This window comes from Panthera onca, chromosome A1 (genome assembly GCF_046562875.1).
Source record: "Panthera onca isolate mPanOnc1 chromosome A1, mPanOnc1 haplotype 2, whole genome shotgun sequence".
Lineage (NCBI taxonomy): Eukaryota > Metazoa > Chordata > Mammalia > Carnivora > Felidae > Panthera > Panthera onca.
The window spans coordinates 238,716,899-238,838,794 of NC_138339.1; the positions used below are offsets into that span (position 1 = coordinate 238,716,899).

Below are 121,896 nucleotides of genomic sequence, written 5' to 3' on the forward strand. Positions count from 1 at the left end.
CTCAGTCGGTTAAGCGTCCGACTTCAGCTCAGGTCATGATCTCGCGGTTCACGAGTTCAAGCCCCGCATCGGGCTCTGTACTGACAGCTCGGAGCCTGGAGCCTGCTTCGGATTCTGTGTCTCCCTCTCTCTCTGCCGCTCCCCCAACCACACCTTGTCTCTCTTTCAAAAATAAATGAACATCAAAAAAACAAAAACAAAAACCACAATGTTCCTAGAAAGCCACTAATTTAGGAAAGATATAACATTTAGTAAATTGGCTATATGACAAATCCCACTGGTTTTCATTAAAAAAAACCAAACACCAAACACCTATGTTTCTAAAGAAAAGTATGTAGTATACTTTACTAATTAATTTTGGTGAAGAATAAGAAGGAATAATTTTGACTCCCATGACATCGTATGTGTTAAAGAAGTACTCTAGAAGTAGACGGTATGTATTTGTAAAATGTTCTTATTTCAGGAATATTTCAGCCAGATATCTACCTTTTCTTAGACAATTAACATTTCTCTTTTAGAAATTATTGGAATTTGCACAACTTCCTTCTATGCTACTCCAGGATAGGAAGAACATGTGGGTAGGCTGGAATACCACTTCTTAACCCTCCCCAGGAGAGTGTTATTGTTGAATAGATCAAGAAATAGTAGTCAGGTATTGGAGGGGAGGCTAAATTAGTAGGTAAATTCTGTTTGCCAACATTGAGATTTCACACCTTCATTGTTCACCCTACCCTAAAATTCAAGGCTCCCAGTTAATGTGAGATGTCTATAACTCACTTTATAAAGCCTCTAAATTCAAAAAACTTAATTTGAAAAGAAGCATACTCAACACATTTGATAAAATACTTTTTCTTCTTTCCCTTTTAAAAAAGTATTTAGATGAAACGTTCTTATGTAATTACACAAATCTTTTGAACACAAGGCCCGATCTGAAGCATGATAGGCCTCAAACATTTAATGTCATAAGCTATTCATTTGACTACACTTTTGTAGATATCACTGATCAGCAGTAATTACTCTTTGTAGCAGCTACATCATTTTTCAGATTGCTATCCTCAGTCTAATATTTATTCAGTGCCTACTATATGTCAGGCACTATGCTAATTGTTTAGTTTCACACAATTCTTAAAAAAGGTCACTTACTGCACTTTGGTTCGCTTTACCCTTTTGTAATGAAATAAAAGGTACTTTGTTACTCAAGCAGTGTAAACCTTGTTCGTTCCCTTTTTCAACTTCAAGTTGTAGAGACGTCAAATACAAGACACAACCTGATCTTCAATGGAGAAAATAATGCCTTTCTGTTGCAGTGACATTAAAACACACACACACACGCCTCAAAAGTATGGCTTACTTATAACTAGGAAGAACAAATACAGATTTCAACAGAGTAAATTTAACAAACACTGAAATGCATCGGACTTTCTGCGTAGCCCCAGGAAGCCGACCAGCACCAAAAGGCGTGTTATAGGAAAGTAGACGTCAGCTCAAAACAACCCCCCTCGTCCAAACAACTTTTCTAACAGTTAAAGCTGGTTTGAATACTGAAATAGCTGCTTCAGGAAGGACTGCCTGCCTGGAATAAAGGAGATGAAGGCACTGGAGGGAAAGTCGGATCCCTATACACTCGAAAGAACCTGTCAACATGGATTCCAAAATTAGCATTACTGTGATGAATTCCTTACACCCGACAAAACAGGCGGCAATGAGTTCTTTCTGAATTCAAGAAGTCTGGCGGTCAAGGTTAGGGCTCCTGCCTTTTCTCTCTCCAGCCTGATACAGCCCTTGGGAAGAGCTCGCAGTGATCTGCCGGCTAAAGACATTCGGACGGGCCTCCTGCGGGACCTCCATTAAGAGAGTGAACCGTTCTATCCTGGAATGCTCCTTTTTATCGCAAGGAGGGACAGAGACTCGGGGCGCCGAGGACAGTGATGTTCTGAAAGGAGGCGCACTCTCGGGAGAGGAAATGGGGAGAGCGGTTCCGAGTGAGGTCCTACCCAGCGTGGAGCGTGGACAGGGAAGGAGGGGCCGGGGTGCACACGGTGAGGGTCAGAGAACAGAGAGCGGAGCGGCGTCCAGGGCAGTGCCCGGGGACCGGGCGGGGTGTGTTCGCCGCGGAGGGAACCGAGCGGGTCACGGGCACGAGGGCCGAAGCGGCCGAGAGGCCGGGGCGCCGCACAGCACGCATGCGCGGGTCCGGAGCCCCCGGGGGCCCGCCCCGCGCGGCCGTCGCCGCCCGGGCCAACCGCCCCGGCCTCGCCCGGTACGGGACGGCGGGCGCCCCCCCGCCCTAACGAGGCGGCCCGCCTCACGCTCTTCTGCTTCCCACGGCCCCAAGCCCGGCGGCCAGGTCAGGCCCGCGGGGGCCGCGACGCCGGCGTCAACCGCGGCTGCGACGGCCTCTGGGAGCGCGTGAGGCTCCGGGGTCGCTGCGGCGATTGGCCGGCCGCGGCGCCCGCTCCCATAATGCAGCGCATGGCGCGTCATTGAAGAGAGACCATGATGGCGGCGGCGCTGGGGCCCCCAGAAGTGATCGCTCAGCTGGAGAACGCGGCCAAAGTTCTGATGGTGAGTACACCGCGACCCCCGTACCCCAGCATCTGCGGGCCTCTGGCTGGCCTTGCCGTGCCAGGCCTTCCCGCCCGCTGGGCCGGCGACCGGCCAGGGCCTCCCGGGAGCCCTGGAAGTGGAGGTGGCGGTGGCGTGGCGCAGGATTCTCCAGCCTACTTTCCTCTTGCCTTCGTTCCCCCCGCCTCCCGGGGCTGTCCTCATCGCCCAGGTGTCTGGCACCCCAGCCGGGCGACGGAACACGGTGCCGTAGGAAAGAGGGTTTCCTGTGCCACGGTCTTCACCGTACGCCCTGCCCCGCAGACCGGGTCGAGAGCGAGGCGCGGGGAGCGAGGTCCGGGTCATGCCCGCAGGGCTGTGGTCGGGGGCAGGGTGGGCGCCGCTGGGGAGTTGGTGCCACAAAGGAAGGGATAGCCCAGCCCAGGTGCTCTTAGCAACGCTGGTTTCCTCCGAGCCTTCGGGTCCTCAAGCTCTCTCTCTGACCTGCCACCTCTGGGGTAACCGCAGCCGCCAGCACGTGGGAGGACGGGGAGGGAGGGAGGGGAATCTTTGGGACCAAGGTCATTGGGGCAAAACTTTATTAAGTACCAAGCTCCCTGTGGGTCGCACATTAAAGGAGAGCTGAATCTAAGGTGCTCGTTGACTTCGTTCTTACACTGTACAGTGAACAGTTTCATGAGTAGGTTATTTACCCAGGGCGTTTGAGGAGGCTGAGTAAAGGGATTTAAAGAAAATAATCCACGCAGGGAGTAGAAGTAAGGATAAACCATATTCAGTTACTCGTAAACTGCGTATGCATTTTTTGGCTCGGCTTTGTTTTTGTAAGTTTTGATCTCCGCGTTTGTAGATGTTTGTTGGAAGTTAGAGGCTCAGTAAATTGCCTGAATTGATCCAGCCTTTCCAAGAATCTAATACAGCCAGCTTCGTTATTTTTTTGAACATTTTTCCTTTTGGTTCAGTGCTTGGATTATGTGTTCGAACATCGCATTTAAAAGTGTTTGAACTAATTCTAGCATCGTTTCTAGTTGGATTTATAAAGTTTTGTTTTCACACGCAACACCCGATAGCTCATGAAATTTACCTAACGAAATTGAGAAGTCTAATGAAAGGAGGATATATTTGCTTCATTATGAGCAAAGCTAAGTGAATCTTTTAGTCACAGAACTGAGGAAAGTTTTCAGACTCTTGCAAGTTAAGTCCAGAAAAAAACTAGCTAGTATTCCCCCTTAATACAAGGTTCTTAAAATCCCTGACATGGTGTTTCCTGAAACATCTGAAAAAATTTCTAAGAGCCAGGGACTCTGTTTTTATTAGGCTCTGGAAGGAGTATGTGACCCCAAAAAGCATTGCTTTAGTTCTTACATTGATAAGATAAAATTAGTGTCTTTCATCACTGGCCTGAATATTAATTAGCATTTGTGTTTGCTAGTACCTTCCCTCTTCCTTGGCAAAGCTAGTTTTATCATCTGTAACAGTAGCTGAGAAGAATAGTAATAAGTACTGTTTATTGAGTGCATACTACATGCCAGATACTGTGTTTGATGCTTTACATACTCTATTAATCCTGGCAACAGCTTTACAGGGTTGAGAGAAAGTTTAAGTGGCACAGGTTACATAATTACTAAGTTGATGATTTAGGTTCAGAACTCAGATCTGTCTGGCTCTAAAGTTGGGGCTGTTTCCACTCTATCTCACCACTTCTTATGTATGTTGTGTAGATATCCGTTTACATACTTTTTAATGTTTCCAGAGTAAAGTACTGAAAAAAAAGTTATTAAAATTAGGAAATTTGTTTTTGGAAGCTTCCACTTACTATTCACAAATGTGTAAGTAACAATTATGGCGTTATTTCTCAACATGAAAACTGTATTCCAGTTTATTACTAGTAATAACAGTTCACTTTATTAAGTGCTTACTGTGTGCGAGGCACGATGCCAAGCGCTCTATGTACGTTAACTTTAATCATTACTATGAGGTGGTTATTATTACTTTCATTTTCCTTTTATAGATTAAGAGACTCGAACATGGAGATGCTAAGTAATTTACCCAAATTTGCGAGGAAAGTGGTAGAGTGGGAACTTCAACTCAAGTCTGTCTGTTACCAGTTTGTGGTTCTTAACCTAAAGGGAAGTGGGACTAGAAAGCTAATATATTAATTCATTTGGGAATAGTTAAGATTGTTAAATCCTCAACTGTTAAGCATGAAGGTACCTTTTAAAAGGGTGAATGGTTTTAGCATTTATCCGTCTGAAGAAATATTGCTTATAGGAAATTGCTATATATTTTAGTTGTTACTATGTTTTGGGATTCCAAGTAATTAGTGATGTCTTTCACAATCACTTTGCTTAGTTTTTTCATTTGGTAGTCCATAGATTTCTTTTATGAAAATTGGCATCGAATTTTAGTATGCGGAAGAATCTCAAGACCTCTTTATTTAGTACACAGGTCTTAGAGAGTCCACAATGGCTATCAGAAGGAAATTAAAACAAATTTTTTGATGCAAACATACGTTTTTGGTAATAGAGTTTATAGATTTTTATCAGCTTTTCTAAGGAAGTAGAGACCCTGAGCAATAAGCACCTAGTCTAAGCATTCTCCCTTCCATTCTACAGATGGGGAAACTGAGGTTCAAAGAGGTAGAAGTGACTTGCCAAAGGTAGGTCACAGAACAAATTAGTGATAAGAGTGATTCAGAACCTAGATCCCTCCTGTTTCAGAACTTAAATTTTTTTTTTACTCAACCATGTTGCTTCTTAAAGTCAACGTATTTATAATACCGTAAATGTTACATTTTATTGCTTGATGGGAAATTTTGAAATGTGTTTTTGGATATTGCAGTTGCTTCTTTGTAAACATCTATATTCAGTCCTATTTAGGTTATTGGATAAGCTGCCAAATCGTGTATTAGACCTTTAGAGTGAAAAATATATTCATCGATCTTATAGATCTCACCATAAAGAGTGATTTTCCTGTGTCTCAAACAGTGATAGGGAGCATTTTCTGTAGATTCTTGTAAATCCTGCTTAATCTTCTGATTCAAGCGAGGTTACTTGCTAGAAAATAAATGTGAAGGTGAACAAACTAGAGTGAGGATGGACTTTTGTAGGTTAGTAACTGTGCAGGTGAATATTCTGAAAACATTGTGCAAATGGAAAGTTATGTAAGTAGGTGCTGAACATTTCTTCCCCAAAAAAGATTTCGGTTACCAGCTTTTTGTTTAAGATACCCAACCCTGAATTTTTGAGAGGATACTAAATGCATACTAGAGTAAGTAATGTGGATCATACTTCTGTGCTAATAACATTCTTATCAGTAAGAGTCTTATCTCTGACTGCATGAATTTAGCAGGTTACATCACAGACCTGAAAATGTGATGTTGTAGACACATTTTCTGTTATTTAAAATTATAACAGCAGTACTGGAACATATTATTTTAAAATATAGCAACCGCACACAAATACGTGGAATAACGAGTCTCTCTCTTCTTCCTTTCCCCACTCTCAGTCTGCCTCCTTAAGCAATCCATATTAAATTTGAGTATACCTTTTTTCCTGTGCTTTTATAATACCCATTATATAGTTTTTCCTTTTTTATGTTAATGAGAATGCTATAAATATTCTTAATTTTAGAAATCTTGGCGATGCCTTCTGAATAGTAAAAAATTCAAGCTGCACAGAAGGGTGTATAGGGGAACGTAAAAGTTCCCTAAGCTCCTGTTCCATCTCTTCAGACAGTTCTGTTTCTTGGGTGCATATATTAGAAATCTCTGAGCATAGGGACACCTGGGTGGCTCAGTCGGTTGGGCGCCCGACTTCGGCTCAGGTCATGATCTCGCAGTTGGTGGTTCGAGTCCCGCATCGGGCTCTGGGCTGACAGCTCAGAGCCTGGAGCCTGCTTCAGATTCTGTGTCTCCCTCTCTCTCTGCTCCTACCCCGATCACGCTCTGTATCTCTCTCTCCAAAATAAATAAACATTAAAAAAATTTTTAAAAATAATCTCTAGGCATATAAGAGAGTATGTCATGTTTATTTTTTATTTTATTTTTTTGTTTCTTTTTCAACATGTAAATATTTATTTGTGGGTAATCATAAATCAATGGGACCAGCACAAGACTAACACAGCCTCTATAATGCTGATAGCAATTTTACGTTTGTAGATGCATCCGGCACGCAGGATGTGTAGAACTGGTAGGCCCCAGGGTTAACAGAATCACATCTAAACCTTGTAGCTAGGACCAAGGGGTGACAGGGACCATGTTCTGAGGCTGCATAACTCTCCCCTCCCACCTCTCCCCAAAGAAGGACACATATCATTTTTTAAATGTATTTTTAAAAAACGGATTGGGGTGCCTGGGGGGTGCAGTTGGTTGAGCGTCCAACTCTTGTTTTCGGCTCAGGTCATGATCTCACGGTTCATGAGATTGAGCCCTGTGTTGGGTTCTGTGCTGACAGTGAATCCTGCTTGGGGTTCTCTCTCTCTTTCCCTCTCTCTCTCTCTCTCTGTGCCCCTCTATGCTCATGCGTGCATTAGTGCGCTCTCTCTCAAAATAAAAAAAGTATTTTTTTTTACATCAGTGAAAATTGTACAATCCATATGTTCCTGTGCTTTTCTTTGTTCACTTCATTGTAAATGAATTTAAAAATTCTTTTTAATTGTAAATGAATTTTAAAGAAAGTTTGTTTCCATTTTGTGTGTGCGCATGAACAGATATAAAATGTAGGGTGTGTTTTGATTTTAGAGACATCCTAATGGAAAATGTATTCTTTTAATATTAATATCACATTCATTTGAATAATAAACCCAAAGAGTGCTTTATTTGTTTATATTCTTGAATTTCCTTGGTTTTGTTTTCCTGGCTCACTTGAGCTCTTGGGGATTGCCCTTCGCGAGTCTGCATAGCACTGACATAAGAAAGTATGGAGTACATATGTTAACATACTTCATAGAAAAATAATTTACTGTATTTTTTTTAAACCAAAATGGATTTAATAAATATAAATGCAGCTTTCATTAGAGATTCATGACTGGTTTTCATGGTTTTTATTGTGGTGGAATCTAGTTACTATTTTGAAAGCATCTACAAAATTGTAGTGTGATACCAAAAATTCTTATCTGATTCTCACATCAATCCTGTGAAGGAAATAGAAGAGATATGAAGCTTAATAAAGAAAATCTGAGATTCAGAGATGGTAAGTGATTTGCCTGTGGTCACAGAGCTACTCTGGATCTGGAATTAAGTCTCTGGCCACTCACCCATTCTGGAGCATTTCTTCAGTATGTGTTTGCTAGGCACAATGCTCTGTGTGCTAAGGAGATAGGAGAAAGACCTGTGTAGAAAGGAGAGTATAGTCTAATGAGGGAGAAAGGCAAAACTATCAGTAGCTGATAAGTAACGTAATGAAAGGCTAAAGTAGTGCTCTGTGAGAGTACAGAGGAGGGACAGCTGTCTCAGATTGAGGTGGGGACCTTGGGAAGGGCTCTTGGAACAGGTAATCCTTAAGCTGAGTTGTCAATGGCCGACAGTTTGGAAGTTTCCAGTTGGATAGTGGTATCTCAGGTAAGGGGATACACCTGCATGAAGGTCTGAGAGAACCAAATGCCGAACTTCGGCAATATTTGAACATTTGTTTAACAGTTGGTATTTCCTGAGCCCATCCTATGTATAAGGTACAGCGCTTTTATTGTTTTCTGATCAGTGATGCACATGTCCTAAATTTAAGAATTTTGATTGTAGCATTTACTTGTTTTTATTGGAAAGATGCTTTATATTGAGTAAGCATTTTTATTTATTTCAGTTTTGTCTGCTGTGGCACTAGATATTAGAATACTGGCACTAGTATAATTCTTTTTTTATATTAAATATAATTTATTGTCAAATTGGTTTCCGTACAAAACCCAGTGCTCATCCCATCACCCACTAATATAATGCTTTTTTTTAAAAAAAACTCGTTAGTGGGGAATTTTTATTTAAAATTCAATTAAATGTGTATTTTGCACTTGGATTTGTGTTAAACTCCACTAATTGGAACATAGCCAGTGATCTGGAGAAATGTGAAAAGACCTTTGAAATCATAGATACCCCAAAGGCAGTTGATAAAGTTTAACAGTATTTTATGTAAAACTTAATAAACTAGGAATTGGGGAAAATACAATAAAAATAGTGGTGATATTCTTTTTTTTAGAGGTGTTTTTTTTTTTTTTTTATGTTTATTTTTTGACAGAGAGACAGAGTGCAAGCTGGGGAGGGGCAGAGAGAGAGGGACACACAGAATTCGAAGCAGTCTAACTGCTCATGAACCGTGAGATTATGACCTGAGCAGAAGTTGGACGCTTAACTGACTGAGCCACCCACGCGCCCCATGTATGCTAAACTTTTAAGAATGGCTGTCTAGAGAATGGGATTGAAAGTGGCAAGAGTCCTTTCTGTTTCCATATAGGTTGAATTTTTTACAATATAACACATTGGATCACATATAATTAATGTCATTCTGATAAGATTGAATATTGATGTGTTTTAAAATCTGTGACTGCCTTCTTGACTGTTCATTTTTTATCTCAAAGAAAACTAAAAGCTGTATCATGGCTCAAGCTGAATAAAAATTAATTTATAAGTCAGGCCATCCTATTTCTGCAGATGTGTTTAATGGGTGCTAGTTAAGCATAATCTTGCTACCAAATAAAATTGGGCTTTGAAACACAAGTTCGGCCATATTTCGTTCTTTCTCATTGCCAGGTAGTACTCCATTGTGTATATAAACCACAATTTCTTTATCCATTCATCAGTTGATGGACATTTAGGCTCTTTTCATAATTTGGCTATTGTTGAGAGTGCTGCTATAAACACTGGGGTACAAGTGCCCCAACGTGGATGGAACTGGAGAGTGTGATGCTAAGTGAAATAAGCCATACAGAAAAAGACAGATACCATATGGTTTCACTCTTATGTGGATCCTGAGAAACATAACAGAAACCCATGGGGGAGGGGAAGGAAAAAAAAAAAAGAGGTTAGAGTGGGAGAGAGCCAAAGCATAAGAGACTGTTAAAAACTGAGAACAAACTGAGGGTTGATGGGGGGTGGGAGGGAGGGCAGGGTGGGGGATGGGTATTGAGGAGGGCACCTTTTGGGAGGAGCCCTGGGTGTTGTATGGAAACCAATTTGACAATAAATGTCATATATTGAAAAAAATAAAATAAAAAAAAAAGAAACACAAGTTCGGAAATAAAATCATTAAGAATTTCAGGACGGTGACAGCTGAGTGTCGCATTAAGCCAGGGGCCCTGTTGAGGGTTGGACCCTGTGAGACTGCACAGGTCACACATCCAGGAAGCTGGCCTTTGGCTATAGCATGCTGGGCTTCAGGCCATCACATTTGATACGCTCCTTCCAGGCCCTTACGTGTATGTCTTCTCTTGGCTTGGAACACCCTTCTCCTTTTTCTGCCTAGTTAACGTTTAATTCTTCAGATCTTAATGTAGTTGTTTATTTTATCAAAGTAGCCTGACCACTCTTAGGGTACATTATTTTTTCATAGCTTCATCCACTTTAGTGATATTTATTACACCTGCCATTTTATGCTATTTATTTGATTATACAATTGACTACTGGATTGTAAGCTTCACGAGGACAGGAGTTCCATTTGTTTTTGCTTATCATTGACCCATGGTTGTGTCTGAACCACATTGCCTGGCATATAGTGAGCATTTGGTAATAATTTATGGGCTGAAATAATATGAACAGACTGCTGTAGGGGAAGGCATATAACATAGTAGTAGGTTTCAGAGGCAGATTACCCAGGTTTGAATTGAGGTTTTATTAGTGCTTGCTCTTTGCAAGGCTCTGAGTAAGTTTTGTCTTTTCGGCTTCTTAGAAACCTTCTTCTGCTTTTTCTCTGCATCAGCCATACTAGCTCTCTTTCAGTCTTTGTCCTGTTCTTCATTCTGCCTCAGGACCTTTCATATATCTTTCCCTCTGCCTAGAATATTCTTCACTTTCATCTAAGCCTTCAGGTCTCTCCATGGTCACTTTGTCAGGAAGGCCTTCTTCAGCTTCCCTGAAAGGTGAGACTTATGTGTCCTACTCTTAGATAACTGTGTAGTTCTTTCATAACACCTAGCACATTTGAGATTTTACATTTATTTGTGTGATTAACAAATAAATGTTGGTCTCCTTTGCTAGACTCTAATATGTGTTAGCTTGTTTGCACATAGTATTTGCTCAGTAATACTTGTTGAAGGAAAAAAGTGTACAAATAAATGAGGAAGGGAGTACTTTGTGATGAGCCTAGGGAAGCAGGCAAGGGGCTGAGTTATCTTAAGGCCTTATTTGCCACAATAATTCAGCTTGAATGTCCCCAGTAGTGTGACTTGTCAGATCTGTGGTTCCATATGTGAAAATCTGACTGAGGGAAGCAATGTGAGGTAGGAAGACAAGTTAGGAGGCTGTTAAAATTGTGCAGCAAAGAGATGATGAGATTATAAGCAAAAAGCTGGGGGGGCGGTGGGGGACATTAATATTCTAGACAAGTCTTTAACGCCACAGTGACTCTTATGGTAAAGGAGAGTGAATATATATTTCGGGGAAGCTGGGAGTATCCTGCAATAGCTTATAGAAGCCCCAAATTTCTCACCTTTTTCCTTAGAAGTTAACAGAAATTTCATTGTGATTCATAATGTCTCTGTTTTAATATAAAATCATTTGACCTCACTCTGGATAAAATTAATAATGTTAGAAAGCTGGTCTGTCTTTATTCTGTGGTTTGTGGCTGGGCTAGAGGACTAATTAGATAACAGTAGTAGTGTGATAGTAAGCTACTTGGATGAGATACTAGAAAAGTCACCCTGTTGGTTTATTAGACACATGAGAAATTGTTGAAATTTAGAAATTGAGTATAACACAGCAGCTCTGGAGCCAGACTGTTTGGATTCTTCTTGGCTCTAACCTCCAAGTAGCTGTGCGACATCTGGCAAGTCAGTTATCCTCTGTGGATCTGTTTCTTCGTCTCTACGATAGAAAAATTGTAATATCTATCTGGTGCAGTTAATGTGAGAATTAAACGATTTCACTTACATTAAAAGGAAAGTGTTTAGGGTAGTGCCTGGCACATGTACTTTAATGTATCGGATAGCATTGCATCAAAGCACATGAGTCAAGGTAAGCTTGTGAGTCAGCACTCGGGAAATAGTTGTTCAGTTGATTAAGTTTCTTCTAGAGTAGTGCCGACAGAGCTTTCTGGGTTGAGGGAAACGTTTTGTATCTGCACTCTCCAGTACAGTAGCTGCTAGTGACATGTGGCCATTGAGCACTTGAAATGGGACTAGTGGCATGGAGGAGCTAAAATTTTAATTCATGTCAATAGCCACGTGTGGTGGATAGTGACCTCCATATTGGGCAGCACACGTCTAGCGCGTGGCCCTGTGTCTCTTTGCGTTCTTCTGATTGGTGAATACCGATTCCAGATTTCATGTAATTCTCATAGGTTCTGTCATCACTTCTGGTTATGGCATTGCCACTGTTAAAATGCAGTAGGTGCTGATGCTAGATGTCAGATGCTGTATCTTTAATAGGTTTTACCTTGTAATTCTGACCCTTGCTCTAGAATCATCAAAACAGATACTTTTGCAAACGTTGGTGGCACATAACATTGATGAAGAGAAGGTGACCACGTTCCTTCGCATCATAATTAAAACTGTTTTAGGTTTGTAAACGCTAATTAGAATGATCAAGACAGTGAAGTTTTCATCACCTTTGTACACACACCTGCCTTGTTACGCTTGCCCACTTAACAAACTCCATCAAGCAATTTTTTATGCAGACCTCGTTAAAGGGTAAGAATAAAAGAAGGTGTCACACATCCTCTGAGCAGAACAAGTTGATCCATGTTCTCATTACAGAGTATTGGTAACGAGGTGATTCTTGTGCAATGACTGACTGCGTGAGGATGCTCTCATTTCCTTCTTGTTCTTGGAAGTGTATAGTGCATTCATTGATTCTTGTGTTCTCTAGAAAACTGGGACAAGATTTCTCATCTTTGCCACTGGTGACATTTCGGGCCGGATAATTCTTGCTGTGGTCTGCCGTGTGCATCAGGTATTTTTAGCGGCATCCTGAACCCTGGTTCACTAGTTGCCAGCAGCACTTCCCCGTTGTGACGACAAAAGTGTCTCTAGACATTGCCAGACATCCCCTGGGGGACCAACAGTGCCTCAGTTGAGAACCAGTGATCTGGAACATTGTCATCTATAGACACAGGGTCCGAGATTTTTTTTTAAGTTTATATGTTTATTTTGAGAGTGCATACAAAGGGGCAGGGAGGGCAGAGAGAGAGAGAGAGGGAGAGACAGAGAGAGAGAGAGAGAGAGAGAGAGAGAGAGAGAGAATCCCAAGCAGGCTCTGCACCGTCAGCACAGAGTGTGATGTGGGGCTTGGTCCTGTGAACCCTGAGATCATGACCTGAGCCGAGATCAAGTCCAGACGTTTAACCGACTGAGCCACCCAGGTGCTTCGGAGATTACGTTTATATGATCAGTTTTATCATCATTAATAGCGTCTGTCCATTAGAATTTTCTGCAGTGATAGGATTTTCTATATCTGTGTTGTCTAACGTGATAACCATTAGTAACACTTGGCTATTAAACACTAGAAATGTGGCCAGTGCACCTGAGGAATTAAATTTTTAATTTAATTTAAACTAATTTAAACAACTAAATGTGGCCAGTGGCTCCTGTGTTGTGTACATCTAGAGTGCTGTTCTTTTGTCTTTGTGCATCATCTTCTGATTCACCTCATAATTGTGTCTTGTCAGTTTTCTTCTCTTTCTCATTATGGGAGGAAAAGAAAGAATTCTGAAATCTCAGCACTATTCAACAAAACCTAAAATAAAATAAAGACTATTAAAATGGTGTTTCCAGGTTTCTTTTATACCTTTCTTGAAAGGTCATGCTTTACTCTGAGCAAGGTAGTAAAAAAAAAAAAAAGAAAGAAAAAGAGGCTAATATAATAGTGTTGATTTATTTTGCTATTGCATTACTTTTCTAGGCGATTTAATCATTTCTTACTTTTAAATTTTGTTCTTATTTTAGCCTTAACATAGTTGGGAATAATTGATGAGTTCTGATGACATAGTCCTTAGAATGGTGAAATGACAAAATATTTCAAGATATTTAAAAATATGATTGCTGGGGCGCCTGGGTGGCTCAGTCGGTTAAGCGTCCGACTTCGGCTCAGGTCATGATCTCGCATCTTGTGATTCAAGCCCCACGTTGGGCTCTGTGCTGACAGCTCAGAGCGTAAAGCCTGCTTCGGATTCTGTGTCCCCCTCCCTCTTTTCCCCTCCCCTGCTCTCTTTCTCTCTCTCAAAAATAAACAAACATTAAAAAAAAAGTAATAAAAATAAGATGGCTAAGATCCCATTATGAATCTTAGAAAAGGGTCTAGTAGGTTCATAAGTGACTTCAAATTAGAATGAGTTTTATTCTAATTTTTAAAAAGGAAATTTTCTATTTATTCTTTGAAATACCTCTAAGAGGGGCGCCTGGGTGGCTCCATCAGTTAAGCTTCCGACTCGTGATTTCAGCTAGGTCATGATCTCACAGTTTGTAAATTTGAGCCCTGCATGGAGCTCTGTGCTGACAGTGTGGAGCCCGCTTGGGATTCTGTCACTCCCTCTCTCCCTGCCTCTCTCCCACTCACACAGACTCTCTCTGTCTCTTTCAAAATAAATAAACTAAAAAAAAAAAATTTTTTTTTAATACCGCTAAGAAGAAACAAAAATTACAAAATAGCAAGCATTACAAATAGTTCTTAAAAAACAAACAAACCAAAAACTTGCTTATTAGGGGCTCCTGAGTGGCTCCATAGGTTAAGCCTCCAGCTCTTTTTTTTTTTTTTTTTTTAATTTTTTGTAAGTGGTTATTTATTTTTGAGAGAGAGAGACAGAGTGTAAGCGGGGGAGGGGAAGAGAAAGAGGGAGACACAGGAAGCAGGTTCTAGGCTCTGAGCTGTCAGCACAGGGCCTGACGTGGGGCTCGAACCCACAAACCGTTAGGTCCCGACCCGAGCTGAAGTCAGATGCTTAACACTTAACTGGCTGAGCCACCCAGGGACCCAACTCTTGAGGTCAGCTCAGATCAGGATGTCACTGTTTGTGAGATCCGGTCCTGCATCGGGCCCTGCACTGGCAGCACGGGGCCTGCTTGGGACTCTTTCTCTCCCTCTCTCTCCGCCCCTCTCCCGCCCTCTCGCGGTCTTTTTAAAAAAAAAAAAAAAAAAAAAATTTTAATAAAAAATAATTTAAAAAGAACGTTCTTTAAACAAAAAAATGAGTCCACAGGACCCTGATGGTATACCTACACTTGCGGATAGTTTAAGGGAATGCGTTTCTTGCCTCCACATTAGTGTGATGTTCGTTAGGGTTTTTTGTGAATTCTTTTTATCTGGTTACGGAAGTTTCCACTTATTCCTACTTTGTGAAAAGCTTAGCCATGGATCTTATTAAACATGTTTCTGCATTTTTTGTGATGACATAGCTTTCTCTTTTAATATGTTAATGTGGTAAAAGACGTCAGTTTTCCAATGTTAACCCAGATTTGTAGTCCTGGGATAAACTAACTTGGTCACAGTGTACATTATTATTTTTATTTTTTTAAAATTCCATTGTTGTATTTAGTATGTGAACTCTCAAGATTTTTCCATCTCTGTTCATGGGTAAGGTTTGCCTGTAAGTTTCACGTTGTTCTCATCTGATTTTGGTATCTGCATATTTATGATGATATGCTAACTAAAATGGGTCAAAGAGTGTTCTGTCTTTTGTATTCTCTGGACATTTGTGTTGTAGGATTGGAATGATTTATTCCCTGCTGTTTGGTAAAATCATCTGGATCAGGAACTTAAAGGAAAAACTATTTTAAACTGATTTGATTTATTTAATAGTTGCAGGACTGTTCAAGTTTTCTATTCTTTTTTTTTTTTTTTTTTTAATGTTTACTTATTCTCAAGAGAGAGAGACAGAAAGAGACAGAGTGTGAGTGGGGGAGGGCCACAGAATCGGAAGCAGGCTCCAGGCTCTGAGCTGTCAGCACAGAGCCCAATGCGGGCTCAAACTCACGAACTGTGAGGTCATTGTCTGAGCCGAAGTCAGACGCTTAACTGACTGAGCCACCAGGTGCCCCTCAAGTTTTCTGTTCTCAAGTTCGTTTTGTTATATTTTTCTAGGAATTTGTCCATATCACATATGTTTTTATGTTTATCACTATACAGTTTGTTATTTTTTCACTATCTCTTTACCGTTCAAGACCCAGGTAGTTACAAGCTTTTTTAATATTGCCTGTTTATAAATCGTGTTCTCCCTCCCTTGATTAATCTTGTTTTATTAATTTGATTAGTCATTCCACAGAAGCAACTTTTGTTTGCTTTATTTTTTATTTTTTATTTTTGCTTTTTTATCTTTATTGTACATATTGTATATATAATTTCTGTTTCATCATTTTCTACTCCCTAATATTTCCTTCATTCTGTTTTCTTTGGGTGGGTTCTGCTATGGTTTCTAAGTTCTTACATTGGAGGTTTAGCTTGTTGGTTTTAACCTTCTTAATTTCCAGTGCAAGCATTTAAAGCTATGCATTTTCCTCTTGCACTCAACTTGCATATCACAGATTTTTGCTACACCATATTTTGGGTCAAGGGTGGCTCAGTGGGTTAAGCATTTATTTACTCTTGATTTTGGCTCAGGCCATGATCTCACGGTTTCATGAGTTTGAGCCCTGCATCAGGCTCCGTGCTGACAGGACAGAGCCTGTTTGGGATTCTTTCTGTCCCTCTGTCTCTGCTCCTCCCCTGCTCACGCTGTCTCTGTCTTTCTCAAAAATAAGTAAATAAACTTAAAAACAACGAAGTATTTTTGGGCTCATTTTTAATGTTTTCCATTATTGTTTCTTTCATCTTTGAATTTTTCTAGTTTTTGTTTTTAGTCGGGTTCTAACTTAATTGCTTTGTGAGAATGTGTTACGTATGTATCAGTTACTTAAACTTTGTTAGAATATGCCTTACGGCCTAGAATATTCTCAGTTTTTGTTCAGCACATATTTGAAAAGAATGTGTGATATCCAGTTAAACATGCAAGTTATGTATGTCCCTTAAATTAGGCTTGTTAAATCTTTTTGTCTCCATAAGCTGGCAGTTACCAAGAGAGACATTAGTGGATTTGTTGGTAGTCCTCTCATTTTTGCTTAATTGATATTTGAGACTGTGTATTATTTACATACTACTTCAGTGAACCCTTTAATGATTATTAGATGACCCACTTCTCTTTAGTAACATTTTATCTTAAATTCTTTTTTTTTAACATTCATTTATTTTTGAGAGAGAGAGAGAGAGACAGAGCAGGAGCAGGGGAGGGGCAGAGAGAGGGGGAGGCACAGAATCTGAAGCAGGCTTCAGGCTCTGAGCTGTCAGCACAGAGCCCTACATGGGGCTCGAACCCACGAACCATGGAGATCATGACCTGAGCTGAAGTCGGACCCTTAACCGACTGAGCTACCCAGGCACCCCTCTTAAATTCTGGGGGTTTTTTTCCTGCTGTTATCATAGTTATATCAATTTCGTTAACTTCTTTTGATTAGAATTTGCTTGGTACGTCTTTTTCCAGCCTTGATTTTCAGCCTTTCTATGCCTTTGGTTTTTTTGTATGCATGAAGTTGGATTTTTTTAATCCAGCCTGACAATCTCAGTTTTTTATCTACAGTTTAGTTTATCTTATTTATTTGTGATTACTGATAAATTACATATTTTTGTTGTCTTTGTGTGTGTGTGGTTCTTCCTTTGCCTTCTTTGAGAATTCGATAATCTTTTGTTCCTCCTTCCATAGTTTGGATGTCTAATGTGCATGTTCTTTATTTTCTATTTTTATTCTTTTATTGACCATGGCAGACGTTTTGGCATGTGTACTCCATTTAGTTTAAAGTTAATCTGTATATACAGTCTCAGAACAGTGCAAGAACTTAAAACCACCTCTCCTGACTTACATGCTATATATTTTCCAGAATCTTAATCATATTTTTTTAATTAAGTTTATTTATTTTGAGAGAGAGCGAGAGAGAGAGAGAGAGAGAGAGAGAGAACAGCGACAGCACGAGTGGGGGAGGGGCAGAGAGAGAGAGAGGGAGAAAGAGAATCCCAAGCAGCATCCACACTGCTAGCACAGAGCCCAGTGTGGGTCTGGAACTCAGGAACTGCACGGTCATGACCCAAGCTGAAATCAAGAGTCAGACGCGTAACCGACTGAACCACCTGGGTGCCCCTTAATCACCTGTTTTAATTTCACAAATTAATCACTTAAACAATATCAGTATTTGCTTAGATTTATTCACATAGTTAATTTGTCTATAATCCTTTGCATTTAAGGCTTTCCATCCGGTATCATTTTCCTTCTTCAGAGTTTCCTAAAGGAAGTGTGTGTTTCGGTAGTAAAAGTTTTTATTTGGAGGAACATATCTTCAATTATATTTTAATCCTTGAAAGATGTTTCCTGGATCTACATTTCTAAGGTAATAGTTACTTTCCATCAGTACTCTGAAAATGTTATTTTGTTTTCTCTCTAATCTGGTTTCCCCTTAGGAAGTTGTGCTTTTAGTCAGTTACTTCTTTGAAGGTAATCTTTTTTTCCTTTGGCTGCTTTTAAGATCTTTTGATTTTTGAATTCTTCAGTTAAACTGTGGTATCAGTAATATGATTTCTTTTTTATTCTGTTTGAATTCATTGGGTTTTTAGGGTTTCTCATCAATTTTGGAATTTTACAAACTTACAAATTTGGAATATTTTCCTGGCATTTTTCTTTCTAATCTTTATTTTTCAAAGTTGTTGCCGGATGCTGTATCAGTCAAGATCTTGACAGAGGAACACTCAAAGGGATAATTGAGGAGAGTTAGTGAAGGGACTGTTGACAAAGGTTGGGGAGGATACGGTGTAAGGGACCCACAGAGGATGGAGAAGTCATTGTTGGGGCCTGAACGGGCAGGGAGGGAGAGTGGAGAATCCGAGAGAGCTATAGCTGTAGGAGAGAGCAGCCTGACAGGCTTTTGGTGGAGAAAAGGAGCAGCTGGGGCTGGGGCAAGGAAGCCTGGAAGATACAGTTTCTATAGGTTAGTTTCCCGGGGCTTTCACCTTCACTTTGTTGTCCAAGACTCTTAGTATTTGTGCCTTTCTGCATTCTTCATAATTTTTTGTCTTTTCAGTTTTCTCCTCAGTGTGTTTAATCTGCCTTTTAATCTATCCATTGAGGTTTTGCCATTTTGGGGGGCATATTAATGTACAATAAAATCCACAGATCTTGGGTGTCCAGTTTGACAAGTTTGGACAGTTGTATGTATATCCCTGTAACTACCCTCTAAACAAGATTTATGTCTATAAATACTTACGTTTCTTTTGTTATGTTAATCCTAAGAGATCTGTTGTGTTATCTTGCTGCTTTTACTATTTTTAAGTATAGTAAAACCTTGGTTGGTGAGCATAATTCATTCTGGAAACATGCTTGTAATCCAGAGCACTTGTATATCAAAGCAAATTTCCCCGTAAGAAATAATGGAAACTCAGGTGATTCGTTCCACAACCCCAAAATATTCATATAAAAGTGATTGCAATACTATAATATAATACAAAATAATAAAGACAGTACAAAATATAGGGGCGCCTGAGTGGCTCAGTCAGTTGAGCATCCGACTTTGGCTCAGGTCATGATCTCGCAGTCCATGAATTCAGGCCCCGCGTCAGGCTCTGTGCTGACAGCTCGGAGCCTGGAGCCTGCTTTGAATTCTGGGTCTCCCTCTCTCTCTGCTCCTCCCCCACTCATTCTCTGTCTCTGTCTCTCTCTGTCAAAAATAAATAAACATTAAAAAGCATTAAAAAGAAAGTACAAAATATAAAGAAAAACAAATTAGCCCGCACTTACCTTTGAAAACCTTCGTGGCTGGTGTGAGGGAGACAAAGGAGGAGGGTTATTGTGTAGGACGACTTTGACTATCACTACCGGAATCACCGCTATCTGTTGGCTCAATGGCATCTTTTTCTGCACGGGGCCGTTGTATACACTCGCATGGATGTTGACTACAGCACAGTATTAATACACTCTTGTCGTGTACTGTATTTAACGTAACTGGCAATAAGGCAGCAGAGGAAAGGGTCTGCATCTGCAGGCGCTTGACCTAGAATGAAGCAAAGCATATGCCTAAGCTTTCTCTTGTCTGGAAAAGCAAAGGACTGTCCACAGGTGCTTTGAAGTGACAAAAAATAGACTAGTGCCAGTGGTGGGCGCCTTCCAAGCGTTCTGAAAAATCGCTGATTTCTGCCAAACACCGCGGCCTGAGAGCAAGCGTCTGAGCGTGGGCGATGATCACCCACAATCCCAGTGAGAGAGACAGACAGACAGAGAGAAGAACCATTGACTCAGTATTGATACGTGACATTCGGCATCACATACTATTAAGCACTGCAAGCCATCGCTTGTGTATCAAGTTAAGGTTTTTTAGAAATGTTTGCTCACCTTGGGGAACACTCAGAGAGCAAGTTACTCACAATCCAAGGTTTTACTGTACTTTCACATTGTTGTACAACCATCACTGCTGTCTCCAAAATTTTCCCATTATTCCATACGAAAACTGTATAACTCATAAAATAATAACTCCTTATTTCTGCCCCCGCCCCACCCTAGGTAACCACTTTTTACACTCTTTTTCTAGTTTATTTTAGGTACCTCATATAAGTGGAATCCTGTGGCATTTATCTTGTGTCTGGCTTATTTGCCTTACAAAATGTGTCCAAGATTCATACCTGTTGTAGCATGTATCAAAAATTCATTCTTTCTTAAGGCTGGATGTATGCCATTGTTTGTGTACATTTATTACCTTTTGTTCATTCATCAGTGGGTGTGGTTGTTCCATCTTTTTGGCTATTGGGAATAATACTGCTATGGATATTGGTGTGTGGTCTCTTTGAGCCCTGTTTTCAGTTCTTTTGAGTATCTTCCTAGATGTGGAGTGCTGTCTTGTGTGATAATTCTGTGTTTAGTTTTGTGAGGAACTGTCATACTTTCTCTTTTTTTTTTATTTATTTTTTATTTATTTATTTATATTTAAAAAAAAAATTTTTTTTTAACGTTTATTTATTTTTGAGACAGAGAGACAGAGCATGAACGGGGGAGGGTCAGAGAAAGAGGGAGACACAGAATCTGAAGCAGGCTCCAGGCTCTGAGCTGTCAGCACAGAGCCCGACCCAGGGCTCGAACCCACGAACTGTGAGATCATGACCTGAGCTGAAGTCAGTCGCCCAACCAACTGAGCCACCCAGTCACCCCTCTGTGAATTGACTTTTTATTCTGCTGATAGTATCATTTGATATGTAAAAGATTTTATTTGCTTAAGTCTGCTTCATACATATTTAGGTTTTTTAAACATTTTGTATCACGTTTCTGAATATTTGTGAATTTTGTTGATTTGATTCTTTAATGTGTTGTTCTGCAGACCCATGGTAGCTTGTTTCTTCATGTGTTTGAAAATTTTTGAATATTAGCTCTTGGAGATGTTTCTGGAAAAGTCTGAAGCCTGGATTATGGTGCATTACTCCAGGTGCCTTAGGTGCATGACCAACATAGGGCAACTTTAAGTTTATTGGCTTGAAGTTTTGGGACCACATGGGTCCTGTTGAAATGAGGCAGGAAACCTGTTTGAAGGCCTGTTCTTGGTTATCAGTTGTCTGAAGTAATGTTCCTTCTCATCTGTCCTTAAGATCCAAACTAGCAAGTTGCTCTCTCCCTCCCTTCCTCCCTTCCTCCCTTCCTCCCTTCCTCCCTGTTTTTGTTTGTTAATGCTTTATGCTTACACTGAGGACCCCAGCTTTATGTGGAGGGGTGTCCTATTAGATCCCCATCTTAGGAGGGCCCTGACCGTATATCTTATTATGTCTTCTGTACTGCTTGGGTAGCCATCAGAATGGAAACTCAAGGTCACCTGAAGTTGACAAATGTCTCTAGGGTAAATGCATGAGTGCCATATTTTATCTTTGGATTCCTGCTTTGGTTTTTCTTTGTTTTTTTGTTTTTTGTTTTTTTAGCTTCTGAGGATTCCTTAATTTCTTGTAAGCTCAGCAATACGTTTAAAAATGTAGAAATATTTTATCCACATTATTTGATTTGATTTTAGCAGAAGAGTTGTTCTGGGTATCCCGTCAGGAGAGCTGTGAGGAATGGCTCATTTTAAAAAAGGCACAAGTACGAGAACAGTGCAGGTCATAACCATGATCTCATCTCCTGGGCTAGCAAATGTGAATGTAGCCATTTTGCGTACAAACTGAAAAATAATCTATTGAAGCTGCCTATGGGTCCCTTTCATAAGATTTTTTTTTTTTTAATAGTTATTTTTGAGAGAAAGACCTGGGGAGGGGTAGAGACCGAGGAAGATCTCAGGTGGGCTCTGTGCCAACGGCAGAGAGCCAGCGCCACGCGAGGCTCAGACTCACGAGCTGTGAGATCAGGACCTGAGCCAAAGTCAGACACTTAACTGAACCACTCAGATGCCCTGGATCCCTTTTAGGTACCATTCTCCAGACTCTGCTTCTTCATCTCTAAAGAGAAGCATGCTTTTAAAATTGTTGATCCTTGAGGCACCCAGCTGGCTCAGTTGGTGGCGCACTCAACTCTTGATCTCAGGGTTGTGAGTTCGAGCCCCACTTTGGTTGTAGAGATTGCTAAAAAATAAATCTTTAAGACATTTTTTTCAAAGGGGCACCTGAATGCCTCAGTCGGTTAAGCATCTGACTTCGGCTCAGGTCATGATCTCACAGTTCGTGAATTCGAGCCCCGTGTCGGGCTGTGTGTTGACAGCTCGGAGCCTGGAGCCTGCTTCGGATTCCGTGTCTCCCTCTCTCTCTGCCCCTCCCCTGCTTGTGTGCTCGTGAACCCTCCCTCCCTCCCTCCCTCTCTCTCTCTCAAAAATAAATAAACATTTTAAAAAATAATAAAAAAAACAGTAAAGTAAAATTGTTTTTCCTTACCTTCCGTGTTTTCACACTTTGTCCACAAAGGAAAATAAAAATACTACCATACTTTTGAGTTTTTGAAGTTTTACCTAGATGATATGTTGTATAGGTTCAGTCATTTGCTTCACTCAGAATACTTTTCAGTTTAGCCACTTTGGTAAATGTCGCTGTAGTTTGGTCTTTAACTGTATGACTGTACTACGATATATTCCCTATTGATGGAATTCGAATTGCTACTCTTTTTTATTTGTCTGTTATGGTAGTGCTGAGGAACATCTTTATGTGAGCTTTCTTTGTGTGGGGGAGAGGTTCTCTAGAGAATAAATGCCTAGAAGGGGACTTGTGCATACCTTGCTGTTCAGGGCCATCAACTTTTTCTAGGTAATCCCAAAATTCCAAATTAATGTTCCATTTTTACATTGGAAAAATGCAGGCTTACAGCTATCTACAGTACTCCCAAACTTCTTAAGCTCTTGTTTTTGTACTAATTTTTTTTAACCTGCATCATTTTTCATTCCCCCTCAGAAACAGTAGCTTACTGTTTTAATTGCATTTCAGTGGTTTCTAGTGAGGTTGAGTATGTTTTTAGGCTTATTAGCCATTTTTACTTTCTTCTCTGTGACTTGTCTAGCCTGTAGTTCATTGGCCATTTTTCTATTACATTGTGTAATTGGTTGGATTGGATTAGGCAGCATGTAACCCCAAAGTCCAGTAACGTTGTCTTTTTGAAAGGATTATTTTTTCTCACCTGAAGCGTGGAGATAAAGTGATCCGACGATGGTCTGATGGCTTCCAGGATAGCACCAGGGGCTCATGCTGCTGCTGCTGCTTTCTTCTTTCCGTTTCTATGTTTACAATTCGTGGCTGGTGTCTTCCTGTGGTCCGAGATGGTTAGTAGAGCTACAGCCACCATATCCATTTCCAGGGGGTAGGAAAGAAGATCTATGGGCAAGAGAAAAATGTGTTTCAGCTGAATCAGCTGCCTTTAGGAAGTCCTACCCCAAGCTTTGTTGATGTCTTATTGGCCAGAACTTAGTCCCTAGTCCCGCAGGGCACTAAGAAGTGTTATTCCTCGAGGCGCGGTGCCTCATACTCAAGTTCTTGACTGAGGAAGAAGAGGGGTAGCTGTCAGTTTCTGCTGTAAGTTGTCTTTTGTGGGAGTTTTTATGTTCTGAGTATTAGTCTTTTGTTAATTATATTCAGTGCAGTTATTACTGCCTCCTAATCTGTGTCTAGTCTTTTCACTTCCAGTTAATGTTGAGAAGGTTATACTTTTAATATAGTCAAATAAAAAGGATTTGTGCCTTTTATTGTTTAAAAAGTTCTTCCCCACTCTGACATACTCTCCTACGTTTTCTTCTTAATATTCTGTTAAAAACGTTAAAAAATTTTTGCTTTTCATTTTTCAGTCTTCCATTCCCCTAGAATTTATTATATGTATGATATGAATTAAATATCTGACCTTTTGTTTTTGCTTATAAATAGCCACCTTTCTGGTGCCATTTGTTGTGCAGTCTAACCTTTCCTCGCTATTTTGTCATATGTCATGGGTCTGTTTCTGGGAAGTCTCTCTGCTCCCTTGTTTGTTTCTCCTGTTCTAATACTACTTTTAAAAAAATTATTACTGTGCCTTTGTAAGTGTTTATATCTGGCTCTGTAAGACTCGTATTCTTTCTTTTTTTAAAGGTTTTGTTCAAATTCCAGCTAACATACGGTGGAATATTAAGTTCAGGTGTACAGTCAGTGATTCAGCACGTCCTTATCACAAGTATTCGTTACAGGCGCGCTCCTTAATTTCCATCACCTATTTAACCCGTCCCTCCACCCTCCTCTCTTATTCTTTCCTCAGGTTTTTAATAGTTTTTTTCGAACCTAAAATGACTCATTTTATTTATTTATGACCTATAATATTTTAGTAGTTTCGGATGTACAATATAGTGACTCAGTATTTGTATATATTGTGAAATGATCACGATTAATGCCTGTTACCGTACGTAGCTACTGAATCTGTTTCTTATGATGACAACTATTAAGGTCTACTCTCTTCGTAACTTTCAAATACACGGTATGTTATTATGAATTGTAGTTACCATGCTATACATGACATCCTCTTGACTTATTTATTTTATACCTGGAAGTTTGTACCTTTTGACCCTCTTCACTCTATCATCCCCCTCTTCCTTAGAACCCCCCCAGTCTGTTCTCTGTATCTAGGAGGAGCTTGGGGTGGGTCATGTTTGTTTTGTTTTGTTTTGTTTTTTGTTAGATTCCACATGGAAGTGAGATCTTTTTAAGTGAGTATCTTTCTCTGTCTCACTTATTTCACTTAGTATAATGCTCTCAACATCCTTTTTTCTTAATTTAACTCTTTTTGGCCTTTTTCTTACATGTCTTAGGACCACCTTGTCACCTTCTGAAATGAACCTTATTGGGATTTAAAGTGGAATTGTATCAATTATTGTAGGTTAATTTGGGGAGACCCATATGTGTATTTTTAACTGCAGTTCTCATACCATTATGAGATGCATTCATTAGCATCATCAGATGCTAGGGACCCTGACTTGCCTGGAGGTGTCTTTGCCTGGAAATTTCCTAACTATTGTGCTGCAGAGGTGGGATTAGAAACCAGGTCGTTTTGATTTCGGTATCTTGTTCTTTTAATTAAAGGGGACCGTAAGATTGTTTGGAGGGATTTTTAAGGTAGGGTAAACCTGTTTGTAAGCAGAAAGCAGGGCGCCATTACTAAGTATAACTTTAAGAGAAGCTAAAGAGAGTGAGGGGGCACCTGGATGGAGTGACTCTTGATTTCATCTTAGGTCAAGGACTTGTTCTTCATGGGTTTGAGCCCCGTGTCAGGCCCGCCCGCACTGACAGCGTGGAGTCTGCTTGGGATTCTCTCTCCCCTTTCTCCCTCTCTCGCTCTCTGCCCTTCCCCTCATGCTCTCTCAAAAGTAAATAAACTTAAAAAAAGAAAGAGAGTGAGAAGAGATGAGGGAAGAAATGGGGTTGTATGTGGGGGGAGCCAGCAGGGCAGGGATGGGAGGAGGATTTCGAGTTCAGAGAAGGTTGAGGGGAAGGGAGTATTTTGTTAGGAAATTGGAGAAGGTGATAGGAGAACCTTCCTTTTGAAGAGGAAGTCACATAAAGGAGCTAATCATGCAAGAAGGCTTTGACTTTGGGAAAGTAAAAATAAGGTCATTTTGTGAGAGACTGGAGTACTGGGTGTCATGAGATGAGAGGTTTGAGAGGAAAATAGATTTGAAGAGACAGCTTTTGGGGATAGGCTGTGAAATTGCAAGAGATTAATTAATTAGGGCACGTCTTTCAGATTTGTTTAGCTGAAAAGGTCCAGTAACTGGAATTTACTCTTCGTGGAATACTATGAAATACTGCTATGATATGTTAAAAAAAAAATTTTTTTTTAAGCTTTATTATTGAGAGAGAGGAGAACAGAACGTGAGCAGGGGCAGAACAGAGAGAGAGGGAAACACAGAATCTGAAGCAGGCTCCAGGCTCTGAGCTGTCAGCACAGAGCCTGATGTGGGGCTCAAGCTCAAGAACTGCGTGATCAAACTCATTAACTGTGGGATCACGACCTGAGCTGAAGTCGGACGCTTGACTGACTGAGCCCCCCAGGTGCCCCTGGTATGAAACATTTGAAGTAATAAAATATATCATTTTGTGTTACGGATTTAAATTTAGGTAGGAGCAGTGTTAAGTTCCAAAGGTTTAAAAGGAAAGGTTATAGAGAGGAAACTAAAAATTGAACAATTCGTAATTTTTTTTTCATGTTTATTCATTTTTGAAAGACAGAGAGACACAGAGCTCAAGCAGGGGTGGGGCAGAGAGAGAGGGGGACACAGAATCCAAAGCAGGTTCCAGACCCTGAGCTGTCAGCACAGAGCCCGATGCGGGGCTCAAACTCATGAACCGTGAGATCATGACCTGAGCCGAAGTCGGACGCTCAACCGACTGAGCCATCCAGGCGCCCCAGAATTGAACAATTCTTAACTTAAAAATTTCCGTGAATGAGTCAAAAACTACTGGAAACATGTTTTTGGGTAGTACATCTGTGATTTTCTAATTTGAACATTAAACCATGCTCTCTCTCTAAAAGATGAGGGAGCCTGCTGGAAGCTGGAGGGTGCTGGGTCCCTGGGTAGTGCATGGAATTCTAGTTTTTCTTCCTCCTTTCTCTGTATATTGGACTCAGAGATTTCACTGTGTCTCTATGTGAATATGGACAGTTATCTGTCTACTTTCTCTTGTTTAAAAAAAAGAAAAAATCTTAAAAAAATGGGGTTATAGGAGGTCAGCAAAGTTTGAGACGTTTGGGTGGGTTCAGTGGGCATTTTGACAACATGGCTTCTCCTTCGGCATGTTTAATTGTGATGTTTAATGGACATCCTTGCAGTTGAAGATGACACTTTTAAAATAAAAATTCTCTCCTAATGATGACTTAAGCCCTGCCACTCGCAGGGAGAATCAGCAGAACCTGTAGGCTCTTATTTGGAATTGACATTCTCTTGTAATTGTGTTCCTGTTTATTTTTCAATTTGCTTTTTGTTTCACCGGAAAGGAAAGATGCTCAGTTTTAAACGTTGAAAGTGTACAAGTGGCTTTGTTACAATGCTAAATGTGTACACACGCACACAAAAAGGAAAGATGGGCGAGTGATTAGAGCGAAGAAAATTTTTATTACGAGTTGTGTGGCATGACTTCCAAGTTTGTTTTCTACTTTTGTAGCTTGTTTCCTGTCTACAAGTCGTGCCTGATTTTTCAGTCTGACTTTCATATCCTTTTTTTATGGTCCTGTAAACAATGATATTTATAGTAAGCCTAGAATATTGTTTGAATTTCTTTGCGAGTTATCCGACAGAAATTAGCCTACTCAACTATGTCTCCTCGTTAGTAATACTTAAGAGAGTCAGATCGGGGGCTTTGGTGTTACACAGACTTAAGACCAAATTCTGCCTTTGATACTGTGATCTTGGGTATGTGACAGTCTGTGAATCTGAGTTTCTCCATATGTAAAAGAGAGGCAATAATTCGTACAGGGATGTTGCAGTGATTAAGTGAGACAGCGTATGTAATTTAGCACTCTGCATGAGGACGAAGTGGTGCTGTTGTTGTTCGTCTTAATAAAAGTTCTTGTAGCTCCCCAGAGAAAGAAAGAGTCTAAAGGTCTCATAGGATTTGGCAAGTGGAATTTCTGACTTTTTGAGGACGGGTTTGGCATGATGGGAGAAGCTAGAATGCAGTTAGGGGAGGCAAAAATGATAAACTCATAATTATTGGTGTGATTTGATTAATGTATGTCTTTTGTAAGACTCAGAATTCCATAAGGGCAGAGATGGTTCTCTCTACTTTTATATCCTTAGCTTCTGGCATGTGCTTAGATTATAGTCAGCCCTCAGTAAACAGAAATTATTTAGTACTTCTGGTTCTCCTGATGCCCCCCCCCCCCCGAAAAAAAAAAACCCTCGTATTAAATATGTCATTTAATCTATTTTTCAGGGAATCTTGAGTTCCCGCTTCAGATGCCCCTAGCTGTGCACCACCAATGGTGTTTCTTGAGGATTTTTTGTAAATTGGAGGGGGTCGGCCAGGCTGGTGGAACAGCATGGGCTGTGCCAGAAACACCAGCATGTTGGGCCAGGGCTTTGTGAGCTTCAGATCTCCTGCTGGTGCGACTCCTTAGAAGCACTTCTCGGGGCGCCTGGGTGGCTCAGTGGGTTAGGCATCCTCCTCTTGATCTCGCCTCATCGTTCTTGAGATGGAGCCCTGCGTCGGGCTCTGCACTGACAGCATGGAGCCTGCTTGAGTTTCTCTCTCCCTTTCTCTCTGCCGCACCCCCCCCCCCCCCCCATAAATAAACAAACTTAAAAATGAAAAACACCTTTCAGTTTCTTCCTGTTACTGCCTTTATTTTCCTGAAGACACCTGGAGTTGCTTATGTGTTGTTTCCTGTCCTCCATCAGGCACTCTGCTTCCGCCTGATTCCAGCTCTTCTGATTCATTTGACTGTACCTTTGAAGTGTGAGCTCTTCTCAATCTTTGGCTGTTAGGGACAACGAAAGAACATAAACAGGCAATACAAAAAGGCTTTTTTACTATTATTATATCTTCACTGAAACTTCTCAAGCTATGTAGAACACTCTAATGTCTGTATTGGGTCTCAGAGGAGGACTTTTACGAGGGATTTTCTTCCTTTCTATCCCCTTGCTTTGAGCATAATAAGTCTTACATGATCCTGAACCACCTAAGTGTAGTTTCTGTTGAAGAGTTAGGGCCCTGAGGTCAGTTTCCACCTCTGCTTCCTCCTTGACCTTTAGCAGATTGATCACTCCATTCCTCATCTGTAAAATGGGAATAATAATAGTTTCTACCTCATAAGGTTATTAGGATTAATGAGGTTATATATCTGTGTGCCTATCCATCTGTTGAAAATAATGCCTCGCAACACTAAGTACTCAGTGAATGTTAGTCATGGTGGTGTTGCCTCTCTTTTGGTATGTGCAAGGCTCTAGGAATTTAGAGATGAGTAAAGTAAGGTTTCTGGTATCAGAAAAATCATAGCAAAAAAGAAAAAGGGGCAAGCAAATACATACAGTACATTATGGTAAGTTGGGTTGGTAGAGATATATACCTAGTGCATTGCCCAAGGTGAGATGGAGACGTTTGTGTTCAGGCCGATGGGGAGAAGGTCAGGAAAGGCTGACGAAGGAGAAGCTGAAGCAGTTTGAAGGATGACTTCTGATTTCTGAGCAGGAAGGAGTTCCACAGGTAGAGGTATAGGTATATAAGTCAGTACTAAGCAGGGAATTTTGTGGGAAAGATGCATGTTTTTGACTTAGAAGCTGAGCCTGTTAAATCTTTGGGGGCTGGGAATCTTTTCTTTTTCTTTTTAAACAAAAAATCTTCTCAGAACTCGCTGATGCACATAATTTACTATTTGCAAACCATTGCCAAGTCATTCATTTTCAAAAAGAATTGAAAGTTTTGGTTTTGGGAAACTAAAGTGAATACCGTGTTGCCATCTAATGAATCAATGGATGATTTTATTGTTTGTATGATCATGTTCAACCAGGTGGTTAATATAAACCAACTTTTACATTATACTTCATTACTTATGAAATCTGATATTTTATAAATGAAATATTCTGTTATATTAAAGTTATCTTGAGGCCTGTACTTTATGAACTATGTGAATATCAGGGTGTCCAAAGATCATTAGCTTTAAGAACTATTTTTGTTTGCAGAATAACTGGCATAATTAATCACTTGCAAAATTATGTATGTGTACTGCCTTTCAAGGGTGATGAGAAGAAAGAATATATAAATCAGAATCACCTGGGTCATCCATACTTGTTGCCTTATATTCGTAGCAGTATAACATGTTGTAATAGTGTTTACTGATATGCTGGTTTTGGGGGTATAGTCAGATATTAATGAAGAAATATCTTGTAAAAACACAAACTTGTTGAGTTACGGAAAATGGTGAGAATGAAGAATTTGCAAATGGAAGGACAAAAATATTTATATTTAGCATAGTTAGTTGTTCATAGTAACACTTTTTCAAAAAACGGATTAAAGAACTTAACACAATTTGGGGCACCTGGGTGGCTCAGTTGGTCAAGCGTCCGACTTTGGCTCAGGTCTTGATCTCATGGCTCGTGAGTTCGAGCCCCACGTCAGGCTCTGTGCTGGCAGCTCAGAGCCTGGAGCCTGCTTCGGATTCTGTGTCTCCCTCTCTCTCTGCTCTTCTCTTGCTCATTCTCTCTCTCTCAAAAATAAATAAACATTAAAAATAAAAAGAATTTAACACAGTTCTTTATAATGAAAATATTTTCGTTTTTATCTAGAGAGCTGTAGAGGGTGCTGTATCATTAGGAATAGTAGTCTGAACTGGTTTTGGCTAATTATAAGAATACCTTTAGGCCAGGCTATCAAATTTGGTTTTATTATTATTTTATTTTAACTAAAATTATAGTGACTAATGTTGCATAATTGATACAGCTTAAAATGATGATACATAATTGATACAGTTTATAGTTTATATTAATATATGGTTTATAATGTACTTGGTTTCAATAATATAGTTTATAATGTACTTTGTTGCAAAATGTTTTTTATCTTTCAGATTGTTTAAATATAGTTGAAATTTTGATTTCCCCATTTCATATTGGTCACAGTAGCGAAGGTTTATTTTCCTACCTCTCCTCTCCCAAATTGAGAATTCTGCTATTTAATTGGTAGGCTGCATAAGCAATCTCTTCCCTTCAGATGGGTCTCAGTGAGTCAAAGATAACAAAGCCATGCAATGAGACTATGTATTTTAGGTGGCTACATTTTAGGTTCAGAAGAATATTATCTTTAGAGGAAAGATTGTTAGAACAAAATGGAATTTAAAAACCTGGCAGACTTTAGAAGTTGTTTTTGTTAAGCCAGAAGTCTGACTTTTCTGCGGATTCATTTATTCAGATAGGAGTTTTGTAACTTCCAACTCCACTGTTCCGTACTTTTTCTGGTTTAATGGTGATTTTAGGAAACTTGAAGTAGAATTAATTATCTGATAATATTTTTATCGTAAAGCATTGCTGTGAGAAATCAATTTTTAGTGACTTTGGATTTGGTTGCACCAGTGCTGAAAAATTTAGAGATAATTTTCACTTAGTCAAGTTAGATGAAGTGGTATATTTTGGAATAAAACGCAATAAGTTAGCTGTGTTTAAAAGATACAGAAAATGTTATATAAGCATCTGTCTTCTAAAATGTAGGCAACTTTGAAGCCTTGCCAGGAATTTCTTCCTTTTTCCTGAAACCGTATTTTAAATATTTATTACGAAGTTTTATACTTCAGTTTCTGTAAAATAACAAGCAGGAATTTGATGTCCCAGTGCCCCCACCCCCCGAAAGTGAAAGTGTTTTCTCTTATTGCGGGTAAAAGGTTTGCTGTTGTTCAAGCTGTCTTATTAAACAAGTGTACTCTGTTTTTTGTTTTGTTTTGCTCCTCTTGTTTTAACCCTCAAGGCGCCACCTTCCATGGTTAATAACGAACAACGCCAGCATGCAGAGCACATATTCTTATCGTTTAGGAAATCAAAGTCACCATTTGCAGTTTGCAAGCATATTTTGGGTAAGTATTCACTTTTAAAGTATTTTTGCAGAATCAAATATAGTCTTTCTATCCTGGATGTCAGATATTTTAAATGCCTTTTAAAACAAGCAGGTGTGTGTAATTACAATTTTCCATTAATAGTCATTCTGTTGAAGTGGCTTTAAAGATAGTCCATAAAGCCAGATAGAAGACTGTTTCTACTTTGACTTTTTTTCCCCCAACTATAGTAATTTATAAATACAGTAAGTTACTAAATATAGTAAATATATATAATTTGTTTTATTACTGACCAAAACATGAAGTCTGTTAATGGTGGGGGGAAAATCTAATATTTTTTCAGTTCTCAAGAGTGCTATCACTTGTTATAGGAAATGCACTATAATATATCTTACTCTAGTGTTTTGAAATTATGATTGTTTTTGGAGGTTTCAACAATTTTTCTTTCGTGCAAAACATTTTTTTAACCATATAGTTTGTATTCAGCTTGCTTAGCAAATATTAGTTCTATGTAGATGATCGCTGTGTATTGTAAAATGAAACATTAATTTTTACTCTTGTAAAAATATTTTACAAGTACCTTTTATCTGACATGCGTACAGAAACAATCTGTTTCCTTTAAAAATAATCACAAAAGTTATAACTCTTGTCCAGAGATGGCATTTTCTAAGTCCACACAGACACAGACATAGACACACAGTCTTCCGTCTCTTACATATTTTTCAGTGGTAGTAAGAGAGATTTCATTGGTTATTGTTATTTTAAAACTTAATTGTTTATTAACTCTTTCTTAATTGGAGCCATTTTTTGTAACCCACACTTGAGCCTCTGAAAGGCTATTTGAGTTATTCTTGACCATAAAATTGGTTAGTTGCATATTAGGAACTAAAATAGCTGACCTTTTATTCTTACGCTTTTAGTAAGACTTATCTGTTAGCCACCAGCACTCTCTGGTTTCCAGACTGAAATAGCCTGCAATTAAATTTAAATGTTAAAAATGCTTTCCGTATAAGGGCTTATGAGTGCGTTGCTGGGTTGGAACAGAGAGAGCACTGCTGTAGGACCTGTGAGGTCTGTTCTCCATGGTATCAACTTGAGGAAGTCACTTAGCCTCTCGGAGCCCGTTTTCATCTATGAAATGGGAACAGCGGTACCATTTTCCTTAATGGGCTTCGTTGCCTTAAGTTGTTGTGAGGCACAAATGTAGCCACATGTAAAACCACTCTGTGAACGGTAATGCGAGTGGCCCCGTTACCTGATTTCAGATGGCGTTTTAAAAATAAGATAACCTTCACAAAGTGCTCTGTTCTGTTTGCAAGGAGCTTGCAGAGGTGGTTGAAGGTGGCTCTGTCTCATTCAGGAGTCAGATTTTTCACCAGAGGAGCAGTCAGTGTTCATAACCACCTTTTAAATTCTACATGAGGCAGTTTTTATTTATTTTATTTTTTTAGTGGTCAGGTGTCATACTTGGGTGAACTTGTTTCCGGCACTAAGAAAACTTGCTATCATGCCTGTGGAGAGTATTTGATTCAGAGTTAAATCACAAGAAGTAAAGCTAAACATCAGCGTTAAGAATTCAAGGGAGCTTTCGTCTTCACTGCCTTGAAATTGTTCAGCGTTAATAGTTGAGGAAACCATTGTGTTAAACTAGTCGCCTAACATAATTCGAGTCTGGTTTTTATGGCATACGCCTTAAGTACGTTAATTAGGTTTCCATCAGTTTCATCGGACTTTCTATTGTAATGCAGTTGTCATTCAGTACTAGTTGGGAAATAGGTGATCTAAGTTGTAAGTATGTTACTAGAGTGCATTTGTTTATACGACTCTTTCCTGTTTAGAGTATGTATATTTTATGAAGTACTGTTGCTTTGTTACGATTTGAGCTTGTCTGGAATACGTTTGTTTTCCTGATAAAAATGTCTAAAGAATAGTATTGCTAGTTCTGGCTGTGCTTTTAAAACCAGTTTGGGTTTTGTGATATTAACTATTTAAAAGGTTGAGTGCATGTATTGTAATCTAATCATTAATGTACTGCAAAGCCCTGTGTTACATTAATGTTTACATCTAAACTTCACAGAAAATCTTTCAACTCCTTACTCAGTTGCCACCAGCACAGAAGGGTTAATTCCTCTAAGAAGACTTCTCATACAAGTGGCAGTCAATCGCAATTCAGAATTTTCACATTCTTAGTTAGGGATAATATGTCATTTTTATACAGTGTCTGGGTGATATATTCTAATAAAGGGGAGACTTTCTCTTTGATGCTTCCCTGTTCTGGCCTCTTAAAATTCTTGCTTCCCACTTCTGACCTAAGTTTTTATTACGTTTCTGGTTTTCCTCATTTCCTTCTCTTCTTATCCTTTTGTTGTCATTCTGGGTGTGCTTTTTCCACTCTGTGTGTGTGTGTGCGCGCATTTGCGTGTGCACGTTGCACGCCCCGGCGCGTTTTGTCAGAAGGGTGCTTTTGGATTTCTGCACCTCAGACAGAAGTCTTTGGCGTTTAGGAAGTTGTTACTTTGGTTTGGTCAAATGTGCGTTCACAAATCCTGTGAGTTCTGTTCTTGTTAAAGACACACCCCGACCAGCGCTTCCGGAACTAACTTTGTAGCATTCTTCTGTCCTTCTCCCAGGGAGAAACGGGTTTCTTTCATTTCTTGTCTCAGAAGTGGTTGGAGCAAAACGAAGTGAAACTGAGACTTCTTATCACTTGGGGTGCCTGTGTACACGTGCGTATCCACGTGCTCTGGACCGAAGTCTTTCACGCCAGAGAGGTGGTCGTGGTCGCTGAACATCTGGGCCTTGACTACTGTGGTTTTAGTTTCCTTTTAAAAATATTTTTTGATCAGAATGTGGTGCTCTGCCTCTCATTGTTTCCTTCACTTCAGTTTTTGTCTTCATGGCTCTGTGTGGTTTCAGACGGCTGACGTGATAGAAATGAATTTTATTTAGATAATTATTAAAGAAAGTTACCGTGGTAAAAAGGGACAACTTGCTGCCGAAGTGGGCTAAAATAATTTATTCTGTAGACAATGCCCTGGTCAGTGGAGAACAACTGAAAAGTATCAGAAATTCTAGATGACTTGTGAGTTCCTCGTGAAGACCTTGCCTTTCAAGCATCTTTGGAGCAGAGAGCGAGGATAAGGCTCATCCATCCGCGTGAAGGCCCGGCCTTCTGCCGGTAGCTTCGAGAGTTCCATAGAGCACCTTTTGCACATTTATATCGTGTTGACGTGCGGTGTGTGAAGGCTAGTGACGGTTTCGTGAGAAGGTGTCGTGCAGCCCGTTAGGTTAGGAGAATTCCTTCCTTGAAATTTGGAACTTGGCTTTCTTTTTTTCAGGTTCCTCCATTCTTAGAGAAGCTTCTTACGGGAGTAGGAATGTAGAGATGCCCAAACAGAGGCATCTAAGAAAGAGTCACCTCGGAAACTGTTGAATGTCTGTCATTCACCTGCTGCAGTTAGCTCCCTCCCTCGTCCCTTGCAAAAAGGAGGGGGACGCAGGAAAAACAGCTTGGCTGTCAGCACGGGTAGTTAGAAATAAGCACGTTTTGTTGCTTCTGGAAACAGGAAGGAGCTCGTTTGGTCTTCTCTTCCTTGGCACGTGCGTTTAGGGGTGGCTTAGTGTCGCTGCAGGAACATTCACCGGCCACGTGATCCTGAATTCTTTTGTCTTAGTCCCCTGGTGCGTCAACACTTTCTTCAGCCTTAAAAGGCAGGAATTGAATTAGGTGACCTTTGGAGTTCTATGTCCAAAATTCTGTGAGTCCCTAAGATTTTGCTTCTTTGTTAAAATCCATAACTAAGGATCTGGGGTTTCTTGTCCTTAAGATTTTTACTATGGCAGTAGAAAGTGAAGTTAGGCAATCAACCATCGTTTACTTTATAGAAGAGGTTTATAATAAGAGATTACTTGAATTACCTTTATGAGGCAGTACCGTATTTCTCCTAAGTGATCTAAATAGATATAGCTAGTTTCTGTTTCAGTTCCTCTTACACTTTTTTTTTTTCCTCCTGGAACTTTAAACACATCTTTTTATGATAGGTTTACGTTTTTGGAAGCTATTGCTTTCTTTACTGGTAACATTTTAAGGTTTTTAAATTTTTGTGAGTTCTGATGATCATCTCACTTAGAATGCATGTTAAGAAAGCATGGAATAATCAAACTTTTTTAAAAAGGTCCAAATTGGGTCCTCTTTTTGGTTTTGTTATGTTCAAAACTCCTATTTGGTAGTCTAAATTGATGGCATTTATGTAGGGTGTACCTTTTTTTCACCCATTTTTATAGCGTATTGTGTCAAGATCACTCAAGGTTTTTAAATGACCTGAGCTTGAGTAGGAGAGAACATGATGTGCCTCCCTATGTCTTCATGCTCTTCTGATGAATTCTTGAAGGTGCCATTCTATGCCTGGAGTTAACTTCTCAGGGCTCTCGGATATTCATGTCTAGTGATCTTGGCAAATAACCTGCAATCTAATCCCAAACTTTCATGGATTTCACATGACGGTTATTTTTCAGAACTCCAGAAAATTTCTACTTTTTCTTGACTTCATTTTGACTGTTTCTCCCTTTTGATAATGCTGTTTGGAAACTGATTGTAGTGGTATGGGTGAATAAAAGAAAAAATGGAAAATTAAAATATTTCTTAGGTATGTTAATTTTCTGTTTTTTCTTTCCCTCCTGATTCAGTTTTTAGTTCAGATACTATAACTTGCTAGTTAAGGCTGGGGTTTTCTAAGTGTAGCTTTGGAATTTTACTCAGTTTGATCAGTATTGCAATCAGAAAATTCACAAGAACTTCTCACCTTGGGTAAATGTGACTCCCATTTTTTTTTTTTTTTTTAACATTTTGAGAAAAATAACCTGAATGTGATTGTGTTTATTTCTGAACTTGCTATTGGGGATGGGCCATCCTGCTGAAAGCTTAATTTCTTAACAAATATTTTAACAGCATGGCTCACCACAAATAGTAATGTTCAAAGACGAGTTTATTAAGATATTTTGCAAATGCAAAGCTCTATTTTGCACAGGGTGAGAATCTCTCAGGAAATTCTCTGATTGCTTTATATTTTTATTTTTATTTTTTTTAAAGCTGTGTTATTTTTTAGTTCTTCATGCTTTGGAAGTAACAGTTGAAGAGAGGTGAGGAAAGTTTGTGAAAATTGTGATCGGTGATTAGCTGCCACCTGCCTGGGGTGTCTTCTGAGAGGAACTAACCTCTTTGTGGTGCTAGAGCAAGGTCACTGGATTAAAAAAAGAACAGGTAACCATCTTATTCCTTGTCTGAAAAGTTCTGTTTTTAAATTAATAAATGCAAACTGTTCAAAGAAGGAGGAATTGCTGTTTAAAGAAAGTTTCCAATTTTCTCCTCAGAAACAAGTAAAGTGGACTATGTCCTCTTTCAAGCTGCCACAGCCATAATGGAAGCAGTTGTCCGAGAGTGGATTCTCTTGGAAAAAGGTAGCATCGAGTCACTGCGAACATTCCTTTTAACCTATGTCTTACAAAGGCCTAAGTAAGTACATGGCGGAGGCACTACTCCAATACCTGCGCTGCCCTTGTCTTGTCTTGTCTTGTCTTTTCTTTTCGCTTCTTTTCTTTTCACTTCTTTTCCTTTCCTTTCCTTTCCTTTCCTTTCCTCTTTCTTTCTTTCTTTCTTTCTTTCTTTCTTTCTTTCTTTCCCTTTTTTCCTTTATGTTTTTAACGATAGATGTTTATGGTTAAGCTCTGCTTGGGCTCATATTTTAAAAACTCACACACACACGTGGTTGTGGGTTGTTATACTGCTTAATGAAATACGACTTTATATTTAAGCTTATGATACAGGGTTTTGTTTCTTGGAAAAGATGGTGCTGGATATTAAGGGTTTTTTGTGGACGTTTAGTTCCAAAGATTTTGCTTATCAATAAAAGTTGATCTTGGACTCCATGGAAAATCCTTGGTACATAGTCGTTCTTTTTTCGGTGTTTGGTAGCATCGTAAGACACAGGTGAGTATTCCAGGACACGGGTGCAAAGGGTGGTCAGGTGCCATTAAAACACCAAGTGTTACACATACATATGCTTGGAAATGCACGTTAGGAAGGTTGTAGAAGAGAAAGCACCAAATTTGTTCAATACTTTCTTTTGGAAAATGGATCAGTTTTAAGAAATAGGGTAAAAGTGAGTTTTCTTTTTGTGTTATGTACGTTGTATTGTTTGAACACTTTACAAGATTTGTACATTCATTGCTTGTGTGATTTTTTTTTTTTTTTTGGTAAATCCCTCAAATACCAAGCCGTGTTTTACGAAGAGGCACTGCACACCGCACGTTTGCCATTTGTGCAGTTGAACAATTGAGTCCTTTTTCCATACACGTACACTTTCAAATTCGGTGAAGAAATGCTCTCTAATTGGAACTCCTGGTAACTAGGCATGTCGATTAATGGTGATCAATATGCATGAAGCTTTAAACATAATTTAGAGCACACCTTTCTTTCTACGGATTGTTCACTCGCGGTCTTCTGAGCTCATAATATTTAATAATAATTACTGGCGTGAATTTAGCATGCAGGTAAGTGCCAGTTGCTTTGCCTAAAGAAAAATGCATAAGAGAAAGAAGGCAAGATTTACTTAGCCTGTAAACAAACGTTACAGGTGTAATGGGTAATCCTTTCTGTAGATGACTGGATAGAGATGTATGCAAAGGGAGGGTTTGGCTTGTTTTTTCTGGTTTTAATAGAATAAGGGGCAATTGTCCCAATTTCAAACCTTTCTCTTCTCCTTCATGCTGATTTTCTTTATTTAAATTTTAATTTGTTGTTTGATGAGGCCATTTGGGTGTGCTCCTGGAGCTGCTCATTGATCCCAGTTTTTCTCCACCCTCCCCAAGTTGGAACTGCTGAACTCTGGAGAGTTTCATAGACTTAAGTGTGTGGTAGATTTCGATTGCGTGTGTGTGTGTGTGTGTGTGTGTGTGTGTGTGTGTGTGCGTGTGTGTGCGTGCACACATGCACGTGATCTCTTCTATTATCCAAAACAGTCTCATTCTTCAGTAATTTTCATTAGTTCAGAAGCTATTTTAGAGTTGATTGTAAGGTTCCACATTGAAATAGTTCACTTACGTATTTCCCCCCAAACACTAAAAAAAAAAAAAACAACTTTAAGCAAAGTTGAAAGAATAATACAATGAACACACACACACTCTTTTCCCAGTGGAGGCTCAGTTAACATTTTGTCACATTTGATTTCTCTCACATATATGCATTTTCCCCTGAATCACCTGAAAGTATGCTGCAGAAATTAGGATACTTCATCCTTTTTTTTTTTTTTTTAAATTTTTAATGTTTATTTATTTTTGAGAGAGAAAGTGTGAGCAGGGGAGGGGCAGAGAGAGAGGGAGACACAGAATCTGAAACAGGCTCCAGGCTCTGAGCTGTCAGCACAGAGCCTGAGGTGGAGCTTGAACTCACCAGCCATGGTATCATGACCTGAGCCGAAGTCACAGGCTTAACCGACTGAGCCACCCAGGTGCCCTCGATACTCTTGATATAATTGGCATATTAATTAATCTAATATAATTTTGATCCTATATTCTCATTTTCCCAGTTGTCTGAATAATGCTATTGATATCCTTTCCTCCTTTATAAGTTATTTGTTTGATCCAGGATTTAACCGCAGATTATACATTGTATTTAGTCTCTACTCTGTTTTAATCTAGAATAGTTCTGCCTTTTTTTTTGTCTTTCATGACACAGACATTTTTATCTTGTAGAATTTCCTACAGTATGGACCAGAGTCAAGTGAAAACTGTTGGTATACCGCATAGGTAGAATACTGTGAATGCTGCATACATAGTGTTGTATACTTCTCGTTTGGTACACAGAACTTTCTCTTTTCTAGTTTTTTCCTCCTAATTGAGATAGCATTTCCATAAAATGAAATGCCAGGTGCACCTGACAGTATGGCAGGGCGGTTGAGAATCTACTGCTGCCACTGTGTGCACGGGCAGATTGCTTGCCCTCTCTGTGCATTAGTTTCTAAAATTATTAGTATTTAATTAGCTATTAGAGTTAATAATAGTGTTGTACTCAAAAGGTAGTTGTGAGGGTTGAATGTATTAACTTTTGTGAAGTTCGTTTATAGCCTTGCATAACATAAACACCAACCAATGTGAGCTATTATTTATTTTCCTAGTAATTTATAATTCTTGCCAATGGAGGTCGTTAAAACTAGCTTTATGTACACTTTCTAGTAGGAGTCGGTGTATTTGAAATTGTCATGTCCCCCGAAATGTACAAAAACTCCTTTTGGTTAACTCACATTCCTCCTGTTCTTCCCGTACAATCTCTGCATGTATTTGCTTATGAGTGCTTCAAGTGTGTATTTTGAAGGAATATTTTTCACTTCAGTCTTGACATGGGGGGCATGTTTGTATGTCTGATAGATGCCTGTCATGTGTCGGGGAGCCCTCCTTAGTAACGGCCCACCATGTTCAGGGAGCTTCAGGGAGTCCCCTCTGGAGAAAGGGACATCACAGTCTTAGCAGAGGACACAGACGTTCAGAGGTCTGTGCATTGCGCCAGGGGCTGAAAGAAGCTCAGCATGTCTGCAGTTTTGAGCGAATGTGGAAGTGGGGATCAGAGAGGGCAGGAGGAGGTCCCTGACCGTGATAGACTGGTGAAGTGGGTGACCGTATCAGTTATGTCCCAATGGGGACACTTTGCAGGGTATAAGACAACAGATTGGTAGTGTCCAAAGAGAGCTGGGTTGGGTCCCACTGCTTGTAAGCCACGTTAAGGAATTTGGGGTTTATTCCAAAGGGCACGTGGTTGGTGTATCCTTGTGGCATTCTAGAAGCCGGATTATAAAGTTATGTTATCTGAGCCTTACCTTTAAGAAAAGGTTGTGACAGGACAACTAAATCTCTGTGCCCTAGTGGTCTAGTCTACTTTGTGTACTTTGTAGAATTCCTTCACTTGGGATCATTGCTTCTGCCATCACACTGAAGAGCACAGTTTAGATAAGGAATTTTAGAACTTTAAAAAAATTTTTTTTCTAATGTTTATTTGTGAGAGAGTGCGAGTGGGGGAGGGGCAGAGAGAAAGGGAGACACAGGATTTGAAGCAGGCTCCAGGCTCTGAGCTGTCAGCACGGAGCCCGATGTGGGGCCGGAACCCACGAACCGTGAGATCATGACCTGAGCTGAAGTCAGACGCTTAACCACCTGAGCCACCCAGGCACTCCAAAACGTTTTTTAAAAATGTGTGTGTGTCCATAATATATTTTGGGGAGCTAGCCTGTTGCCTTTTCACATTAAAGGGAGTGGGCTTAAGATTATACTACTGGTTGGAGATGGATATTAGATCAGAATTTCTTTTTATTGGTCGAATCACAATCTGGCTCTCAGTGAACTGACTTAGATCTCTTGAACACTGCCTGAAGCAGCTAACATTTATGTACCACTTAGTATGCGCTGGGCGCAGTTTGAAGAACATTTGATCCTAGTCACAACCCTGTTAATGTTACCCCCGTTTCACAGATGAGAAAATTTAAGGCTCTGAAACCGTCTTGCGTAGCAGGGTCACCAAGCCCGTAAGTAACGAAGCGTGGATCCAAGTCGAGATCTCCTGGCTCCGGAGACAGTGCATAACCGGCAGGCTGTGCTACCCTCCCATGTGAGCCGTGTGACTAGTAGCATCCGGCGTCGGGAGAAACTTGGGACTATGTTTATATTGGGATCGTGTAAAGGTTTTCACGATGGTCTTTCTGTTTTACAGCCTCCAAAAGTATGTTCGGGAACAGATTCTGTTAGCAGTAGCAGTCATTGTAAAACGAGGATCCTTAGATAAATCAATTGACTGCAAAAGCATCTTTCATGAAGTCAGCCAGTTGATAAGTAGTGGCAATCCCACTGTGGTAAGTGTGCTATCTGTATTTATAAAGAGTTAAAATTTTTATTCTGTATTTTGCAGATAACACAGCAATACTAACGTCTACATTAGAGAAAAAGTGCACAGCCTGAGAATCGAGCAGTTTTCATTCGTTCGTGTTTTCTTTTAGTCCCTTTTTATACGTTCACGTACTCTAGATGTAATGGACTTTGTTTTTTCGTTTGATTCTGTTTTTCCATGTTGCCAGTGTTCACAGTCATCATTATAATGGTGTAAAATACTATAAGCTAACACACCGTAATATATGCAACCATTTCTTTTCCTCCATTTTAATAAGCCTTCGACAACTGCTAGTGATAATAGAGATGTTTGAATAAAGTGACACGTAACGTAACGGATTATTTCGCGTTGCTACAGTAATGGGCTAAGGTATACTTGGGCTGCCTACCAGGTGTTAAGTGAACAAATTTGAGAACCATTGTCCGTGATGGAATTACTCTGGAGAGCCCGTTTTCCCCCCTTTCAATCTCCTGTCTGCCTTTTGAGAACTAGTCGTGCCTAGGAGAGTGACTGGTGGTAGTGCCTCTTCAGAGTTGGAGCTGGTGTTGAGTGATCAGCTGTGGTCCTGGGGAGAACTGTGGACTGTTAATCAGCTGAAGGATACTGTGGGATTGGAAATGGTAATACCTGGCTGTCCTGATTTTCAGGTCTTAAATCTTTAAATGTTTTGGGTAGTTTTTTTCATTCTCCCAGTTTCTTTTCTTTAATCATTTGGAAGATAGCTGTGTGCGACTGTGCACCTTACGACTCTTTATGAATTACTTTACCTCTTTCAGTGGCCCCTCAGTGAGCGGTGTGAGTTTAATAATTAACTTGACAGTTTGAGGATAGGTTGCAGGTACATTTTTGGAGGAGCCCACGCAGCGTCCCTTCATTTCCATAGTGTGTTGGTCCTCCTGCCCCGCACACCTGTACCACCAGCAGACCCGCACCCTCCTCTTTCTCTAGCCATCTGCCCTCCAGTCTGGCTGATGTAGGAGGGTCTCACCCAAAGGACCACGGAAGCGAGTTGTCAGGATTTTGGACCTTCCTCTACATACCCAAAGTATGTTTTGTTTTTCCTTTGGAATATGCCAGGGGTCATATATCTATTCTTTTTTTCCGTATCATCTTTATTGAGGAATAATTTACATGTATTACCATATCCATTGAAGATGTACATTTCTAGGAGTCAAGATACAGAACATTTCTTTCTTTAAAAAAAAAAAAAAAAAAATTATGTGAGTACTCTCTTATATCTAATGTGGGGCTCGAGCCGACAACCCTGAGACCGGAGACCCAGTCACATGCTCCTCCAGCTGAGCCAGCTGGGCGCCCCAGAGCATTTCTATTCCTGTTTTGATTTTTAATTGTACAGATATTGTGTTGTTTGCCATTTTGGTGGCAGATTTCTTCAAGAGTACTGCTCTCCGATAGAATTTTCTGTTTTGATGTGAATGTTCTAGATCTGTACTCCAATATGTCAGCACTGTGCCAGGCACGTGTGGCTTTTGAGCATTTGAAGTGTGGCTGGTGTGACTGAGGAACTGAATGTTTAATTTTAATTTCTTTTTTAACTGAAATTCAAACAGCCATACGTAGCTAGTGGCAATCATATTGGACAGTGCAGTTCTAGACACTTTGATACTCTGAAGGTCTAATTTTTATGTCTGTTTTTTTTCTGTTTTTGTCTTTTTCACTTAATCTTAGTATTTAGTTGTTTGCATAAAGTAACAACTTTCAAAACGTGCGTGTTTTGGGGCTCCTGGCTGGCTCAGTGGGGCAAGTGACTCCTGATCTTGGGGTTGTGGGTTTGAGACCACGTTGGGTGTGGAGATTACTTAAAAACTTAAAAAAGAAAGAAAGTAAAAACGTGCATGTTTGAGTCATTGTGTGTTAGGAGTCATTTTGGCTTTGTTTTGTGTAGTGAGAAGCTCCCTTGAAAATAGTCCTCAAGGTTCCATTTAAAATTTTTAGATAAAAGTGATTGGGAAGCTACTTTTTACTTCTGTTAATCTTGTTAGTAGGCACGGTATCCATTTCTGATGAAGAGCTTTGCTCTTGACATGCTGGTGCCTCAGGGTTACCTACATCAGTTGCATAATGGCAGTCTTGTTATCTGCATGGATTTTTGTTAGCATTTGTTGCCTGATTAATGGCCATGGCCAATGGTGGCTGTCGTTGATGCTTGAAGGAAAAGCAAGTGGAGATAAGTAGCCAGAAGTAGTAGGGAAAAGGTTTGGAACTGAGGCTGCTACTGAGAGATGTTATCCTAGCCCCTTACTGTTCTGAATCAAGTTACTCTTCCTATTTTAGATTCTACTTAAGGACATACTGTTTCATTTGCCAATCTGCAGTAAAGGAGTTTGCTTCATTGTGGCTGACCAGGATTTAAACTTTAGGAACTTAACTAGTAATTCTGAGATCTATACGTTTATGACTAATGCTCTTTCCCTGGTTAGTTTGGCGATCACATCAGCTGGGATTTCAGCGTTAAGGAAGAATTTCTGTGGCTTGTCCTCATCCCCCACAAGTAGCTTTATGGCTCCGGACGCCGAAGGCAAAGGATCAAGAGTCCCTTGCCTCTCAGGAATGAACACATTCTCAGGAATTGTGTTCTTCCCTTTCTTTCCCCTTGGGGAGTTTGACCCACCACAGAAAGTAGTCCCAGTGCAACCTGGCATTTGGATCTTTTTGAGTCACTGAAATAACTGATGTTTTGACAATGATAGAACAGATGTAACTCTTGAGTTAGGAAAGATTTTGTCCTGTTCACGGTGCATACACTCTGAGAATAGTGGATAGATTTAATATCCTCATGAAATATTCCAAAACAAAGTTTTTTTTGTTTTATTTATTTTTTTTTTTAAATTTTTTTTTTTCAACTTTTTTTTATTTATTTTTGGGACAGAGAGAGACAGAGCATGAACCGGGGAGGGGCAGAGAGAGAGGGAGACACAGAATCGGAAACAGGCTCCAGGCTCCGAGCCATCAGCCCAGAGCCTGACGCGGGGCTCGAACTCACGGACCGCGAGATCGTGACCTGGCTGAAGTCGGACGCTTAACCGACTGCGCCACCCAGGCGCCCCAAGTTTTTTTTGTTTTAAGTTGACTTTCTACTAGCAGGGTTAAGAACTTTTATAGTTGTAGAGAATGTGTAGTGGGAGATAGAATTTAATTTCAAGTTTGCTGGATGAATTTACATCAGGGAGCATGCTGAAACATTTAACTAGAAAAGTACTTTCACGCTTACCCAGCAGGTGAAATGCCCGTGTGGCAAAAGGCCACCGTGTGGCCGTCCCTACTTGTCTTTGCCCAGCAGCTTGAAACTAGCTCATTCGGCAGATCTGAAACAATGAGGTTACGGACCAGTAAAACATTTTGCTATGTATACTTCTCTGTTTTCTTCTGAGACCATTAAGTTTGTGGGAATGCTTTAAGAATGTACTTAAGATTTTCTTAGTCTCAGAGACATGAATACCAGTGGGAGAATGTTTGATTTAAAAGAGTTTGAGAGAGAGTTGGAGGGGCAGAGAGAGAGGGAGAGGGAAAATGAGAGAGAGAGAGAGAATGAATGAATGAATGAATGAATGAAGAGAATGAATTCCAAGCAGGCTCTGCACTGTCAGCACAGAGCTGGATGTGGGGCTCAAAGTCACAAACCATGAAATCTTAACTGACTGAACCATCCAGGTGCCCCTGAAATTTTCTTTATACGGGTGATTTTAAGAGAAGAGATTTTAAGAAGAGATAAATGACTGACGGTTTTCGACAGATGAAAGGGTTGACCTTATGAATTACTAAGTTAGGTAAGTAACTTTCCCATCATACCTCTTCTAGAATAATGCTCCCATCTACCTTCATTGGTCAGAAACTGTTTGTAGTCTGGCTCTCCCTCTTCCCTTTCTAAGAGTATATTTTTTTGGTGGCCCATCCCCTTGTCTAGTGTAAAGTACATGTGCAAATAAGTTTAGGGGCAGTAGAGTGTAACAGAACACCGATTCTGATTTTGGATTCACATTTAGGCGTAAATCCCATCCATCTCTGCCATTTACTACCTTACTAACCTGTACAAATTATTTACCATCTCTAGGCTCTGCTTTGCTAATACTGTTTGTCAAACACATTTAATAATGTCCATGTCTGGGGCTCCCCAGATGAGGCAAGGCAATGTTAAGTGCATTTAGTGAGCATTCAGTGAGCGTGCGTTTCACTTCTGTGGCAGCCTAACACCCTTTGGCTTGTAGAACTTTGGGACACACGCTACGTTACGTCACTTCTTTTTCTGTCAGGTAATATTTTAAGTATTAAAATCAGAAGAAAGTGTTCATGCTTTTATTCATGAGTGGAAAGTGCATTTTTTAAAAATACATGTAACCAACATAATAACTTTTCGTTTAAATGCTTTAAGTTTCTTACAGTGTTTGTTCTTCACAGATAGTTTTATGGGAAAATACTGATTCATAAAGCATTTCCTAAGGAGGTTATATTTTTAAATATGGTACATTTTCCAGGTATCATGATATATTTTCAGAGTAATTGTGTTTGTGCAATTATTAAATAATAGGTCGTTTCGTGCGTGTCTTTGTGGACAGGCTGTTTTCCTTCTGTGGTTATAAAAGTTGCCGTGGTTACCTCATCATACTTCGTACTAATGTCAGACCTGCTCTACTAATTTGAGAGGGATAGAAATGGAGACTTTACTTCCTAAGAAAATTAGCTAAATTTTTTATTTTAAATTAACATTTAAGCTGAGTTTTTCACCTATTTCACGCTTATTTCCTTTGAAAGTACTAGGTGTATATTAAATCACTTTTAAAGCTCTTTAATTTAGTATTTAAGCCTCTTGTCTTCCTCTTTCCTGTGCTAGAGAGAAGTGGGTGAGAAATTCACTTGTCTACAGCAGTGCTGCCCCTGGATGTGATAGCCAACCTAATCTCTCTTATCACAAGTCTCATTGATGTTTGCTTAGAAGAGCAGCTGGAAGTCTGCTTTATGTATGGCAACCTTTCATAAAGTTTATTCTTGGTAATAAATCTCCTGGGGTAAGAGCCAGGCTATTATAAGAGACAGTCCTCTCTCTGAACAAGAGTGTTTTATTTTGTCAGCTGGAGTTAGTGTTTGAATATCTTGTGCTTGTGACAGTAAGCTGATGAGTAAGGCAAGCCATTTCTGAAGGGTATTTTTTCACTGTCATGAAATTAATGGCTTTCACTAGAAATGAGAATGCTGCTATAGGACTTGTAATGCGAAGACAACAGTTAAGTTAGTGAATTGTGAATTTCCAGTACTTAAGTGAAAGAAAACATACTAAAACTCATTTATAACTTTGAGACCTCATTGAATGTCTTCTATTTGTTTTACATATTTAAATTTTCATTTTGAAATTCACAAGTGCTAAAAGAATAGCAAACACATCATGGATTCGTTTTCCACTTTCCTTTTGTTAATAGAGTGTTAGGCATAGAGGTAAATGTTGATTCATTAATCCAACTAAGATTTACTGAGCATCTACTACATTGCTTTAGTGATGCTTCAGTTATGGCTTTCTTTTTTCTAATTGTAAGTTTTCTTGTGACTTTAATTTCGTAGAATGTAGATAATCAAGAAGTGGGACCAGAAAAGCCAAAATAGGTGTTTTTTTATGATAATGATAAAAATACTGTTGTTTCACCTTCTCACTTCATAAGCTGCTACATATATATAATACTTTTACCTGCATTATCTAATGGGAACCTTTGGACAATCATATGAATTAGGTGGGGCAGAGGGTATTAACTCCCCTTATAGATGAGAAAACTGAGGCCAGGATAGATGAAGCGGTTTGCTCCCAGTTACTTGAGGTGGTAAATTTTGGACCATTAGAACCCATATTTTCCGACTCCTTTGTCAAAACAGTAAGAGCCTTGGACTAAGCCTCTAGAAAGTCATGTAGAGTATTTTAATTTAGAATTTCTTTTGGACATAGTTGTAGTACATTTTATTACGTGGTTTCTAGCACGTTGAAAACGACAGTGATCACTTCGGGGCTGCTCGTCAGTGCTGGTCAGATTGCTGGCCACAGCGAGTGGTGGACACCAGCAAAGAAACCGGAGCAAACATACAACAAAAAGCACGGGACTCCGGTGCACTTTGTCAAGGGGCGTGAAGCCTCATACATTTTAGTAGACAGATTCCAAGTCTTTGCTTGATTCCAACATCATGTAATAATTGCCTTAGAAATAATAATTTTGGAAAAATTTACTTGGAGGAAGTTGCATTAAAAATGTTTGCTGGGGGGCGCCTGGGTGGCTCAGTCGGTTGAGCGTCCGACTTCGGCTCAGGTCACGATCTCACCATCTGTGAGTTCGAGCCCCGCGTCGGGCTCTGTGTTGACAACTCAGAGCCTGGAGCCTGCTTTCGATTCTGTGTCTCCCTCCCCCTCTGTCCCTAACCCACTCGCATTCTGTCTCTGTCTCTCTCAAAAATAAATAAATGTTAAAAAAGTTTGTTTAAAAAAAAAATGTTTGTTGGCTGTATTTGGAAAATTAACAGATATTAACTTAATTCTCTATAATCTGGGGTAAATGAAGCATTGCTATGTTAACCTCTTACACTTCTAAGATTTGTACTAATGGTATTTTATACTGGTCTAATCGCTGTTTGCTTTGGTCTGACAGTCTTAGTATACTCCTCATCAATCAACTTTGATCTGATTTCATTGAAATTCACCACTCTAAATTATTCACAACAGCTTTTGTTTCTGACCCTCTTAAGTATCAGAGTCTCTGTCTCAAGTACAGAAAGAATATCTAACCCTGACTATGACAGAGTGCAGAGAGGCAGCACTTGAGGGTACCGATCAGTAGAGGGGGAGTTAAGAGGTAATGCACTTGGGATGACCATTGAGACCGAAAAGTCTGAAGGAAGCAGACAGGGACCTTCTACAAGGGTAAGAAAAACAAAAATTTGTGATCTTTCAGAGGCAGATTTGATGCCCCCCCTCCGGCCCTTTCCTCTGTTTCTTTGTCCTGAGAAGGAGCTGTCCTCTTTTTTTCCCATAGGATTTCAGTTTTGGCTTGCTTCCCTAGCTGTCTTCATTACAGTGCAATGCACCTACTGTGAAGGTAACTTGACTGTAATGAGATTTGGTTGATAATCAAACACTGAAAATGAGTAACCATATTGGGAATTGAGTCCTGGGCACTGTGATATGTGGTCTGTGAATAGGGAGAAATACTGTGTTGACATGTGTCGCAGTGCTTTGTTCTCAGTGCTTAGTTACCCATTGTTCTCCAGGAATCTCTGTTAAGTTGGCCCCATTGAGCCGTAGTGCTATGGGATATTGAATGTTTATGATGCTAATCTCAAATCCTTACAGGACTTCCAAATTAAGGAGCAGTAAAACAAATCTTTTAATGATGAGACTGTCTTACTGAATTATGGTTCTTTGAAAGCTGGTAATTTTAGGTACGCTAACACCAGAATATTTGGTTTCTGGTATACTTGTAACCATGCTGCATAATTTATTTTTATGTATTTCTTATGTCTTTGGCAGTAATTTGAAAAGAACTTACTTTTAAAAATTTGTCTTTTTATTTCAAAAGTGGAAAACAATACATAGAGGTTGCTAGAAATGGCATATAAATGATGTATACCTATGTATTAAAAATTAGAAAGCTGTGAACAAGTGTTTACAGTAATAATCTCAGGATGGTAGGATTGTGGGCAGCTTCCTTTGTACTTTTCTGTACTTTCTAGTTTTTCTAAGATTAAGATCTTTTTATGGGCAAAAGTTAAAAACAAAATATTCTTATGTTCGGAGAACTGAGTCTATATATAGTAAGACTGTTTTATTCTTAATTATCATGTGTTAAGAATATACTTTCTTTTGTGGGTGAATTTTACTTCATCAGTGTGAAAGTTTGCTGTCTTGGAGAGATGGTCTTTATTGCCACTCACGAAGCCTTCCCATCCCACTGAGGGCTCCTTGTTTGTGTCATGAGGTTGTAGTTAAAAGAGACTTATTTTTAAAACGTCTTCCTTTTTCTGAGCAGCATTAACCCCAGAAAGTCCTCAGCTCTCATTGCTCCTGCCCTTTTTCTTCACTCATTTTTTTCCTATCTTGACTTAAAACACATGCGTGTATTCTTAGGAAGTGTTTATTTCACATAAAAATGAAGCTTCATCGTGAGCATGTATTTCATTAATTAGAGTTGTGTTATTGAAAATTTGCATGTGGTCATAGTTAAAAAATATGCCATTTGGTGGTGAATAGAGGTTGACACAGTTTGTGGTAAATTACTTGTGGAAAATTACGCAGATAATAATCTATTTGTAAGAGCGATAAGTTTGTGTTTACTGAGAGCTTCTGGGTTCATAATATTCTATTCGCTGAAGTCTGACTTAGAAAGGAGAGAAAAGCCAAGGCTGAAAGATAGAAAATATAGGATGTTGTAAAATGTTTCCAGAATCAGGATCCATGTAATCCATTGTGTTAGAGCTCTCTGTGCGCTAATTTTTTGCTTTGAGTTTTATTAATTTGAATTTAATACCTACTTTCCCCCACTAAAGCCTAGGTATATTTAAAAATCTTAAGTTTTTAAAATGTTCATAGTTGGTTCCAGTGTTCAATGTATCTGTGAGGTTTTGATTGTTGGTACTTTAATCGTCAATCACCATTTTAAAAGAAAGCCATATTTTAAACTACAATTTTTTTAACTAAAAAAAGAAAAAAGAGGGAAGGTACAAGATGAATTTCTAAGATCCCTTTAATGTAAAATGAAGTGAGTATGTGACAGACTGTGTTCTCTGTAAGAGGCTCTTTAGTGCTTGGTTTCTCAGACCAGGTTTCTTCCTCATATGCCTGGGGCCATGCAGAGGCAGTTAAGCTTGTACACTTCTATTGATGATTTGGGGAAGGGAGGACGTTTTTATAATAAAAGAAATGTATATCTTGAAGTAAAGTTACAAAGAGAGAGAGTGTGTGTGTGTTTAAACTAAACCATGCGTATTAAGAGTACTTTTACCATTGTTGAAGGCAGCTTGGGCTATACCCGAGATTCCCGAGGGAATTTGCATATATTCTCTATTATTAAGCTTCCCTGGTGTGAAAAAGTCTAAAAACTGCTTGAATGTATGAGCTAGTGTGCCATCCATAAATATTAGTTATACAGACATGCATGTTTATTTTAGTTGAGATAAAGAGGCAGATAGGAATTTAATTCTTTTTACAGTTTTTAGAGGAAAGTCTCAGACATGTACAAAAATAGACATAGAGTATATTGGTCATCCATGTAATCATCCTTCATTCAGCGTTAGCAAATGTCAACTCATGCCATTAGGAATTTAATTTTATGTATATTTGCTAAGATTTGCCAAGATAAGCATCTGTAAGGTCAAGGTACTGACATCAGAAGCATTTCTGAACAAAGATGTTGCAGTTGGTGGGCGGGTAGAACTGTGTTCAGCTGTTGTATAAGCTCGCATAAATAGTATCATCTTGACTTTAATCTTTCGGTTGTTCAGAGGTAGTGTGCATATTTCTGTTTAACCCCTGGAAACTTGCCAAAATAATTTGTATCCTCTCCATCCTTGGCACCTTGACTCTAAATCTAAATAGTCTGTGAATAAAAGCAACAATTTGATATTAGGAGCCTGTTGGATAGAGCCATTAAAAACGACCATCTTCAGTGTTCATTTAAAAACCTTTTGTGAACTATTCCATTTAATGTTCTGGATGCTGTAAAATCTGTTTCATTTTTCATCTGTGCACTTTATAGACATGAGAACACAGACAGACCTGAATTCAAATCTCAGCTGGCCTTAATTACTTACCTCTCCAAATCTTACTTGTTCAACTGTAAATGGGGATATGGATTGTTGTGTGAAGTGAATGAAGTGGTACATTCAACATCGATAATCTTGAAATGTCATTTGCACTCTATGATTGAATACATGTATGTCCCGAGTTCAAGTCATAGACGGATTTGTATAACTGAAGTTGATTACTAGGCTACTTAGAAAGAAGAGCTGTCTGTACTTTGTCATGTCTAGTTTTCTGACTGGTAGGTGTAAGATCTAAAGATAGAAAATGTTCTTTAAACAAATGCTGTATTGAAGCAAAACATTGGGAGAAAATAATGCCTTACAGTTGTTTCTTATCAAATAATTACAGCAAACTTTGGCCTGTTCTATTCTAACTGCACTATTGAGCGAATTCTCAAGTTCAAGTAAAACTAGCAACATTGGACTCAGTATGGAATTCCATGGCAACTGCAAAAGAGTTTTTCAGGTATTGGTATTTTTGTTTTTACGTTTTATTAGATTGTTAATACAGTCTTTTCCTAATGGAGTAAGAACACTTATTTTGTCTAGTTGAGTGATGGCCTCTCCTTGAAGATTTGTGTTGCAATTTCATAGTATTTAGTAAAGGATAAAGGACGGAGTAGGATAGAGACTTGGTGCACATAGCTAACAATTTAAGATTTCTTGTTAATTCTAGTCTTTAAACAAAACAAAAAGGAAATACCACTCCAAACATCCTTAGATTAGTTACGCTGTTCTTACTGCGTTTAGATACAACTAATTCAATTGGTAGGACTCTGCTGGCCTTAAAATAGGCCTGGCAGAATGCCAACGAGGGCCATGTAGTTAAAATGTTATTGCAGATGGTGTGGGCTCTTTGTCTCATATGTATTGTTTGGCTCTGAAGTAAAGTTATGTGAAGGCATTGGCTTAAATCCGAGGGCTCTGCACCAAAGCAACTGACCCCCTCCAGCTCTGTAGTAGCTGTCAAAGACTCGACTTCTCGAGCATTTGTATTATAGTAGATGCGTTCCGACCGGTGTCACTGGAAAGCATACTGTGCTATAAATTATGAGCAGGCCTAAAAATGGAAAATTTTCTTAAGGAGGTAGTGGTTTCCATCGGAAATTTTAGGGGTTTTGTTTGTTTTATGGTTCTTAAATGGGAATACATTTTGAATAAGCTTTTGATCGAAAAATACGTGTGATTTATTTATTACAGGAAGAAGACCTTCGTCAGATCTTCATGCTAACAGTTGAAGTTCTTCAGGAATTCAGCAGGCGGGAAAACCTCAATGCTCAGATGTCTTCGGTATTTCAGCGTTACCTTGCCCTCGCCAATCAAGTCTTGAGCTGGAACTTTCTTCCTCCAAATTATATCCTTTTAACAACTGAATTGTGGTGATTTTCATAGATTACTTAATTATGGCTAAAAACGTTTTATCTTTGCAGGTTTGTAAAGCGCGTTGTTGAAAGAAAATACGCTTTTTTTAGAAATGGAATTTAATTTTTTTCTTTTTATAATATACAATGTAGTGGACGACTTACAAGATTTAAAATTTCATTCACAACTTTATAGAAAAGAGTTCAATAAATGAAAGCATTTAGTGGATAGTGGGGCTATTGCTAACTAAGGAATAGCAGTGTTTCTTAGGAAGGAAAAGGAAAAAGGTGGGAAGTGCATTTCTATCAAGAAACTGAATCATTTTCTCTGTGTAACATGTAATTACGTTGGATTTTTTTGGCTGACCTTAAAGACTAATTTTTCATGCTCTAATTTGATTTTTATGGATGATGATATTGTTCAAGTGTGGATAACAAGGTAAGTAATACGGTTATTCTTTGGTGACCTTTTTTAAAATAAAAATCTCAAACTTTTATTTCTAGCTAATTATTAGTAATATAAAATAAGTTTGAGTTACATTGTAGGTACATATATCTGCTTTTTAAAAAATCAGTTATTGAAGTAGAGAAATTTATATTTTATAAAGCAGGTTCTTAGTTTAAGGTTTATGATTTGCTTTCTAGAACATTTACTGCCTGTTGATAGATTGAAAGCAATACTATCTAGTGTCTCTTAATTTTTTCATAGCTGAATCACACAAATTCTTAGCTGATGTTAGGCAGATTACTTAAAGTCTCTGAGTCTCAGTTATTCCAAATATAAAATGGGGATATGGATAGTTAAGTGAATTTAATGTAGTAATACATTTAAAACTCTCAGGAGTTAGCTACTATTTATTGAGCTTGTAATAGCTTCTTTGAATAAAGAAGTTCATCAGCTAGCTGTCTGCGTTATGCTCTTTTTTTCTTGATCTGATATATAGGAAATCTAATCTGTTGTATGTGTCTTTAATCAGTCTCCTCCTGGGGACCTGGATGAGGGGGAGAGGGAATCTGTTTAGGAGAAAAAAGACGATAAGCAAACAGGAGATACGTATTCAGCCGTATCAGAGATTTAGGATGAGACCCCCTCTTTATCCCAACAGAGCCGAGGGTTGTTACATTCACATACATAGAGATCACCAAATGTTTTTAGCTGGTAAAATTTTAAATTTTAAAGGGGTCAGGTAGGGTGAAGTACAGTGTTTTCTTCTATTTTCAAGTTAATACATTCATGTAGTAGAAAACTAACTATGTGTTATATATAGGGTGTTGAGTCTGTGACTTAGACCCTGAGTTCTCCAGTTTTCTTTCCCCAAGGCAGTCCTAGTGAGCTGCTGCTTTATGGGGCAGAGCTCACAGTGATGGTAATTACTTTCCCTTTTTATCCTCGCTCTTTAATCATTTTTCTACAAGCAATTTATTTTATGTCTTCAGTATATTCTTTTTGGGGTTGTTAAAAGGCACATATTTTAAGCTTGCTTTTTAAAAAATTTCCCCTTTGAGTGTTGCAGTGTAAGTTTTGCTCCAGTTTTTGTTAGTAAGAGAAGGAAAGATGTTGAGAAACTTAGAGACAGATTTAAAAAGTAACAGACCATATGGAGCTATCAAAACATTAATTATAAATGTAGGGAAAATCAACAAAAGTTACACTGCATATATTGGAGCCAATTTTAAAGTCTCTGCTTTAGGGGGAAATGTAGTTGGCTGAAGAGTGACTGTTTTGTAGAGGGAAACAGTGCTCTGGGAGTTTGGAAACAAAGTTTGTCTAAAGATACACACACATAAAATATTTTTATAAAGTATTTAGATAAAGCTTTGGAAAACCTGTCATCTGAAAATAATAAGCACAGCTACAGTGTTCCCAAAGGAAGTAATTCCTTGTTTAAAGAAAAGTCAGTCTTCATCTTGACCTTTGGATATTCTGCTTCGTGACTTACAAATGAATTCTTTCGTGAGCGTAGTTCGCATAGTCGCCATTTGTTGGCTCCCTAGTCCTTCCTTTAAGTGGGTTCGCTTTAAGTGTAGGAGAAAGAGCATGGCACTGGAGTTAAACTAAGCTACATTTTCAGTGCTAATTAGACGGAATCAGTTTCACGGAATCCAATTCTGATATAATTTCTAATTTTGGGAATTTCTTGGTGATCTATTCAGTCAGTGGGGAGAGATTTGGATATTAAGCTTTGTACCTTTAAGAGGGCCTATAGAACAAGTTTAACCTAGTTATATGTATTAAGTGGATGGCTTTTTAGAAATGATTTATCTTTTAAGGTAGATGAGTAGCAAGTGGACCTTGTAAAATATGTATCTTATAGCATATATATATATATTAAAAAAATTTTTTTTTAATGTTTATTTTTGAAGGAAAGAGAGACAGAGTATGAGTGGGGGGAGGGTGGAGAGAGAGGGAGACGCAGAATCTGAATCAGGCTCCAGGCTTCAAGCTGTCAGCACAGAGCCTGATGTGGGGCTCGAATTCACGGACTGTGAGATCATGACCTGAGCTGAAGTTGGATGCTTAACAAACCGAGCCACCCAGGTGCCCCTGTATCAAATATATTTGATCATTTGCAATGATATCATGTTAAATGAGGCTGTATTAAATAGTCAGTATCAATCCTTATTCATAATTTTTTATAATTTGCTTCTCTTTTGCATCTTTTTATTTTGATGTAATTCTAAACATTCAGAGATAACTGTAAGAGTAATTCAAAGAATTGCTGTATGCCCTAGTACCAAGATTCACCAGTTGAAAACATTTTGTCCCTTTCTTTTTCTCTCTTTCTGTCTCTACATATACATAATTTTTTGTTGTAAAGATATGCCAGATTTTTTATTTATCCGTTGATCAACTTATTGACGGGTGGTTTCAACTCTTTGGTTATTTTGAATAATGCTGCTGCTGTGAGCATTCATTGGAAGTTTATGTTTGGACTTATGTTTTCATTTCTGTGAGATATACCTAGGAGTAGAATTGCTGGATCATATGGAAAATCTGTTTTTAACCTTTTGAGGAATTGCCAAGCTGTTTTCTGGAGTAGCTGTACCATTTTATATTCCCACCAGCAGTATATGAGTGTTCCAGATTCTCTCCATCCTGGCTAAGACTTCATAATCTGTGTGTCCACAGCCATCCTGTTTCGTACGAAGCAGGATCTCATTGTGTTTTGATTTGCATTACCCTGATGGTTAATTTATTACACATTTTATGTAGGTATAGGCCATTGTTTATCTTCTTTGGAAAACTGCCTATTCAGATCCTTTGTCTATACTTTAATTGGTTTGTCTGTTTAAAATTGAGTTGTAATAGTTCTTTTATATTCTGGATACAAGTCTCTTAAATACACGATTTTCACATATTTCCTCCATTTCTGTGAGTCGCATTTTACTTTTTTATGTTGTCCTTTGAAACACAGAAAATTTGCATTTTGATGATGTCCAATTTATTTTTTCATTTGTTGTCATATCTCAGAAATCATTGCTTTATCCAAGGTCATGAAAATTTATGCCTGTGTTTTCTTCTAAGACTGGCTTCTTACATATAAGCTCTGATATTGAAGACTTTGATCCGTTTTGGGTTAAGTTTTATGTGTGATGTGAGATAGTGGTCCAGCTTTATTCTTTTGCATGTGGATATCAGGTATCCCAACAGATGTTTGACCATTGATTAGAAAGGTAGAAGAGGTGGGATGCGGGGGGGGGGGGGGGGGGGCGGGGGCGGGGGGGTCAGTTAGTTAAGCGTCCCACTTTGGCTCAGGGTATGATCTCACAGTTCATGAGTTTGAGCCCTGCGTCAGGCTCTGCTCTGCTCACAGCTTAGAGCCTGGAGCCTGCTTTGGATTCTGTGTCTCCCTCTCTCTGCCCCTCCCCTGCTCGTGCTCTTTCTTGCTCTCAAAAATAAATAAAACATTAAATAAATAAATAAATAAATAAATAAATAAGGAAGAGGCTGGGGAAGTAAGAAGTACCTGATATATGTCATGGTGGTGAATGATTACTGTGTCTGTTAATGTGTAATTTAGTTGCCCTAACATCAGTTTTTAATTTGGAATACCAAAAGAATTGATAGGAGAAATTATTCATATGAATAAATGATCTATAGGGTTAGATATGCATGCTCAGCCTACCAATTTTGTATTTAGTAGGTATTACATAAATATTTGTTGATAAATGAAAGGACATGCTTATAACCTGAAATATATATTAGGTTGCTTGGGAGGAAATTTTGAGTAATTGACTGCCGAAGCTTTTGGAAATTTCTTACAGAGAAATGTGTAAATTATGACCTAAAAATGTTATTGTGAAGCCAGTGGACACTGACTCAACAGTGGAGCTAAGATGTGCAGAGAGATATTAATGAAAAGAATACACGGATTGAATATTGAGATATTTATTAGTATTTAAGACTGTTAGTCCTGTCATAATTAATTTGCAGTGATCTTGGGTCAAGATTAATGTGCATACAGGGTTTCGCTAAAGAAATCCTAACTCTACAGCAGGGGTTCTCAGTTGGGGTGAGTTTGCACGCTTGGGACATTTGGCCATGTCTGGAGACATATTTTGTTATCACAACTAGGGGAGTGCTACTTAGGCAACTGGTGAGTAGAGGCCCGGGGTATTACTAGACACCCTAGAATGCACAGGACAACTCCCACGAGAAGCAGTTACTGTGCCCAAAAGGTCAATAGTGACCCATACAAAAACTTCTATGTGAATGTACTTAGCAGTATTATTTATAATGGGCAACAAGTGGAAGTGACCCAAGTAGCCATCAACTGATGAATGGATAAATGTGGTTTACTCACATAGCAGAATATTATTCATCAATAAAAAGGAAGGCTGGTACTGATACATGCAACAGAATGGATACACCTTGGAAACATCATACATCTTAAGTGAAAGAATTCATTCACAAAAGACTGCATGTTGTAGAATTCCATTCGTAGGAAATGTTCAGAGTAGGCAGGTCTGTGGAGACAGACAGATGAGTAGTTACCTAGGGCCAGGAGGTTGGAGGAAGTAGGAGATGATGGCTTAAGTGCATAGAGCTCCATTTTGGAGATGAAAGTGTTCTAAAATTATATCGTGGTGACAGTCGTATAACTTGAAAAACCGTTGAGTTGTACAGTCAATGAGTAAATTGTGTAGTATGTGAATGAAGTCTCAAGTCTTTAAAAATATCAGTCATGTCAAGGGTTAGAAATCGTGCCATACAGATCAACTGCCTGTTGTCAGGGTAAGTTATAGAGGTAGATTAAGGGTGAGGATACAGTTTTGGGAGATATTCCTGTTATGGAGCCACTGAAGTAAAGGGAGTGAGAAAGATCAAAGAGAAGCAGAGAAGATCAATGGTAGAATCTTTGGCTCCAACAGTAGTAAGAACCAGGAAGAAGCAAAAGAGATTGAGCAGGGCAGTGGGCAGTTTAGATAAGCAGAGGGGATAACCAGGTGAGTAGTCTGGGAAGCAAAGATACGTGGGTGTTTCAAAAAATAAAGGTAATAGACATACTCTGATACTGAAAGGGAAGACGTAGATTGGGTATCAGGACATAGTCATGTGAAGAGCTGTTTATGCATTGCGCAAAAGCCATTTCAGTGAATGAGTAGTGATTGGTCATTGATGAGGTAGAAAGTGTAGATATTCCATAGACCATGAACTGTGAGGAATGGAATAAGGATTTGAGACCCTTGAACCTTTGGTTTGGGTTTGTACTTTGTACTTTGGAGAGATGAACCTATTTATTGCCCAAGGGAAAGAAGTCAGAATTGGAGCAAGAAAATGCGATCTTACACGTACTAGATAAGCCAGTGATGTGGATTTTTAGATAGCCTAGGATGCAGTTCAGGTAGTGAGGAAGATAGTAAGCTTTAGGATGCATGGCATGCCTGCCACCATGACCCAAGTTTCTTAGCTCTCAAATGCTGTTTTGATCAGCTTTGTCCAGGTTTGTTCAAAAGTAGAGGAGCAAAGTGGTAGACATCAGTATCTGATAGAGTAAAAAAAAAATTTTTTTTAATGTTTATTTATTTTTGAGATAATGTGAGAGAGTGTAAGCAGCAGAGGGCAGACAGAGGGAGACACAGAATCTGAAGTGGGCTCCAGGCTCCGAGCTGTCAGCCCAGAGCCCGACGCGGGGCTCCAGCTCGCGAACTGTGAGATCATGACCTGAGCCGAAGTCGGACGCTTAACCGACTGAGCCCCTCAGGCACCCCACTGATAGAGTTTTTAAGTGTGTGTGTGTGTGTGTGTGTGTGTGTGTCTGTGTGTGTGTGAGAGAGAGAGGGAGAGAGAGGATGTATAAAGCCATTACGAAGTTTCTTCTTCAGTTCTTTTTTTTTTTTTTTTAGTTCTTCCCCAAACTGTTCTCTGTTTATACTGGTATTGTACACTTTAAAAGGAAAGTCGATCTGTAAAGTCATTAGCCAGTGTGTGAAGTAGTTGTATTATCCTTCCAGGTATATTTCTGCTTTACAAGAAACATACCCAAGAGGAACCAGCCAGAAGAATTTCTGACTTCAGGCCATTAGAAGGAAAGGTTATGTCGAGAGTAGTCCTTCAATCTTAGGTTACAATTGATTATGCTAAATTATGTGTTCATTATACTATAATATTTTGAAAAATATTTTGTAGTTGAACTTTGAACTTGGTAGTTCTTATATCTGTTTTCTTGCCCGTGATATCCCCCTAATGACTTGCAGTTATTATCCCATTATACATACTGTAGTTACATGTAACTACCAGAGACAGTAGGGCCTTTGGCTGTAGGAGACAGTTAACAAAACTGATTTTTGATGTCAACCTGCAGGTGGTTGGAGAGTGAACAAGAGGATGCCCACTAAGTTCTTTGCTTCTGTATGAACAGGGCTGTGCAGTTCTATTTTCTCTTCGTGAGCCCATGGATTTTTCACTTACTACTTTATGTAGTTTGAATCCATACAGGAGCAGGGAGGAATGGATTGAGCAGTAGAAAAAAGTCTCCCCAAGAGGAAGCTTAACTTTTTAGCTCTCTTAATTGCTTAGTAATTTAAGGCCACAGGCAACTTAACAGTTGAACCCTGTGTGCCAAGAGCAGTGTCTTTTGGTGCCCCTTTGGCTCAGAAAGTTAGATCATTTATGTAGGTGTCTGTTGGGCAGATCTGACTTAATTACTTTACATGCAGGATTTCTCATTAGAAAATGACTTTCTTTAAAATTACTTAATTATTTATAAAGGAATCCATTGAGTTCTTAATTCCGTGAACGTCTAGGTTATCAGTTCAATAAATTCTTAATGAATGCTGCTACTTACATGGTAATCCTGTGCTGTGCTCTGAAGTATCGAGTTTAAGATTGTATTATTTGCAGAATGATATTGATGGGAAGATGGTAAAAGAGCTAGCCACTAAATCCATGTTTTTCCCATGTGTTAGGTTTGAGTGAGTAGTGAATACTCAAGAAATTACAATTGTATGTAGGGTTTTTGTTTATTAATATCTACAGTAAATTCTTGAAGGCCTTTCTATGCACTTTAATTTTGATGGCAGGGTTTTTTCATTGGTTTTAGAAAGCTGTGGTTTAGAGACAGCATTAAGACCATGTGGGTTTAATCTTTTTATCGGTTAAGTAAACTGCTTTTGCCATGGGTAGAACTGTACTTTCTACCCTGATCATTTGTCTTTTAGCAGATTTGACCATTATTTGCACTGGGAAAAAAAGTGTTTGTGCGAATCTGTTACCAGTTAATGCAAAGTCACTGTTCTACTGACAGTGGGCTGATAGGGTGATCTTTATGTATGAAGATTACACAACCACCCACCCTAGACAGTTCTGGTGGATATACCAGTGATTAATATTATTATTGTGATTCTGCAGCTCAGCCTTGAACCGGATTTTTAAGTTGCTTGTTAGAGGGAATTAGGCCTTTTCTCTCTGTTCACATCTGTTTTGATGACTAATCCTACACTAGGATAGGTAAGTAACCAACATATTGGAATGGAATGCAAAAAAGAGCTAGATAACCTTTGAAAGTTCTCCGCCCTAACCACCAAAACATTTATCCACATCTAAATGTGTAGCATTAACTGTATGAAAGTAATGGAAATGTAATCTAATTGGGGTAAACATGATATACTATAGTCTTTTGCATTTTTAATCTTAGGCGCGTGTGCTGTCTCTCTCTCTTTTTAACATTTATTTATTTTTGAGAGACAGAGTGTGACAGGGGAAGGGACAGAGAGAGGGAGACAGAATCCGAAGCAGGCTCCAGGCTCTGAGCTGTCAACACAGAGCCTGACTTGGGGATTGAACCCACGAACCATGAGATCATGACCTGAGCCGAAGTCAGACACTTAAGCCACTGAGCCACCAAGGAGCCCCCAGGCTCTCTATTTTTTAATCCACTGAGGATAGTAAATATTCCTCATTATGTATCAATTTCCTTCACAAAAAAGAAGGAAGTGGGGAATTGTCATATATGGAAGACTTTAACATTTTAAACCCATGTTTATAAGTCATCTAAAATGTCTACTTGGTACATTATGTCTTGTGCTTTCATTAAAAGTATTCTTGGGGCACCAAGAATAGAACATGTGACTTTTTTTTTTCCTTAAAAAAAAAAAAGGTTTTTTTTTTTAAATGTTTGTTTATTTTTGAGAGAGGCAGACAGAGAGATAGAGTGCTAGCAGGGTAGGTGGAGAGACAGGGAGACACAGAATCCGAAGCAGGCTCCAGGCTCTGAATTGTCAGCACAGAGCCTGATGCGGGGCTTGAACCCACAAACTGCAAGATCATGACCTGAGCCGAAGTCAGAAGCTCAACTGACTGAGCCACACAGGTGCCCCCATGTGACTCTTGATCTTGGGATTGTGGGTTAAAGCCCCACATTGGGTGTAGAGATTACTTAAAAATAAAATCATTAAAAAAACAAAGTCCTACAACTGTATTCTTAATTGAGGATTCATATTTAAAAACTTAAGTTTGGGGCGCGCCTGGGTGGCTCAGTCGGTTAAGCGGCCGACTTCGGCTCAGGTCATGATCTCGCGGTCCGTGAGTTCAAGCCCTGCGTCGGGCTCTGTGCTGACTGCTCAGAGCCTGGAGCCTGTTTCAGATTCTGTGTCTCCCTCTCTCTGACCCTCCCCCGTTCATGCTCTGTCTCTCTCTGTCTCAAAAATAAATAAATGTTAAAAAAATTTTTTTTTAAAGAAAATTAAAAAAAATAAAAACTTAAGTTTGGAATTTTTAAAAAAAAGATACATGTGGACATAGCATAAATTTTGAGACCTAAGATATATTGTTTTTTTAAAGGCATTGTGATATAATTCACATACCATACAAGTCCACACATTTAAAATGTACAGTGAAGTGTTTTCTTTAAAGTTTACTCAGAGTTGTGCAACAATCACCACCATTGATATAGGGAATATTTATCACTCCAATAAGAAACCCCATAGCATACCCTTTAACGTTCCCACCCTGCATTCCCACTCACCTCCACTCCCTTTTAATAGCAACTGCTAATCCACATTCTGTCTCTATAGATAATTGTTATTCTGGATGTTTTATTTAAATGGAACCATACAGGGGTGCCTGGGTGGCTCGGTCTCATGTTAAGCATCTGACCTCAACTCAGGTCATGATCTTGTAGTTCATGGGTTTGAGCCCCACGTCAGGCTCTGTGCTGATGGCTCAGAACCTGGAGCCTGCTTCGGATTCTTTGTCTCTCTTTCTCTCTGTCCCTCCCCTGATCACGTGCTCGCTCTCGCTCTCTCTCATTCTCTCAAAAATAAATAAAACATGAAATAAGTAAATAAATAAATAAATAAATAAATGGAACCATACAATACATGGGTTTTTTGTCACTTTTATGTGGCATGTTTTTGAGGTTTATTCATGTAGCATGTATCAGTATTCCATTCCTTTTTATTGCCAAGTAATATTCCACTGTGTGCATAGTACTGTGTCTTATTTCTCTGTTCATCTGATCAGTTGATGGTTATTTGAGTTCTTTCCATTGTTTTAAAATAATTTCCAATACAGAATGCTGCTGCTGGGAACGTCTTTTTCCATACTCGTGGATGTATGTTTCCATTTCTCTTGGGTGTATATGCAGGAGTGGAATTGCTAGGTCATATGATAACTGTTATTTAACATTTTGAGGAACTATCAGACTGTTTTCCACAATACCTACACTACTTTTGCATTAACATTGTAGTATATGAGTATTCCATTTTGTCTGCATCCTTACCAACATTTGTTTCTGTTTTTTTGTTTATAACCATCTTATTTCATACAAAGCGGTATCTTGTTGTGGCTAAGAATTGCCTTACCCTATAGATAAATGCTATTGAGCATCATTTCATTTGTGGTTTTTTTGGTCATTTGTGTATCTTTAAAGAAATATCTGTCCAGATCCTTTGTTCATTTTTAAATTGAGTTAGTATTTTTTTTAATCTTTGAGTTGTAAGAGTCCTGTATATATTATTAAAATCTAAAGTAAGTCTCCTATTTTGTTGGTTGTCTTTTTTACTTTATTGGTAATGGCCTTTGAAACAGAAATTTTTTAATTTTGATGATGTCTGATTTATCTGTTTTTCTTTTGTTGTTTCTGCTTTTGGATATATTTATAAGACAGCTGGGTCTATAACTTAAGGTCAGAAAGATTTTTTTTAATTTTAATTTTATTTTTTTAAATTTATATCCAAATTAGCATACAGTGCAACAATGATTTCAGGAGTAGATTACTTAATTCCCCTTACCCATTTAGCCCATCCCCCTCCCCGCCCACTCCCTCCAGTGACCCTCTGTCTGCTCTCCATATTTATGAGTCTCTTTTGTTTTGTTCCCCTCCCTGTTTTGATATTATTTTGTTTCCTTTCCCATATGTTCATCTGTTTTGTCTCTTCTTGACATCTGTTAAGTCCTCATATGAGTGAAGTCATATGATTTTTGCCTTTCTCTAATTTCACTTAGCATAATACCCTCCAGTTCCATCCACGTAGTTGCAAATGGCAAGATTTCATTCTTTTTGAGTGCCGAGTAATACTCCATTGTGTGTATGTATGTATGTGTGTATATATATTATACATGTACAGTATACTATATATATATTGTATGTATGTACGTACATATATATATATTATATATATTTACATATATACACACACACACACACCCACTGCATCTTCTTTATCCATTCATCCATCGATGGACGTCTGGGCTCTTTCCATACTTTGGCTATTGTTGATAGTGCTGCTATAAACACTGGGGTGCATGTGTCCCTTCGAAACAGCACACCTGTATCCCTTGGGTAAATACCTAGTAGTGCAGTTGCTGGGTCGTAGGGTAGTTCGACTTTCAGCTTTTTGAGGAACCTCCATACTGTTTTCCAGAGCGGCTGCACCAGCTTATATTCCCAAGAGAGATTTTTTTTTTTAATAGACTAATTTTTAAAGAGGAATTTTAGTTTCATAGCACTATTGAGCAGAAGGTACAGAGATTTCCCGTATCCTTCTTTCCCCCTAAGTTTTAGCAGTAATGGCTCCACATGCATTTGTAGGTTTTTGTGTGAACAAAAATTTTCAGCTCCTTTATGTAAATACCCAGGAGCACAATTGCTGGATTGTTTGGTAAGAGTATGTTTAGTTTTATACGAAACTGCCAAACTGACCTCAAAAGTGGCTGCACTGTTCTGCACTCCCACCAGCAAGGAATGAGTGTTCCTTCTGCCGCACGTCCTTGTAAGCATTTGGTGTTGTCAGTTCTAGATTTTGGCCAAAGGGGTAGGTTGTACTGGTATCTTACTGTTGTTTTAATTTGCATATATCCCTGGTGACCACGACGTGGAGCATCTTTCCACGTGCTTACTGCCATCTGTATATCTTTGGTGACGTGTCTGGTAAGGTCTGGCCCGTTTTTTCAACCAGACTGTCTTTCTTATTGTTGAACTTTAAAGGTTTTTGTGGGTTTGGGATAGTATAATAGTCTTTTACCAGAAATATCTTTTGCAAATATATTCGACTAATCTGTGGCTTACTGTCTCATTCTGTTAACATTTCCTTCACAGAGCAGAAGTTTTTAATTTTAATGAAGTTCATGCTACCATTTTTTTCTGTCCTGGATCGTGACTTTGGTATTGTATCTAAAAGGGCATTGTCAAGTCATTGTTCGTCTAGATTTTCTCCTATATTCTAGGAGTTTTAGTTTTGTGTTTTACATTTCGGTCTGTGATGCGTTTTGAGTAAATTTTTGTAAAGGGTGTATGGTTTGTGTCTAAATTTGCTTTTGTTTTTTTGTTTTTTTTTGCATTAAAGGTCCAGTTGTTCAAACATTATTTGTTGAAAAGACTGTCTTTACCCCATTGTATTACCTTTGCCCCTTTATTAAAGATTATTTCACTATATTTATGTGGGTCTGTTTCTAATCTCTTTATCTGTTCCATTTATCTATTTGTCCATTCTTTTTCCAATACCACACTGTCTTAATTATTGTAGCATTATAGTAAGTTGGATTGTATCAATCCTCTGACTTTGTCCTTGTCCTTTATTTTTAGAATGCAGGAGCAAGGGAGAAGGGAGTTGGAGAGAGAGAGAGAGAGAGTGAGAATATGAATCTCAAGCACACTTAGCATAGAACCCAATGTGGGGCTCGATCCCGTGACCCTGGGATCATGACCTGATCTGAAATTAAGAGTTGGGATGCTCAACCAACTGAGCCACCCAGGCGCCCTCACTTTATTCTTGTTCTTAAGGTCACAAAGGTTTAATCTTATATTTTCTTCTAAGAGTTTTATGGTTTTTTAGCCCATACGGTTAGGTCAGTCATACATTAGGTCTGTCATCATTTTAAGTTAGTTTTTGTATATGGTGAAAGGTGAAGATCCAGTTTCTTTTTTTTTGCTGAATATCCTGTTGTTCCTGTATCATTTGTTGAAAAAAAGTATTTTCCAGTTGTAAATGTGACAGTATGTTTCTGGCTCCTTAGTTCTGTTGGTCTTTTTTTTTTTTTTTTTTTAATTTTTTTTTTTTTTAAATGTTTGTTTATTTTTGAGACAGGGAGAGACAGAGCATGAACGGGGGAGGGTCAGAGAGAGAGGGAGACACAGAATCTGAAACAGGCTCCAGGCTCTGAGCTGTCAGCCCAGAGCCCGACGCGGGGCTCGAACTCACGGACCCCAAGATCACGACCTGAGCTGAGGTCGGATGCTTAACCGACTGAGCCACCCAGGTGCCCCAGTTCCGTTGGTCTTTATGTCTGTTACTGTGCCACTGCCACAGTATCTTGATTATTATAGCTTTGTAGTAAGTTTTGAAATCAGGAAGTGTGAGTTCTCTAACTTTGTTCTTTTTTTGAAGATTATTTTATCTTCTCTGTGTCCCTTGCATTTCCATATGAAATTTAGGATCAGTTTATCAATTTCTGCAGGAAAGGCAGCTGGGATTTTGATATAGGTATTGTGCTAAATCTGTAGATGAATTTTGGGAGTATTGTCGTGTTAACATTGTTAAATTTTCTGGTCCATGAACATGGGATATCTTTCCGTTTATTTAGATCTTGAACTTCTTCCAACAATATTTTATAGTTTTTGGAGTAGAACGTTTGGAATTCTTTTGTCAACTTCATTCATGTATATTTTATTCTTTTTAATTCAATTATAAATGGAGTTGATTTTTAAATTATTTTCATATTCATTGTTAGTACATAGGAATACATTTTAAAATTTGTTTTTAATGTTTATTTGTTTATTTTTGAGAGAGAGAGAGAGTGAGCAAGTGAGCAGGGGAAGGGCAAGGAGAGAGGGAGACACAGAATCCGAAGCAGGCTCTAGGCTCTGAGCTGTCAGCACAGAGCCCGAAGCGGGGCTTGAACTCAAGGACCGCGAGATCATGACCTGAGCCGAAGTTGGACATTTAACCACTGAGCCACCCAGGCGCCCCTAGAAATACTTTTTTAATGTTAATCTTGTACTATGTAATGTTGCTGAATTTGTTTATTAGCTCAAATATTATGTTTAGTGGATTAAAAATAGTATTATATATACAGTGTCATCTACAAACCCTTATTTTTATTCAGGACTTATTATATTTAGGTTTTACATGTGTAGAAGGTGATTTATGAAAGTGTCCTCCACCCCAGGCTGGTGGAGCAACGTATACGAGGCTCCTGGGTTGTGGCAGATGTTAGAATCACCCCCTGGCCCATTGAGCTAATCATAATTACTCAGCCATTGTGCCCTGATCTCACTCTGCTGAAGGAAACGGAGACAGAATCCACCTGCTTTTCATTCTGTTGCAGATCACTACTGTCCAAAGAAAGTGTCCCTAGTCCTGTGATCCTCTGTCATGGGATCATCCCAATTTAAAAACGGGCTCTACAGTCCTGGGTGGTTTGATTTCTGCCTCTTTCTCAAAACTCTTGTTTGCTCATTTGGTGAAGCTGTTCTCTCAGGCCGTTTCCTTTCTGCCATGGCACCTTCTCACATGTGTTTTTCTGCCTGGACCCCTCCCCTTCGCCTGATCACCTCCTAAGTGTGCCGCAGTTGTGTACCTTGAATCAGGTTTCTTTTGCTATGGTTTCTCATATGCATGTTATATGTGATTTTCTCCTCTTGGCTCACTTCTCAGCTGTAAGTTTTCATGTGTAGCTTATTTGAGTAAATCTGTTTACTCATTTAGAAGTTCATGAGAACATGGGTCATGTTTTTTGTTCACTGTGTTGTTTCAGCACCTTGCACAGTCTGGCGTGTAATAATAGATGCTTAACAAATATATGTTATTTAATTATTGAGGTAAGGTGATTTGATTCTGAAGTGTTATTTCAGTTCTTGGATGTTTGTTTTTGCTGCTAAGATTATTTAGCTAGTAGTTCACCTGGTGTCCATAAATGCTTAAGGGTTTTGGCAATGCTAATCATAAATGACAGTATCATTTGTAATAAGAATGTTTGGCAGGTATGTTTGGTATGTTGGCTTTAATACTTCTTTTTTTAGTTTGGTTACACTGCCTTTTATTGATATTCTATTTTTGTGGATCTGATTTGGTTTTGATAAAAAAAATTTCAACTCTGTCTCTTGGGTAAAGCTAACTGGATCATAAAATAGTAATGGGATATAGAAGCCTTCACCTAAATTAGGATTTCCAGTAAAGCCGATGTTACTATTTGCAGGGAAGGCTTGGGAAAACATTCAGGTGAGGTCAGTTCTCCTTTATTTCAAAGGACTTTTGGTTACTTGGACTGAATGCTGTCTTACTAAGCCTGGGCTCATTGGTTCTGTGTTGTGCCAGAAAGAGAAATAACTGTTTTTGTTGTTAGAAGAATTTATAGTGGCAGAGGTTAAATATTTAAGAAGAAAAACTTGGCTTCCCTTTGCTTCTGAAGCTTGGTTTTACAAATGAGGTAGCTTAAAAAGAATATGGGAAGATGGAGAAATGAAAGTTTTTATTACTTTTGTAAAATGTTCATTGTTGCCACAGGATCTTCCTATATCATGAAGTATTTATAAGAATAGGCTGTGGGAAGGGCGCCTGGGTGGCTCAGTCGGTTAAGCGTCCGACTTCAGCTCGGGTCACGATCTCACGGTCTGTGAGTCCGTGAGTTCCAGCCCCGCGTCGGGCTCTGGGCTGATGGCTCGGAGCCTGGAGCCTGCTTCCGATTCTGTGTCTCCCTCTCTCTCTGCCCCTCCCCTGTTCATGCTCTGTCTCTCTCTGTCTCAAAAATAAATAAACGTTAAAAAAAATTTAAAAGAAAAAAGAATAGGCTGTGGGAATTTTCAGACTCTCTGCAGTTGCTTGAGGATGATTCGCGGTTACTGTATAACTCACCGACTTTTTACAGTCTGCTACCGCCACAAGACGATGCCCTTACTAAAGATGTTAGACGAACAAGAACTTATTTGCATATATAAGGACCCGTGTATTTCCAAAGATGACTTTTCTCCTCTCACATTAAGATATGTGCTTACTGATAATACCGTTTGTTGTTTGAAACCTGAAGACTTGTTGCTCGGGACTCCGGTGACTCTCCGTAGCAGGGTGGGATTCGATTCTGTCCTTCTGGCTCTTAGCCCAGTGTGTTTGTCTCTGGTCATATAGTTATAAAATAGGACAGGTGGTACATTTATATGCCTTTGAGTTCTTAGAATTTGCTGAGCTTTCCCTAAGAGAATTTTAGAGCTCGATAGGATCGTTGTGAAGAGAGGGTAGAGAACATAGAGTTAATACTTCACTGTTCTGAGGTGCAGTTGAATTTACATCTGACTACAGCTGATTTTCTAGAGGGTTAAGATAGTGTTGAGCTTAGATGACTGCTTGGGTTTTAGCACTTCAGAATTTGAACCCTTGCGGGCTTCTATTTGGTACAGTGACAGAGACATCATTGTCCTGTAACTCGTGATTTTTGAATCTGGTGAAAGTATGGGAAGGTAAAGTAAGATTAGATGTGGATGACAGATTTTTGAAAAGACATAGGATCATTAAAAGACTGAAAGCAGCTCTCTGTATGGCTGTCTTACTGCACTTTATTTTCTTTGGTTACAAATGAATTATTCTGATACAAAATATAAATTATTGGGGCGCCTGGGTGGCTCAGTCGGTTAAGCGTCCGACTTCGGCTCAGGTCATGATCTCGCGGTTCGTGAGTTCAAGCCAGATTCTGTGTCTCCCTCTCTCTCTCTGACCCTCCCCCATTCATGCTCTCTCTCTCTGTCTCAAAAATAAAAATAAACGTTGAAAAAAAAATTTTTTTTAAATATAAATTACTTGAGTTCAGTATTTATTGTAGATAAATGTTTAAAGCCATAGCCCAAGAAGATTCTTGATTTAGAATCTGATGCAGATTTTGGTAAATGATAGCTATTTAACCAGTATCAATCTGTTGTGACTTCTACGTCTTGTAAAATCTGACAGGCGTATAAAATGTATAATGAATGATTAATTAGTAAATAATCATTTCATTGTCAGACTTCTCTTGCATTAGTGACACATTTGGATAAAAAAGATAAAGCAGTATAATGTTTAGATATTATGACACGTTAATGTAGTGGTATAAATCGAAACTTTTGAAAAGGAAACTGTTGTTTTTGAAAGAAACTTTTGCTTTACTTGACATCATTTTTTAAATTGTTGTCTTAAGAATAGAAATGCTAGATAGATCTCTGAATTTTAGAGGTAGTCTTTGTTTTGTTTTTAAAGTAAGCTACACTATGAATTATCTGGAGAAGTGATATTTTGGGGTGTCATATATATATATATGTATATATATATATATATACACACACACACGCATATACATACACACACACACACACACACACACACACACACATACACACAGAAATAGTGAATTGGCAGTAACAAATTAAAAATTGAAATACCTGAATTTTTTACATTTTGAGTGTACAGATGTGGTCCAGATCTGTATGTGACTGTTCTTTTCACACTGTGATGTGCTTCTCACTTTTTTTTTAAATTGCAAAGTAATACTTGTACATCCATAGTAACAGTATTTCAAGTACTCGGAAGGACCCTCAGAGCCTCTCATTCAAAGGCAAGCACTTCAGCAGCTCACAGCACAGTCTGCCACCTAAAACAAGTCTTTCTTGTCCGAATAGCTCTGTTCTTAAAAATTTGCTCCATTATTACGACACTGCTTTGTTTTTGTTTTTGTTTTTTTCAAGTTTTTATTAAAATGCTTTTGGGAATGGTCACATGGACACACGTGGTTGTATCCTACTGTACCAACGGGAGTATATGTGCACTTTTATTATGATGAAAAGGTGTTAGTGGCTGTGCTGGGCTGACTTAAAAGAGAAGGTAGTTAAGTTTGCAGTGTTGTAGAGCAATTCTTCAAAGAACAGTTAGGGTAACCTCTTAGCAAAGTGTGTTATAAATGAGCTTTCTAGTAGAAGGCAAATACCATGCCAGAGATAAAAGTCCCTTCTAGGTTTGGAGTTGGAAAACAAAACTCAAATGAAATTTAAAATAACTGGGGGGGAAAGGTATTTCCTGGCAGGTGTCAGGTATTAACCTCACAGATCTCCATGTGCTGTTAGCAAAATGTAAGGAATTAACATCATTTAAAAAATCTGCTGATTGTCAGCTTTTAGAGCAAATTTGGCCATACATATGAGGCACCAGGAAAAGTATGCTTAAAAACAGACCAAGATCAGGGAAGCTGAAACCAGGATTTTTTAAAAATTAAATATTTGAAGATTATTTTGAACCCTATGTTTAGGTGAGCAATTGCAATTATGTCCATTTCATACCTGGAAAAAGCCCTCGCTTGAATGTATGTCTTTCCATTTTCTCAATATAAATCTTTGATATCCAAAAGAATTTATGGAGCATATACATTTTCTAAATCAAGGGTGAAAAGAGAATTAAACAAGTATCTTGGTTTAGGTTTTGTTTCCTTTTGCAATACTTACTAATCTTTGAAGTTTTCACCTTCCACTCACTGAAGAACAGTGGCCAACCCCTTGTCGACTAGAACTGGCCTAGTTAGGATACGGGAGATTCTTTACTCTCTTGGAATGAGATTTGCCTTGTTTCCAAGACTAGCAAACTCTGTAAGTATTGCTCCCTTTACTTCTCCCAGTATTCTCCCTCTGTGCTTAAACTGTGTGTGTAGCGTTCTTCGGGGTTATAGATTTTAACTTTCTCTGGCAGTTGACCGGCACCTGAAGTATTTGGCTTTCTTAGAGCAGCTTGCGTTTGCTGGCTGCCTGGGTGGCTGTATTGACAAGAAAATGGGCAAATGGTCTCCTTTGAGACTAACCACTTTACTATGGTTATGTGAACGTGTCTCATATCCCCCAACTTAAAAAGAAATCTATACCTTATGTAAGCATATAAAGTATTAATAAATTGTTATTTTTCTCCGTGAAAATATTTAGTAAAATTATACACGTGTATTTAGTTTGTTAGATCTGGATATTCAACAAAATAACAATTTGTTACCATTTTAATGTAAGATTGCAAACTCCTAAAAAATTGGAACTGGATTGTCATGATTTTCTTTATGCATCTCTGCTCAACATAGTACTTAGCATAAGTAGTAAACATTTTCCATTAATGAACAGTATATATAAAAATCATTACCTTTTTATTAATAAAACGGGACATTGAAATTTAAGGGGAATAAAACTGGAACAGATGAAGTGAAATCGGTTTTATGAAGCGCAAAGAATTTATTGCCTTACTCGGGTCTTTATTTCCTATGCTCAAGCCTCCTCCTTTTTTTATGCACCAGCCTTTTATTGTGGAAAATTTCAAAGATGTACAAAAATAAATATCCAGCTTCAACGGCTTTAAATCCTTGTTTCATCTGTAGTCTTCCATCCTTAGGTAATTGTGAAGCAAATCCTAGACATTATGTGGTTTCATCCACGAATATTTCATTTTGTTTCTCTGAAAGATAATCAAGCCTTTGTTTTCAGACATGTTAAATAAAATACGTAGTATTCAGTCCGCATATCCTGAGTGCACAACACACTGTGAATAACGTGAGACCAATAGGTGCCTGGTGAGAAAGTGAAATCATTTTAATAACTATTGACTCACTAAAAGCTTAGCATTTGTGGGCTGATTTTTTTTTTTTCGTCTTTTCAAAACCCAGGCTTACTCCATTCCCAGTTCTAACAGTCTTTCTTGTGGCTTCCAACCCGTTCCCTGCACCTCCACAAGGTGGCAGATGAAGGAAGAGAAAAGTGAAATTTAAGTGACTCCGACTTGAGTTTCACTTTTATTCATCAGTCAGATGGAGTTGCAGAACGTGTTTGGAGCAGAAATATTTTTTCAGAAACAAGCAAGCAGACTTCTGAAACAGTTCGCCGTTTCCCCCTTGCTCTACAGAGACAAAATATTAGATATTTCAAAAGAGAGTTAAGTAATAATCTCTTATAAAATAGTTTCCACAGCATTATCACGGTCTTTTAATATTCTCTGTTAATGATTTGGGCTTTAATGAAAATACAGCATTTGAACTTGTGTCTGATTTTTGGAAGCTGCAGTTTTGGATAACTGTTGGTGAAATTTCTCATTGAATGATGCAAATGTCGCCTTAGTTGATGTACTTAGCTGGACGTTTGTTGCCAGTGCAGTGACATAACTACCGTGTTTATGCCCAGACAGCTCTCCCTTTCCTTAAAACCTCAGTTTCTACATCAGTGTCGTTGAGTGAATTATGTTCATGCACACTTAGAAACATGTGATGGTTACTGGTTAACTTCTATATGGCGAAGATGCTATTACGTTCGGGGTACGTTTGATGTTGAAACACTTGAGCACCAGCAAAGTGGCTTTTTAGTCCGTGGGAATTGTAAATGAGCACCTGGAGAGTTGTCTGTAAACTAGGTATTTGTCTGGAAGTGGTGTTTGCATGATCTAATATGTGGGAGTTTTTCTGCTTCAGTATGCTATATATTCTTGTTCTTTTTTCGTTTCCCAAGTAATATATTTCTTGTGGAAATGCTGTTTTTCCAAGTAGTCTGTTGTGAGACTCATTTTGTATATGTGGTTTGAGCTGTTTTAAGATATTGGGGGGAAATGCTGGGATAAATACGCAGAAACTGATTTTCCTTTTTTGCTCGTGTTTTGACATCTGTTTTCCACGCATGTTTTTCTTCTGTTGCCACCATTGGCACCTCTGATCATCGAAGTTTTTATGTCCCTGCAGCATGACATGTAATTCTGATGAAACTGTTGCCTTATATTTCTGTAGAGTTCTTTCTTTTTTTTAAGCACTTAATGCCTTTTATTCCTAAGCTTCATGCATGAATTATGTAGCATATGTGAAGAGGCTTAAACCGTTTCCATTACATTCTTTCTGGATGGCTCCTGTTATATTTAGGATATACTTATACTTTAGACAAAGTAAGAATGTTATTGTTGTTGACCTTGACACCAGATAACTGGGCAGACATTATATAGCTATGTTTGAATCTTCACAAAATGTGCTGTTAAAGCCAACAGAGTCCTGGCGGGAGACTCTTCTGGATAGCAGAGTTATGGAGCTGTTTTTCACAGTAAGTCTTGCTTTTCATTTCTGGTGGTGAAGGCCAAGGAAGAGTGCCACTGAAAAGAGTACATGCTTCTGTGTGTGTCCTCAGTGTAAAACAGGACAGGTTGCTTTTCTCCTTTAAACCCTTCTCTCCTAATCAATACATCTGCTTAAACAAATTACAGAGGAATGTTCTTGGTAATTTATAAAAGTGTTATAGAAGTATGAATATCTTGGAGCTGATATTCTCAGACTTTTTGATCTCAGAAGCCCTTTACATTCTTAAAAATTATTGAAGACCCCGAAGAGCTTTTGTTTATGGGGATACAACTACTAATATTTACCACATTAAAATTTCAAACGAAAAACTTTAAAAAATAATTTGTTGATTCATGTAAAAGTAGCATTGGGAGGGGCATGTGGCTGGCTCAGTCAGTGGAGCATGTGATTCTTGATCTCAGGATTGTGGGTTCAGGCCCCCTGTTGGGTGGGGAGATTACTTAAAATCTTAGAAAAAAAAATAGTACCCAAACCCTTACATATTAACGTAAATAACATTTTAATGAACAGATAGCTGTATTTTTGGAAAAAGAAAAGTTTACTGAAGAGTGGCATTGTTTTATGTTCTTGTAAAACTGTAATGTCATGCTTAACTGAAGACTGATTCTCAGATCTGCTTCTACATCCAGCTGTAATATTACAGGTCAAGTAACCTGGAGGAAACTCCACTGTATACATGTGTGACAGTGTGTTAGTACCAGTGTGGAAACGGTTTTGCCCTTACACACAACCCGACGTGGTCTTAGCAATGTGTCAGGATCCCTGGACGACACTTGAAGAACTGCCATAACAGAGTAGAGGGTACTTTATGTGCTCATTTATCAGTCATGGGTCAAGGTAGTGTTTTTGAATAGCAATTTATTTCGATTATAACTTCACATGGTCTTGTTTATTGTTTGCTAGAAAGAAGTAGGCTCGGGGCACCTGGGTGGCTCAGTCTTAAGCGTCTGACTTGGGCTCAGGTCACGATCTCGCGGTTCCTGAGTTCGAGCCCCGCGTCGGGCTCTGTGCTGACAGCTTGGAGCCTGGAGCCTGCTTCGGATTCTGTGTCTCCCCCTTCCTCTGCCCTTCCCGTACTCACGCTCTGTCTCTATCAAAAAATTTTAAAAAAGAAGTAGGCTGTACGTTCCCATGTTTGTTCATGAGGGTCCCCACTGTAATAGTCAAAGGCTGGTGAAAGAAATGTATGTGTGTGGAGGGGAGAGGGATGTTGATTTGCTGTCAATAGCCTAAGCCCACAAGTTAGATGTAATGACTGGGGCAGAAGTCCAATAAAGACCAGTTAAGAAGAAAAAAATGGAAGCTGTTTTAATCCCAACCATTTTAGTTTCTCACCTTTTTATTTGTTTGAAAAATATTATTTACTATCCTTACAACTGCCTTCCCTTCTCGGTTCAACCATGTAAAATATTGTCGTTTTATGGTACGTATTTTAAAATACCTAGAATAAGGTTGTTCGACCATGGTTGTATACATAAAAATGTTTTCTGTAGAAATGCTGAGACTTCATTACCTTGCAGTATATTCTGTAAATCGGAGCGATGGTGACCGAAAGCATCTCAGCATCAAAGAGGCAGTTGTAACTAAATTAACAGGTTCTGGCGCCTGCCGTATCTGACAGAAATTGTCTCGATACGTATCCGAGTTCACTTCTTTGTGTTCTTCGTTTGACTGAAAGAAGAGCCCATTCCAGCAGTTTTTGAAAAGGTGCAAAACTTGCTGGCGGTACTGGAAACAGCTACCCCGAATCCGAGCAGCTGTCTAGACAAAGCAGACAGCTGTTCCTGTCAGCTGTGAACCACCACACGCAGATGGCTTCTCAGCCTGAAAATTAACCCTTTTTGCATGGTCGTCTTAGCAGTTTTGCGTCTGGGGCCTGGTACTTTCGTTTGAGGAGCTGATAAGCAACTTGAGTTTGTAAATTGTTACAGAGAGGACAGTGGGGCTAATCTTTTTATTTCGTTCGGGTTTTGTTAAACTTATTTTCAATCGTGAGTTCGTTACCGAATAGAAAGCAGTGTTCCATTGGTTATCCTCATTTCTCTAGATTTGAGTATATAGACAAATACACTATTGAACGGAATTAAAACTTTAAGTATGTTGGTCACATCTGAATCGAGAAACACTCGAGGTGACATTCTGCCCCTCGGAAGCTTACAGATGTCTCAGTTTCTCTTTCTTCCACGAGGTATTGGAAAACCCACTCTTGTTAGTTTTTCCTCCTGCCTTCTTGGCTGATCCTTCTTGACCTCATTTGTGCTCTCTGTTTTTCTCTGCTCATTGCCAAACTGCTAGTGTTCTGTGTCAGTTCTCAACCCTGCCGACCGTATACGCTCTCCTCGGACTATCTCTTCCACACGTAGGACTTCAAGTGCCACGTCTGCACCGATGACTCCTAAATCTATATTCAGCACAGGCTGCTCCAAAGTTCCAGAGCCTTATAATCCAAGTGCTTACTGGATGTTTTAATTTGGAAGGCCTACAGACATCTCAGATTCAGCATGTTCCAGTAGAATTTATCATCTTACTGACTTGCTTCTGTTTATTCTTGTCTTGCTTCACCATTCACCTCTGTGGGTGTTCTGTTAGACTTTGCGTTTCCTTAGCCCTCTGCTTTCCCTACTCAGGTGATGAATTCAGTTTTTAACTTGTCACATGGTTCCGTTGCGGAAGAACTCCTTTGTAAGGCTGACATTGGAAGAAGGGCAGGAGTCTACTGTATTACGCAAGAACTAATCATTATGGATCATGAGTTTTATATGGTTCACATTTCAGAGAACATAAATTAAGTTTGAACAGGACATGCAGGCTCTGCGGTAGTATTTTATTTTCATTTTATTGTATTACATAATCAGATTAGCCATTTCACTCATCATTTCTTTTGATTCCTCACTTCTGGACCAGTAATGAATAACCATTTGGCTCTCTGCTGGTAGAAAAGAAACCCTCTATTGTCCCAGATTGCATTGGATCCATTGGTTGAACGTACCCCCTGGATAACATGCTTCAATGTTGATTAGGTTAAACAGCATGATGAAATTTAGTTATACTTTTCAGATAAGGAACTTAAAAATGAGTTGTGTTCAAAAGTTCATGAAGTGGACAATGTAGATTCTATGAATTTGCGCATTATACTTTTACTATATAAAACTTAAAATGTAATAGAACATATTTTGGGAAACATTTGTGTTATTCTAGACCAGGGATTGGCAGACTTTTTCTGTAAAGGCCAGGTAGTAAACATTAGGCTTTGCTGGTCACCTGTTCTCTGAGGCAGCTGTTCAGCTCTGCCTTTGTAGTACAGAAGCCCTTTGTAGTGCAGAAGCAGCATAGCTGATACCTAAACGAACAAGCGGGGCAGTGTTCCTGCAAAACTTTTGTAACAGCCATCAAAATGTGAATTTTGTTTAATTGTCCTGTGTCTTGAGATTTTGTTATTCTTTGGTTTTGTTTTTCCCAACCATATAAATATGTAGAAACCATTCTGCAGGCCATACAAACATGAGCAGGAGGCCAGATTCGGCCATCGGCTGTGGTTTTCCAGCCCCTGTTGGAGACCGAAGAGGGTGGTGTATTTCAAGCGTCTCAATTAACTTTGTAACTCTTTAGTATTTTAAATATCTTAAAGCCTTAAGAAGTTCAAGGTTTAAAGAGTAATGAAATCAATCAGTGAATAAGGGTTTATTACCTGTTCGCTGTGTACCTGGGTACCAAAAGTGTACCTGTGAATATTTATAAGAAGTATTCTAACTGCAAGTAATTTATAAATGATTTGCAGAGTCGAAGTGAACGTAACTTGAAACAAATAGAGCACGAGTGTTTACAATTTTGTGACACATTCAGAAAGCAAAGAAATTTGTGTAAGAAAAGAAGGGCTGGAGAAGTCAAATGCTCGTGGAAAATAGAAGATGGGTGCCATCAATGTGGTTGGTGGATTAAGATAAAAAATACCTAGAAGTTCTTTTTTTTCCCCCAAGTTTACTTATTTTTGAGAGAGAGCGAGAGCACACACGAGCGAGGGAGGGGCGCAGAGAGGAGAGAGAGAGAGAGAGAGAGAGAGAGAGAGAGAGAGAATCCCAAACGGGCTCCCTGCTGTCAGCATAGAGCCCCGACGCAGGGCTCGATCTCAGGAACTGAGATCGTGACCAAGAAGAGTCAACCGCTCGGCCGACTGAGCCACCCGGCTGCCCCTGTAATTTCTTTACTGAGTGTATTTTCCTTAATTATGATTAGTTGTGTCAGATTTAAGCAATGAACCGTCTTTAAAATCTGAGACTATTAAGAACAGTGTAAAGTTAGGGAGCAGTAATTGATTTCCTTCAAACAGAATACTGTGTACGAGGTGTTTCACATCCGTGTTGCATCGCTGATAGAAAATCTAGATGAGGCTTAAAGTGGACTAAGTGAAATTAGGAAAATGTTTGGCCCTTACTCGTAGCAGTGTGGACAGGATGCAGTGAGATTCAGGCAAATCGTGGCGATGTCGGAGTTAGCGCAAGAGTGTGCTTCTGTGCTAGTTGAGTGAGCGAGTGGCGCCGGAAAGGTAAATTGCTTTTCTAAGCGTGCGACTGTTTACTTCTACTGGAGCAGCATCTATATACTCCCGATTGAACTTGTCTGCTAACTTTAGCAAGAAGCTGCAGCTAGGCATAGTTAGCATAATACGGATGACTGTCGTCGTTGCTGTTTTTAGAAGAAGGCAGTATGTCCGACTGGCTGGCATCTGCTTCTCTCTTTGTCATAACATCCTGGGGACAGTTCAGTTTTCAAAATGCAGGTAGCCCTCGGTTAAAAGTCACTCGATATGTTTAAAAAATCATGGCCTGTAGTGTAAAGTGGACTGAGGGGCAATTCTCAAATCCAGTCAGGTTCAGGAATTAATTTTCTGGAAATAAGCAGCTACAGTGAATTGTTCTCTTACCTCATTCGGCATGATAGACACGTGACCCTTGCAAAAGAAGAATTTGTTTTTACGGATCAGTAATTCTTTCTAACAGGTACATCGAAAAATCAGAGAAGATTCAGATATGGCACAAGATTCTCTTCAGTGCCTTGCCCAGTTAGCTTCTCTTCATGGACCCATCTTCCCCGATGAAGGCTCACAAGTTGATTATCTAGCACACTTCATTGAGGGATTACTGAATACTATCAATGGGTAGGTATACTTGCCCTTTATAACTGAAAAAAGAGCTTTCAGTTTTTTCTTTATGTTTAACAGCAGAGGAGAAGAAGAAACTAGTGGTTTTCCCTGTTTATATTTTAAAGTGTAGTTATGCGGGTAATTTGAAATTAACACACAGAGACATGCCTTGAAAAACAAATAGGTGATAATATTTGCATGTTTGGAGATGAGTTTTTGGGACTTTTCTTCTGCCACTTAATAATACTCATTACTTGATTTGTAGAATTGAAATAGAAGATTCCGAAGCTGTGGGAATCTCCAGCATTATCAGCAACCTGATAACTGTGTTCCCTCGAAATGTTCTAACTGCCATTCCAAATGAACTTTTCTCGTCCTTTGTTAACTGTCTCACACACCTCACTTGTTCTTTTGGGCGAAGTGCTGCATTGGAAGAAGTGGTGAGTGACTGTTTTAAAATAAATTGTGTCTGTTTTTTACAAGGAAATTTGCAGTGCCTCTGCAACATTTCTCGTGACAAGTAATCAAGCAAATGCTAGCTATTGTTAAAATTGCATTTTTGTTTACATGTGAAAATTATTTGGCAATCTGTGTTTAGAAATGCTACTTTAAAAATTTCTGTGGATTAAAATCACTTTTGTAGATTAAATTTGTTGGTGTCAAGATTTTAACTTTGAGATAATTTAGTGTCTGGATATAGGAAATGGAATGAAACGTTTGTATTAAGGATTATGTTGAAACCCCATTTTAACGGTGAAAACTTTAAAGGGCGCTGCTAACATTGTAGTGTGGTTGTGATTATAATTTTATATTGTTTTGAGAATTTAAAAATTTTGGACTTATCTGGCAATTATGTAGATAAAATTTGGTTCACTTGATTGTAACCACGCTGGTTTTGATTAGGCTGTGTGCTCTTTTAATTTTTTTGGTTTAATAGTGTATCTTGGTGGCACGTAATTTTCATTAAATTAAGACCAGTAACAGTACGAAAGCTGTTTTTTGGTACAAGTTTTCAAATGTATATTTTCCAGATATAAAACTTAATTTAGGAAACATGTACTAAAACTCCTTGACGACACAGCTGTGTTTGTAAGTTACCGTGAATAACTACATTAATCATGGGAAATAATTTTTTCCTCCATAGTGGTTCTTAAATTGTTGAAATGAATTTTTCTTTTTATGGATCAATATGTGAATTTCTTTCAAAGACTGTAAGAGTAAAAAGAATATTTGTCAGTACCTGTTAGAATTGGTATTAGACACAAAATCCTGTGTTTTGTTGGGAGTGTGGCAATGTCTGTGCATTTTCATATCCCTTTAGGGGTGTTCAGAAGACAGAACTCGGGAATGATTTATGTACTCGGACACTTCAGCGGTTTGATGTGGAAAGGAACCAGGTCCGGCAGATATTTGTGTGTTTGAAAAAATGTAGTTAGTAGAGGAGTAGAAGTTTAAAGGCATTGTATGTGAGATTTGAACTTCTCAGGAGGAAAAATTATGTTCTATGCATGGAAATATAGGTCAATTTTAAGTATTTAAGCTTTATTCAAAACCCTTTCAGGTTGTTACAAATTCTGAATCAACTCAGGTTTCATTTAACATGGTCTCATTGTGCTTTCTCCCCCTTGGTTTGTTTTCTCTTCTAAACCAGGTAGATGAAACAGTATGTTGATCACATATTTAGAAACATAGCTGTATTTTAGTTTCTGTTTGTGGGTTAAGGAAGTTTCTAAACATTTTATAGAAGAATTGCTAGAAGATATATATCATTCTTGTTTTGCAGATTTTAAGTTTAGAATTCATTTATTTTGACCAGGAGGCTGACAACTTGGAAAACAATGTTTCTGTCAAGGTTGGTCGAGAAATTTTAGAAAGCGGCAAGTGTAGATACTCGTTCAGAGTAGGCGTATTTGTGCTTGTTTCACAAGAAGGTGTGCTGCAGAAGTGTTCTTTTTTAAGTTCTTCTAATTGATCTGCTTATGACATTTAAAAATGGTTTTAAAAGAATTGGTTACCTGTTTCAAAAGGCAGAGGGGGAAGATTGGTCCGAAGCTTGGTATTGCTCGGAGCAGCCAGGTAGGCGAGGTTCGGTGAAGCTGGGGGGCAGCCGAAAGGGAGGCCCCTGCACGATGAGTTGCCAGAAGACTAAACAAATCCTCCTAAATGTCATCTCAGCCTCGTGCGGTTTTCATGTATCTTGTGTGTGCTGGGGGAGGGGAGGCTGGGGAATGTGCAGCTAATACCAAACTACGCGAACAAATCTCGCCAAACCAGAGTGGAAGTTCTGGGACGCGGGTCACATCATTTTTGTTTCCTTAGGTACCCGGTGATTGGAGTACTGGTCCCTAATACATAGTCGTTGACCTCAGGTGGAAAAATACATAAGTAAATGATCTTTTAAGTAAAAGTAGAAAAACTGAGACAAAAAGAACTGCTTTGAGAGTCAGTGATTCAGAAAGAAAGGTCATGAACTTTGAAAGGAGACTGTATAGTCGTGAGCCAAGTAATTATAAACTACAGAATCTTGGACGAATTGCTTAACCTTTTTTAAGCATGTTGATATAGGTAGGATAATTATTTCTTCTAATGTTCTATGGGGTGGGTTAACAATATGAAAGTTCCTGTACGGTATGCACATTAAAATGTGGAATAATAATGATAAAAATGAACCTTCATAATAATAGCATTTATTGAGAACCTATATTGTGAACACTGTCTTACCAAGTAAGACAAGTTTTTGAGTTTTGTTGTTTTGTGCAGGCTATAATAGTTTTAATATTACTTTTCTTCATAAGTTTAATTTTGTGAAATGTTCTGCTTTTCTCTAATAGTGAAGGAGGTTTTTCCCCAGTAGGAAAACAGATTCAGCATATACACTTTTGTCTCATTGTGAGAACATTTTTTCAGAACTATGCTTACTTAGGAATACATATAGATTGTCTCCTTTTTTTGAAATTTGTGTCTCTGGTGGTGATTATGTGGCTGCAGCGAGAAAAAAATATATATACGTGGGAGGAAAAATTCTTGATACTAATGTGCATCTCATGAAGTATGTCCTTACTTGGTGGCTTTAGCCTGTGTGTGAAGACAGTTATTTATGCTCCTCAACTGGCAAGTAAACCGAAAGTCTGTGCTCAAAAAGAGTAATTCCAGTCTTCAGCCAAGTTGTTCTGTTGGCCGTTAAAATTTCCTGGTATTACTTGAGGCTTCCTGAGGCCAAGAATTTTTTCACTGCACCCCAGAAATCAAATTATTGTCTATTGCCGTACTGAAGAGGTGAGAAGGACTATAGACATGGAACCGTTGCCTTTAAAATTAAAATTCGAACACAGTAGTTGTTGATATCATATCGATTGTTTCATCAAATGTTAATAATACTGGTACATCCATTGGAATCAGTTCAGTGAAATCGAACTCTATGACTTGAACTCTGTGCTCGGTTTGTACTCGGTTGGTTTCTTTTGTCAGCAGAAAACCTGAAGTTCAGCCTCCAGTGGGTTCATCACTGGAGCCGCAGAACTTGCTGAGTTAATTGAGCAGAGCTTCCAGGCACGATGCTTAAACCGTGAAGTGCACGTGAAATGTATGTGTGTCTGGCTGTGCACAGGTGTGTGAGGGTGGGTATGTAAAGGAGGTGGTGGTAGGTAAACCTGGCAGAGAAAAACCTTTCGGTACATCTGTGGCCTAATCTCAAGACGTGTGGGACAAAGCAGTGAAGAAAAAGATACTTGATAAAGTTGTAGGAAGTTCGGTACAGAGTGTAATGTGGTAGAATTCAACATTCTTCATTCAAAATCTGGTTTCCCTGCCCAGTGGACAGTTACTTTGTGGGGAGGAGATGCAGTGAAAAGGAGTACACGGAAGCCACGTTGTAAGTTGGAAGCAGGAAGCATGAATTCGGGACTGTTTCCGTGATAAGAGAGAAAGCTATTATTCACTTTTTGGGGGAGGGGAGGAGGGCATGGTGAGGCCAGTACAATATTCGGACGTAGTCAGCCTCTCCCCTAACCTCACAAGAGGATGGGGCCATTTGGAAAGCCATCCCAGCCCCCCACACAGTGGCCCTGATGGCCGGGAAAGAATAAATGAATAAATTGGTGATACTGTTGAGAGCGAGACAGCTGTCCAGCTTCTGTTATGCGCATTCATTTCATCTGCTTGAAATGGTTAAGAGAGAGAATTAGATGAGGTGCATTAAACCTTGCACATTTAAAGGACGGTACACTTCTTTTTAATACTAACAGTAGCTTTTCCTCTGTTAGGACATTTGGAAGAAAATTGGCTACAATTACATCTTAAATAAAGATTCTTATTAAAAGAAGTCTTTACAAAATAATTGCATTGTTGCATTGAATCCTGGTTGGATCCTAATTTTACCAACGCAGTGTTTCCTGACTTGTCTATGAGTCACCTCTGGTTTTCTCAATTTGCTATGCTAATCCTAGCACAGATCCAGTGTTTATGTTTTACAGCATTCTTGCACTTGAGATAGACTATGTAGATGGTTGAGAATAAAGCTTACTTACTGTCATAACTATTGCTCCATTTGGTATCCTTTGTATTGTTTAAAACAATAATACAGCATTAGAAGCATAAACAGATCTAATGTGCCAGGAGTTCAGAAATGAACGCTAGAGTGAGGTAGAAAAAAGGGATTGCCCTTCTACCCCTTGTAAGCCAGGCGAGTCCCTGCGATGTCGGCCTGCTAGGATTATTGCTGGATTAATTCGATTCCATACATACTTATCGAACACCTGCCATGTGCCAGTCACGGTGCTTGATGCGTATACATTGTTTAGCATTAAAATTTGGAAATTCATATGCGTTTCCAAAAGGAAGAAAGCTTATTGATCGAGGAGTTTAATGTTTAAAAACTCTTTCTGCAAACTGCAGCTTGGGCTCTTGGTGGTTTTGTGGGGGCAGACTTTTTTCAGTGATCTATCTATAGGATTCTTCTAACAGCTGCAGTACTTGCCCACTAAATCAATTCCTCTTGAGGGATTTTAGAAGCCAGGAATACTGTCAGCTGCATAGGTATTCTGAAGTTAAATTATTTCTGTGCCTTTAGGACTGGCTAGGAAAAAAAAAAAAAAAAGAATGAATGAATTCCTTTTGCAGTTAACATTCAAAGACTTCCTAATTTTTAATAGAATTCATGAAGCTTCATTTGTGACAATTCTGTGGGTTTTTTTTTTTTTCAATAATTGCCTTAAATACTAGTACCCCAGGAAAAGAATCTACTTACAGCAGATGAGTAGCAACATAAACTAATACAGCTCTTTCAGTCTTTAATCTTTCGTATGTCCTTTCTTTTTAATGTTTTACCCTCTGCAGTGCATGTATTATTTGATCTGTCACTGAACCTGGGAGGTTGTACCAATGCCTGTATGTTTTAAACTTACTGTGAAATACTTCATATAAAGAAAAAAAAAAATTCACATGTGTATAAAAGTTGTAAAGAATAATAAAATGAACAACTGTATACCAACCATCCATAGTAAGAAACGGTATATTGATAGAACCCCTTTTTTAACCTTTACATTTATCTGGAGTTTTCTTGCCCCCTTCTTTTATTGAAGACACATTTTTGTCACATCAGTTATTTCTGCAAAATGATTTTTTGTTATCATGTTTGCAAATGAACACTGCTAGTGAACTTCCTGGTCAATGTTCCTGGCACTTTTTTCCTGGCCTCTATAATCTCTGATTGTTTAATTTGTTTTCAGTCCCAGGTCCTTGAAAGAGAAATTATATTAGCAGCAGCCTCAGGCTGGAAATATGGAATGCAAAGTCTTATCAGCTTAAGGAACTTCTTAAAGATTATTCCTTAGAAATAAAATTTTCTACGTGAGAGTGAATTGTCCGTGCCCATCTTACTGGATTTTTTATGTCTGAATCATTTGCTTCTCTTTTTATGAACTCATGTAATTTACGTTTACATATGAAGAAAATACTGATGGTCAAAGAAAGAACTTTTCAATTTCATGAAAAAGATGTGGAGTTCTCACGTTGGTTATTTGTTGTTCAGAGAAAAAAGATCTAGTTTAGTGGGATGGATCATACCGAATACCTGACAGTAACCATAATCCTGTTGTGGCTAGGAGTAGATTTGCAGTTGTTTGCAATGTAACAATAAAATTTAGAACTACTCGAGCATGAGATGTATTTTCAGCACAAGAGTTATCTTACACACTTTTAAGCTATCTCATTTTAGGAATAAACACATACATTATTTTTTTAGAACAGTTTTAGATTCTCAGTGAAATTGAATGAAAATACGGACTTCCCATATCCCATCCTTCACCCTCCTCCACCCCTACAAATGCACACAACCTCCCCTCCTGTCAACCTCCCCCACCAGTGTGGTAAACATCTGTTCCAGTTGAGGAACCAGGACTGACACCTCCTTATCCCCCAAAGTCCGTAATTTACTTTAGAGTTCACTCTTGGTGTTATGTATTTTGTGGATGTTGAGAAATGTGTAATGACGTGTATTCAGTCTTACAGAATCATAGAGAATAGTTTCGTGGCTCTAACAGTCCTTCGTGTTCTACCTATTCATCCCTCCTTCCCCCACCCCTAGAAACCACTGATCTTCTACTACCCCCATAGTTTTGCCTTTTCCAGAATGTCATGTAGTTGGAATCAAGTAATCATGTTAGATTTTAATTTCTGAAATTCAGTGTTAAAGGGGGAGCAGATTCACATATACGTATATTTTTTAGAAAGCCACATTTGGTAACATTTTCGTAAATGAAATTAACCACTGTTTCTTTATATTCATAGTTACCAGTCATAAAAGCAGTTTTTCTGTGGCTGACGGGCTGCACATTCACTCCTCTGTACCCTTCTAAGTTAAATATGGGCGTTGAAATGTAAGTGCTGTTATCGTAGTTTGATTACCTTCTCCACCCTCCGTCCCCAAATGGAGTAAAGTGGGGTCAAGTAGTCTCATGAGCTCTAAGCCCCTTTCCAAAGCCTTTCTGGCACCAGGCCTGACAATACTTAGGGCATGAGCACAGACAGTCTAGCTTGGACTCCTTCGTCATCCCTGTGCACGTGCTTGGCTTGGCTGCTGGGTGTTGGCCAGAGTGGTCATGGAGCAGGGCCAAGGTATTATGTATGAAAAAGCACTTGGTCAGGTTTCAGTTCTCCATGGTTAGACTGAAAGATTTAGTTGCCAATTGTCATCAACCAGATTTCTCACACTTTGCCTGATGAGTTACGTGTTGATATCCAAAAGGAACCAGAAGGCTCTAGAAGTTTTGGGTTCTTATTTTAAATCACCATCCAGTGACTAGAGGCTCTTAACAGTGTGTGATCTTCTGCCTTGTCTAATATCAGGGCTTTATAGGAGGGATTATTGCTCTTTCAATAGTAAAAAGGCTTGAAAGGCTTTTACATTTTATTTATACTTTTTTATACACGAATAATTAAAATATGATAGCGTGCATTATATATGCACTAAAGAACAGCAAAGATAGTTTTTAGAAAATGTCCCGCTTCTTCCTTTTGAGATACTAGAGGTCAGAGGATGCTGTTCCGTAAGTTCCTCTTAAGATATGTTACCAGTCTGTTTATTTTGGCAAGATAAACTGTTAAGACTTAACAAATGATGTCTGCAAAGCACGTGCTTTGTTAAGTATATAAACAGGCCACAGATGTTTCTTTGGGAAGAAACTGTTTTACTCATCTCTGTATTCCAATGCTTCGCTCTCAGCATTCCATATATTTTTGTTGAAGGCGTAAAACCACCCTTTTTTCTTGGTGCTAATAATACATCGAGCACTCTGCATGGTCATTTTAGCTGTGTTTGTTCATTTTATGTATCTTTTTTTAGTCCTCAAACCACCAGAGATAATTTATTGTGTCACGTTTGAGACAGATAAAACCTCAAACATGATGTTCTGAAACATGACGAAGTCACCGCGAGTGAACCCATGACTCGACCCGGTAACTTTACCAGTACCGCATCGACGGAACCAGTGTGTTCATCCCGATCCTGGGACCCCAGCTGCTCCCCTCTTCCATCCCTGCAAGAGAAGTGACCACTGTTCTGAGTGTTGTCTGTTCTCTTGCTTTAAAATTTTGGGAGTGCCCGGGTGGCTCGGTCGGTTGAGTGTCCATCTTCAGCTCAGGTCATGGTCTTACTGTTTGTGGGTTGGAGCCCCACATCGGGCTCTGTGCTGACGGTTCAGAGCCTGGAGCCTGCTTCCGATTCTGTGTCTCCCTCCCTCTCTGCTCTTCCCCTACTCACACTCTGTCTCTCTCTCAAAAATAGATAAACATTTAAAAAAACTTAAAAAATAAAGATTTTGATCACTTGTATGTACAGGATGTATCGTTGTGTGAGTGTTATACCACAGTTTTTCTCTGTTCTGCTGTAAGTGAACTTTGGAGTTTCCCTTTTTTTTGCCATTACAAACAGCATTACAGTAAACATTCTTCTGCATGTTTACTAGTATATATTTGTGAGAGGTTTTCTAAGGTACCTCCAAGTGGAATGTTTGGATGCTGGGACATGTCAATGTTCAGTTTCACAAGATAGTTTCAAATTGATTGCTGAACTGATGGGACCCACTACATGTTCAGCAGTGGTGTGTGCGAGTTCCCTGTCTTCACCATCATAGTTTTGCCAAACTTGTAAGTATATGATACGGTCTTGATTGGCTTTCCCGGGTGCTGATAATATTGAACATCTTTATGTAAATATATGATTCCCATGGTGAGTCTTATGAAATGTTTGTTCAGTCCATTGCCCACTTCCCTATCAGGTTGTCTTTTTTCTTACTGCCTTTTTTTTTTTTTTTTTTTTTTTTTTTTAATGTTTATTTATTTTTAAGAGAGAGATACAGAGTGCAGGCAGGGGAGAGGGGGGCAGACAGAGAGAGAGAGAGAAACACAGAATCTGAAGCAGGCTCCAGGCTCTGAGCTGTCAGCACCCGACATGAGGCTCGAACTTACAAACTGCGAGATCATGACCTGAGCCAAAGTCAGACGCTTAACCGACTGAGCCACCCAGGTGCCCCTTTCTTACTCCTTTGTAGACATTTTTCATCTATTCTGTACACTCATTTTTTTTGTCAGTTACTTGTTGCAGATTTATCCTCCTGGTTTTGTGGCTCTTCTTTTCACTTTATGGTACCTTTTTTCTTATTCCTAACTTGGATTAATGTTAGATTTACAGAAAATTGCAAAGAGTACTTTTTACCTAATTTCTTCTATCATTACCATGTTATATTATCACGGTACATTTGTCAAAACTAAGAAATTAACATTAGATGCATTGTTATTAACTAAACATTTAGTCTTTATTTGGATTTCATCAAATTTCCACCAATTATTTTTCCTTTCTGGGATCTAATCCTGTACACCATATTGCATTTAGACTTTATGGTATCTTTTGATGAACAAATGTTCTTCATCTTAGTGGAGTTGAACTTACTGTCATTTCTTTTATTAGGAGTGTCTGGTTGGCTCAGTCAGTAGTTTGTGGCTCTTGGTCTCGGGGTAGTAAGTTTGAGCCCCATGCTGGATGTCGAGATTACTTTAAAAAAAATGATTTGCATTATTAGTTCCTTGTTTCAGACACCTATCCTTCCTGTGTATTCTTCTAAATGTTTTTAAAGTTTGCCTTTCATGATTTTACCATCTTAGAATTTAATTTTGAATATGGTATCAAATAAGGATTCAGTTCCTTTTTGTTCTCATGGATAACAGATTTGTCCAGCAATATTTATTTATGTGTCTCCCTCCGTCTATTTTTCCCCCATTTTATTGAGAAATAATTGACATACATTCCCTTGTAAGTTTAAGGTGTATAGCATGATGGTTTGATTTACATATATGTGAAATGTTTGTCACAATAGGTTTATTAGTTAATATCTATCATCTCATATGGATACAATAAAAAGAAGACAATTTTCTCCTTGTGGTGAGAACTCTTCAGATCTCAAATAACTTTCCTGTATATCACACAGCAATGTTAACTGTAGTCATCATGTTGTACATTACTTCTCTAGTACTTATGTATCTTATAACTGAAAGTTTGTATGTTTTGACCACCTTCCTCTAACCAGTTACACACACACACACACACACACACACACACACACACACCCCCGCCGCCCCACATCTGCTAACCACAAATCTGATATCTTTTTCTGAGTTTGGTGGGGTTTTGTTTTTTTGTGTTTTGTGGGTTTTTTGGTTCTACATTTACATGAGATCATGTAGTATTCGTCTTTTTCTGACTTATTTCACTTGGCAGAGTACCTTCAAGGTCTATCCATGTTGTCACAAATGGTAGATTTTCCTCATTTTTTTTAAGTGGCTGGAAAATATTCCATTGTGTATCTATACCATAATTTCTTTATTCATCTGTCGATGGACACCTAGGTTGTTTCCATGTCTTGTCTGTCATAAATAATGGTGCTATTAACATGGGGCTGCAGATTATCTTTTTGAGTTTTTATTTCCTTTGAGTATATTCCCAGAAGTAGAATTGCTGGATCATATGGTAATTCTATTAATTTTTTGAGGATTCTGTATACTGTTTTCCATAGTGGCTGTAGCAATTTATGATCCCACCAACAGTGCATAAAAAGTTCTCTTTTCTCCTAATCCATGCCATCATTTATATCATTTATTATTTTTTTAATCTTTTTTTTTAAAAGCTTATCCATTTATTTTGAGAGTGAGAGTGCGTGTGGGAGGGGCAGAGAAGAAAGAATCCCAAGCAGGCTCCGTGCCATCAGCATAGAGCTCAATGTAGGGCTTGATCCCATGAACTGTGAGATCATGACCTGAGCCGAAATCAAGAGTAGTTGGATGTTCAGCTGACTGAGCCACCCAGGCACCTCCCCCCGCCCCCCCATGCCATCGTTTATTATCTCTTGCCCTTTTTATGATGGCCATTCTAACAGGTGTAAGGTGAGGTCTTGTTGTGGTTTTGATTTGCACTTCCCTCATGACTAGTGATGTTGAGCATCTTTTCATGTACCTGTTGGCCATTCCTGTATCTTCTTTGGAAAAATGTCTATTCAGGTTCTTTGTTCATTTTTAAATTGGATCATTTGTGGGTTTTTTGCTATTGAGTTGTATAAATTCTTTATGTATTTTGGATACTAACCCCATATCATCTTTATGGTTTGTAAATATTTTTTCCCATTCTACAGGTTGTCTTTTCACTTTGTTGCTGATTTCTCTTGCTGCCAGCAACATTTATTAAATAGCCCTTCATAGCTCAAAGATACACGACTACTGCTGTCATATATCCAGTTTTCACATAAAAGCGAATGTTTCCTGAGCTCTCTAATCGTTTCCATTGGTCAGTTCTATATTTATGCACCTATATTTTACTTTGTTCTAAGGGGTGTCTAAATATGATAGGACATACCCCTATCTGCCAGTTCTTCAGAAGAGTCTTGGATATATTTGGCTTTCTATTCTTCCATATAAAATTTGTGGATTTCTCAAGTTGGGTTGTGGTAAAGATTATGGGGAATCTTTGGTGAGGAATGGATATCTCTCTTACATTAATTCTATCCATAAATGTGGTATTTCTCTGTACTGATTTAAATGCAATTCATTGTCTTTAAGTAAAAGAAAAGCTTTTTTTACCTTATATTTTTGTTACTATTGTGAATAGTATCTTTTTTAAACCTCATTTTTCTGGTTGCTGCTCGCATAGAGAAATAGAGTTGGTGTTTATATATTGATCTGATAACCTTTCTAAATTCTTACTGGTTCTAATAATTTGTCTTTTCAGCTTCTGTGGACAATTATAGCATCTGTGAATAATGAAAATTTTGCTTTTCAGACTTAACAATTTGTATTTCTTTCTCTTATAATACATTTCTTATTGTACAGTGTAGATACAAGTGGCAATAGAAGATATCTTTTCTGGTTCATCATTAGGGATAATGTTTGCTCTAGGCTTTTGAGCTATCTTTTATCAGAATTGCTAATAGGCTTTTGTAAAACATGAATGAGTATTAAATATTACTAAATGTGTTTCTGCTTAATCTGTTAATGAACTAAATTATTTCTAATGGTAAAATTACCCTAGCATTTCTGAGTTGAACCAAACTGGATGATCACATACCATGGCCTTTTATGAACAGGTGGATTTGTTTGTTGTCAGAATTATAACAGCTCTACAGATCACTTTCCCAATGCATTCTATTTTTCTCTTCTCTACATCAGTTTGTATAAAATTGGTTGTTTTGTGGGGTGCCTGGGTGGCTCAGTTGGTTGAGCGACCGACTTCAGCTCAGGTCATTATCTTGCTGTCCGTTGAGTTCGAGCCCGAGTCAGACTCTGTGCTGACAGCTCAGAGCCTGGAACCTGCTTCAGATTCTGTGTCTCCCAATCTCTCTGCCCCTCCCCCACTCATGCTCTGTCTCTCTCCCTCCCTCTCAAATATGAATAAGTGTTAAAAAAATTTTTTTTAATTGGTTTAGTTTTCTTCTAGTTTAGTAGATCTCACCTGCAAATCTACTGAGCCTGGTGTTTTTTTTTTTTTTATGTAAACTAACTAAGTTTTCTTTTTTTCCTTTTTTCCTTGATCCAAATACCAAGTCACATTTTTTCTAGGAATGTGTCTGCTTTTTGTAAGTTTTTACTTCTACTTTTTTCTTCACATTTATAATTTTAATTTTTTTAACTAATACCATTTCAGAATATAATTTTAATGTGGTAAAAATGGAATATGGTGATTGGTAAAAGTAATTCAAACAGTGTATAAAATTAAAATTCTTGGGGCGCCTGGGTGGCTCAGTCGGTTAAGCATCTGACTTCGGCTCAGGTCATGATCTTGCAGTTCGTGAGTTCAAGCCCCGCGTCGGGCTCTGTGCTGACAGCTCAGAGCCTGCAGCCTGCTTCGGATTCTGTGTCTCCCTCTGTCTCTGCCCCTCCCCTGCTCGTGCGCGCTCGCGCTCTCTCTCTCTCTCTCTCTCTCACTCTCTGTCAGAAATAAACATTAAAAAAAAATTAAAAATTAAATTAAATTAAAATTCTTCAAAAATTTCATTTTACTTATCATTTTCTTGCAATCTCTTTACTCACACATAGGGTTATAAAATACCCCCTCCCCCACCATTATGGACATTTAATACTCAATAATTGTTTTAAAAGATTTTTTTTTTTTTTTGGTAAAGCAAGTAGTGAGAATTAAACCAAATCACTTGTAGTTTTCACTTCCTGAAACTTGTTACTATTAATAGTTTAATGTATTTTTTCCAAATTTTAAGTCCTATCAATTAAATTTGTTAAATAAAAACAAAATCATTACTACTTTTATTTATATTATTATGAGCATTTTTTCACGTCATTAATGAGTGTTAGAAATCATGATTAGGGGAATGGTTCATAAATTTATTGGCATGGATTTAAGGAATACTGCAGCAGACATTTTTAATTTACTTCTTTTTGAGAGAGAGCACCACGCATACATGCGTGCCCAGAGAGTGGGGGAGGGGCAGAGAGAGAGAGAGAGAGAGAGAGAGAGAGAGAGAGAGTCCCAAGCAGGCTCCGCGCTATCAGCTTGGAGTCGGACGTGGGGCTCAAACCCGTGAACTGAGAAATCATGACCTGAGCCAAAATCAAGAGTCGGATGCTTAACTGACTTAGCCACCCAGGCGCCCCCAAACATTCTTATGTGTAAGTCACCCTGTGACTCTGTTGTCAAGTAGACATGCTTAGGTCAATTTCATGTTCAGTTAACCCTTCAAATGGTGTCTTGTTCTACATTAGGCCGTTCTTCACAGCTGCTCTCCCATGAGGTAATCAGGCTTTAGAAGAGTGGCTGAGTTCTAGGGGAAAGAGGAGAACTAACAAGCATAGCACTTGAAACTATATTTGAGATTATTTTATGTTTTCATAACCTTCTTTGTTTCGTAGAGTATTTCTGGTGGCATTTAAAATGAAATAGTCTTTTAAAACTTGCAAAAGACCATCAGAAATAAGAGTAGAAAGTCAAGATTGAGTCATCAAAGCAATTGAGAGATGCAGGCTATAAACTTACCTGGATTTAACAATAAATTTGACTTCTTAGATTTCAATTTGAAGTGCCCTATAATTTTTTTCCTCCAGTTTTTTTTTTTTTTTTTTCCTTCCTAATGGAGTGAGATCTTTGCTCCAATTTAACCTCATTGTTGGTATATAGGAAACATCACAATGGTTTTGTTTGTTTGTTTGTTTTTAATATCTGGCCACCTTACCTAATAACTATTCTAATAGTTCTAAGTTTAATCTCCTTGGATTTCTTTTTCTGAATATCACCTGCAAATAATCATCTTTTTTTTTTTTTTTTTTTTTTGCTTTTCTTTCCAGTTTTTTGCACTTACTCCTTTTCCTTGCTGTATCAGCTAGGCCCTCCAGGTGTTAAATAATAATTTTATTAGGACTGCCTAGTTTACTCTTAAGAATGTCACCATTTAGGGGTACCTGGGAAGCCCAGTCAGTTAAGTGTTGGACTTTGGCTCAGGTCATGATCTCACGGTTCATGAGTTCGAGCCCTGTGTCAGGCTCTGTGCTGACAGCTGACAGCCCGGAGCCTGCTTCAGATTCTGTCTCTGGTTCTCTCTGCCCCTCCCCTGCTCACCCTATGTGTTTGTCTCTCTCTCTCAAATATAAACAAACATTAAATTTTTTTTTTTAAGTTTTAAGTCATTTTGTGAAAAATTTACCAAAGGATGAAGGGGAAAATGAAAAGAATGTCATAATTTAATAAGGACTTAACATCTATGAAGTTCTCCCTACATATTCTTAAATATGCTGATTAGACCAGTCTGTTTTCATCATTCTTCACTTTTTCTAAAATCATTTAGAAGTGTATAGTAAGTACACAATATTTTTATTCTAACAGGTCTCTTGACTACAGAGAAATGTTAATACGATTTTAATTTGAAAAATACATGTTCCATGAAGTACTGAACAGCTAGTTTTCTTAAAAAGTAAACATTAATTTCTGTTTGCTTAAGCATTATTTAGATTAAGTTAGAAAGATTTTAGAAGGTTTAATAAAAAGCTTACACATTTTTACTGCAATGTTTGATTAGTTTTAGAATGTGCTCAGTCAGCGAGATTATTGAATAATTGGGAACCTTTGCTACAGGAAAAACTCATAAAACCATTTATATGTATAACCGTGTAACTCTTGTTAGCATTCCCATCTTCTTTCTCCAGCCATTTGTTTTATGAGTGTTCTTTCCTCTTAGCTTGATAAAGATGACATGGTGTACATGGAAGCCTATGACAAATTGCTGGAATCCTGGCTGACTTTGGTCCAAGACGACAAACATTTCCACAAAGGCTTTTTTACCCAACATGCAGTTCAAGTTTTCAATTCCTATATTCAGTGCCACCTCGCTGCTCCAGATGGCACGAGGAATTTGGTAAGCTTCAAGCTGGATTGTAAGTAAAAATGCATTTCATCATAGCTCTATTTCGTCTCTTGTATCCTATCATACGTTGTATAATACTAGAAATTTAGGGGGACCGTCCTCAGAAGATTCGCTGAGAGCATTAGAGAGCAAAAGTAACCCTGTTGTCTCAATGAGTTCATATTTGTGGGTGCTGCTTGTAGTTACCCCGTTTCTCTTCAGTTTTCAGTTATCCGCCTATGTCTTCCTAGTTGTTGAGTGATATCAATGACTTCTTGCGTATAAAGCACCATGGATCTTAAAGATGTCAGGTCTTTTCAGTGACAGAAGTTAAATTCTCAGGGGTGGGAGGTGGGTTGTGAATGCAGTTTGCTGTGTTTACATATGTGCACCATGGGGTGATACCTTCTATTTCTCGCTCTTCCGTGCCCCCCGCCACCTCTTTCTTTTGGAACGACCAGCACTGTCATTCCAGCAGGCTCTAGACCACTGGGTTGGCTCTGTCCAGCTCTTCTCCTTGTGTGAAGTGCTGAAGTTATTTTACAGTGCAACAGAAATGCATGATTTGTTGCACAAAGGAGTGCAGCTCCTCACTCTTTATTTCTTTCATTGATAATAGACTGCCAATGGTGTGGCCTCTCGTGAGGAAGAAGAAATAAGTGAACTTCAAGAGGATGATCGAGACCAGTTTTCAGATCAACTAGCCAGTGTAGGAATGCTAGGAAGGATTGCTGCAGAACACTGTATACCTCTTCTGACAAGGTACACACAGTCCAAAGAAACCCCATGGAGCAAATACTCTCTATTCACAATTCCCTGGAGAGCACTTAAAGTGTTTAAAGACTTTAAACACCCCCACCCCGTATCCCAGCACACTGGAACAAACGGACAGAAACATACTCATGGTTGCATTCCTTGGCTTGTCCATTTGGAGCCCAGGCACTACAGCATAGATGGCAGAGAGATTGTGGAAAACATGGTATGAGAACGATTTGACCCATGTCAATACAAACTTGGAATGACCAGTTTTCGAATGCCTGTTGTAAGCCTTGATTGTTTGTAAAGCAATGTTTTAATTCTATGTCATAAAGAATAAATCACAATTCCTATACTGCTATGAGAACAGCTGTGTACTACAATAAATATTTTCATATATGTGCTTTTGTGCTAACATCTTAATTTATGTTGTCTAATAAATGGAGATTACGTATACAGTTTGTTCTAGATCTTTGCTTATTGAACTTTATGAAACTTTGGGTTTTTTCCCCCCTTTTTAGCCTATTAGAAGAAAGAGTAACGAGGCTCCACGGTCAGTTACAGCGGCATCAGCAGCAGTTACTTGCCTCACCTGGTTCAAGCACTATAGACAACAAAATGCTTGATGATCTGTATGAAGATATTCACTGGCTTATTTTAGTTACAGGTTGGTTGGTTGTTTCTTTCTGAAATGTAATCGCCAACTGAGCAGTTTAAAGTTCTTACGTGTTAGAAGAAGCTTCGTACGTTAAAAATAAGTTCCGTACGTAGTGTTGGATGACATTTGAATACAGATGCTGTATATCACAGAGCTGTGGATGCATTTTTTACAAATATTGGCTGACATGCATATTTAGTGCCTGTTGCATACCAGATGTCTTATGTGGGATTCATTGCAGCCCAGTAACTTAGTACTGTTGTCAGGTTTCATTATTATTACTATCCTCATCTTGCAAATGAAGAAGCTGAAAGAGAGAGTTTTAAGAAAGTAGCCGATGGTCACACTGCTATTAATTTCCGGAGCCAGAATGCAAATCTAGGCAGTCTGACTTGTCGGGTCTTCTTTTATAACCATACTGTCAATGTTTCTGTGTTTTTAATAATCAAGAAAAAAAAATCTTAATTTTGGAAAAGGCACTCCCAAATATTGACTTTTGATATAGATAATAGAATTCCTGTTAATTTTACAGAATATAGTACTAAAAGTTATTAAAAGATAGTAGATTAAAAAGCCTACCTATCAGTATGAATTATAAAATTGGTGAATAACATATTTGTCCTTTGTATTTTGAGAGTTAATTATCTGAGAAATAGTTTCTACTCATCAGACTTGAAATTAACATTAACATTTATAATTTACTTTTACATCAGCTTAATATGTATGTAAATCAGATAAAACTGAGAACATTTATAGTGCAATTTGATAAATGTAGATTTGTTAAGTGTTCGTTTTTAATTTTTTTTAAACTGAAGGCTACCTCTTAGCTGATGATACTCAGGGAGAGACTCCGCTAATACCTCCAGAAATAATGGAATATTCCATTAAGCATTCATCTGAAGTTGACATTAATACAACACTTCAAATTTTGGGATCTCCAGGAGAAAAGGCTTCTTCCATCCCAGGGTACAACAGAACAGATTCTGTGATTAGGTAATATGAACTCTATAGCTGTGCTCTTGTAATTGATAATGTTTTAAATAAATTCTGAGTGGATGGGTAGATGACTCCTGTGTTAGCCACATTGTAAATCTGATACGTGAAAGAAAATAAAACTTGGAGAAGCCTTGAAATAAACAAGGATGGCAAGTACTCGGTATATTTAAGCAGTGCCACTCTGGTGAGAATTGACAGCTATATCCTGTACTGAGGAAAACACTTGTCAAATTACTCTGGATACAGTGTAAGTTTGAAGGGACATGTCCCTTGGCCATCAGAAAGCAGTGCCGGTGTGGCGCAGGTGCCCTAAATGAGTGAATCAAAGTCTGTGAGCCTCCTAGACACCAGGTGAACATTAGCAAGTTTTTATTGTTCATAAAGCTAAAACTACATTTCAGTGGCTTTCTGAAGGAAAACTATGATTCTTACCTTATAAAATCGAAGTATTTGTTCGGAATATGTGAAACTTGAGTGTCCTGTCAGGGAAAGTTAGAAGACAATTGTGTGCCTCAAATGACAATTCACTTTGATCTTCCTATGAGTAGTGGCAAAATTTTCATTAATTCTTAATGGTGAAATTAAGGAAGGATAAACCTAGACCAAATATCCTCCTACAAGTGGGTTTAAAACCAACATTTGAAATTTCAGTATCTTTAAAGTTAAGTTGCAGGCAGATACACCAATAATGAAATAACACTGGTTTTTGTCAATTGCAGAATCAGTAACTCAAGCAGGGTGCTGTCCCCTTCATCTTTTTAATTCAAAAATACATGGATATCATTTATACCTGTGCAGTAGAAAACAGGATTTTTTTTTTTTTTTAATGAACTATCAAGGAAATGTTTAGGAATTTATTTCCTTTATTATTTTATTTTCTTGTTTGAAATAAAATATCAATGCTCTATTTTTGAAAAAGTTTTATCTCTTCTTTTGGGGATTACTATAGGTGCTAGGTTAATTGCTTGTGAAAATCCTTGGTTTTGCTTTGGTTTGATTCATGGTGAATGTTAATTTCAAAGGCAGCTCATTTCAGAGGGCTGTCATATTATATTCTTTGTCATATTTCTTGCCTGGGCAGTACCATCAGGTATGCTTTCCTTGTATTTTCAGTGCTTTTTCAATTTTTGCGAGTCTAAGGTATCAGTGTGGGAGCAAAATATTTTTGTATCTGAGAGCACAGACTATGGAGGGTTGGAAAACAAACCCCAAAAAAAAAAACAAAACAAAAAACACCCTATTTTTTTTTTAAGTCCAAAGAATTAATGTGAAATTGAAAGGAGTATGAGAGAAACATTCCTTGTTTGTAAAAAAAGTTCACATTTCTTGAAGAATTTATCCTCTGACAAATAATTAATTGAGTACCCGGTACTGTTGTAGGCATTTGGGATACATCACTGAGCAAAGTAGACAAAAATCATTCCCCCTTTAAAGCTCCTTGTAGGGGAAAGATAATGAATGGATGAGAGGAAGGAAGGAAGGAAGGAAGGAAGGAAGGAAGGAAGGAAGGAAAAATAGTGTTAGAAGACTACGTGCTCTAGATGAACAGGGTGAGGGGATTTGGAGCGCAGATTCGGGGACTGTGTGTAATTTTAAGTAGTGTAATCAGTACAGACTTCATTTGGAAGGTGACTTGTCAGCAAAGACTTGAGGTTGGTGAGGGAGGCCGTGAAGGCCTGGGGAAGAGTATTCCAGGCAGAGCGAACAGGGAATGCTAAGGCCCTGTGGCACGTCTGGCATATTCAGGCAATAGTAAGAACTGCCATTGTGGGTTGAGCAGAATGAGGTGGAATTTTGTCAGGAGATCAAGATAGAAAGGAAAACAGAGGGATATCAGATCAAGGCTTTAGCCTTTGCTCTGAATGAAGTAGGGTGCTGTCGTAAGGTTTGAGCAGAACTTCTGTGCAAAAAGGTTCCTCTGCTGCACTGAGAGTAAACTATGAGGACAAAAATGGAAGCAGGGAGACCAATGAAGAGGCTAATTGTAGTAATCCAAGAGAAAGATGATAGTGGTCTGAATCAGAGTGATAATAGCAGATGTGAGAAACTAACAAGCTCTGACTCATTTTGCAGACTTTTGGTTTATGAATGCAAAGGTAATTCAAGATTCATTTGTAGAGTGTGGGAAACTGTGAGTGCTGTCTGAAATATGAAGTATGTTTAGATACCATACTTAAGAAATTAAAGTAGGATTAGAAATTGGAAATATCGGGGGGCCTGGGTGGCTCGGTCGGTTAGGCGTCCAACTTCGGCTCATGATCTCATGGTCTGTGGGTTCAGGCCCCACATGGGGCTCTGTGCTCACAGCTCGGAGCCTGGAGCCTGCTTCGGATTCTGTGTCTTTCTTTCCTTCTCTCTCTCTCTCTGCCCCTCCCCTGCTCACACTCTCTCTGTCTCTCAAAAACGAATAAATATTTAAAAAAAAAAAAAAGAAACTGGAATTATCAACAATTAAAAAATGTTTTGTACGTAACGTGTGTGTCAGCTACACTTTAATTACAAAAGTGTTTTGAGTTGTTCCTCCACCTCCCCCATATGCCAGGATCTGAGGCTACAACAGGAGTCTGGTAAGAGGGATAGAGGAGCGCCTGGGTTGACCTAACCTGTTGGCAGGGGAAGGATCAGGGGGTGCTTTGGAGAGATTTATTTATTTAGGCAGATAGTTGAGGGATGCGTAGGAGTTTGCAACATGCAGCAAAAGGTGAAGAGGATTCCAGGCAGCGACAACGGCAGAGGCCGAGGCCTGGGAGGAGAGCATGGCCTAAAGCAAGAGGAAGTGTGGTGTGGCTCACGTGTGAACGTGGAGGGGAGAGACGTTTCCGGAGGTGGAGAAGTAGGGTTGGCGCTGGGGATCGGGCGACTGAGGTAGGAGTGAAAGTGGTGGAGGACGTCGGAAATGGGCAGGTGGACCCGTCAGACGGTCGTAGCGGGGTTGTGCCGCGGAGGGTGGATTCAAAGGGCGACCAGGCAGGTGAGGAAGCGTTTCCACTGGTAAAAGTGGGGGTGCAGAGAGGCCGGTGGCTGTGAGAGGTTCTGTCAGAGGCGGCCCCGTGGGACTGTGCTCGCCCGACGGGCTGTGGCAGTGAGGCCGCAGGAGCCCGCGCTGCTTTGCCAGAGAAAGGCAAAGCTCTTGCTCGTTCTGAGTCTTAACGTAACGGAGAGGCAGGTGCGTAAAAGCGTGCGGTGCCAGATAAAGCGACGGTTCCGAATTGTGTGTGTGGTGTGGGAGTGAATGACCGAGTAGCGGATGACGCGGACTTTACAGGTCAGGAGCTCTTCAGCCCTTTGCATTACGGGACGCTCAAGAAATCACATTGTCAGCTAAGAGATGATTAAAAACAGTTTTTGATAGTAGATCTTCGTGATGTTTTGCATAAAACTAGGTTCAAAGAATTGAGGAACCCTGCTATTTTAAAACTGCTTTTTCCATTTATGTGAGTAGGTTTTCTCAGTGTTTCTCTAAAAATGAAAAAGGAATCAAATCAAATTATGCTCAACTCTGTCTCATTCTAAGAATAAGGAATTTATATATATATATATATATATTTTTTTTTTAATGGCTGCTAATTTTTTAAAAATAATTTATTTTTTAATTAGCCATTTTTTTTCACAGATGCGTGAACTAATTTGGAAAAACAAAATCCTGGTACATTAATCTCATTCACAAATGCATAGAATTTTAGTTTTATGTTTAATACATTTTTTTTTTAACTTTTTTAAATGTTTATTTTTTTTGTGAGAAAGAGAGAGAGACAGAAGGAGCGCGAGCAGGGGAGGGGCAGAGAGAGAGAGGGAGACGCAGACTCCGAAGTAAGGTCCAGGCTCTGAGCTGTCAGCATAGCCTGACGCAGGGCTCGAACTCACAAACCGCGAGATCATGACCTGAGCCCAAGTCAGACGTTTAACTGACCAAGCCCCCGAGGCACCCCTATGTTTAATAATTTAAATTTGTGTTATCTTCGCTCAATTGTATACTAATAAGTCCAAAACACATTTTAGAACCAAGTCTTATGGTCACTGGGAATTTTTAAAATGACTTTTCAATAACTAGACATTTGTTTCAGAGATGGATGTGGTATGATCAATAAAAATGACTATAAAAATGTATTTACAGTAAGATAACCTGTGGGGAAAAGAAATAAAAATTTAAGGAGAAAAAGAATGTATTAAGTTTCCAGCTGTTAAAGAAAAACTTGTTTTTCAAATGGATGATGCTGGGTACCAAAACACTGATAATTCAATTCCTGTGCATAAATTTAGAAAGTTACTGTAATTATTTAATTCAAATTCTGTTAGGCTGCAGATTATATCATTTCAAACTATTCTTACGGGAAAAATCTGATACATTAACTTAAATGTAAGTGAGGTCCTGGAGTATTTTCGTTCATATCCACCCTAAAATAATCTTTGAAAATTTGAGCACTGGCAGGTAGTATAGGGAGTAGGTGTTATATAGGGAAAAAGGATGTTCTGGGGGTAGAAACTTAAAAACCTGTGTGGTTCAAGGGGAGAAATTATTTCAAAAGGATAGGGCGATAAGTAGTATCTAGTACTTTCGAGATATACAGTTGGACAAAGAACTGAAATGTAAGATTTCATTACAGGGAGACACGTTTAGTCATCTTGAGAACAGTAAAGAGAAGTAGCAGAAGCCAAAGTTCAGGTGATTAGGATCCCGGTCTTGGCAGGGTATCTATAAAATGTTAAGATGGATCCTTTCAATTGCCTCCTCAGCTTCCTTGCCTTTTAGCTCAAGTCAAGCTAAATATGTATCACTTCGGATTCTCTTCTCTCCTACCCCCACCCCCGGAACAAGACTTTCTAACTTCTCTGCATATCATGCTGTTATTAACACCACAGAGCCGTATGAATTATGTAGCGTAGGAGAGGACAGTATGCACGCTTACGTGGATAATTTTTTTAGCAAGACTTGCATTTTAAAATACCAGTAAGAATCAAGTTTGTTAGGAAGTATATAGGACTGTCCAACTTAGAGGCAAGATTTAATGTTCAGAGCATTCTGGATAAGTCAGTTACCAGACCCTCCGCCATAATAACAAATGTATCAAAATAAACAGTGCTAACCGTGGAGCGAAGTAGTGATGAAGGGCTGCAGAATGTAGCCTTTACTCTGAACTTTTACTTGTACGTATCTCTCCATTTCGAATGTGAAAAATCTCTGTGGATGGTAATGCTGAGACTTGCACAGAAGGATGTCTCTACCCACGACTGAGTCTTGTTTCCTGCTTCTGAAGGGTCAGCAATGAACGGGGACTTTGATCCTGCTGATGAAAATTTCAAGTTATAGCCTGGCCTAAATTCAGAGAGTTGAAAACATAACAAAAAGGACTTTTCAGAAACAAGTATTATTAGACGGCCAAATAAATGGAAGAATAAACGACTTCTTTTTTATGCCTACAGGCTATTATCTGCTGTTCTCAGAGTTTCAGAGGTTGAATCTCGAGCGATAAGAGCAGACCTCACTCACCTCCTAAGCCCTCAAATGGGCAAAGACATTGTTTGGTTCCTAAAACGCTGGGCAAAGACTTACCTCCTGGTGGATGAGAAACTATACGATCAGGTCAGAATATAAAACTGGCTTTGTTTGGATTTATGAATTCGACACCTGTGGAAATGAGAATATTTTTCTTGGTGATTTTCTCATCAAGATGTAACTAAGAGCTGAACATCTTCCACGTTGAAGAGAACTGTGTGAACGATGTACGATTTTAATAACTTTCCTTAGAGCACATCATTTGATTCAGCTTATTTTGACCATATTAATTTATAGATTACCAGTGGGAATGGATTAATTTACGTTCTTTGTGTTTGGTATGAACACCATGTTAGTGTGTTAATGAGAGTAAAGTTAACTCACGTTGGAAGATGTCCGTGGGTTGAGGAGGTTTTATTTTGGACTCCCAGAAGTGAATGCGTTTATAAAATTGATGCGAAGTAAACGGTACTCCAGATTTAGACGCTAACTTCAGTTTGATTTTTCTGTGCACTTCTTTTTAAGCTGATCTTTCTGACCTTAACATTTTTGTTTTCTCCTTTAAGATAAGTCTGCCATTCAGTACAGCATTTGGAGCAGATACAGAAGGTTCTCAGTGGATTATTGGCTACCTCTTACAAAAAGTCATCAGTAACCTCTCAGTGTGGAGTAGTGAGCAGGACCTTGCAAATGACACTGTGCAGCTCCTTGTCACTTTGGTGGAAAGAAGAGAAAGGTAAGGTGATTATTGGAGGCTGATTGTGTGTGTGTGTGTGTGTGTGTGTGTGTGTGTGTGGTCTTTCAAGTTGCAAACAGTTACATGGTCCTAAATGCAAATAGACCCTGCATTTTGGAGCAATGTGTTTAAAAAAAAAAGACACACTCAATATCGTATTATTGCTATAAATGTCAATAGAGCTTTCTCATGGTACAATTGAGGATTGCTTTGGCTATTCAAGGATTTGGCATCAAAGACTCTTATGAGAAACATATGTGTTTAGTAATTTATAGTTTTAAAAACATTTTAATACACTTTAGTAGTCTCATTTAATTTTTTCAGATATCCTATTATTCTGTTTTAAAGATGAGAAAAACTTGGGGGGCCTGGGTGCCTCAGTCGGTTAAGCGTCTGACTCTTGATTTTGGTTCAGGTCATGATCTCATGGTTCATGAGTTCGGGTCCCACATTGGGCTCCACGTTGATAGCACAGAGCCTGCTTAGGATTCTCTCTGTGTCCGCCTGCCCCTCCCCTGCTTGTTTTCTCTCTCTCTCTCTCTCTCAAAATAAATAAATAAACCTAAAAAACAATAAAAATAAAGGTGAGAAAAACTTGATAATTTAATAATTTTGCAAATTAAGAGTTTTAGTGTTTTCTACAACAAACTCTGGAAATTTTTCCTCCTCCCTCCCTCCGTGTGTGTGTGTGTGTCTCTCTCTCTCCCTCTCCCCCCGTCCCCTCTTTCTTGTTATTTTTGACAGAGAGAGAGAGAGAGAGAGAGACCACAAACAGGAGAGGGACAGAGAGGGAGGGAGGGTGACACAGAATCTGAAGCAGGCTCCAGGCTCTGAGTTGTCAGCACAGAGCCCAGTGTGGGGCTTGAACTCACGAACTGTGAGATCATGACCTGAGCCAAAGTCGGACGCTTAACCAACTGAGCCACCCAGGTACCCCCAAACATTTTTCTTACTATATAGGAATGTGATTGTTATTACTCTTAGCATTGACTGTTATTTATTGAGTTCTTGTAATTTACTGTACTGTTTCAAGCATTTCATATATAGTATTTTATTTAATTTTATGGTAACTATTTAGTTATAGTTACAACATAGTTAACTCTCATATCAGCCATGAGAGTTAACGCTGTTATTACTGTTGTTACCCTGTTTTACGGATCTGGTAACTAAATAAGAGAGTAAATAAATTTTACATTGTTAAACAACTAATGGGATTTCAGTACACACTTGTGTGACTCCAAAGTTTATATCAGTTTACTATATACTATACTTTAAAAACTAATTAGGGGCGCCTGGGTGGCTCAGTCGGTTAAGCGGCCGACTTTGGCTCAGGTCACGATCTTGCGGTTCATGAGTTCGGGCCCCTCGTCGGGCTCTGTGCTGACAGCTCGGAGCCTGGGGCCTGTTTCGGATTCTGTGTCTCCCTCTCTCTGACCCTCCCCCGTTCATGCTCCGTCTCTCTCTGTCTCAAAAATAAACGTTAAAAAAAATTTTTTTTTAAAACTAATTAAATTCAGTTACCTTCCATTTTTGTTTACTCGGTATACACGCAATGTAAAGTAATATGTCTTTTGTTTTGTTACTTCGGCTTCTAGAGCAAACTTAGTGATTCAGTGTGAAAACTGGTGGAACTTAGCCAAGCAGTTTGCAAGTCGAAGCCCACCTCTGAACTTCCTGTCAAGTCCCGTGCAGAGGACACTGATGAAGGCTCTTGTCTTGGGCGGTTTTGCACATATGGACACAGAAACCAAACAGCAGTATTGGACAGAGGTAATAGTTTCCTTTATTTGGATCGACCTTCTTATGTTTTACCCTGTGTGGTGGCATAAAATACTCTGTGGAGACAGAAACATTTCAGTCATACCTTCTCTAATGTTCTTCCCTTTATAATGGAATAGGTTGAAGCTTATTATTTTACAAATACCATCTTATAATTTGTCCATATCTGCATATGTGATGACTTTGTCAAACGTTCTGTAGCATGGGCACATTTTTGCCCACCACTCAAACGAGAGCCTAAAGAATCAGTGAAACGTCCGCTTCTGTTGAATGAGGAGGTGGAAATTATTATTATTAGTTTGCTAAGGCTGCTGTAACAAAGTGCCACAAACTTAGTGGAGCAGACAACAGAAACGTATTGTCTTGGAGCTGTGTAGACCAGAATCCAAGGTCTGGGTGTTGGTAGGTTGGTTCCTTTTGAAGGCTGTGCAGGAGAATCTGTTCCAGGCTTCTTGCCAAATTGCTGGTGGTTGACTGGTAGGCTTTAGTGTTCTCAGGCTGTAGAAGCATCACCGTAATCTCATCTTCACGTGATGTTGTCCATGTGTGCATTTTGGCGTAAAGATACCTGTCGTTGGATCGGCGGCCCACCCTAAGGAACTCAATGTAATTATATCTGCAGCAACCCTGTTTCCAAATAAGGCCACATTCTCAGGTACTAGAGATTTGGACTTCATCATATCAGTTGCAAGGGGGGGGGGGGGTGCATAATCAACCAATAACCACTGTGAACACATTGCATTATGTAAATTAGCTTTAAGTCAGGAACCAAGAGGTATCAGTATAGGTGGCTGGCCTATAATCCTTGTGACTAGAGTGCTCTTAATGTCTGAGAAGGGACACAGTAACAGAATTTGGCAGTCATCTGTGACTTCAGACCAGAAGAAAACCAGGCTGACCATATATTTCTAGTTTAAACAATTGTATTATCATATGTATAGCTTTAGAATTAAGATATCTTCATGAATATGCATATTCACTCAGGACAGGACTGATTTTCTGAAGTTATACTCTATGCCAAGAGAAATTGGAAAGGAGAAAAACAGTCCAGAGCTGAATGTAGAACAGGGTTTGGCAAATTGGAGCCCACGGACCAAAATCGGCCTGCTGTCTCTCTCTCTCTCTCTCTAAGTAAAGTTTTATGGAAACACAGTCATGTTCAATTGTTTATATTTTACCTATGGCTGCTTCTGTACTAAATTGTAATTGGATAGTTGGGCCAGAGTTGACATATTCTCCAAAGTTGATACTTCCTCTCTGACCCTTTGGAGACTTAAATTTCATCTTTTTGAGGGGGGAGGTTAATCCCCTGGAAAGAGATGATGATAGTGACAGAATTCTGTGAATGGCATTGACTAAGTCATGTTCCGTGATTTGTGGTTTTTGGAACCTAAATTACTTTAGAAAGTGAGGCGATAGCATGTGCTGATTTGCTTTTCCATAAATAATACTTTTTCCACTTTTATGGAGGTAATTGACACGCATCACTATGCAAGTTCAAAACGTGTACAGCATAGTGGTTTGACTTACATATATTATGAAGTGATTACCGCAAGAACTTTAGTCAACATCCAAGATCTCCTATAAGTACAATGGAAAGAAACAACAAAAGAAAATTTTTTTCTTGTGATGAGAACTCTGAGGATCTACTCTTTTAACAATTTTCCCATCTGTCATAGAGCAGTGTTTACCTATAGTCACCATGTTATACGTGACACTCCCAGAACTTATTTATCTTGCAACTGGAAGTTCAAATCCCCCTTTTCCCACCTCCCCCCACCCCCACCTGTAGCAACTACAGACCTTTTTCTGAGAGTTGGGATTTTTTGTTTGTTTTGTTATTTTATTATTTTATTGTATTAAAATTCCTCATCTAAGTAAGATCATATGGTATTTGTCTTTCTTTGTCAGACTTACTTAACGTGTACCCTCAAGGTTCATCCGTGTGGTCACGAATGGTAGGATTTCCTCATTTTGTATGGCTAACTGTGTGATTGCATATGTATCTCAACTCCTTCCGTTCATCCACGGATGGACGTTCAGGTTTTTTTCATGTCTCGGCCATTGCAAATAATGCTTCAGTGAACAGGGGGGTGCAGACGTCTGATTAAGTGCCGTCTTGGTTTCCTTTGGATACATTCCCAGCAGTGGAATTACTGGGTCGTATGGCAACTCTGTTTTTCGTTTTTTGAGGGTCCTCCTTACTGTTTTCCTTAGCGGCTGCCCCAGTTGACAACCCCCACTGCAGTGCACAGGGGTCCCCTTTTCTCCACATCCTTGCCAGCCTTTCTGTCTCGTCTTTTTGATGGTGGTCATCCTAAAAGACCTGAGGTGATGTCGCCTTGTGGTTTTGATTTCCATTTCCCTGAGGACCAGTCTACTGTGTGTTCGTTCTTTCTGTAGGTTAGAAGTTACGCGTCCCCTCGTGATGGGGAGCGTAGCATGTAGTTGCGATCATTGTTTCCGGTGCTTTCAGAAATGTTCTAGAAGGGACATCTCCAGGTTGAGGGAGTAAAGCTGAAAGAGACGGATCGTGGGCGTTAAGCTTTTAGAAGAATGATGCTTTAACTCGACAGGTCCTTCAGCCACTTCAGCAGCGGTTCTTAAGAGTGATAAACCAAGAAAACTTCCAGCAGATGTGCCAGCAGGAGGAAGTCAAGCAGGAGATCACGGCCACGCTGGAGGCCCTGTGTGGCATTGCGGAGGCTACCCAGATTGACAACGTAGCAATTCTTTTTAATTTTTTGATGGACTTCCTTACCAATTGCATTGGATTGATGGAAGTTTACAAAAATACCCCAGAGACCGTCAATCTCATAATAGAAGTTTTTGTGGAAGTCGCACATAAACAGATATGCTATCTTGGAGAGGTAAGCACTTTCTAATTGTTCCTCTTTCGGATTAGAACTCCTGAAAGTATAACAAAGTAACAGACCCTTCCCTTTAAATTCTGTGAAGATTATCCAAAGGAGTTTTCCAAAAGACTTCAGAACGTTTCAAAAGAACTCAAAATCCAGGGGAAGGCTTATTGAAGGAAAGTCAATGCTGACCTAAAACTGTTGGTAAAACCAGAAATTTCTTTGAGATACAGTATTTTATTCAGTCAAAGCCATCCAAACGAGGCGTGTTTGATAAGACAAACAGTAGAAAAATTTAACCAATTTCTGTCTGTTGAAACTCTTGAGGCTTAAAATTTTAAATGACAGTTTGTATCTTTGCTTTATAAATCAAATGGATAATTTAGACAAGCTAAATTCTTTTACAATCAGTAACCACAGGTACACTTTTTACACTGTTTAGAAATCATTTAGAAAGCTGTTTTAAAACTGCCTTAAAGGAATATATTTGTATTTGTCTGTAGATTAGCGTAAATCTTGTTTTAAATCATTTCATGTGGGTTCCCGAGTTGTAAATTTTTGTTGTTGTTGCTGTTAGATCAAAGGCACTTGCTCAAAAGTAAGGTTATTTTATAAATGTTACAAATGTAGCCATAGATGCATGACTGAGAGGGCAGGCCGTTGCCATTCTGATATTTAAGACCATGGTTTGGTACACTGTGCTTTTGCAAGTTAAACAGTTCTATTAAATCTGAAAATAATAAATAGTATACACAGAGGTAAATAGCAGAAGTAGAACAGTTCTGTTGCCAAAATCTTACTATCTCTCTAGTGTGTATTATCAAGTGAACAAAAAAAATGGATGTCAAATTTTGTTAGAAAACTGCTAATTTTTAAAACATAACTGCAATCTTTAATGCATGCTGTTTCATTTTTCTTAATGTTTTATAAGAGTTTCAAACAAGTGTTTGAGCTACTGTTGGGATCCAGAGTAAATTTATTAGATTATAATTTCAAGTTTCTTTTAGGGTTGATATTTTTTCCCAACTAAGTATGATTTATGCACGTTCTCTTACAGTCCAAAGCTATGAACCTGTATGAAGCCTGCCTTACTTTGCTGCAAGTATATTCTAAGAATAACTTGGGGCGGCAAAGAATAGATGTTACAGCAGAGGAAGAACAGTACCAAGACCTGCTTCTCATCATGGAACTTCTCACTAACCTTCTGTCAAAAGAATTCATAGATTTTAGCGATACAGGTAAGGTGAGGTGTGAGGGTTTTAAATTTCATTTTAATTATCTTTTTTGTAAAGCAAAGGAAGATAAAACTAAGTAAATAAATAAAGGGGGGGGTCGCCTCGGTTGCTCAGTCAGTTAAGCATCCGGCTCCCACCTTTATGAGACAGACCCCACGTAGGTTTCCACTCCCAGCGCATGCCGGCTTTTGGGATATTCATATTCTCTCTCTCTCTCTCTCTCTCTCTCTCTCTTCATGCGCAGTCACACACACTCTCCTTCTCTTTCTCAAAATAAATGAACGTTAAAAAGTTTAAATGTTATCATTTAAAAGTCATTTTTAATGTAATGAATCAGAAGTATTCATTAAAGGAGCGTCTGGGTGGCTCAGTCGGTTAAGCTTCTGACTTCGGCTCAGGTCGTGATCTCTCGGTTTGTGAGTTTGAGCCCCGCATCGGGCTCTGTGCTAATAGCTCAGAGCCTGGAGCCTGTTTCCAATTCTGTGTCTCTCTCTCTCTCTCTGCCTTCCCCCACTCATGCGCTGTCTCTGTCCCTCAAAAATAAATAAACATTGAAAAAAAATTTTTTTTTAAGTATTCATTAAAAATTTTCATTGCTTCAGGGCGCCTGGGTGGCTCAGTTGGTTAAGTGTCTGACTTGGGCTCAGGTCATGATCTCATGGTTTGTGAGTTCGAGCCCTGCGTCAGGCTCTGTGCTGACCGCTCAGAGCCTGGAGCCTGCTTCAGTTTCTGTGTTTCCTCCTCTCTCTGCCCCTCCCCTGCTCATACTCTGTCTCCCTCTGTCTCTCAATAATAAATAAATGTTAAAAAAAAAATTTTTTTTAATTCCATTATTTCATTAATGATTGCAGTGAACTGTTTTTCATTAGGCTTTGGGTTTGATAGATGTTTGTGGATTTTCCTCATTTACCTATTTAGGTCTTAGGAGGATTCTTAATTTATATGCATTTTATATGGATTAAGGATAATAAGCCTTTTTAATATTGGTAGTTATTTTTTAACTACCATCTTCTGTAACATTTTAATTTCTGTTTTCCCCCATTCCTCTTCAGCATAGAAAAATTTCACACACCTAATAGATAAAATAAATATTACTGTGGAAATTATTTAACTCACAGTATAACTTCCTTGTCAGTAGATTCGATTCTACTTTTTAAAACATGAAGCGTTAGTTTCCATCATTGTAGAATAATAATTTGAACACAGAATACTGCATCAGAGACCCTGACAAATGAAATACAAAGGGATGACCCAGGGCCAGATTGATCAGATGTCCACTCATAGATATATTTTGGCTTAGGGGTTTTAATCTTTGGTTACTTTCTCACAAAGATGGGAATATGTGTAACTCTGTAGGCTTATTGATGTTGCAATTCTAAGACTACCTTTTTGTCTTAATAGATGAGGTGTTCAGAGGACATGAGCCAGGGCAGGCGGCAAACAGGTGTGTGTCTGCGGCTGATGTTGTTCTGTATGGAGTGAACCTCATTCTGCCCCTGATGTCACAAGATCTTTTGAAGGTAATTGAAGACAGTGAATGTGAAAACCCCAACTGTCTGCTCGGAGTTCAAAGATGTTGTAGACAAGAATATACCTCTGATTTAATTAAGGAGGTAGAAGTACCTGCTTATCTGTTAAGTACACACGAAAATCAGAGGTTCTGGTTCCCATTGTGTGTCATTTATACTCGCGCATGCAGCTCAGTACGTGGTTCATGCCCTCATTTAATCCTACCCCAGAGTCCTGTCTTCACTGATAATTAGTGACAGAAAAAAAAAACTGGTTCTTTTAGAAACTGAATTCTGACGTTAGCAGTTTTGATTCCCTCATTTGTCATTGAGCAAATTAAGTTATATGTTTAGGTGTATTCCACTCATGCTTTTGAACATCATTCTCTGGTTTTAAGGATTGAGCAGCAGAAGGCATTTTCCAGCAACCCCATGTAGAAATGGGATGGTAAGAAACCAAGACTAACGGTTTTTAAATTTGTGTGCATTCTGACGACGTCCTGTCTCGGGGTCATCAGTCAGTATTGAGGGTGTGGTGGTGACGAGGCTGCCCTTTCTTCCTCCTTTGTTTGGTACCACAGAAGAAGGGAGTCTCTTTCGTGAGTTGTCACAGAGGGTGAGGGTGGGGACAAAGACATGGCTGGGAAGGAAGAGGGAGGTGTGTGCGTGCGCATGTGTGTGGAACACGAACGAGGTAGAGTGGGAGAGGGAAAGAGAGGTCGGTCGTGGGAAGGAAGAAAATAGCGGTTGAGAAGTGGTTAGAAGTTGCATTGAGGAGTAGGAGGTGCTGTCAGATTCCCACAGAGTGGGCGGGGACCACATGTGTCTCTCCTTGAGCAGTGTCTTTGGGAGATGATTGGTGACCCGTGAGCTGAGTGTTCATGTGGCCACCAGTTGGATGGGGAAGTTTCGTAAGCTCTGTATATTGCTTTCTTTTAGGGTTTTTTGGTTTGGTTGCGGGGGGCGGGGGGGGGGGGGGTTCTCATCAAGTAAACCATTACACATTTAGATGTGTATTTTCTTAAGAATTGCTAAACTGTAGATTGCCTACTTTTTACTTCAGTTTTCCAGGACTGTCCAACCAATTTTTAGAAGTGTGAAGAAGTGAATACTCTATTTCATGCATAATCCTAATCTGTATTACCTTCTTGTATTTTTCTAACATGCTGGAAATCAAATACACACATTTGCAAAAGGGTTTTAATTATAGGTCATTTGATTATTTGAAATTTGGCTGCTTTGTCTACTTTTTCAAGGTAAACAAGACTATCTGGAATTGGCAGTAGCTTTTATTAACTGTCCAGAAGATAATTGCTTCTACTGTACATTATTTTCATGTTACTAAAATATTTCCTTTATTGAAACATATTTTTATATTTAATTAGATCTTTATGTTTTCTATATATCTTGATTCTTTTTAAGAGAAATCATTATATTTACAAGTTTATTGGTTATTTATTTTATTGCATTAATGAAAATAGAAATTAGATATCATTAAGCATCTAAATATTTAATATTTCTTTTTCAGTTTCCAACCCTTTGTAATCAGTACTACAAATTAATCACATTTATCTGTGAGATTTTTCCTGAAAAAATACCACAGCTTCCTGAAGATCTTTTTAAAAGTCTGATGTACTCTCTAGAACTAGGCATGACATCATATCCTTTAAATGAACATCATTATCATTTATCCCTTGGGGGGAAAAAAATCTCCCAAAGTTTTAAAAACTTGTATTTTTAAATTTCCCTTTGTGTTTTATTTCGTAAGAAAGCTGTCGTCTAACAGCCCTAATTGTGTGTTTCTCTTATTAGTTCACCTCATCTTGTCCTCCTTTCACAGGTCAATCCCAAAGGCTTTTGGTGCCTGGTCCCAAAGTCACTCTTTCATTAAGAGCCCCAATTAGTAATGCCATCGACTGTTGTTGAGTCTCTGATCTCAGCTGCCCGGTAGTAGAGAATAATAAGGCTTTTTATCAGTTGTGTGCTCATGATCAGAAACACATTAGAAATCTACAGTCCGAGACCCTCTCCGAAACACTGGAAAACTTTTGTCGTGTAGCTCGCAATCCCGTAAAGACATATTGCACACTAGGGTACTCACTTAACTGTGGTCATTCCTAGAATTTGATAATAGCCATGATTTTTGAATCTTTTATAAGCTAAATACACCTAGTCTGTTCCTTGACCTTCATGATCAGAATGAGTTCGGAAGTTTGCCAGCTTTGCCTGGAAGCTTTGACGCCATTAGCTGAGCAGTGTGCAAAAGCACAGGAAACAGATTCACCACTTTTTCTAGCAACACGGCACTTTCTAAAGGTAAGATGTTCGGCTGGCATGCCGTCAAACCGTCTGCTTTAGTACAGTTCGTGCCTGTAAATCTTCATTCGAATGAGGAAACGCTTACGTCATTCAGAGGGCAGGAAAGAATTACTTTCTGTTCATTGTGCTTTTCTGGAGATCAGTTCCCTGGACACCTTATTCTCCACTTGTGTGTTCTTGAAACCTGACGTGGCAAATGTAACAGTCTGTTCATTTATGGTGGCACATGTCACAGCAAGGAATAACCTCTGTTATTATAAATCCTTGGGTCTTTAAAAAGCTTTTTTCTTCCATTTTCAGACTTATTTAATAGATAAGAGCAACTACCACCCCTCTTTGTCTTTTTTGGATTAGACACAGGATGGGAGATTGTATGATCATCATGTATTTTTATTTAGAGGTTTTGTATTATGTCCTTTCAGCTGGTTTTTGATATGCTGGTTTTGCAAAAGCACAACACAGAGATGACCACTGCAGCCGGTGAAGCTTTCTACACGTTGGTGTGTTTGCATCAGGTACTGGACACAAGTCTCTTCGTTGGGTCTCTTCCCTTTTTTTTTTTTTTTTTTTTTCTTCCAGCAAGGAGATTGTTTGTGCAGATAGTGGGCCTTTGATACTCCCAGTTCTTAGAGAATCTGTGACTCAGTGCTTCAGTTGCTTTCAGTGAGGGCGTATTTCTTCATTTCCACATTAGCTCTTTTGACAAGCTGTTTGTCAGTGAATAAGCACTTACTTTCCCTTCTCCCCTGTTCTGAATCATCCTTTGCATTGATCACTGCCCTAAAGCTTGTCCTCGTAAACAAGTGTGCTTGGAACCAAGAATTAACACGAAAGAATAGTAGAGGCACAGTTTCTGTCCTTGAGGAACTCACAGTTTTGTAAGGGAGACCAGACGAAGAAGACTGGGGACCCAGAGGATCTGCCTCGAGAAAGTGCGGAGATCAACAGCGTATTATTTCCTGTCGTGGTAGGGAAAGTGTGTTGCTTCATATTATACTACGGAAAGGAGGGTATTGTTTCAATTTATTTTGCTGAGCCTTTAAAGACTCGGAAGCACGCGCTCACTGTTTGGGGTTAACGTTATGGGAGAAAAGTGACGCTAGCTCACCTGTCCCTTCCCTATTCTGGTAGAGTAGGTGCCCATCAAGTGTATGAGAAGAACCATATTAGATCATCAGCTGCCCCAGTTTCCCAACACTCCTTTCCCCAATTTTTGGTCTCCCCACCCCCTAGCACATGCACACGTCCCAGCATGACTAAGCAATTGACTTTTGTTAAATGCTTTGCCTTTTTTTTCCCTCAAAGTATATAGAGTCCATTGCATTTGCTGTGAGTGGCACTCAGGGCTTGATTTTATTTACCTTTTTAAAGAAAGATAGGATTTTGAGGCCTTTTCATACAACTTAAAGATTCCCTTCCTGTAGACTTCCTATACCATCTACGCTCCAAGCTGAAGGTACTCTGGGGCTTGAGTTCTTGCTGTCCTCTCTGCACATGGTGCCCATCTGAGGTCTGTGGGCTTTCTGTGTCATTCTACTTCCTTGTTGCTTGCTAGGAAGATAGATGTCTTGTCCCCATATGTATAAGCCATTGCATTCCAGATGCCTTTAAACAACAACAACAACAACATATTCACACATTGTAAAAAAGAGAGCAAGGCGTTAGGTTTGGCTAGCATGAGATCTGCTGGTCTGGTCCCAGAGGGACCACCATGTCTTTTGAATAGGGAAATGATTTGGAGTTTATACTTACTCTTCTGTGAGTAGGTATGTCTCTTGGATAGGGCATTTAGGGTGGCCACCCTGGTTCCCTGCTTGTGTTGTGGGTCAGGGATTGCATCCAGTGCCTTATTCTTCTTTTCCAAATGCAATTAATATTTCATTTCACCCTTCGGTCCATTATGATATCCCAAGAAGCTAATGAAAAATAGTGTCAGACCAGTTTTTGTTGTTTGTTCGTTTGTTTTTCAAGAGAGCTTATCTTAGAAAGCTGTTTTGGTTGAATGTTCCTTAACCCCACACCCTCTCTTCTGTAAAAGGCTTTATTATAAGGGGCATTAAAAGTAGAAGCACTACATATCTCTCCCTCCTCCCCCCCCCCCATGCTCCTATATTTATTAGGTTCCTTTTCCTGCCCTTTCTCCCAGAGCCACTGAGTCCAGTACTGGTTTGGAGGTACGTCTGCACCTTCACCTTGAGAAAGGACTGAAATATACCCCTCCCCCTGTGCCACCCCCTCCCAGACAGCTCCTGTCTGCCTTGTACGGGTCTGCTGTCCTCAGAGCTGTGTGGACAGGGTGCCTATAGAAAGCCCTGGGAAATGCTTGAAAGTCAGGTTGCAGACTTAGACTATGCATAAAATGCAAAATAAATATGAATGATGTGGTTGAAAAATGGAGAGGAGACAATACAACAAACTTGGTAATCACATGGCTTCAGGAGCCAAGCAGCCTGGATTCTTGCTTAAAAGCAGTGTGATCTTGGGCTGCCTGGGTGGCTCAGTTGGTTATGTGTCTGAGTCCTGATTTTGGCTCAGGTCATAATCTCACAGTCATGGGATCAAGCCCCGTGTCGGGCTCTGCCCTGAGTGTGGGGCTTGTTTGGGATTCTCTCTCTCCCTCTCTGTCTCTCTGCCCCTCCGCCCCTCCCTGACATGCTTATTTTCTCAAAGTAAATAAATAAAGATTAAAAAAAAGAAAGTGTGATCTTAGACATGTTAATTTCACTATATGTACGTACTTCCATCTGTGAATCAGGAGAATAACAGTACTTTTTGTACTGCTGTTCATAGGATTGTTATAAAAAGTGAGTTACTAATGTAAAAGGCTGGAACAGTACCTGGAATAGAGTGAACTTTCAGTGAATATTAATCAGTAAAAAGAGCTATTGTGGGGGCGCCTGGGTGGCTCAGTTGGTTGAGCATCCAACTTCGGCTCAGGTCATGATCTTGCGGTTCGTGAGTTCGAGCCCCGCGTCGGGCTCTGTGCTGACAGCTCGGAGCCTGGAGCCTGCTTCAGATTCTGTGTCCCCCTCTCTCTCCGCCCCACCCCTGCTTGTGCTCTGTCTCTCTCTGTCTTTCAAAAATGAATAAACAGGGGCGCCTGGGTGGCTCAGTCGGTTAAGCGTCCGACTTCGGCTCAGGTCACGATCTCACAGACCGTGAGTTCGAGCCCCGCGTCGGGCTCTGGGCTGACGGCTCAGAGCCGGGAGCCTGCTTCCGATTCTGTGTCTCCCTCTCTCTCTGCCCCTCCCCCGTTCATGTTCTGTCTCTGTCTCAAAAATAAATAAACGTTAAAAAAAAAAATTTAACAGAAATGAATAAACATAAAAAAAATATTTTTTTAATTAAAAAAAAAGAGCTATTGTGATCATTTCACAGTGTATTTAAATGTGGGATGATTGTGTTGTACACCCAAAACTAATAGAATATTATATGACAATTGCACTTTAATGCAAAAGAAGAAGAGCCGTTGTCAGACCCTGCCTCTCAGAAATCCCACAAGGTAGTACCTGATACCATCTACTTGTGTGACATTTGAGGAAGCTAAATGTTCTTACGTATACACTTTATCTCTTCAATAGGCTGAATATTCCGAGTTGGTTGAAACATTACTGTCAAGTCAGCAAGACCCAGTTATTTACCAGAGATTAGCAGATGCCTTCAACAAGCTCACCGCAAGCAGCACTCCTCCGACGCTGGACCGGAAGCAGAAGATGGCCTTCCTAAAGAGTTTAGAAGAGTTTATGGCAAATGTTGGTGGCCTCCTTTGTGTAAAATAAACAACAAAACTTTATGCTTAATTTAGATCCTTTCTGCAAAGTGCACTGAATTGCTAAAAGCTGACTTGAGTCTTGTCCTGTTCTTCAGTTCTTTGGCCGTTTTGGATCTCGGAGAGCCTGAAAGTTTGATATGTAATGCAGTGAAACAGGAGAGGTCACCTTTGAATCAGCTTCCGCTGTTGGGTGTTAGCCACAGTCTGTCATATGTGTCTTGTGGATTTTGAATGGTGATCTAAGATTTTCAATTCCGTATATGTGCAAACAGATATGGGCACCATGAAATGCACATTCAGTGCCTTTCCCCCTTATCAAAACATTAGGTGGCTAGCCAAAGCGTAGACTTTCTGTTAAATTAAATATATTAGATGGACATATGCTCGGCATTGTTTCTCAAAATGTTGTCCAAGGACCACCTGCATCATTGGAGGAGCCGGTTGAAAAGGTAGATTCTTGGGCCCAACTGTAGACCCTCAGAGTCAGAATTTCTGTTTGTTGGGCCTTGGACTCTTCATTTTAACACGCTCCTCCCCTCTGCCACCCCACAAGTTTTGAATCAATGCAAAAGACAGTGGAAACTCTTCCGAGGTTTTGTGCTTTCAAACGTTTCCTCCCTTTGATGATTAGGTTTGTAATTCAGCAGGAAGAAGAAACATCAGGTGTTTGCTGGCTTCTTGTGGCACACTGGCTCTTTGTTGTTTGTAACATCAGCCTGGTGTTGCAGGCTTTGTGTGATACAGGCCTCCAGTCACACTCTGATGCCTGAACTTGAGGGGGAAAATGGGTGTATATTTTTGTTCCATAAAAAGAACTTTAGGAACTGTAGCCATTTCATTGCCTTAATTTTAAGAAGAAAATACAAAAAAGAGCAGATTTGTTTTAGTAAGAAATCAAGTCTTGATGCTTCAGAGTTGGTTTAGGGTGTTAGCTGCTATGAATCTGGTGCCCTTTTGATCGTGTATTTATGTTGGGTTTATGAGTGAAATGAAAGTCTCATTCGTATGTAGTCTAACTTTTTGGATATGTTTCTCTTCAGCCACGTAGCCCATGGCTAATAATCTATTCTGAATGGCTTGCTTAAGCAATAACTATTTTAAAGGATGTGAATTACTGATTCATACAGACTATTCTACGTTGGGGCATTAGGGGCAATAATTACGCTAGAGTGGACATTCTCCTCATTTCACAGGAGCCATGTACATTTAATTTAAGAGATTAAAAACTTCCTATTTAGATCCTCTAGTTTGATTTTTCTAATCAGGACTTTTGTACTGCTGCCATGCTCCCCTTAGTTCTGTGTGCCAGCTTAAATTATGGAAATGAAAGCTAATTTATAAACTGCCGGCGTATGAAGCTCTGCCCACTGCGATGTCAAAATCCCACAGCACAGTGACAGGAATCTGGCACAGGCTCGCTCTGAAACTGTGCTTCCAAGGGGTGGGCTTTCTCCTGCTGTGTCCTTGACACCTACAGGCTCAACTGTCCTTCGAACGTAGTCTTCATATCTGAATTGCATATAGTATATGCATCTTCACACGTGATGCTGTGCAGAACTTTGTAGAACTCCGTGCTACTCACAGTTAACAAAACTGGAGCATTTAAATTACATCCAACCTGTGCATGTGATGTTAGACACGAGTGAATGCAAAGCCTAAGGCCGTAACTTTTTGAGGAACGTCACTCTTAATTCGATTATTGTTGATTAATAACTGAGGTGGAGCAAAAACATCTTAAAAGACAGCTAGGAAAAAACTAAGATCGCTCTTCACGAAATACACGTATTGTATTTTTCAGAACACTTTGAACAAGTGCATTTATTTTTAGGTTTCTTCTTTTTTTCCCTTAACTTGTGGCAATATTCTTTCTTGGTGTTTTACGTTTCCCAGCTCCCTCATGCTTTCTTCAGAGTTGTGAGCAGTGTGTATCTGTGTGTTCGATAAGAATAGTCCCTTTGCCAAAGGACACTGAAATACACAACTGACTGGGTAGGTCTGCCATGACAAAACTATGATCAAATTGTTATTATAAATAAAGATGAGTAGGAAAGAAATACCTTGGTAAATAAAAAGGTGTCAGTATTTAATAACTTCTTCCTAGACAGAAATGTATTTGCTGAATTTGCCCAGATTTTATTATAGTCCTGCAATTTCATTAGATCAGTTTCAGTTAAAAGTGAGATTTACTTCAGATTGGACCAAATAATGTTTCCAGTGTCCCCTGAACGTTGAGTAGTGGCAAACTGGAGGAAAAAGCAACCACCATTTTCTAGGTAATGGGGATGCCACTTTAATTGCAACGGCTAAGACTTCTTTTCAGGGTGTTTGTGTTAACGTTTGCCTTATTGAATATTTGTTTAGTGTTTGGGTCTTTTGTTTCACTCTGTCCAGTTTCGTCTTTGGCTATGTTTATTGACGCTAGTTTTTTGGGGTTTTGTTTTAATGTTCTTGGCCCAGTGGATGTAAAGAGCACTGGCTTAATTCTAGTAAATTGATTTTTACGATTGAAACTAAGTTGCTAAAAAGAGTTCTAAAAACAAAAACATTATTTGTGCCCCCCTTTTTATATGTTAAAGGGACACTGTCAAGGATATGATTTTTAGAATTTTGTGTTTTATAAAGTTTCTTTTGTTCATGTATAGCATCCTTTAACTTCTCGTTTCAATTCATTCTTTATTTGACTTATTTCTTATTTTATTTTCCTTGCCCATTTGTTTTCCCAAAGGCACAATCTCTACAGAATCCCAGGGCACAGTCGCTAAGGACTTGGTCCATACACAATTTCTCTCCATATAACAGCACCTGTAACTGTCTTCTTGTAGCTCTGTTAAAAGCAGTGGTTTGCTTTTACAGTTCATCTTGGACGGGTGACTGCCTGGGTCAGACTGCTTGGCGGTGTTTGACAGTGTCCTTCTCAACACAGTTATCTGGGTCTTTTCTGCCTTGTTGCCTCTTAATCTGTTCGGAGACAGGGGGGCATGTTAACATCACTGCACTGAGTTTTTTGTCGGGTTTAAAGTGTGACAGCTTACGTTAAAAAAAAAACACTTTGCAATATTTTTCAAAGAATTTAGCCTTCATTGTAAATCATGTTTCTAATTAGATTACATTACTCTGTTCAGATATGATGGTTACTACCTTTTTCGGTTTTCACTTCAAAACCAAGCATCTCTATAATTTGCCCCCAGTCGGCAATATTTAACACTCCCCTTACTGTCTTTGGTTGAACTTTCTCTTTTACCAAGATGTCAAGTCTTTGTCTCTCTAATAGCACCATATATCCCATTTCTGTTTATATTGGTATGCATTTCTCAAGTATCGAAGGTAACTAGCTTTCAGTTTCAAGGATTTCAAGTTCGAGCGTCCTACTATTCAGTGTCAGTCGAACCCCTAAAAGACTCTTGTCTGTTACAGTTTCACTTGTTTCTGTTTGCCACTTACTGTTAGAAGCGGTTGTCATTAAACCTTACTAAGTTAGCTATGTCTGACGGATAATTATCATATTGGTTCCTGAATAAAATATTAGCTGTTAAGGCAGAAGGAACCTCAGTGCTTCTTAGAGTTTTTGCTTTTGTTTTTAACCAGAGAATAAGGAACTGATTGGATGTGAGTTTTTAACCTAATTTTCTATCAATTCTTCTACAAAACAGCATAGCTGATTTGAGGATATAATAATGTTTTAAATTGTTTTAAAATGTAAATGGATATTCTCTGATTTGGTAAAATGCTACATTTAAGGATTCGTTAAAAATTGGTTCTCTAAAATTAACAAGTGTCCACATTTGGTGTATTGCCGAGCTCAAATCGATTTGAAGTGCCCTGGTTCAGGCTGAACTTTAAATATTTAGGTTTCGATGTGAGAAGTGGGAGCTATTCCTGACTGGTTATAATGGGAACCCGTGACGTACTTCGCCAGAGGACCTGTTTGGTCCACGTGAAGCTACAAACTTCATAATGGCTGTCCGTTGTGTGTTAAAGAGGATGGATGAAGGGATCTGTTTCTGGCCGGTAGCACTCTCCGCTTGGGAAAGACAAACTCCGCAAGACGGCTTTGGCGGTGGCTGGGAGGTGCAGTTTGCACCTGAGCCGCACCCGAAACCATCTTCCTCCACCCATCCACTGGGGTTTCACTCCTTCCTTATTCCCAGCCCTTCTCACCGGTGCAGAGATTTAGTTTTCTCCTTTTCGGTCTTCTTAGCTACTAGGAGCTATCAGATGTGTACTGATAGCTCCTTTTCCCAGCCTGAAATGAAAAATACTGTGTCCGCACCATGGACCTGATGGGGATGTGACCTCAAGTGTGTTCTGAGCCCAGGCTTCCTGGAGTGGTGTCTTTTACCACATAAAATTCTGACACGTTGCAAGCACTGGGATTGTGATTTGGTTCTCTGTACAAAGAAAGAAGCTCCATGCAGTGAGTTTGTGGTTTAATGGTCACAAAATGTTAGCACTGCTACCATTCAGCACGTGTAAAATTTTTTAAATTTATAAATATTAAAATTTTAAACTTACACTAAGACTTTTCAGTTTTTTTAAGAGACCCAGGGACGAGAGTATACTGTTTAAATATTTACCTCTATGAACATTACTAATGAAGGTATAAAGTTGCATTTAATTTTTCAAAAGATGCTACAATATGATTTTAGGAAATAAATCAAGGCTATGTATTGAGCCAGTTACAAGCTGAATATCAAACTGATAAAATTTTATTTGTATTTTTTAAATCCATAAATGGGAGTTAAAAATGTGTCTTTTCACTAAATATTTTTATTACATTTTTGTTTTGACCATGTGTGATTTGTTCATGGGTATTTAGCTAGGCTATTTTATGAAGCTTATTGAAATGGTGCTAGTTCATTTACAATCATAGGATGATTGACACTGGGGACATTACACAGTCATAAAATAATTTTAAATAAAAAACATGGGATGAGACATATCTGTATAGATAAAGATCTGCATTACCTTCTGGGAAAATACCCAAACCTTAATAGAGTATTCAGGATTCAGAAAGAAAAGGTTTTGTTTATATTCTGTAATATTGAACATATTTATTTTTATCTCACCTCCTGGCTTTAGAAACATTTTCAGAGTGACTAGTTAAATCACTGGACTTGGGCGTATTTGTAGTAAATATTTTTAGTAGTTCGGGTCTTTCTTTTCGGCCTTTTTCAGGGAAAGGAGAATTACCATCCTGCTCTGTGTTAGACTTACACACTCTCACCTTTCACCCAATCTTAAATCTTGTAAACATGTGCAGTGGAAAAGTAATTTTTTTAAGAAGAGGAAATGCATTTTGAAATATATTTATTTTAAACTTGATTTTGCTTTGAATATTCATTGACTTATAATGGTATTTCTTAGGTTATGTTGAAATGTAATTCCACTCCGAGGGTAGATAAGAAGAAGCAGGTTGTTTAAAAGGTACAGTAGGTAGAGTGCATGTTGAG

At 38.9% G+C, this 121,896-nt stretch overlaps 1 protein-coding gene across 5 annotated transcripts; it reads left to right on the forward strand.

Moving 5' to 3' along the window:
• Window positions 1-2,153: 2,153 nt before the first annotated feature.
• Window positions 2,154-120,959, forward strand: XPO4 (exportin 4). Of its 5 annotated transcripts, XM_060637557.3 has the most exons (24): window positions 2,302-2,565; window positions 5,178-5,221; window positions 31,619-31,724; window positions 37,074-37,215; window positions 41,458-41,596; window positions 51,767-51,883; window positions 52,618-52,771; window positions 73,662-73,774; window positions 78,807-78,964; window positions 79,215-79,389; window positions 94,171-94,347; window positions 94,955-95,097; window positions 95,613-95,758; window positions 96,565-96,742; window positions 102,167-102,326; window positions 102,806-102,975; window positions 104,571-104,745; window positions 107,331-107,624; window positions 108,670-108,850; window positions 110,249-110,367; window positions 111,884-112,014; window positions 112,554-112,671; window positions 113,097-113,189; window positions 116,256-120,959. In XM_060637557.3, the coding sequence occupies exons 3-24, from the start codon at window positions 31,631-31,633 to the stop codon at window positions 116,451-116,453; spliced, it is 3,375 nt and encodes a 1,124-aa protein (XP_060493540.1). In that variant the 5' UTR covers window positions 2,302-2,565; window positions 5,178-5,221; window positions 31,619-31,630; the 3' UTR covers window positions 116,454-120,959. The 5 variants fall into 5 exon arrangements, with proteins under 5 accessions (XP_078303756.1, XP_060493537.1, XP_060493540.1 ...); XM_078447630.2 differs by lacking the exon at window positions 5,178-5,221 and having other exon boundaries at window positions 2,154-2,565; window positions 107,340-107,624; XM_060637554.3 differs by lacking the exon at window positions 5,178-5,221 and having other exon boundaries at window positions 2,160-2,565.
• Window positions 120,960-121,896: the final 937 nt, after the last annotated feature.

Coding starts and splice junctions, on each gene's coding strand:
- XPO4 (XM_060637554.3), top strand. CDS start 2,497: ATGATGGCGGCGGCGCTGGGGCCCCCAGAAGTGATCGCTCAGCTGGAG. Junction 73,775..78,806: donor TTATGGAGCTGTTTTTCACA/GTAAGTCTTGCT, acceptor TCTTTCTAACAG/GTACATCGAAAAATCAGAGA. Junction 102,327..102,805: donor ATGAGAAACTATACGATCAG/GTCAGAATATAA, acceptor TTCTCCTTTAAG/ATAAGTCTGCCATTCAGTAC.